Here is a 112,802-nt window from a genome sequence, read left to right as displayed (position 1 = left end):
CAAGTTAACTAAGCATACAGCGGATGAGGATCATCTCATGTCAGCTACTTCAGAAAATCTAAAGTGAAAGCCATTGTTTGTAAAAGAATGCTTATTGAATTCCCAAACAACTGGCAAGTAATAGCAACTGCGTGTATTATATTATTGTATTATTAAACTCCCATTTTCAGAACCATGGTTGAAATTTTAATTAAAACTTTCAGTAATGATTGTCAGAGAAATTAAGCAACACCTGTATGCTCCAAAACAGCACATGCTTTCTATTTTACTTAATTTTCCCAAATAAATATTTGATAAAATACAAATGCTTCAGTTTAAAAACTCAGAAAGTTACTTTTTTTGTTACTTTACAGCACAGCAGGACCGTACAGTGCCCCCATCTGGAGAAACATGATATCACAACTTGAATTCATGCTGCAAGAAAGTGAGAAGAAAATAATGCAGACAATAAATTCAGTTTTCAGCTTCAACAATCTGTCATGTCTATAGATCTCTATTTAAAAAGACCACCAGAATGGGTTTAATAAATTCTCTGTAAAGCTCTGTGATTTGAAATATGATGTAATTTCAAGTTACATGATATTCCACATCATGGTGCTTTACAGAGCTTTTATAAGACCTAACCTAGCTGTAGGCTACAGTTATTAAAATTAAATTAAATTAAAATTATATTCATCTGCATTTAGTGAACATCTCCACAAATACACAAATGTTTTACGAGAAACTCTGTACTTTAGCTTCATATACCAAATCTGAAGTACAAAACCTGGGTGAAATCTTAACCCACATGTAAGCGCAGTCACAAAAATAGCTTTTTATAATTTGAGAATCATAGCTAAAGTCCAGACTTTTCTATATCAGAGAGATGCAGAGAAACTTAATGCTTTTGTTGCAAGTACAGTTGTTAACTGAAATGTTCTTCTTACTGGGCTTCATATGAAAATAATACATCCTTTGCAACTCATACAAAATGCAGCAACACATTTCCTAACAAGAACAAAAAGGAATGATTATATCACTCCCATTTTGAAATAACTGCACTGCCTTCCCGTATCTTTCAAGATACATTTTAAAATTCTGCTCCTACTTTTTAAGGCTGTCAGTGACCAAGCACCTGGGTACCTCACAGAATGTCTATCTGCTTATATTACAACATATGATCTTAGATTTGTAGATAATTGCCTCCTGCAAATATGTTCTGTAAAATACAGGAAATATAGAGAGGCATCTTTCAGTTATTATGTTTCTAAACTGTGGGAAAAAAAGCCAATCAAGCTCAGTTCACATGTTTAAGAAACTATCAGTGCCCAGTGAAAAAGACACGATTCACATACACACACAGTATCATGGGCAATAAAACTGCCCCCACTTCCAAATCATATGCAACTTAAAAAAAAAAGAAAAGAAAAAAGATGGTATTATCGCTATATGAAATCATTAGTAAGCAATAGGGCAATCTTATATCAAGTTTATATCAGCTGATATTTGCATTTTGTGCATAAAGTCTAAATCAGCAATTGTTTGCACCTTCTATTAGACAGTCAAGCTCAATTCACATGTTTAAGAAATATTTAAAAACATATCTCTTTAATGTGCTGCCACCATTATGAAAGGTACTCTATAAATAAAGCTACTATTATTATTATTATACTTATTTCTATTTTTTTTGTGGTGACAAAACCTAATTTTTTGTCCAGTGATTTTTATACAGGAATTACCATAACAGTAATATTCACAGAATGCTGTAAAAGCTACTTAAACATAAAGTACAGATTAAAAAATTATTTAACTTTATGGAAATTATTTATATTCATCTTCCTACAATAGCTGGTGAATTGTGGCTTAGGTCCTCTGGTCCTTCCTACTGTCACTTCCTTTTCCATGGAGGTCCTTGGGAACCAGAAAGAGACCTATGAGATGTATATTTCCAGCATGGTGAGTTGTCCCAGATACTCTTCTGCACCGCTATGACCATTTGTCTTTGATGAACATATCCTGCAAAATTTCCATATCCCATATTCATTTTCCCGTAGTCCTTTTCTACACAAGAGAAAATTCATGCACAAATTCAAGACTTAAAGCACTGTAATGTATTATTAACAAATGCACTAATCAGTGAAATTCATCACTGCCAGGCTACCACTGACACCTTGGCAGAAACACACCAAAGGAAGAAATACAACACTCCCAAATCATACGCCTTAAACTGTTACCTTGTAGTAGAAAGACAGCAAGTGTTAAGCACTAGGATTATTTATTTGGGCTCAGGCTACATTGGAAGGTTATCTGTGTCTTTAGACAAGTTCAGGGTAAGTTCATTGTTTTGCTGTGTGAATGTGATTGTGTAGCTTCTCCTATAATCAGCAAGCTTCTGTTTTGGAATTCTTAACTAACTAGTGATGCAGCATTGGTCTGCTTCAAGGTGGCAATGTAGTAGACTAGTTCACCCAGCTGGTCACTGAAACACAGCCCTGTTTTATATGTTATTTCAATGTGATGTATGTAAAATTGTTAAGTCCTCAACTCTTGTTAAAACCACAAATTTCTCCTGAAGCTTTGCTGCATAATTAAAACACCCCCAGAACGTTATGGAACCTCCTCCAGCTTCAACCCCAACCTGCACACAGTTCTCAGTGAAAGCTTTCTGAGTTCTTCAGTGAAAACAGCCTAGCTTTATTCACATGCAGGCAGAAATGAGAGTCATCTGACCAGATAACACATTTCCAGTCATGAACAGTCCAACTTTTGTATATCTTTGCCAACTCTTGCGAGGCCTCTTGCGAGCCACTCTGCTTCATATGTTCATGGTATGCAGTTCTCTGTGGAGTTTTCTTTCAGAAACAGGTTGTGAAAGACCTGTGTTGACCTATGTCTTGCCTAGAAGTGGGTCGGTTTTTACAAGCTATAAAACACACCAGTGGTCCTTGTCCATCAATTCTGTCTTTCGGCCATAATTCTGACAATTATTTCCTGTAGACTGGAATATTTTCCACTGCTGGTATGACCATACACATCGATACACCTACAAATTCAACTACTTCCTTCACACTATGGCTTTACCATGTTCAAATGCAATCACTGCTTTTTGCCAATCATTAATATTGGCATTGTGACCCATTTTCCATACATCAAACAAGATATTCACTGCACTGTACCACTTCTTTTCAACCTATGAATCCTACCTCACACCCTGCAGGCATTTATAGCCAGATCAACCATCTGCTGGAGCATGAACTACCACTTTAAATATACAAGGTGACTATTTTTTGTCCAGAGAGCTTATTACTGTTGTAACAAGGTGTATTACAAAATGATAATGCTCAGTGAATGTCCTCTTTGTAGATCAAGTAAGTGCTGAAAACAGATAGAAAAATAAGTTTAAAAAGGTGATGTTTTGGTTTTACCTTCTACTCTTGTATCCCTGTGTGTTATTTAGAGTTTTAATTCAGTTAAGCGAACTCCCCAAAAAAAGATTCAGTTACAGTAGTGTTTAGTGTTCTGTAAATCAGACCGTTTAGAGTGTTGATATAATGTATAAACATAACGCTATAGGTAATTTATTGCTAATGTCTGCAAATACACAGAAACAGGAGCGCTTGCTGATTTCCTCAAAAAAGAAACATCTTTTATTCACATCTTTTATTACGACTGTAGGTCAAATAGACAGGGAAAATTTTGTGAATGCATTTGAAGTTGGCTGGAAAAAAACATTGCTAAGAAATTCCAGGTGGTTGTTAAAGTGTTGCTTTGTTATCCCATGTGGTTGCTAAGATGTTCCCAGGTTGTTGTTGTTGTTGTTGTTATCCCAGGTGGTTGCTTAGGTGTTGATTTGTTATCCCAAGAAGTTGTGAAGTTGTTGGTAGGACATTGCGATGGTATCCTAGGTGGTTACTAAGATGTTGCTAAGCCACTGCTATGGCATCCATGTGGTCTCCAAGGTGTCTCAAGGCCAAAAGACAAGAGTTCAAACAAGCTGGAGAATAGTTTTAGATGCACTTACCAAATGCTTGATGTAAGAAAGACTTTCAGGCAACAGGAGCATATATAATGTTTAAGTCCTATAAGTCCTAATTGTAAGTCTAGCATTGCTCAGAATAATAAGATTTCATTTGTATAATAATGCAGCCTTAGTTTTAAGTAGTGTCAGTGGGGAGTAAATCAGTTTAATCAAATTAGAGCAGTAGAGTTTTGTCTACTAGGATGTGTCATGTTCTCATGTAGCAGCAGAGATCCAAGGTTGGTTTAAGCAGTAAATTATAATGAAAGGTCTCCGTGTCAGCAACAATTCAGTGTGTGCTGTCTGTAGTTTACTGGCTGCTTGTACATTAGAGGTGACATTCAGACATTCAGATGGGACACTCTGTCACTAGTTTTAGGGTAAGATGGTTGCATTTCCAAAAAATTTCATTTGCGTAAGTCAACAAAAGAATCATTCTCTGTCTCTCCATCACACTCAAATAGAACAAGTAATCATCTTATTATCACTTTATACCACTGCATATTGTGATTGCAGTACATCTTGCAATACATATTAAGACCCAGTGCCTATTTGAAGACTATGTCTTCACTATGATATCACTTAGGCGTTGCATACTGACCAGGGCAGTTGGTTTGAGCTGGAGGTGATCCAGCACCTCTGCTGTCTTCTGGTGATAAAGACAGCATGTATCACAGCCTATAGCCTTAAATTGGAAAGCATGGTGGGGCATCACAACTTTGATCGACCAGCTTCCCATGATGTTGATCTCCTATAGGGTGAACGGGACAGCTTTCTGAAGCAAATAGCTTTTCCTTACAACTTTTGTGTCATCCTTGGTGGAATCACTAGAGAAAGCTTGAACTCTGCAGAAGCTCGTGAGATGCAGAAGCTGTAACGTGACAAGGATGTTCAGCACCATGCACTATGAGGTGAGTGCTTCAGTGTGGCTGAATAACTCCACTAAGAGTTGTACAAAGCTGGTGTCACATTGTAGAGTCCCCTATCAGGTCAGGCAGGTGCTGGACATACTGCATCACCAACCCTCTGGACATAGGGACATGGTCAAAGGTGGCTCATCATGACTGACTGAAACCTTATACCTTGCCACTTCCCTCAACATCTGATCTCTACCCTCTATTTCATTCTCCCCTGGCCTGCCCTCTCCTCAACACACTACTGGTTCAATGGGCTCCTGCAACAGTGGTTGGGTCTGGACAGAGTACTGCAGTGGGAGACATGGGACTGTATTCTGATTCAAAAGGCAAGGCGATGCAGGCCCCATTCTATTTTGGTTATTTGCTGTTTGTTTTTTTGTTGGTGTTATATACCTGCGTTTTATGTGCCTTAATTCAGAAAACAGGAAAAGATACAATTTTATAAGTGGATTACTTTGTTGCTTGTCCCTGTAGTTTTAAAAAGCAAAATGACTTGAGTGACATTTGTAATAGGGGAGGGGAACATATGTAACAGACTTTTATGTAGGACTTTTATGCAGGCTGTATTAAGAAATGGTTATGTGCAGTGAATTTCCAGTTTGTGGCACCATAGGGTGTAAGCACAGAACAATGGTGAGAAAAAAAATTTAAAAGATAAATGTGATCTCTCTCTAAACATCACCTAGGTAAAGCACAGGTTCCCAGCCTTGGTCCTTCAATTGCCCCTCTTCTGTGCTCTTTAGTGTTTCCCCTGCTCACTTCAAGTCATGAAGGAATGAGCTGATTAGATCAGCTGTGTTGGGAGAAAGGGGAAACATATGCAGGGCAGAGGTACTTCAGGCAGTGGACGCATTTGTGGAAAATATTAACCTGTGCTCCAAAACAGCAACTAACTATTTAAAAACAAACTCAACAGTAAGAAGAAGTGATCAGAAAGTAATATTTAATTTAAAATGTGTTTATTGTCTTATAAGAATGATAAAAACATTTTAACAGGTTTCAGTGATCTTGCATTTTTACTTTGCTTGCTTTTGTACTACTGCTATAGGTTACTGAAAGTTTGATTTATGGAATCATACCAGTACAGAATAGTACAGTGAAATCATTGCTGCAGTTCCCTGTTTTATAATGGTCCAAAAATAAGAATTCATGAAAATAAAGACTACAAATTCATAATTCCTAAAAATTCTTTCAGCAGACAAAATCAACAAAGACTGACATAAAAGGTCTGTCAGATTCCAAGATGGACAACATGTTTCATAAGTCATCTTTTATGCATTATTCTGAACTTGTTAGATGTCATTCTTCAGAAGTTGTCTTCAGTGTGGTTCCATATGCACTAGTCTCTGTATGAGACAGAAGTGTCTCTTCTCTCTCCTAAGTACATGAAAGAAAATCAATAAGGCATATTCATTTGAGAAATATCCTCATTAAAGAAACTCTCCACTGCCCCTCCACTTCAATGCAGATATTAAAATGTCCTCGCCCAGAGCATTTACACATGTGGCCTCAGCACAAAGAACAGAGGAGACAATGAGGAGCAGGTTTTTCAATCGACATGGACTTAACCTGGGCTTGGCTGTCCTCATATAATATAATTGCTTTGACTGGCGTGTGCTTCCAGTTTAGAATGAGCATTGTAGTTTACTGCCCTTCTTTTTGTGTTGTTTCTACATGTATGGCTATTACCCTGCTAAATAACAAGCCAGCAGAGTAATGTAATTAAATCAACAGGTGAATAAGTTATTTGTATAAAGCAGACTATGAACATTGTTAGTTATAAGTAATTTTAGTGGACCAGCCTGTATACAGGTATTTTAATTTGTATGTATATATTTTATTTCTCTTTCTAGTGAAAATTAAGTGTAAATAATAACACCTTTTTCGATAAACTTACACACTATACATTGTATTTCCCTACTGTGACATGTTTCAATGTGAAATGAGGCATTAGGGAGGGTCTCTGAGCTAGCCATTGGCATTTTTGACTTAGCCCAACTTGGTGGTCAACGTGAACTTCCAGTGATTGTATGGGTGGGGTATAAAAACACTGCCATCAGGTCAAGCATTCTGCTCGGTGGACTTGGACCAGCACAACACACACTAACACACAACCACCACATCAGTGCTACTGCAGTGATGAGAATGATCCACCACCCAAATAGTACCTGTAATTGTAGAACTACAAAGTGAACCTCTATAGTAAGTGGAGCTGATAAAATGGACAATAAGTGTAGAAATAATGATATGACTGATTGGTGTAAACACACACTCACACTCTTTCTAAGCTGCTTATCCTTCTGAGTCCTGGGTGGAGCTGGAGTTGGAGCCTAATGACCCAATATAAATAGTGAACTGTATAAATACGAGGAGCTCTTAAGTATCTTGAGATGGTATTTTACTCAGAAAAATTATAATGCTGTTTATAGGAGCAAACACACACACACACACACACATTTACTAAACCACTTATCCTTCTGGGTCACATGGAGAGCTGGAGCCTACATCAGACGGAAAGAATGACACGGAAGACAACAGAAGGCAGGAAACACCCTGGACAGGTCGCCAGTCTATCGCAGGGCTGGTTGTAAGAGCATATCATCTAAATTACTTCATCTCATCAAGGCCCAGTGCAATTATCTTTCATTACCAAGTGAAATCTCAAAACTCAAAAATGAACATATTGATGTTTTAAACTGAAAGATCAGGTATGCATATTAGAAAGGCATTGACTTATTTAGAGCTCTCCTCCTACTGAAATTCTTCAATGAAAATAAGATTTTACTTGGCTACCAAGTAACACAATAATGTAAAAGAAACCCATCTCAAGATACTTCACAACATTTACCCATGCAATACATATTTTCAGAAATTTCAGATGAATTAACATTACATGGTGTTGTTCTGCAGTCGCTTAAAATGACTAACCAGCATGGATCACGTTAAGTCAGTGCTACGCAAGGCCACATTAAAAGGACTGCAGCCAATGGCTGACTGTCATTAAGACATGCTTTGCTTTCCTTGGTGTGAGCTCACAGTAATGGCTAATCTTGCAAAGTACAGACAAAGTCAAAGTATATTGAAAAATATGCTGGAAATATGGTGTATGGTGGCCATATGTAAAAATGAGCTGCCAGAAGCCTAAGATAAATTTGGCCAAAATTTTGTTGCACAGGGCCACATTAAGTCAATGCAGCCAATATTTACCTTCCTGCTAGTGCACAGTGATGTAATTAAAACTCAGAAAATGATACATTTTGATTTGAAGTTGATTTTAAAAATAGTTTTAGCCCTATTAGAATTGGATTAGTTTATAAAATAAATTGGTCATCACAAAATTGTTTTGGTGATAAAGAATTTTGTCTTTTGAATGACATGACACAACAGATTATGTAATATGATATAAACAATATAATGTAATATAAAGAAGGACGTGAACTAACAAGGTAAAAAAGGTCCATTTTGATTTCTTAACTTTAATGTGGACACATATATAAAAGTTCCAGACACTTCACTTGATCTTATAAAGTAGCGGAATGGCCCTTTAAATGACACTGGGGAAAGGGGAAAAGGGCGAGGACAAGAAAGTGACTGCAGTGGTGGTCAGCACATACCAATAGATTCGTATGTGTCTTACCTTTTGAACACGCTGATACTCATCAATAGCATACTGGTATTTTGCACGAGTTAATCCAAGGAAGCCAGCTAATTTCCCCCCAACAAAATCGCAGGCTGTTGGCAAATGAAAACTGAAAGCTTTGTACATTGTATTGTATAAAAAAGAAAAAAAAGTGCCATTTATCTTGCAAAGTTCATATATCTAATTACAATTCTATATCAAACCAAAAAGAATCATACTTACTTTGCAATGACTTTATCATGACTTGTGTTCCCCAGAACCAAGCATACCGTCTCCATGAGAGATTGTCCTGATGTAAGGAAACATACATATTTTCATCATTTTAAGTAATAAACTAGTGTTTTACAAGTGAATAATGTTTTCTGTTTAATACTGACCATGCCAGCCTTATTAAGTGGATCTCGATGTGGTTGTTCAGCTGTCTCTTCTTCACTGTCATCCTCCTCCAGGGTCTCTCCACTAGAAAAGTGGATGACTTTTCTCTGCTGAGACTGACGCATACTACCTAATTCCATTTCCTTGACAACAAAGTTGTGAATGTGATATGTAATCTCTTAATACAGAGCCATCAAATTCTTGCTTTGGAATAATATCCTGACACAGTATAGTAAGTGTAATAAATGTCGTTTATTTTTTCATTTCATAAAGTTGAAGCTACTGAGAAATATGCTGTTAATGTTGCCTTGTGCCTGCCTGGAGAGCTTGTCTATTTACAAAGGGTTGGTCTTTACATAGACGTGTGTGGTTATGTAAATAAGTTACCAGGTGTAAAGGTATCAACTGAATATGTTCTAGCAACACATAAAATACGTAACACCAAACAAAAATACATATGGCACTGAAAATCAACTGAATTTGTTACCTGCTTACCTTCTTGAGGTTGATGTTCATTTTTATTATAATGAGTGCTTTCCTCTTGGGTAGTACACTGTACCTTTTTCCAACCAAATGACTTGTATTATGCATGGGAGATAAACCAGTATGTTGTGGATGCGGTAAGAAACACATAAACGGTATAAAAACCAATCCCAATCCCAACTCCCACTTAAACAGACTGAATATTTCAAGTTATAAGAAACTTGATCAAAAGCATAACACAGTTGAAACTTGGGATTTATTAACTCTGAAGAGCATTTAAAACAAAATTAAGGCAATTCCACGCCTCGCCTAGAGCTTCCAAATAGTTTGTAGCAACTTCAATGACTCTGATGAATTAGCTATTGACACGCAGTCCTCCAGCATGGACTCAATTTCCCAGAATCCCTAGGAAGATCATGTGATTTTGTCTCCACCACACACAATTGTCATTCATTTGCCTTGCCTGAATACTGATTATCTGCATCTGTTTTGTCCATCGTGTAACCTTATTACTATTAACTGCAGAAATTAATAATTATTTACTAAAAATGTAGGATTAGTACATAAAATCTAAACTACACAAAACATTTTTTTTAAAACTCAATGAAAGATTAAATTTTGAAGACAAAATACTGCGTGCACACACACACACACACGCACGCAAACACACACACACACACACACACACACACACACACACACACACACACACACACTATCTAAGCTGTTTCTCCCTCAGGGTCACAGGGGGTGGCTGGAGCCTATCCCAGTGGTCAACGGGCGGAAGGCAGGATACACCCTGGAAAGGTCAATACTGCACACACTAACATAAAAATTACATCCACAGAAAAATTGACCTCTTGTGAGTATTTCACATGAAACCAGTTCATTTCAAAATATGAAACATTGTTTATAGTATTTATTCGCAGTGGATGTTTCATCTTAGTTTAGTCATTTTGTTACCTGAGCTCAACATTTAATTTGCTATATTTAAGGGCCAAAATTCAAAGCTGAAAAACAATATGGAGGACATCTTTGAAAGTCTATTTATTTATTTTTATGGAAACCCTTTCCTTTAAAATAAATGACCAGAGAAATCCTAAGTGATTTGTAATACCCCAAAAATATTAATAGCAATAATAATAAACATAACATCCAGTTTTAAATATCATGATATAAATTTGTACACTAAGAGTCAGTTTTCCACACAAGGTTTAAGCCTTGTATTGAACTAAACTGCACTGACAAACAATATAAGTATTTAATATCTATCTATCTATCTATCTATCTATCTATCTATCTATCTATCTATCTATCTATCTATCTATGTCATTCAATAATATTTTAACCGTCTGAATGCACAAATGTTTTGTAGACTTCTGTTCATTGTATGTCTCTTGCAAAATGAGAGATGTACATATGGAGTTTGCTCCACCCTGTACTGTAGTGACAACCTGAAACGTGAGTAGGCAAGATCATGTTCAGCAGCTCCAGGGCATCCTATTCTATTGGTAAAGCTTTTCAATGCAGAATTTACAAGCTGCGTGTACTGAACTAAATGTCTGTGTCCCCTTAAATTAGCTGAATTGACTAACTAGAAATGTTGTCTGGATACTTTTAGACATATAGGGTTGGTTTCACAGACAAGTAACTAAGCCTGGACTTCACACCATTTTAAAAGTAGATTCTTCATTGAAAGAAAAATATATTCCTGGACTAGGCCTAATCTTAGTCTGGAAAACCAATCCATAGCATACCACCCTTAATTACCTAACACTGAGCTGAAAGACCCAGGCTACTAAGTTACTTTGCTGTGAATTTAAAGGTACAGTTATTGATGCTTCTTTGGGGCAGCTATAGTAACCCAATAATTTGCTAGTGGTCCATGAGGACCTTTCATTTGGCCCTCCAGAAACTTACCCTAACTTCACCCCTTCACCCAATGAGAGAATAAACATATTTTAAATAATATACAGTACAATGTTTAAATTCATATTGTCATTTTAAAATTCCAATTTTAAGTATTTTAGTAAATAGTATGTGATTAAACACATGTTAAAATTGAAACTTATCTACTTTCCTTATTGTTATTATTGTCCTTATTAAACTTTGAATCTCCATTTTGTCGTTTTACCGTTTTTGACATAATTTGAAAATGCCTGTTGCTCTTTACATTGTAAATTTCATGATGAATGGGCCAAAAGAAAAGGCCTAAAATGGCTTGGAAAAATGTCTGGTTCCACTGACTTGTATTAAAAGTAAAGCAGTTTTCCCCCCTTTTCCTGTAAAGTTGCCATTTTGGATATACAAGGTTTTCTTCAGACAACAGCGATATGCTTGCTTTTCGATACAGCAAAAAATCAGTACAGTACATGTCACAGCTAGAAAAAAGCTATTTGACAAACTTTTTAATGGATGAAGGCAATAAATATATGACAGTGAGTCACAGCAATCTGCAAGTACATATTCTGGAGATCACCATATCTAGATATTGACTAACTAATGTAAAAAATGTGAATTTAGGCATCTGAGATCTTTCCCTCTACAGAACTGTAATTATTTACATATATAATTAAAAGGAAATTTAAAAAAAAAGTTGAGTATTGAAATCAGTAGTATAAGTAAATTATGTTATGCATGTATTGAATTGTGTGTATAATCTCTGTGTCTGTCATATTTAGTACTAGTACAAGCTAACTTGATGTTCACACTTTCAAATGTGAAATAATGGACAGAATATTTTATGTGTGTGTCTGTGCATAATTGTGTATATGAACACATTCAATATCAGAAAGATCTATGGATTTATGAAAATTTATAACAACATATTTAGTAGACAATCCACTGTGTATTTTGTACTTACCATAGCACAGTATTTTTCCGCTTATAAATGAGCCATATTGGTTTCCCGGAATGAGAAATTTGCTTACAGACTACTAACAATTTCAAATTCAGCCCAGTTAGAAAACAGAAACATAGCAAAAGCAGCTCAGGTAAAAGGAAAACAACTTCAAACACTGAATGTATTTCACAAAGACTGATATTGATATTTTGTCAAACATATGTACAGCATTATTATTGTAATCCTCACTGCATGCCTAATGTCACAAAAAACATACCTTGGAGGGTGGGGGTCAGATTTTATCTTCTAGTATCTAGTAACATGTAGTATAGGTATAATGGCACTTCACAATTTTGCTGTAAACATTACATGCGACCAAATCTGTGATACGTTCCGTCTTTGAAGCCAGTAAAAGAACAAGTGACCACAGGCTTTTTTTTTTAAAGAACACTTCTGTGCATATTAAATTTGAACTGGCCATTCCTCCACTGTGCATGTAAACCAGATGAGGAGCTTCAGTCTGTGACCCAAAAAATAACATGTGCCTGTCTTTGTTCCACTGCTGAGAAAAAAATCTTATTTTTTATAAGTTATTAATTTCTTTCCTTTAATTTCCTAAGCCAAGACTTCGTAGGATGTTTAAAGGCAAAACAACACAAGCATTGCCCTTTATAGTCTGGGTCCAATCCAAGTCCAAGAAACTAGCTCTATATGGTTTCAATTTAGATATAAGTTGCCCTATAGATTAGGAACCCAAGTGCCACATTATCACCCAAAAGCATTTCACTGATTAAATCATCTAGAGATCCCCAAAATTAGTCTTACAAACAGCCAGCTGTATTTTCAGCAGAGGTGGCAAGAGCAGTGAAATGCTCTACTCTAGTGTTTGTATATGAACATAATATTTAAGCAGAAGTTAAATTGTGAGAGTAACTTCTGAATCAATTAAACATACAATATAATTCAAGCACTGTGACTCAGTTAAAGTAATTAAATTAATTTGAACATTAACAACCTCAAATTCTCTTGTCCCCTCCTCAATCTCAGAAATTATCTTCATGTTAAACTACATTTACTGTTTTAACTGTATGGAAGAACAAGACTACAGTGAAAAGTTATTCACATAAATTACTGACTTTGCTAAACATTCCAAAAAACATTACAGTAACAAGGGTACTGCAATGTACTGCTTCCCATTTTTAGATCTTATTTCAGTATAGACACTGTACCTGGGATATGAAAAGATTAAACATTTTGAGATTTAATGGGAAGGAAAAGGATCTAGACTCCCATTCTAGTACTGTAGACAGAAACACACTGGTGGATAGGTCCTGAAAATGCCTAAGATATCACACAACCAGTGTCTTTCTGAGGCTTGAGATCAGGTTCCTTCACGGGTTTAATCTCCTCCTCTTGCTTGGGTTTCGCTTTTGCCTAGGAGCAACAAACGCATTTTACATTGACTGAATAGATCTAATTTCAACATAAATAAATCTGCATGCAATGCAAATTTCTGATCAGTCCCAGATGCTGAATGTCTTTAGAATATATATTAAAAATTTAAGGATAAAACTGCTGACCTGGTCATCTTTCAGTCCTCTAGTGAGATCAAATGTGGCATAGACCTCAGGAGTGCACTGGTCACTGAGAGAAGGGAGGTCGAAGGTAATGGGCTCAGCCAAGCCGTAACTTGCCTTCAGCTCCAAAACAGGAGCTTCTGCAGGCACCTTATGGAAGTATCTGTAGAACAAAGAAACCTTATGAAGTGCAGCTCAAAGCTTCAAATAAACTAGTTTTTTTTTTAATGAACAAAATAATAAGAACAAGGCACTCACTGAGTGTATAAAGTAATAAGAACCTTAACAAATAATCAATATTTTTATGCTTTGAGACGTAGATTTTGCATGTAAGGGGAAGTGTTTTGCAGATGTTGCCATGCTTGCTGTTGTGCATATATCTAGTACTGCAATGTGACTGTTACTTATTTATATATTTTTTCCCAGCTCACCATTGTTCTGTGTGTATCTGTAATAGCAGTTTGCCACCACAAATCCATCCAGTCAGTGACATGTCAGCAATGAAAAATAATTTAAGGTGCTTCACAAAAATAAATAAATAAATAAATAAAAAGTAACCCTATGTTTAAAGGCAAAAAGGCTCACAAAAAAGGCCAGCTACAGAAAGTCTACAGTCAGTGATCTCACAGTCAGTGATCCCACAGTTCACTACAATTCTGAAAGATGCCAGACGTTTAAAAGAATGTACAACTATCACATGCAGACACATGTAGCTGATATATTTAATTTAAAAAAAATATACAGCTAAGCAACACTGGACCCTTTAAGTCTAGAGAAATCTTGCCTTGTCCAATGAATGATGGCTCTTGTTTCATGCAAGTCTGAGCAACCATAATGCTATGCATTAATACTGGCACACCTGAAGCCTAAAGATAAAAGTGGAGCAGCGTGTCTGAAGGATTGTTTCTCTTAATGGCAGTGGTGTATCCATCTGCAAAGGGGCTGAGATTTTCACAGATAATAAAGACCTGTACAAATATTGTTAATAGACTCTAATCCACCTCCAAACTGGGTAGGCCTCTTAGATACAGCTTTAGAATATTTTAAATCATATGTGATGGATAGACAGAGATTGGTCTCACTGAGAAATTACTCATCAAAAACATTAACATCAAAAACATTAATTCATCAAAAACATTGCTTTTCTCTTTTCCATGACATCACCCGTGGGTAACGTTATCAGGAAAAACGGTATAAATTTTTATAGCTATGATGATGACATACAATTACAACCCCATTTCCAAAAAAGTTGGGATGATGTGCAAAATGTAAATTAAAACAAAATTAAATGATGTGCAAATCATTTAAACCCTATATTTAATTGAAAATAATATAAAGACAACAAATATTGAAACTGAGAAATTGTATTGTTTTTTTGAATAACGTGTCTATTTTGAATTTGATGCCAACAACATGTTCCAAAAAAGTTGGGATGGGAGCCTGAGACCAAGTGCTGTCGTTTTGAAAGTGAAATGTTTTCCTATTTTCGCTTAACATTTCAGGGTCTCATATTTTTTCATACACTGTGCCAAATGTTTTCAATGGTGACAGCTCTGGACTGCAGCCGGGCCAGTTTAGCGCCTGGACTCTTTTAATACAGAGCCATGCTGTTTTAATATGTGTAGAATGTGGTTTGACATTGCCTTGCTGAAATAAGAAAAGCCTTCCCTGAAAAAGATATCATCCAGATAGCAGCATATGTTGCCAAAACATGTATATATCATTCATCATTAATGGTGCCTTCACACATGTGCCAGTCACTCATGCCATGTACATTAATGCACCCTCATACCATCATGAATACTGGCTTTTGAACTGTGCACTGATAACAAGCTGAGTGGTCTTTAGCCCAGAGGACACACTGCCCATGATTTCCAAAAAAGAAATCCACAGAACACTTTTCCACATCCCCTCAGTTCATTTTAAATGAGGGAAACTATGGCCCAATTTTGAAATGTGATACTGCACATATCTGGCAATCCAAATATTGATGTGATACATACAAATTTTATAAAATGTACAAATATACACTACACCTACCTGAATTAGCATTATGGAGAAACACGCAATCTATTTCTTTCTGATTACAAATACAATGAATAAAAATGAATAAAATAAAATTAATTAAAAAAATCTAGAGCAGTAGCAAAGCATCACCAAAACACTGTGCTCTTCAGAAATGCAATAAATACATCATAAAATATTGGTTTGAAATGAATCCAAAGGTTGGTCTGATGTTAATAGGTTTTGTTAAGCAATTATCTACTGATACCAATATGATTATGCATGTTTGCATGCACACCTACATGAAGCCATTTTCCCTCTGGCATTTTTCCAGAGTGTTCTTGATCAGACCACCAAGTTTCCTAAAGAAGAGCTGTTCAGAGGGCTTAGCAGTGCTCCCTGGGCCTTTGGTCTGACGGTATTCTTTACACAGCACCTCTGCACGTGAGTAACCTGCAGCAGGGCAAAGGAAATTACAAACTTAAAAAGAGCTATTCCTAGAGCATTTGTTTGTCTAATTCCACAAACCAGTTACTTACTTGCACTGTATGTGTACACAAAAAAAATATTTCTATTTTTAAGATTTATGCTGATTAACACCTAATTAATCATTTTTTATAAGACATTATTTTTCTATTAAAATTATTATTCTTCTTGTTTTGTTTTTTTGCTTTGGTTCAGCATAGTAAACATCTGATCTTTAATCAAAATCCTCTTTTAATATATGAGTACTCACACTTTTCAGCCTCCTGCAAGGATCTTATGGCCTCTCCACATTTGTCACTAGCAAGGAGAGTCTGTCCATGGTAGCAGTGTGCCTGTGATAGGTAATTAGCACTTACTTAGGTAATTAGACACATTCATTCAAAATGACTATTTCATGGACTAAACCTGCTACCTTTACCATTGGAAATTATTATTAGGATTACAATGAAAGATGTACAGTAATTTATCTTCAGACACTTAAATATAATTAAAGGAACTATCTTTGTACTTTGGCATTTTAAATAAAAATTAGAGGCAAATGCCAAAATGATTTTTTGGAAAATTTAGGGGACTAAACACCTATTCAGTCTGACTATGTGTTTCCATAATAACTAAAATTAATGATTAACAAAACAAATCTGAGAATCATATGTTAAAACACTAATTACTGATACTGTTAACTATGTACTGTTGCGTTAATAAACACTATTATAACATGTTAAAGCTGACTGTGATGAAGACTTACATAAGCCATGTAAAAGTGCTGTTTCAGCTGCAGATACTTTCTCCACTTACTGCTGTAATCTGGATCCAGAGTGTTAAGAGTATGATCTAGGGGGATAAGAAGACTACATTGTAACATGTCAGTGCATCCACAAGTTCACTTTGAAGCAGCAAAAAGGGAGGAAGTCTGGGGATAAAACACTATGAATAATTACAGTCAAGAAAGAGAGTAATTTGCTTTTATATTAGTACATTTGACTCAAACTTACCAGCCTTTTGATAGAAATTTGCTGTCTCAAATGCCAATGCTGCAATAAGGCCTGCATTATGCTTCAGCTCAATTGCACGGGCAATGGTCACTGTAGGAAAATGGACAAACACGAAATGAAGCTCGGCAGAGCTTTGTTGTTTTACATTGACTAACAATAGGAAGGAAAATGTAAATATTGAGAATACTCCACACCTTCCTGAGCCTCTGCTTGACTCTGCACAATGTAGGTGTCAATGACCCTCAGCTCCAGGTCTCTGCCTTTCTCAGCTGGTGTGATAAGACGGGGTATCTGAATCTCCTGGAAGGAGAAAATGTGTCTTTAAAAATGACTTCCCTACTTACGTAATACTGATTCACTTAAACCTAGCTTGGTTTAAAGGAGTAATATAGATTTAAATCCATATTTATACAATCAGGTTCATAATTATTGGCACCCTTGGTAGAAATTGGCTTAAAAAAGGTGAGGAAACAATGTGTTTGTGATAAATTAGTTCAATCTCACACTGAAAATATGGGAAAATCTAACCTTTAATTGAAGTAAACTTAGCTAAGAAAACAAAACCTCTTATCAAAAATATATGTTAATGAAATCACTTCATACAATTACTGGTACCCCTAGAAATCCTTATGAACAAAATGTAACTTTAAGAATTCTTCCATTTTTATTTCACTTTTTTAAGTGGAGGTATAAATATGAGGTGAAACAGAGGTTAATTTCCTTTTGTCATTTGAAACATTAGACAACAGTAATGAAATGAGAAATTCTTTTTAAACAATACTTTTTAAAAAGTATTGCAGAAATGATCTGTAATGACATTTACCTTAAGGTACTTGAAAATTCCAGCAGCAATTTTCAGACTCTTATGAACATCCTTTGCTTCATCTTCAGTGATGCTACAACAGAATATACTTTTTAAACACTGAGAGCTAATAATGTGTCAAATATTAAATGCTAATTTCACATCCAGTTTTTAAAAGCCCAAATACAACAAATATACCCACTTTTCCTTTCCAGCAAGCCTTGATGCAAATTTAGTATGCCAAATGGCAATGTTAAATCCCATGGATACCAGCTCAAAAACAGCATCTTGTTGAGAACTGAATAAGAAAAGAAAGGTTGTATTATTGTTGCACAGCACTTATAGACACAATAACAGAGTCTGTAGATAACCAACAGAATAGTATTCTGCAGTACATTAATGTGCTACATTAGTATACTAAATGCTGTTCTGTGCCAACTAACCCAAACACTGAAACCTTGACAGGTACTATTTAAAAATAATTCCATAATTATAAGTTTCGAGTTGGCATAGAAAGGGATTTAATGTAGTAACATATTGTTTGAAAGAGCAGCTAAAGTGCTGTCTCTACATATTACATTACCTTGGTGTGTTTCCTTGCAAAGTGTCAGTCCACTTAAAGTTCTGAATGAAACGTAGCTTGTTCTCTTGTGTAGTACCATCAAGAGATACAATGAACCCTATGAATATCAAGCCATTCAAGCACAGAAAGTCTGTTAGCAGTGACATAAAAATAATAATGCTCACAGAGCTGGACAAACACAGAATAGCAAAATTACCAAAAAAGCCCAACCAAAAGACCAACACTGAGAAAAGTGCGTAGCTTGTGATTGGGCTGTATCTCATTTAAGGACTTTCTTTCTTCACATTTATTGCATCAGATACAGGAGTTAAGAAATTCCAAAAAAAGAACCATTCTAACATGCCACACAGGTTGGATCATATTACATTTCTTTTCAATCAATTTGATCACTGAATTTTGTATTTTCACACATTGCTGCTTATGAATATTAAAGCGTGACAAAACCAACCCTGTAAAAGCGAGAAATAGTCATCAATGGCCTTCTTCATGATCTCTGGAGTGCAGGTAGCATCTGTGAACATGTCCAAAAGCCTAGCCCGTGTTGTCCTCAGGTCACTATAACACAATGAATGAGTACATTATCAAAAATTCAGATTGGTTCAGATCTCAGCAGCACTGATTCGACCGGTTATAAAAGCAATTGCTAGTTTTTCCACACACCAATAGTTGACACAAAGTGCAACGCCAACATTATCTTGCAGGAAGCTTACTTGCAAATTTTACTGGCTGCAGGACTGGATGCCACTCCATACAGATTGAACGACACGGGCGCTGTCGCCTTCAAAGGATTTCGATGAAACCAGTGCGTCATTGTGTGGTTGGTAAGAGAGACAGCAACACCTTTTGGAAACATATGTTTGTATTAACCAAGTTAAAATGCTGACATGACACAATAACCATTCTAAACTAATTGACTAAACCAAATCTACTTAAATCTAAATAAATAAATAAATAAATTCTGAGCTAGGGTTGGGGGTGCGGGGGGCGTATCATCACCTGGCTTTATCTGATAAATAAACGTGAATTCTACACAGGAATTAACGTCACCGAGCAGGCATAGAATACAGAATAAGATCTACGTTAGTTCATTGCCGATCCGACATGTCTTGAACAGCTCAAAAAGATTACCCGACGTCGTACAGACCTTCTGAATTACTCAATAACATATATTCTGAAATAGAACCAAATATTGAAGAGGAAGAGATTTGTTAGCGACGCTTAAACAGTGTGACTATGGCAATATGCGCTCGACTGGCTAAGAGAAATCTACCTAGCATTTAGCTATCTAACTAGCTTCTTTCAGCTAACGTAAACTACGCAACATAACAGTCCGTCCCAGCCGGTAGGAAGCCCTGAAACAAGGTAACGCAATGAAAAGAGTCCTGAAAACTATAACTGAATCAGTCGTCTATGAGAAATCACTTATAATAAGTAGCGTTATCAAACCTTTTTAACTGGCAAGGCTTCCAAGAAATATGTAATCCAACCACGGAATAAACACAATTGGAAGTTCTTCCTGTTTTACACACGTCATTGATGACGTTGTAAAAAGAAAACGTAATGTGTCGAGACCTTGAGTTTCAGATATGCGGTGATGTCTTTTAGACAATAATTTCTTAGAACAATAGAACATTTTTATATGCTATGTGAAAGTGTACTAATAAAAGTTATAAATTAAAAAAAAAAGTTATAAAAAAAAAAAAACTAATAAAAGCGCACCCCTTATTTCGCGTCTATTAAAACCACAGTTTGACAGTGAGCTGCAGCGCTCACATTCAGGACTGCCGTGCCACGGGCTGTCGAAGGATAGGTGTCAAAGACAACACAAGCGACAAAATGTTGACTGAGAGAAAAGGACAAAGACTACTGTACCTAAGTAATACGCAGGGCAACAACCAGGAAGTTATTTAGATATTCACCTTACAAACTTAACTGCTGTCTAATGAACTCACAAACTCCATAGTTAAGCATTTTAAAAGGTCAGGCATGACACAAATTAAACACATTTTATTAGACATTTATTACATATTTTTCCTCTGTGTTTTAATTGCATGTTCAGTCATTGCCGGTTTCTCTAAAGAAGACTACAGCTCATACAGCTCATCTCTAATATTAAGACAACCCAAGCAGATGTCTATCCTGTGCAAACTTTATCCAGGGGTTTTAGCTTTATTACTATTTTTTTTACTTCTAAAGAGTCATTTGTCATAAAAAAAACCCTGCTTTTTAGCATGCTGGTATAAACGTTTCAAAATTTTTTTTGTCCTGGGTAGTGTTTTCTGTTTATGGAAAAAGACTACCTTAAAAGGGCCTGCTACAGCACTACAGCCTCAATACAAATCCACACAGCAGTCACCCACCTTGAAAAAAACATGACACATCACATAAGTTTAACATTCAGTACTATCTTGGATTTTACTGACAACATCATAGCCGTTGTCAGATATTTGTCCCTCAGTGTTTCATTGCTTTTTTTTCTTAGACAAATAAGATTACACTTCAGCACAGTGGCTGGAGGTTATGCGTTTATCTGATTCATTCAAAGAAAGGATGTATGGTTAGCACTAACATTGACACAGCACAAATAAAAAGTGCCACAATGCCACTTCTCCTTTACAGCTTATAAGAAAGACAGTTTTTCTTGATGTCACACCAAGGTTACAAAAGCATTAAAAGGAAGTCCTTAATCAACATTTTTACGAGTCAGGATCTTTCATAGACCTCTCCTGCTGTGTTAAAATGTGTGTGGTCTTAAAAGGCTGACAAAAGTTAGTATATTTGTCAGCTGTTTTCATTTTTCCATTGCTAAGCATCAAGGTACCTACTCCATCATTCATTTTCTATGCTGATTTTCCTAGGGAGCTAATACATAGTCTAATGTTTTCTGGATAAATACATGATTTAAAAATAACTATTCGCAAGCAAAAATAATTCACTAATTTTGTTCGTCACTGTGAACTTTTATTTTGACATCGTAGGCCGTTTCAGACACAGAGATCGACTTGTTTTGGATAACAGAAGCCTTTAAAATCTACGTTAGCCTATTAAACTTGAATACTGCTGCGCCTAGCATAGAAGGAGAGGAGACCTTCAGTCGAAATAGTACGAGAAAAAAGGTTTTGAGACTTTTGAATTGGATATTTCATGAGCAGGACTTCCGATAGTGTCATGAAGTACGTTCGGTTGCACTCGCAGAAGGGCTTGGTCCTGTGCAGCAGTATCACCGGTTCATCTGTAGATTGTGGACAGCCAGCTGATTCACAGCAATGCTGACTGCAAAATAAAATCTAACCAGCAATGTTAACCTTAAACGTCTCTTAAAGTTTAACCCGAGAAGATGTCCGATGTCACCAAGACCGTCCAAAAATGGCACGCAAGTTTTAAAAAGGGCACGGACTTTGATTCGTGGGGGCAGTTGGTGGAAGCGATTGATGAGTACCAAATGTAAGTTGTCTACATGAGGCTTGAGTGAATCATCTGTCGTTACTCACCAAGTACATGTTCGCTTATTAATGGTGCCTAGCTGAAACAAACAAGTTCTTGTCAACTCGTGGAACTGTGCTGCTTACATTTTTGCATGATGTAACGAAACTAAAATTGAAGAAACTTGCTGCAGTTACTTACGCTGATAATGAAGTGAGTATTTGAAGCATTAGCACTTACGTGTTAACTTTTCTGGTTTTATTGGGAAACCACAATTAGATTTCTGGCATTTTGCAAACATGAAATTTAATCATGTTTGCCACATTAATGAGGGGGGCACACAGTTCTATCCTGCATTAGATGTTACAGATTTACCGTCACACCCTCTTTTTCCTGTGGGTGGAGCTTTTGTACTCACAGCGGTCCTTTGGGCCGTTAGATATTTTGATTAGCCACGGTGTCATTACTGATTACTAATTGTAAACAGAAAAGTCTACCATGAGCATCTCTGCATGATCATGTAATTTTTAACCACATTAGTTGTTGTGTTAGTCTGTTCTGGCATTTAGTCATGTTAGCAAATGCGTTTTATTTTGTTTTATTTTACTATATTATTATTTATTTGACAGACTTGCAAGGCAACTGCAGAAAGAGGTCCAGTCATCAAATCCACATGATTTCACAGAGGAACAAAAGGTTTGTATTTCAGTCATGTAGGCTTTAAGTGTCAAATTTTTACAATACTTCTTTTTTTTAATAGCACTTCTGGTGAATATTGTCTGTTTCAACTTAATCATGCATCAGAAAAACAAAATACCGTGACTCCCTGTATCATGTATCATGAAAATGTCATATTTTTGCCATAGATGTGAGGGCAAAATACACATTTACTCCTCTTTTTCTAAATATTTTCTTTTTCTAGAAAACCCTAGGAAAGGTTGCAACATGTCTTGAAATGCGAAGTGCATCCCTACAGGTTTGTAGTAATGCTTGCTAAATACTCTGTATTCAGTATATTGACGGACTGTGTCACATTGGCTTTCAGAATTTGGTGATGTTTAGCAGAAATTTATTCTTCTGTCTCCTCATGCAATGTTTCTGTCACAAATAGTAGATCTACCTCCACGCTTAACAGCTGGCAAGATGTTCTTTTCATCAAATGCCACTCCTTTTTCACCTCAAATATACAAACATGGTGAATGTGGCCAGTGAATTTCACTTTTTCATCGGTTCACAGCACTTGTTTCCAAAATTCCTCTGGCTTATCTAGATATTAATTTGCACACTTCAGATGTTGACATTTGTGATGAGTTCACAGGTAAGGCCTCCTTTTGATGGCTGTCCCATGCAGATCATGTTTGTGGAAGCAGTGGTGCACAGTAGAACAGTTCATCTACACTCCTATGTTAGCTAAACTTTTCTGTCCATATAAGGGTTTTATATATATATATATATATATATATATATATATATATATATATATATATATATATATGTATGGGATATAAGGGTTGTCTGGCCAGCAGACAAGCAGTTCTGAGAGTTCTCTTGGTCGTCCCCATCTTGACCTGTTGCACTTAACTGCCATTTCTTAATGACATTTTGGACAGTGGAGAGTTTGCAAGCTGGAAGCGTTTTAATATCTTTTTATAGCATTCCTCTGTTTCATAGGCTTGATGAACTAGCTTCACTATCAGATCCTCAGCTAGATGCTTAGAGGAACCTATAGTTGTTCATTGCTAGCACAAGGTTTGAGGAAATAAAGAACTTGATATGCTCTGGAGTTGGTGTTAGCTGACAATCCTTTATGACAATTCTTGACCTGCTTTATCAGTCTTCCTAACAAGTCAGTTCAGGCATAACGAGTAATAGACTTTTGAGACTTTTCAATCAAAAATCAACCAAAATTTGGTCCACATATTTGTACATGGCACAATCTTACCGTTTTATTTATTTTAAATATGTGCTCACTACGGCAGCACATATACTAAAATTGGATCGATACAGAGAAGGTTAGCATGGCCCCTGCGAAAGGATGACACGCAAATCCGTGAAGTGCTCCATATTTTTTGGGCTGGAGGTTAGGGATCTGACCCTGTGACCGGAAGGTTGCCGGTTTGATCCCCAGGGCCGACAGTCCATGACTGAGGTGTCCTTGAGCAAGACACCTAACCCCCAACTGCTCCCCGGGTGCCGTGGATAGGGCTGCCCACCGCTCCAGGCAAGTGTGCTCACTGCCCCCTAGTGTGTGTGTTCACTAGTGTGTATGTGGTGTTTCACTTCACGGGTGGGTTAAATGCGGAGGTGGAATTTCCCCATTTGTGGGATCAAAAAAGTATCACTTAACTTAACTTTAGTTAAATAGCAAGCAACAGGGCCTATGCAGAAAGAATTTAATACTCTTCTGCAGAGGTTGTGTTTACTAGCAGAATTGTTAACAAATTGAAATTTTGCATACAACTCTATGTGTAACAAAAACAAGCATTACCATTCACATATCCGTATATATAAAAATAAGAGCACATTTCCATAAAAACATCTGTGAAGTACAGTTAAATCACACTGATCAGACAAGTGTAATGGAAGAGTTTATATTATTGTTTTAACTGTATTGTATCAGGTGTTTATAATTTGTTGTTTGAATATTTTTTTCTCTAAGAGGCTTGCATAATTGTTCTCTTTAAACTGTGATATATAATTACAGCTTCTTCTTCCTACCAGGTAGATTCAGCATTGTTGTAAGATAAATAAGTATATTAATAAGTATCATTTTGAATGGCTTGACGGGTTTTCAATTAATTCTAGTGCAATTCACAAGAAGTTGGAATTTGAGGTCTGCACTCCTGCAGATTCCCACTGGATTTTCGGAAACCGACACAATAATTTGCAGCATGGAACTAATTTTCAGTGTTGTGCATAGGAGTAGGTGGGTAAACAGCCCACTGCATGCCGGAGCAGGATGAAGCTTGCATATAGAGAAATGCCACAAATTAATGAATAGCCTAACTAAAGTAGAATGGTCACTAAATCACAGGTATGAAAAAAATATATCAGTGAACAGTTAAAGTGAATGAAGCAATTCTTAAGAGTTGCAAAGAAATCGCTCAAATTCTTGTATTTTACAGAGTAGGGCTGCAAAAAAACAACTAATTTGATAGTTGCATAGTCTGTCGGTTGCTGAAACTAATAATCGAATATTCGGATTATGAATCGCTACATTACCAAATAACTTATTAGCTTTTAAATTTAGCTTGAGGTTAATTTATGCAGTTGCTAACTATGAAGACAGTAGAGATTATTAAAAAATTAATCGTTTTAATTATCGTTTCTGCTAATACAAAAGAAAAAACTAATTTATTTTCATGTAAAAATTTATTACCAAGGATGTGCAAAGTAGCAGTAATAAAATATCACAAAACTAAATCCATTTTCCTTTAATCAAGTAAATAAAAATCTGTGTGTGTCTAAGAGCAGATATAACCCGCTGTAGAGGAGATGAGCCCTGAAGGAGCAGATGGGAAAGTGGAGAATGCTTGTGGCAAACTTCTCTATGAACAGTGAAATTTGACTGATTTTGAGTAGTTTCATTTCAGTTTTCATTTCATTTGTTCAGCTGCCTGCGTGTTCACAATGAACTACCTCTTGAAACTGTTAGCGAGGGGAGCTAAACGTTTGCCAAGATCAGAAAAATGTTATGGCCGAATCTGAACGCACCAGTGGCCTCGATGCTAAGACACAGATGCAGTGTTCAAACGTGTAAGCGTTATCTGAAAAGTGAACAGGGTCGCTGTGAATAGTTAACTTGCTTCTCTCTTTCCAGCTCCATTAACGATTACAGAGAAAAGCATTTTAAAATAGAAAATGTTACAGCTCGGCTCACAACATGAAGAAGGACGGAATTTAACATTAGCTAACTAGCTCGCTAGCACAACTACTGCACTCTACACTAATGAGTGGATTGTAACTAATGAGTTATAATGGCATTTGCACTATATTTAACATATGATTTAGTGTGCTAGTATGCGGTTTGGGACGGGGCGTATCTTACCGAAATGAATCTTCTTCATCCAGGGAGCCGATACATTTTCCCTTCCAGTGATCCATCATGGAGGATGTGCTCCCTTACGTGATAAAGTTCGGCTTTACAAATACCACAGCCTTTTTTCTGAGTCTAGCTCCTATCGTTTGAGGTCCTTTGTTCTTGAGGTTGCCATCACCCTGATGTTAAGTCTCTAGTGTATGGTGATGTCAAAACAATCCTAGCGAGCACGAGAAAGACGTGTGATGACGTCACCAACTAATTGATTATTGAATTAGTTGCCATCTAACTGTCGATTTTAGTTGACTAAGTTGAATAATCTTTGCACCCCTGTTACATAGAAGATGGAGCCTTCAGTCCGCGGCCAGCAAAATAACAAAAATGGCCATTTTGTGGTTTAATTCCTGCTTTGTGTTTACTGGGCATAAATGGCGTTACTTCACAGTAAGCCGGATGACCAAACCACATCCAGTATTGAATGTCAGTTCGTCTTGACTGAGCTGCATGGCAGTGAGGACCAGAACGTTTTCGTTATGGGCAGGAGCGGAGCAAATGATTCAGATTTTTTGGCAGAAGACAAGAAGAAAAGAAGAAAAAAAAGACAGAAGAAAATCTTGCGGGAGCTTAGGACTGTTTTTTCAGGTGCAGACCTCTAGTCGTAGTGTTCAGTTCTAATCATTCTGTTGAGAGATTTGAATATTTTGTGGTCTTTTCCTGCTAGGATTGTCTAGGGTGGTCCTTAATTTTACTACAGTCATGCCCACAGATGAGACCAATGATGTCATAATAAGCCAGACAAAATGTTTTGAGTAGGTTCAAGTTTTTAACAGGGCTTGGAAAGTATGATGATCCTAGTGAGTTATGACTCTCCTGAATGTTTTGAGGAGGACTTTTGCAGTTTTGATTGCATGTTGTCAGAACATTACATCTCAACCACCAAAACTAGTAAATGCATTAATCATCAGTGTCTTTCTTCTTTGGTAGTGTACACAGTCTCAAGAAGACTTTAAGTTAGAGGACCTGAAGAAACTGGAACCCTGTATGTATGCTATTTTCAATGAAAGATGTTCCAACTATTGTATTCTGTTATCTCTAGAACAGAGTTGTATTGTATTTTACTATGTTTTAATGTTATTTATTTATATATTTGTTTATACTTTGCACTTGTAATTTATAAATGAATATATCTGGAAACACAGTGCTCTAGTTATGTCACCTGTTGATCTCAATCTGGGATATGATTAAACAGATCAGTTGAATAACAGTTGATATAATAAATGTTGGATATTGAGTAAATGTGACATCTGGGTATGATGGAAAAAACAGTTTATGTACCTGTTATTGGTTTGTGTTTACACTTTGTTACTGGCATTTTTTTAACAGTTATCAAGAATATTTTTACCTACAACAAAGATTTTCCTTTTGATGTCCAACCTGTGCCTTTAAGGTAAATGTACAATTTGGACAACTTATATGTTATGTTTGAAGGTCTGGATTGCTGAATTATTTTCCTTTAGTTATTCTGAAATTTTCTGGGCTTGTTGCTCATTGTGTGATTGTTAATCTCCACCCTTAGGAAAATTTTTGCCCCGGGTGAGGAGGAGAATCTAGACACTGAAGAGGAATTTGATGTAGCCACTGGAGCTGGATCAACACAGTCCTTCCCTAGAGGAGTCCCAGGTATGTGAGGCCTAGTAAGTCAAATCATAACTTAACAGCAATATATATATATATATTTGGATCGATTTCCTTGTATATTGATGGTGTATTATTTATGTATGAGGAGTTGGGTCTAACCAACAATTGACTAATATTGAGGTTTTGGCCAAAATCTTACCAGTTAAATAATGAAAAAAAAAATAGTTTGTTTTGTATGTAATGGTTTGTTTTATTATAAGTTTATGAAATGTTATTAATAAGGACTGACAATGATTATTTACCATTGACAAGTGACAGTCATATTAGCAAAAAAAAAAAAAACAAATAATAGAAAATTTACTTGATTATTTGATTTATTAACATTTCCTGGAATTTTAAAGATCAGTGTTAGTGTCCATTAGAAAATGTTAATCAGGCCCTAATTAAGAGCTATTAGTGTGGCTAAATGTTCACTCCGTGATTTATGTTTCATTACATTGAAAAAACTTTTACCATCAATCAGTAGTTACAGCTATTGATTTGCACAAAGTAACTTTAAAATTGTACATATAAGACTTCAAAGGATGGCTTTTGTTTGTATGTTAGAAAACTGTTTATGGCTTACTTGGTTTGTTGGTTGATGCTATGATCAACTACAGTAAAAGGTAAAAATGTTAAGATAATGACATGTAATTTTTTTTTATGAGTCATTTTCCCAAAACCATCTCAAAACATGTCCGTAAATATTTGTGTGTCAAAAGAATCATGGAGATAAAAAAAATATTCATGTCATTCAGTAGATCAATTGGAGCTCTATATGCCACAACCCCATTTCCAAAATAGCTGGGACACTGCAAAATGTAAATAAAAACAAAATGCAATGATGTGTAAATAATTGAAACCCTATATTTAATTGAAAAAAAGTACAAAGACAAATCACATCTGGAAACTGAGAAATGTTATTGTTTTTGGAAAATGTAAGTCCCATTTTGAATTTAACGGCAACAGCACATTCCAAAAAATTTGGGACAGGGGGCAAAAGAAGGCTGGTAAAGTTATGTAATGCTAAAAAAAAAAAAACACGGCGGTTAATTGGCAACAGCTCATGATCGGGTATACAGAGAGCATTCTTAAGAGGCTGAGTCTCTAAGAAGTTAAGATGAAGAGGAGTTCACTTCTCTGCAAAAGAATGCGTGAGCAAATAGTGCAACAATTCAAGAGTAACATTTCTCAACATAAAATATTAAGGAGCTTTTGCTTTTCATCATCTACAGTACATAATAACATTTAAAGACTCAGAGAATCCAGAGAAATCTCTGTGTGCAAGTGACCAGGCCTAAAACCAGTATTTGCTGGCCATGATCTTTGGGCCCTCAGGCAGCACTGCATTAAAAGAAGCCATGATTTTGTAGTGGAAATCACTGCTTGGGCTCGGGAACCCTTCTGAAAACCACTGTCTGTAAAACAGTTTGTCACTGCATCCAATAATACAAGTTAAAACTCTAAAACCCACAGAGGAAACTATATAAACAGGATCCAGAAATCCTGGATCCAAATGCTTAATGATATATACATGATTTGACAACATATGCTGCCATCTAGATGATGTCTTTTTCAGGGAAGGCCTTCCTTATTTCAGCCAGACAATGCCAAACCACATTCTGCATGTATTACAGCAGCATTGCTCCGTATTAGCCCAGGTACTAAACTGGCCTGTCTGCAGTCCAGACCTGTCGCCAATGAAAATATTTTCACATTATGAAGTGACACATGTGATAAAGGAGACCCAAAACTGTTGAGCAGCTGAAATCCTATATCAAACAAGACTGAAAAAACATTTCACTTTCAAAACTACAGCAGCTGGCCTGTTCAGTTCCCAAATGTTTACAGTGTGTTGTTAAAAGAAGAGGTGATGCAGTGGTAAACATGCCTCTGTCCCAACATTTTTTGGCTGTGTCATTGGCAGCGAATTCAAAATGTGTTTTTCAAAAAACAAAAAAATTTCTCAGTGTGAACATTTGAGCATTTGATATGTTGTCTTTGTAGTATTTTCAGTTAAAAACGTGGTTTAAACATGTCTGAGGTATCATACGTTATTTTAAAACTCATGGTATACAGGAAACCTACCTGGACATGAAAGAGCAAAATTTGCCAAGAGGAGTCGGACATTTGGACAGAACTGCTGGGAAAAACCCTGTCAAACACTATGCCATTTTGCAGATGGTCGTATCCAGAGCGACTTACAGTTTAATCTTTAAAATTAAAATTTAAACTGTATGGACCTGTGGATCAGTGACATGTCTGGCATAAGAACATCAAAGCATGTTACATAAAGAACATCATGGTCAGGCATGGAGGTCGGGCAGTCCTTTTGAGGGGGTGTTTTGCTGCTGCAGGAACTGGTAGTCCTGCCTGTTAGCCTGGCATCATGGATTCTTTGAAATACCAGGCCATTTCAGTTGCTAAATTGAAGCTTGGTGATCATTGGACTTTCCAGACATTGATCCCAACATGGAATGTCCTTGAGTGGCCATCTCAGCCCCAGATTTAAATCCCTTCCACACCAAACTCACTCATCGACAGGTGCGCAGTCATGTTGGAACAGAAAGGGGCCATCCCCAAACTCTTCCAGCAAAGTTGGGAGCATGAAATTGTCCAAAGTCTCTTGGTCTGCTGAAGCATTAAGACTTCTTTTCACTGGAAATAAGGGGCCGAGCCCAACTCCTAAAAAACAACCCCACACCATGATCAGACTCATCCATTGGATTGCCATATGGAGAAGCGTGATTCGTCACTCCAGAGAACATGTCTCCACTGTTTCTAGAGTCCAGTGGTGGCGCTTTACACCACTGCATTTGACGCTTCGCATTGAGCTTGGTGATGTAAGGCTTGGATGCAGCTGCTCGGCCTTGGAAACTCCTGCCATGAAGCTCTCTACGCACAGTTCTTGAGCTAATTTGAAGGCCACATGAAGTTTGGAGGTCTGTAGCGATTGACTCTGCAGAAAGTTGGCGACTCTGTGCACTATGTGCCTCAGCATCTGCTGACTCCGCTCTGTCATTTTACGTGGCCTACCACTTCTTGGCTGAGTTGCTGTCAATCCCAATCACTTCCACTTTATAATACCACTGACTCTTGACTGTGGAATATTTAGTAGCAAGGAAATTTCACTGTACCACTGATCCTATCACTGAGTTCACTGAGCTCCTGAGAGTCAACAATTCTTTCATAAATGTTTGTAGAAGCAGTCTGCATGCATAGGTGCTTGGTTTTAAACACCTGTGACCCCTCACATTTCCGCAAATATTTTATATATTTTCATGGGACAACACTATAGAAATGAAACTTGGATATAACTTACAGTAGTCAGTGTACAGCTTGTATAAAAGTATAGATTTACTGTCCTCTGAAAATAACTCGACACACAGCCATTAATGTCAAAACAGCTAGCAACACAAGTGAGCACACCTCACAGTGAACATGTCCATATTGTGTTGTTGTCCCTGCCTGGTGTCATGTGACTCGTTAGAATGGTGTGAATTGGGTGCAGGGCTTTTAAATTTGGTCTTTTGGGTATAATTCTCTCATACTGGTCACTTGATATTCAACATGGCACCTTATGGCATAGAACTCCTTGAGGATGTGAGAAATAGAATTGTTGCTCTCCACAAAGATGGCCCAGACTATAAGAAGATTGCTAACATCCTGAAACTGAGCTATACGGTGGCCAAGGTTATACAGCAGTTTTCCAGGACCGGTTCCACTCGGATAAGGCCTTGCCAGGGTCAACCAAATAAGTTGAGTCCACGTATTCAGCGTCATATCCAGAGGTTGGCTGCAAAAATTAGACGCATTAGTACTGCGATCATTGCTGCAGAGGTTGAAGAAGTGGGTGGCCAGCCTGTCAGTGGTTAGCAGTGGTGGACGAAGTACAAAAATCATGTACTTGAGTTAAAGTAGAGATACCCAAGGTAAAATATTACTCCAGTAAAAGTAGAATAGAAGTCCTTACTCTAGACCTCAACTTGAGTAAAAGTACTAAAGTATTTGCCTTCAAATGTATTTGTAATGTATGATTAATTATGACTCTAATGTCCTGTTATCCTTTTTGTAATAAGACTCACTTCATGAACTCATTTTAGGTGAAAATCCTCCAGTGTCTCTCTTGGTAAACCAGTCCTTTAATAGTCATTAATTAGTCTGACGCTGATGTCTATTAAAATGATGTGATTGTGAGACACAAAACACTGAAGGCAAACAGTTTCCATCAGGTAGAACCGAGTGGCTCTGAAATAACTTTTTACAAACAAAGTTTCAGTTTTAGATTACTTTGTAACTTAGTTACAAATTGAATGAAAACTTGCTTTAAACTCAGGTTCACAAATACGTTTTCCTTTACTGTATTGATCTGTAGGTCTCTGTTCATAAACTAACCGAAACTAATTTACTATAAAATGAAAGTCTTTGTATGAGTTCAGAAAAAAGGCACATGCCAGTCACAACTGCAAATGTGTACATATTTCTATATTGTGGTCTGTTTACACAAATTTAGGTTAGTTCCATAGTATAGGTAGACATATGTGCTCCAAAGTGACCACTGTGCCCCTGATTGGTGCTCTTGCTTTGCGTTTCTTTTATTTTTACCTTTTTATGTTTTTATACACACAAAAACCAAAAGGAACGACAGATTTCTCAAAATGTAGTGGTGTAAAAAGTAAGGTATTTGACTTTGAAATGTAGTGGAGTGAAAGTAAAAAGTCACCCAAAATGGAAATACTTAAGTAAAGTACAGATACACGAAAAAAGTACTAAAGTACAGTAACAAATTACATTTACTTAGTTACTGTCCATCCCTGGTGGTTAGACCATACACCACACAATGCATCAACTCGATCTTCACGGCTGTCGTCCCAGAAGAAAGCCTCTTCTGAAGCTGATGCACAAGAAAGCCCATAAACAGTTTGCTGAAGACAAGCAGTTCAAGAGCTTGGATTACTGGAACCCTGTCCTTAGGTCTGACGAAACCAAGATAAACTTGTTTGGCTCAGATGGTGTCCAACATGTGTGCTGGTGCCCTGGTGAGAACCCCTGTGGGGCATCCTCAAGCACCAGCTCTGTGATGTCATCATGGAGGAGTGGAAGAGGATTCCAAAAGCAACCTGCACAGCGCTGGAGATTTCCATGCCCAAGAGGGTTAAGGCTATTATTGCTAGATAATAATGGTAGTCACACAAAATATTGACACCTTGAGCACAATTTGGACATGTTCACTGTGAGGTGTACTCACTTGTGCTGACAGCTGTTTTGCAGAAATGTAAGCGGTGTACTCACTTTTGTGAGATGCTGTTTGTATGTATGTATGAATGTACGTGTGTGTGTGTGTGTGTGTGTGTGTGTGTGTGTGTGTGTGTATACATCCATCCATCCATCCATCCATTTTCTAAGCCGCTTCTCCGTCAGGGTCTATATATATATATATATATATATATATATATATATATATATATACATATATATATATATATATACACAATATAATATATTAGATTTATAGATTGACATCTACCAACTACTACAGTCGACTTGAAAAAATGTATGACAAAAATGTAATGTTTTCTTTTTTTGAAATATTCAAACAGTTATGCATCATATAATGAAAATTTTAAAACCAGTGTGGGAAGAAAAATAAAGAAACTACTGAAGTTGTAAGCAGGCAAAGTTAGCCATGGTCAAATGAGGTAAAGATTGATTTTTTTTTTTTTTTTTTTTTTTTTTTTTTTTTTGGACTTCATCTATTAAGCATGAAGGAGGCACTGTCATGGCTTGGACATGCATTGCTGCTTCTGTAACAAGCTCACTGATTCATTAATGTAACTCGTAATGGTAGCAGCAGAATTGAATTCTGAAGTGTACATAAATAGAGCATAAGAGTGTAAAGAGCAAAAACACGTGAATCTGACATTTTCAATTCTGGTTTCATATGTGGTACAGAAATATGACACATATCTGTTACAGTGCGACTCTGAACAGCCAGATCTTTATTTATGTGACGTTCGTCATCATTTCATACTGCTGAGACCACATAAACATTGAGGCTGATGTTATTGTGTTGAAAATTTTGAAGAGACCTATCCAAACCACTCCACATTGGAAGAGGTTTTGAAATAAATGGCCGAACACGACTCAATGAAGGAGTGGTTCTGCAGGTGGGGACCACAGACCACTTCTCAGTACCTATGCTTTCTGGCTGATGTTTTGGTCACTTTTGAATGTTGGTGGTGCTTTCACACTCGTGGTAGCATGAAACGGACTCTACAACCCACACAAATGGCTCAGGTAGTGCAGCTCATCCGGGATGGCACATCAATGCGAGCTGTGGCAAGAAGGTTTGCTGTGTCTGTCAGCGTAGTGTCCAGAGGCAGGAGGCGCTACCAGGAGACAGGCCAGTACACCAGGAGATGTGGAGGAGGCCGTAGGAGAGCAAGAACCCAGCAACAGGACCGCTACCTCTGCCTTTGTGCAAGGAGGAACAGGAGGAGCACTGCCAGAACCCTGCAAAATGACCTCCAGCAGGCCACAAATGTGCATGTGTCTGCACAAACGGTTAGAAACCGACTCCATGAGGATGGTATGAGGGCCCAACGTCCACAGATGGGGGTTGTGCTCACAGCCCAACACCGTGCAGGACGCTTGGCATTTGCCAGAGAACAAAAGGATTGGCAAAATCGCCACTGGCGCCCTGTGCTCTTCACAGATGAAAGCAGGTTCACACTGAGCACATGTGACAGATGTGAGTCTGGAGACGCCGTGGAGAGCGATCTGCTGCCTGCAACATCCGTCAGCATGACCGGTTTGGCAGTGGGTCAGTAATGGTGTGGGGTGGCATTTCTTTGGAGGGCCGCACAGCCCTCCATGTGCTCGCCAGAGGTAGCCTGACTGCCATTAGGTACTGAGATGAAATCCTCAGACCCCTTGTGAGAACATATGCTGGTGCGGTTGGCCCTGGGTTCCTCCTAATGCAGGACAATGCTAGACCTCATGTGGCTGGAGTGTGTCAGCAGTTCCTGCAAGATGAAGGCATTGAAGCTATGGACTGGCCCTCCCATACGCCAGACCTGAAACTGATTGAGCACATCTGGGACATCATGTCTCGCTCCATCCACCAACGTCACGTTGCACCACAGACTGTCCAGGAGTTGGCTGATACTTTAGTCCAGGTCTGGGAGGAGATCCCTCAGGAGACCATCCGCCACCTCATCAGGAGCATGCCCAGGCGTTGTAGGGAGGTCATACAGGCACGTGGAGGCCACACACAATACTGAGCCTCATTTTGACTTGTTTTAAGGACATTAAATCAAAGTTGGATCAGCCTGTAGTGTGTTTTTCCACTTTAATTTTGTGTGTGACTCCAAATCCAGGCCTCCATTGGTTAATAAATTTGATTTTTTTTATATATATATATATATATATATATATATATATATATATATATATATATATATATATTCAAGATCCTAGTAATGTCAGTGAGTCACAGACTTGATGCAGTTATTGTAAGTAAAGGTTTTGGGACCATATACTAACTTTAAACAATTTAATTTGCTACACTTCTTCTGTGTATGGTCTCATGCACATTGTTCGATCTGGAATACAAATTGTATGAGTATATAACAAAAATAACCCACTTAATTTCACTTAATTCTACCAGTAATTTTGCTTCTCATTGTATATTTTTCTCTGATGCTCAGATGAACATGACCCACTTGACACACTATACATGTGAAGATGATGAACTGAACTGTGGAACTGTTTGTTTCTAACAGGTACTTTATTACCACGACTTCCCTCAGAGCCAGGAATGACTCTACTCACTTTAAAAATCGAGAAGATTGGTCTGAAAGATGCAGGGCAATGTATCGATCCTTACATGACAATTAGTGTAAAAGGTATGATCATCTGTAATTTTTTTTTTTTTTTTTTTTGTGAAAATGTTTGTTTTCTGCACAAAAGTTCATAAATGTGTCAGTTCAAATGTCAGAATGTAATAATAGGTTTTTCTGTACGGCAGACTTGAACGGTGTTGATTTGAACCCTGTTCAGGACACTCCAGTGGCAACACGTAAAGAAGACACATACATTCATTTCTGTGTAGATGTGGAAATTCAAAAACATCTTGAAAAACTTCCAAAAGGTCAGAAAAACTACTTTTGAAAAAATTTGATTTTTTTCCCCATTCAAATTCAAATGCACTTTCATTTGACCATTAACTCATAACACAGCAGTTCTGTGTTGATCATAATCATACACTCACTGAGCAGTTTACTAGGAACACCTCTACACCTACTCACTCATGAAGTTATTTATTCTGCCGATCATGTAGCAGAAATCTAGTGTGGATACACGCAAGCTCCAGGTACTGTTCACATCAAACATTAGAATTGGGGGCAGGGGGGTGATCTCAGTGACTTTAACAGTGGTATGATTGTTGGTGACAGATTGGCTGCTTGGAGTATAACTGCTCATTAGAGATCTGTGCGGGACTATTCTTTCCGATCTGCTGCCACAAGATTTCATCCTACTCCTGAAGAAAATGGGAATCATTTGTCTGAAATTCTGTCATGGCAAACTGACATCCAATTTTTGATATGGCCTGTTCACAAATTTTCACATTTTTTGCTGCTATAATTAAACCACAGCTGGCAACTGTGTTTGTTGGACTGGAGGCTTCATCTGTAAGCTACTAGAATTTGCACGTTTTTTTGTAATCAGTTGCAACTTAATTCGTTAAGTTGGCTTGAAAAAGCCAACTTACTGTTCTTTGCAGTCATATTATTTTTAAGATAAACAAACAGCACACACTACACACAACAGACAACAAAACAAAAACACAACAAAAACACACGGCACACACTCAATACACCCCACACTACACACTCAACACACTCCGCATCACACATACTCAAACACTTTTTCTTGTTTTAACATAATTAACTGGCTTTTTCAAGCCAACTTAAAGTTCGTTCACAAACTTTCCTTTTCTAGTTTTAAATGTTTTACTGTTATCATCTGATGAATCTGAGGCATGCAGATGGTAGGGTCAGAATTTGGCACCGGCAGCATGAATCCATGGACCTAACCCACTTTGTGTAAACAGTCCATGCTGGTGGAGGTGGTGTAATGGGGAGTGTTTTCTTGGCACACTTTGGGCTTGTTAATATAAATTAATCATCCCTTGAATTAGTCTATTTGAGTGCTGGTCGCATGATTACAGCAACTTCAGTGTTCTTCAGTGACCTTCCCAGTTACTGGATCTGAATCCAGTGGAGGCTGTTAGGGGAGAACAAAGCGAGGTCCTACACAGTATTAGTGTAGTTCCTAATAAAGTCCTTGGTGAATTATGTTTAAAAATACCATTGGAAATGTAACTATCATTTTCCCCACTGTGCTTTCTTTGCTGTAGGTGCAGCTATATTCTTTGAATTCAAACACTACAAGCCCAAGAAGAGGTTCACCAGCACTAAGTGTTTTGCCTTCATGGAGATGGATGAGATTAAGCCTGGTCCCATTGTGATAGAGCTGTGAGTACTGAGCAAGAAATTCTGCCATATTTATGTTTATGTTTAATACTATGTTACCAAGCTTACATGTAAACTGAGGCAAAAACTTGGCTTCTGGCATCAAAACAAAATGTGTTTCCTAATGCACACAAGAAAGAAACATTGTTGAAATAATGTTTTGTGTATTCTGGGTGCATTTGCAGCTACTCTCAAATATTTAAACTCTGTATTTCAGTCTGCTTTAAGATTCCTTACTGGTGACCCCTACAGTACCCATCAGTATATACTGCATGAAAAGGTTGGCTGGTCACTTCTGGCTGTATGTTGGCTTCTTTTTATCCATAAAGCACTAACTGACCATATGCCATTGTACATCATAATGTTCAGTGTAAATAATACATTTTATCAGACTCATTCCAGTGATTGGATTACGTTCCAGTGATTGGATTACTCTTCAAGAGCTTTTACTAAACTGGAAAAAATCTGCTTTTAGCTACAGTGCACCAGCAAGCTGGAATTTTGGAAAACTCTACAACCTCAATTGCTGATCTTATGTGAACATTTCAGACTTTTCTCTAACCATATCCACCCAGCCTGCAATTGTTTTGTTTGTTTTCAGTTAATTTTTAATTTGGTAGGTGTTATTGGTGTACATTTATTTATTTTGAATTATTTTGTCTTTTTTTTGTTTTTATTTACTGCTAAGTTACTGTTTCACATTTTCTATTTTATTTATTTTATAAACTATGTGTATTATTTTATCCCTATTTGATCGGTTATTTATTAAGCAGTTTTATTTTGTCAGTTTTGATGGTTTATTCTGATTAGATTTTTCTTCTAATAAATTTACCATTATGAATTTTTTTTAACATTTGATATGTTTTTAGTCAAAAATTTTCAATCCTTGATTTCTGTATTGGCTTAACTACATTGTAAATGAGGGTCACCAACAAATCGATCAAGTAGATATACAGTATTGCGCAGAAGTCCGAGACCACCCATCATTTATTTCATTGCCAGTAAAAACAGCAACTACAAGTACAGGTTATTACTTTTTCATGAGATATGTGTGAAAGTGAAAGGTAAATAAATAAATAAATGAAATATTTTGAAAATGTTACATTACATTCCCCATGCAAGACCTGGTAGACCACTAAAACAGTCACCCCAGATATACAATACATAAAGCTTTTTATACTAATGCTGTTTGCTATCCCATGTCAGTCAGAGGAGGCTGGGTTCCCCTTTTGAGTCTTGGTTCCTCTCAAGGTTTCTTGCTGTTCTTATTTGGAAGTTCTTTGGAGGGTGGGAATGTAGATCGACCGGTAAATTGAGAGCCTTATGGCTCAGCTCTTTCTTTGTCACAACAGACCGGTAAAGAGCCCGCATCACTGCTGACCCAGCACCAATCCGCCTGTCAATCTCCCTTTCCCTTTTACCATCACTCGTGAACAAGTCCCCGAGATACTTAAACTCCTCCACTTGGGGCTTATCCCTGACCCAGAGAGGGCTCTCCACCCTTTTCCGCCTGAGAACCATGGTCTCGGATTTAGAGGTACTGATTCTCATCCCGTCCAACTCTCACTGGGAACGAGTCTGACTTACTGCCAGCCTTGCGAACCGAACTCCTGCTTTGTTTATACAGGGCCTGAATGGCTCGTAGCAAAGAGCCATGTACTCTGTACTCCAGAAGCACCTCCCACAGAATACCCCAGGGAACACAGTCGAATGCCTTCTCCAAATCCACAAAGCATGTGTGGACTGGTTGGGCAAACTGCCATGAACCCTCCAGAATCCTGTAGAGGGTGAAGAGTTGGTCCAGTGTTCCATGACCAGGGCGGAGACCGCACTGCTCCTCTTGAATCCGAGGTTCGACTATAAGCCTATAAGTTTACTGGTCTGACCGGCATCTTCCCCCACCACCTGATCCGACTCACCACCAGGTGGTGATCAGTTGACAGCTCAGCTCCTCTCTTTACCCGAGTGTCCAAAACACATGGCTGCAAGTCAATCGTTGAACTGCAGCCTAGGGTGTCCTGGTGCCATGTGCACTTATGGACATCCTTGTGTTCAAATATGGTGTTTGTGATGGACAAACTGTGGTTTGCACAGAAGTCTAAAAACTGAACACCACTCAGGTTCAGATCAGAGAGGCCATTCCTCCCAATCACACCCCTCCAGGTCTCACTGTCATTGCCCACGTGAGCGTTGAAGTCCCCCAGTAGGACAATAGAGTCTCCAGGAAGAGCACTTGCAAGCACGCTTTCCAAGGACTCTAAGAAGGCTGGGTACTCTGAGCTGCTGTTCGGTGCACAAGTACAGACAACAGTCAGGACCCATTCCCCAACCCCAAGGCGTAGGGAAGCTACCCTCTCGTCCACCAGAGAAAACCCCAACATACAGGCGCCGAGTCGAGGGGCTATGAGAGCCCACACCTGCCCGCCACCTCTCACCATGGGCAACTCCAGAAAAGAATAAAGTCCAGCCCCTCTCAAGGAGATTGGACCCAGAGCCCACGCTGTGTGTTGAGGTGAGCCCGACTATATCTAGCTGGTATCTCTCAACCTTGCGCACCAACTCAGGCTCTTTCCCCACAAGTGAGGTAACATTCCAAGTTCCAAAAGCCAGTTTCAGCAACCGAGGATCAGAATGCCAAGACCCACACCTTCGGACACTGCCCGATCCACAAAGCACCGAACCCCTACTACCACCACCAATGGGAGGGGGGACTCATGTAACTCCTTCGGGCTGGGCCCAGCCGGGCACCATGAGTAAATGCCCGGCCACCAGACGCATGCTGGCAAGCCCCTCCCCCAGGCCTGGCTCCAGGGTGGGGCCCCGGTAACCCTGATCCAGGCAGGGTACACAAGTCCTGTTTTCTTCTTATTTTCATAAGGGTAATTATGGATCACACTTCGTCTGACCTGTCACCTAGGACCAGACTGAAGTTTGGAGGTGTGGAAAAATATCCCTGTAGATGTCATGGAAATGCTGAGATAAAAGCAAAGCTTGTACAGACAATTTATTATATTTATTTTAGGTTTCATCAAATGTTTTCTGCCTTATTTTTTGATGTTGAAAAATGAATAACTTTAACTGGAAATAAAAATAAATGAAATGTGGTCTTTGACTTTTCCACAGTTCTGATAATATTGTAAAATTTCACTATTCATAAGCATTTTATTTGGTCCTAAAAAGTAGTGAATGCCACAATATATATGGAGTATTTCATAAAACATTTCTCAAGATGCTGGATAACTTTGTCCAAGAACAATGTCCCTTACTTTGTCTTCTATTTACCAGTGTTGCCATTGGATTATGCTACTTGGCTAACTAAGTAATCCTGCTTTGTGAATCATTCTAGTATGCTCTGTCTTTTAATAGTTTTTGTTGATGCAGATTGTGATCTGTGATCTCAGGTACAAGAAGCCAACTGATTTCAAGAGGAAGAAACTCAACCTCCTTACAAAGAAACCTCTCTACCTACACCTTTATCAGACTTTGCACAAAGACTGAGCAGGCACATGGACAAACCTTCATCAGACTTTGACACGAAGGGACAACAGGTCCCCCCCCCTCCCCCCGCCTCTTTGTTATCTGATTAAAGTTGGTGCATCTACATTCACAGCAATACCAAACTCTGGATTCCAGACTTCTGGATTTTTCAGCTTTGGAATTTCAGACATAGGCTTTATATCATAATACTTATAATTGTCTAATCTGTTTGTCCATCCAATAAAAGAGAGAGAAAGGCCACTGGGAATGAGTATGTCATCTTTCAATGTTTTACTATCTCACCCCTAGTCCTTTAAAGCTACCACTAAAGAATCAAAGAGAAGACTGACATTGGCATTTTAAAATCTGACAAGACAAGCACTGACAGCATATTATTTATCTAATGAAAATGGACCACTGTCAGCTGATCCAAGAGATAGGATTAATTCAGCCATGCGTTCTGAGGTTAAAAGAGTGAAGTGTACATATAATGCTTTTAATTACTACAGACCCCATATTGCTCCAAGAATGTACTCTTTAACTTCGTAATGGAAGGCTACACAGCAAAAAATGTGATCCATAGGTAATACCAGCAATCTACAACCCCAATTCCAATGAAGTTAGGACATTGTGCAAAACATAAAAAAAAAAGAATACAGTGATTTACAAATCCTTTTCAACCTATATTCAATTGAATACAAAGATAAGATATTTAATGTTCAAATGGATAAACTTTATTGTTTTTTGCAAATATTCACTCATTTTGAATTTGATGCCTGCAACACTTTCCAAAGAAGTTGGGACAGGGGCAGCAAAAGACAGGGAAAGCTGAGGAATGCTCAAAAAACAACTGTTTGGAACATTCCACAGGTTAACAGGTTAATTGGGAACAGGTGACTGTCATGATTGGGCATAAAGGGAGCATCCCTGAAAGGCTCAGTCGTTCACAAGCAAGGATGGGGCGAGGTTCATTTGCGTGAGCAAATAGTCCAACACTTTAAGAACAACGTTTCTCATTTCATCATCTACAGTCCATAATATCATCACGCCACCTGCTTCTCTGGGCCCGAGCTCATCTGAGATGGATGGTTGCAAAGGGGAAAAGTGTCCTATGGTCTCATGAGTCCATATTTCAAACTGTTTTTGGAAATCATGGACGTTGTGTCCTCTGGGCCAAGGAGGAAAAGGACTGTCCAGATTGTTAACAGCTTAAAGTTCAAAAGCCAGCAACTCTGATGGTATGGGGGTGTGTTATTGGCCATGGCATGGGTAACTTGCACATCTGTGAAGGCACCATTATTGCTGAAAGGTACATACAGGTTTTGGATCAACATGTGCTGCCATCCAAGCAACGTCTTTTTCAGGGACGTCCCTGCTTATTTCAGCAATTTCCTTCAGGATCAATAAAGTATCTATCTATCCATCCATCCATCCATCCATCCATCCATCTAAGACAATACCAAGCCACATTGTACACGTGTTACAACAGCGCGGCTTCGTAGTAAAACAGTGCGGGTACTAGACTGGCCTGCCTGCAGTCCAGACTTGTCTCCCATTGAAAACGTGTGGTGCATTTTGAAGCGCAAAATACAACAATGGAGACCCCGGACTGTTGAGCAATTGATGTTGTACATCAAGCAAGAATGGGAAAGAATTCCACCTACAAAGCTTCAACAATTAGTGTCCTCAGTTCCCAAACGCTTATTGAGTGTTGTTACAAGGAAAGGTGATGTAACACAGTGGTAAACATGCCCCTGTCCCAACCTCTTTGGAACGTGTTGCAGGCATCAAATTCAAAATGAGTGAATATTTGCAAAAAACAATAGTTTATCCGTTTGAACATTAAATATCTTGTCTTTGTAGCGTATTCAGTTGAATATAGGTTGAAAAGGATTTGCAAATCATCGTATTGTGCTTTTATTTGTTTTACCCAATGTCCTAACATCATTGAAATCGGGGTTGTAATACAAGGTGTTTCGCTGCAGAGTATTACTATTCTATGGATGAAACATTTTAATAAATGACACGTTATGTCCCACCAATGGACAGTAATATGAGATGTGCAGTAAGTTTAAAAGAAAAAAGCCAGTAGACTTCATAAAGGAATGGGCTTCAGCAGAACTAAAAAGTGTAGTAAAACTGAATTCAGCGATTTCCTCCCTTTATAATGTGCATGTCCAAGTAAGAGATTCTAGGTTAGAAGTTACAGTAAAGTGACAAATTCATGGAAAAATCAATATCAAGTGTTTTAGTAATGTATCACCAGAACAGCTTAGGCATATTCTACAAGTCTCTGAAACTGTGCTGAAGGGATGAAACACCATAGGATTCCCTCAAGAGCTTTATTGATTATTTGTTATGAAGAGTGATCAAAATCTTTCATAACTGTTCAATCGAGTTGCAATCTGGTGACTGTGAAGGCCATAGCATGTGATTGTACATCATTTTCAAATCACTCATTGACCCCCGATGTCCTGTAAACAGAGGTATTGTCGCCCTGGAAGAGACCACTATCAACAGGATAGAAATGTTTCAACACAGCATAAAAGTTATAAATTTATGTTGAATTGGAGTGACCCTTCTCTTTTAAGGGACAGCTGACCTATACCAGCAAAATGCCCCCTATGCATGAAATGGCTCCTCTCTATAGGGGTCCAGCATTAAGGCCTGTTACATCTTCTGGAAAATAAATTGATGGATGACTCTTATTTCTGCATTTCCAAATATCTGTTTTTGTAACTAGGTTTTTTATGCACTACTATAAAACCCTATTTATGTACTTTTGGACAAACTGTTCTTGCTTATGCAGTCTGAACATGTTATACGTTGAAATTCTTAGTCACCTGAGAAACAGCTGCTGTTCAGTTTTTCCTTAATTAGATAACACTAACACCAAGGCATAATAATCACAATGTATGCTTTGGACCACAATTTTCAGCCCTGTTGCTGATGTTTTTCAGATGAAACTGTAGTCACTGTTTTTACTGAAACAATGGCCAGTTTTTGTGATTGATACTCCTGCCAACTGTATCCCACAAATGAGCCTTTTCTGTAACTGAAATATTTTCTTTTTGTAACGTTGATCCAAAACATCATTTTCAGCATTTATGCACATGCCCGAAAGCACAGCAAGATGCTTAGTGTTTAATTGAATCATGCAGTACATCTCTCTAGAAGCATTGTGTTTCTCAAGAGTCATTTAATCAGGCTTTTCCTCATTTATCTGTATATTTGTTGTGGGACCTTTTATTTTATACTTTCAATACAAAGAATATTACACATGCTATTACAGAGTTAATTTTACTTTCTCCTGTGTTCATAATTCAGGACTTTTCGCAATTGTCAAAAATAAACTATGACAAGTTTTTGCCACTATAAATACAATGTGCATGTACCGTTTTTCTGTGAGGACTTCATAAAATTTTAAATGGACGTAATGACAGTCATGGAGTGGTTCCCCATTGCTTTAACTTATAATAAATGCTGCTTAAGACCTGCATATTTAATGAATTATCCCACAGAAATTAGGCCAGTGTGTAGAATTTAAAATTAAAATGACAGAAGCCCCCATATGCTGAGTAAAAATACTAGCCTTGCACAAATGATGAAAACAAATTAATTTACTAAACGAAGTCTAAGATAGTTAAGCTTGAAATTTCCACAGGACATGGACATTTGAACACTAAGTAAAATGTGACTGAAAACGAAAGGAAAAACTGCAGATAATGGGCTACATAAAACAAATTATACCAAAAATGTACATGGCACACGCAGTTGAAAACAGCTCATTTAATTCAGCACTTTCAAGTTCAATTTCATTTTAGACTTTCTATATGATCACACCTCTACAGATAAAAATATTTTTATTTAATTCTTCGATACCACTTCATTCTAAGTAGTTGCCCTGTACAGAAATTGACAATTACCCTGGATAAATTCACCTAAAGGTGTGGTAGACAAGGAAGAACTTTCCCGACTGAAATTAGAATGCCCCTATTATAACAAAACAACAATACAGAAAGCTTCATTGCCCGTGTAAGCTCTGTGTTATGATGCTATGCAAGTACTGCATGAGTACTTATATTCCTTATATAGCTCACTTGTGCTACAAAGATAATAGGTCTAGCACAAGAGCAAGCACAGGCACAATCAGTTCATTCCTGACGCTTACTGTACTGGATGTCTATGTGAAATTTCTGGTTTTATTCATAACATTATTATACACAGGTCAGGGAAATGTACAAATACTTTGTCAATATGACAGCAAGAGAGTCTTTTCACTAGGAAAAGAAATTCGAGAACAACACTTCATTACAACACATGATCTGATGAACAATCCTTGTCAACCAGAATGATTTGGTAATTTGTCTTTTCAATGCATTGTCTGATTTAACATGAGCAACAAATCAATGCATCATTTGTACATTAATTTGAAGGAAAAAAAAAAAGAAAAAAGAAAAAAAAAAAAAAACACAGCCAGAAGTCTTATTTTTCCCCCACATTAAGGACATCAAATAGAATTTTGTTCTACCTATCTTAAGTCAAGAGGCATGATAATACAAGTTATTCAGTCTCTAAAAAATGAAACACAACATACCCTAAATAATTCACTATGAAGCAACAGCATTGGGCGAGTAGCTAATGTTACCTGCAAAACAATATGGCCGAATTATTTTCTATTAAAAAATTTCCATAGGAAAGGCTTTTTGCTTTTTACAAACTTATAAAAAACAAACAAAAACACCTACATAAAATAGACATGTTATTGCACAGGATACTGGAGCGAGAGTGGCAAAACCTTTTGTCGCCCCCCCCACCCACATGGTTGAAATATCATGACAGTATGATGTTGCTTTTTGGATGCTTTAATGTATAAGTTATATTTAAGGAATTTCAAATGCTGTTAAACACAGATAAACAATAAGATGAAGTTCAGTAATGGGCAGGCGGCCTTGAATGGCAATCGTTGCTGATTCAAGGCTCAACCACTGCAGAAGGGGCTGTGTCCTGTGCTGCCCCCTGTGGAGATAGGACATCTCTATCATTACCAGTTGCCTGGGTCATCTCACCATCCCTGCAGGACTGAGCCATAGGTGGAGTGGCTCCTTGCAAGTCCCTGTCACCAAACTGAGGTGGAGCCATGGCTCCAGGAGGAGGAAGAGAGCCAGGGGGGAAAGGTCGAGAAGGGAAAGGCAAGTTACGAGGTCCGGCAAAGTCAAGTGGGAAATCATGCGTACTGTATGGTGGTAGTGGTGGTGGTGGACCCATGGGAGGGAGATCTCTTAGTGGCGGTCCGCGTACTTTAAAAAAAATAAGATTTTTAATATGCAGATTTACCTTTTCAAATTTGTCCAATAAAACCACTGAAAATGCAACTTTTTGAACATGGCTGACCTACAAACCATCTTCACTCTGCGGTGTGGATAAAGGAAACAATGCTGACTAAAGTGTATTGTGACCACAATAAATCACTTGGCATAAATGGCATTAACTTGCTGATCCAAGAAATGTACTCAGAAAAGATACTTAGTATAGGAGTTTCCCCAATTATTTTAACATTCCACTATGCATGGAAAACTTTCAAAATTATGTACAAAAGCTCAAGCAAACATTTTTAAACCCATGTGCATTAATGTGGACAAGGCCTTAAATGTGGAGCATGTGAACAGCTCTTACCAAAGGGAGGAGGGACAGGTCCAAATGGGCGCAGAGGAGAAGGTCCATAGGAGTCCAAGTGAGGCGGTTTTAGGCGTGGATCAGACCCAAGAGGTGGCCCAGGAGGAATCATAGGTGGATGACCATTAGGTGGTCGGATCATTGAAGGAAGTGGACCATTAGCAGTAGGTGGAAGTGGTCCACCCATGTGTGGGGGGCCATATGCCTTTAAAGGGGCACTGAAGGTTGGGCCAGGAGAATCCTTGATAGGAGATGGGAGAAATGATCCCTGGCTCTGAGACTTTGAGAGCTGAAAATAAAAAGAAAAACCCAAAGTACCTCAAATCTCTTCATATTGTGCCTGCCTTGTCTAAAAGCTAAACTGAGTACACAAACATCTTCAGCCATGCACATAATTGCTTGCAGAAGTCTTACTACAATGCGTTGTGTTAGACATCCCAGGAGCCCCAGTAAAAAGAATTTAATGTCTACGCAGACAAAGTAGTCACAATCAACACATAACAGAAGTTGTGTATGCTGCACAAAAAGCCCAGTCAAAACATACTCTTTTAGCTAATAATTTAAAAAGTAGGTGAGTTCCAAAGACATCCACAAGTGTAATCAACAACCTGTTAGAGGGGAGCTTCTGATTGTGCACAAGCCTAGGCTGTATATCCATTCACCTCTTTCACATCCCAACACCCTAGTACGGTACTCACTGCCTCTGTAGTATCAGTGGAGGCCTGTGTTGAAGCCTCAGTTTTTACATCAGCTGGGACTGTCTTTTTTTTCCCCCCCAACCCAGAAAAATAAGAAATATACATATAGTAACTATGGGGCAATACCATGATCATTTCCCCCATTTGAATGAATGAATGAATGAAATAAAGTAGTTACAGTCCTCAAAAAAATGACACAGTACCAAGAGTTTACTAGGAGTATACTTACGGATCCATCCTGGGTGCAAGGAGAAGAGGTGCGAGGGGCAAATAACTCTAAAAAAAGACAATACACTTAATGTAACTTTCCATTTTACATGATGGGTCTTCTCACAAAGGGTAGAACACAGCTGCATACCTGGTCTAGAAGGCAGTGGATGTCCAAGGTCAGAGAAGCGTCCATGTGGGTCAGAAGGAGGTCGTGGGCCTGGAAAGAAGAAAACAATGTAACATATGCTGACTACACCTGACTTTTCTCCATTTTGGGGTCACAATAATTTTGTGGGCGGGGGGGGGGGGGGGTTCGGGGGGTGGGCTAAAGTCAATAACAAACACCTACAACTCACCAAAGGGTTCATTCCTTCGCCCCACTGGAGCAGAGGGGGGACGTCCAGGACCCTCTATCATTAAAGGAGGAGAGGGTGCTCCCCCACTCACTGGGGAAGGCCCATATGAATCACCTGTTCAGACCACAACAGCACAACTAACACTTTAGTCTGATCAGACATAATTAAATCCGTTATTGTGCAACAACAGTGATAAGACAAAGGATGTCTGCATACTACACAACAAAAGAACTAATGGTAGATGCAAAGGCATGCAGCTATATTTAGCTGCATGTCTGATGTTTCTAGAGTGTGGGCACATTAATGCACAACAAATAGCTTTCCAAAAGTATAACAAAAGACCTGGGGCCATATTACAGTAACTTCTTACCTGGGAAAAAAAAATCTGTTTAGTCAACATGAAAATTCAGTTAAGACTGAACTTAAGACAGAAGCTATTACGGAACAACAGTTCTTAAGAAAACATTATTACAGAAACATCCCTACTAGAGAAAAATTCCTAAATGCCGTCCTGAATTTAGGACACCTAGAGAGCGGCAACACACTGGTAAACAACCCCAAAGCAGTGTTTAGGATGTTTAGGAGTGTAGGATGCTTCTGTAATACAGCCCCTGGGTGTAATAAATAAATAAATAAAAATAAATAATAACATAAAAATAAAACACACACACACACACACACACACACACACACACACACACACACACACACACACAGCAAAACAAGGAAGAGAGTCTCACCTCTACGTAGAGGAGGCATGTGGCGGTCTGGAGGCCCTGACTTATACAGGGCATGCTCCAAATCTGACATTCTGTCACTGCACTCCACAATCCTGAAGAGCAAAAACAGTTTGTGAGATCAAACCGATAACAACCACATCCCTCTATGCCCCAAGTGCACTCACTTTTGTCGCAGGTTGGCACTCTCTCTCCTCTCTTCTATCAGAGTTCGTTCAGAGGCACGGGCTTTTAACTGAAACATACGCAAGGTCATTTAAGTTCAGTAGTCACACCTCTAAGAGAGTACAGTGTATAAAACAGATGATTAATCCATACTCCCTACCCAGTTTTCATGAGCTTTCTTTTCCTGGACAGCAATCTACATGGAAAAATTGAATAGTAAATAGACATCAAAATGCAAAACAGACAAAAGGATTCTGTGCAAAAAAAAAAAAAAAAAAAAAAAAAAAAAAAAACACAACAACTGCTGTCTTTAAAAACATGGAAGGAAAGACAACCTCTGCTTTGAGAGCTCTCTCATTTTGCTGCATTTCTTCCTGCATGTCCTTCACTTTTTGTCTCAGGCTATTCAGTTCCTCTTCTGCCTGCAAGGCTCTGCCGTCCACCTCAGAGAGCTTGGTCTCCTTCTCACGCCGCTCCAGCTCTTCCTGGGTCAACCTTCTGTGAGATAAGCCATACAACCTGTTATAATAGCAGCTCAAAGCTCTGCACAATGCAACTCCGCATTGCTGATATAGCACGCCGTTACAGGGGCATCTATAACTCTGACAATGTTAATATACAGAAGTCTTCTACATCAGCATTTTAAGTGAACACTTTACACTGAAAATGCTGTAATTTTTCTAAATGCAAAAAGACTATCACCGTTTTGGAAAAACCTGATAAAAAATATTGTTTAAACATTTTTTAAAATGTCTAGGTAGCCTTTATGAATTATGTGAAAAATTTGGTTCTAACAGAGAGTGAAACAGAAGAATGAAAGTTTGCTGCAAACCAAGCAGACTTTAGCTTCATAGATCAAAACTTGTTTGAAATATATGGATGTTTACACTGTGTGCTCTCTGTTGTAGCTAAAATGTTACAATGACAGGACTTTACTGAAACAAAGGAAAGTCTGGTGGCCTCAACATCAAAACAAGACGTCTAAAACGGTAAACGTTATTTGGAAAGTGAAGAGTCATTTTAAATAGTAGTTACTTGCTTCTCTCTTCCTACCTCATTAACAATTCTAGAAAACATACATTTCGAAAACAGATGTTAAAGCTCAAAGTAAAAATGGCTCTTAACGTCAGCATTAGAAAGCTAACTCACTAGCACAAGTAGCTATCTTTTTTCTCTACAAATGCTCAGACATGAAGTATGTGCAGTAATGCCAGCTAAGGTTGGCTTTACACATAAGGGCATTGACTGGTAATGTCAAAACATTCCTAGTGAGCATGAAAACCATGTGTAATAACGTCACCCACTAATCGACTATTAGATTTGTTGCCAACTAATTTGGTTGTCAATTTTAGTTGGCTATGTCGAATGACTGTTGCACCCCTAGTCAGTTTATTTGTCACGTGACTTAAATGTTAGGACGCTTATGGAACACCCATTTGAAGATAAACCCGTGGCCTTTCATCATCTCATACACAAGGATCAATACTGACTACCAATTACAACTCACAATCATGTGAAATTCTTAACAAGGGAGAAAACCTAAATAATACACTTACTGCTGTAAAGCATTTTCTTTTTGCTGATATAATTCAGTTGTAATTTCCAGTCTCTGTTGGAGGTTCTTGTATTGGCTTTCCAGATGAGTTCTCTCATTTTTCAGGTTTGTTTGGTCATGAATCACCTTCTGAAATTGCTCTGGAATACAATGAAAAATGCAACATTAGTAAAATCAACTCCGGGCCTTCCACCAAGGCCCTATACTTGCGCCGACTGGTCAGCGAGTACATCTTCTTGAATCTAAACTGTCCATTTTATCAGGTTAACTTACCATATAGTTACACTCTGTAATTCTATAGTGTGGTACATCTGTTTCTCTGCATAACTTTAGCTGCATTTCACCCTGTTTTTCAATCTAAAAGTTAGAGCAGGTACTATCTGGATGGTGAATCATTCTCAGTACTGCATGGACTGCATTGGTATTGGGTTATGTGCTGTGCTGATATATGAGTAGATTTGACACAGCAGTGTTGGAGTTTTCAAACACCATGTCCACTCTATTAGACATAACTTGTTAGTCCACCTTGTAGATGTAAAGCCAGAGGCTACAGCTCATCTGTTTCTGCACAGCTTGTTAATCATCATCTAGTCCTTCATGAGTGGTCACAGGATTCTGCCCACAGGAAGCTGTTGGCTGGATATTTTTGATTGGTGGCTTATTTAGTCCAACCATAACAATGAGATGTTTACAAGCTCCTGCTACACTGCTGTGCACCAGCACAACACACACACACACACACACACACACACTAACATACCACCACAACATCAGTGCTGAGAATGATCCACCACCCAAATAATATACTCTGTGGTGGACAATCAAAGAACAGATAAAAGGGAAGGAGCTAACAAATTAGTAGAGAAACTGATGGATTACAATCTGTAACTGTAGAAAATGGTGAATAGTAAGTGGAGCTGATAAAGTGAACAATGAGCTCCTTTAAACAAGGAAGTGTACTTGATGAAATAGCCAGCGCATAAAAAAAAATATTGTATATACTCTGTTATATATACACCTTCCAGTGCCTGTCTTGCTTTCTGTTCACACAAAAAGTTCTCTAAATAGCGATTCCGTTCATCCTCTATGACAGAAAGAGTGGCCTTCATCTGGGGAAAAAAAACAAAAACAAACACAAACACACATATGCAACATAAAACATGCCTATGTACAAACGTGTTCTTATATAAATGCCAGCTCTATACACACTTACCCTCGAAACATCCATCATCTGTTTGATGTGCAATTTAATGGGATCACCTTTGTCTGAAACAAAGTATGTATAATTTATTTATATACACACGGGGAACTGTAAGAGCAACGTAAGCCAACACTTTCTCAGCACAGTATCACAGAACACTCACCAGCTGCTTCCCCATTGGCCAGTTTAGCATCACTATTTTGTAGCTGTGCACCTTCACACACTTCAAGGCCCTTCAGCTCAGCAATACAGCTAGACAAAGCCTACATTAGAGAAACATAGCTTATAATACCATGCCAATATGGCTGTCTTAAGTCATGAAGGACACTGAACATTACAGAGCTCAAGCAAAAATACAGAGCAATTAACTTACATCAATTTCATTTTCTTTGTGCACAAGGGAGTCCTCCAAATCTTTTTGTGTTTTATGGTAGACTTTGATTTCTTCACTGAGTTTTTCATGCTTCTCTTGCCAATCTTTGGCATCACGCAACAGCTGTGACAATTACAGACATACAGCAAAGTTTATGGCATGAAAATAAGCCTGTACAGAACTTAGAAAGGGGTCCTATATTCAAGATGCAAGGCATACTGCATGTAGCAAAAAAGGGTTGAATAAGGTGACAAGTAATCACATCCATATACAGGCATATCACAACTTTGCCACAAATTTGTAACACACACTTCCATGAAATACCAAAGCCTTTCCTTGCGCTCTCATTTACACATGGCTCAGATTTCTTTGCATCAGCCCACTCATGTTCCCACCCCTCAAGAAATTACCAGTATGCACTTAAGATGTGGCACTAGACACGCACCCATGAAAATACAGCTGCAGGTGTCATTTTACTTACAGATTTCTTCTGTTCTTTCAATGCACTATTGTCCTTTTCAAAAGACAGCACCTGGGCCTTCAAAGCATCTTCCCTGAGTTTAGCTTCATCCATAAGCACCTGAAACTATATTGTTTTTAAATATTATTATTAACAACAACAACAACAACAACAACATGAAAACCTACACAAAAACAGGTGCGGACAAAAAAGGAAGATCTGTAATTAAAGAAAACGTGTACAAGGCAAAAACTTAACATATTTGATATATACCTTTGAGTGCTCCTCTTCATACTGCTTTAGACTATTCTGGTGCTTCTCAATTCTCTTGTGCATTATAACCACCTTCCAGAAACACACACACACACACACACACACACACACACACACACAGAAAATAGCATAAACAAATCACAGAAAAGCTTTAAAGAAAAGGATGCATTCAGAAAACAAACTGCTTACTTTCTCATTAAGAGTTTTGTTTTCTTCCTGTGTGTCTGCAATTTTTTGACTCAGTTGAGCAATATTAACAGACAGTTCTTCTTTCTGGGTGAGGAGGTTTTGGTAACGTGCCTAAAACACAAAAAATAAGATATAAACTTAAAAACCCCTGAAAATATGACCAATGGCACAGTTAACTAAAGTAATTTGAGACTTGCCTTAAGCCCTTCAAATTTCTGTTGTGTAGAACTTCTGAACTTTTCAGAATTCTTTAGCTTTTCCTCATGCTGCTTCATCTAAAAGGAATACATTAAAAATAATTGATTTGGAACACTAACTTAAATGCTCTTAATTGGCACATTGTAACAAAAAAGGCATCGAAACTTTACCGTATTGTTCAGTTCAGTTATTTCTTGAAGGACATCAGATTTTTCACTGACAAGCTGCTGGATCTTCTCTGCAAGCTGCTTTTCAGTTACTGATAAAACAAGAAAGTGGTAAGAATGTGGGATGAAATGAAACACAAAAGCAGCAACACATTTCTTAATGGACATTTAGATAATATATAGACATAATTCTTACATTGATATGTTCTGCTTTTCACCTGTGGAGAAAACATAGTAGGTAAACTTCAGATTCAGTCACAGAATCAGAACAAGATGATTTTAACTGCATTTAAGTAACATCTCACAGCAAGAATAATCCTCCAGATGAACATTAGAACTGTAAGGATTCCAACAGTAGCTGTAGCGACCACAGGCTTCCAGGGAAGTCCATGGAACGTAGGGCCTGGCTGCCATGCTTCAGGCAAGGCAGCAATCAACTAGAAAACAAACAGAGATCAAGTAAACAAACTGTTTAAAAAAAATAAAAGGGAAGTGTTAAGTGCTGATAAGGAGATTATTGGAATTTTTTATTGTGATTTAATCACATACAATTTCAGATTATAGTTCACATTCACTCTCTAAAGAGAAAAGCAGGCATTTAAAAATGATCTATTCCAGTAAAACAACTCGAACACAGGACAATACAACGTGGTAAGTCAAACGACATTTTAAAGCCAATTAACTTTATTCTTCTGGCAGAGACTTAAACAAAGTATTTTGAAAAGACAGAACCATTATTTTTTTCTTGCAAACTAAATTTACTGAAATACAAGTTGATCATATTCAGATAACACTGGTTTGAGAAGTACAGTAACAAGTTACTTTATCACCATACAATGGAATGTAATAAAGGTTCAATGGACTTTTAACCCTGATGCAACAGTTAACGGTGACTCAGTAATGTGACAATGGTTTATTCTGCACGAACGAATTTAGTCCATGGCTGTAACAGACAACGTAAATTACATTCAAACAAATAACGACGGCTGTGTGTCAAGAGACGATGGCAATGCGAGAATAACACCGCCACAAGTATTCTAGGCTAACTGGCTAGTCAGCTAGTTGTCGTTAGCTCGCTACCTTACACGGCTGTTTCATTCAAGCCACAGTACCAGCGAGACTACCGGTACTAGTTAACAAGCTTCGCAAATAACTTCTAGAAGTACGGTTACCTAACTGACCACTAAAGCTATTCAACGCTAACTCACTAAGCCTAAGAGACAAGCAAAAACGATAGCAGAACACCTACTTCCCGGAATCTCGACAGAAACACGACGGAAACAGTAGTCCACAGGTCAGATACTCCGGACGGAGAAATGTGGATTATTCCCGAATCCATTCTGTGTCTACTGGCGGCGAGCTAGGGTTTTAAGCACCGATATACATTTGCAGCACAGTCGCCAAATGTAGGCTAATGGCGGATTGCTTGCTAGCTATCTAGGTTAGCTAGCGTCAAGTTACTTCATACCGGCCGCTCAAAGCTAAAGCAAACCGCTAAGTTAGCTAGCTAGCTAGAGAAGTAACTACCACAAGCTGCCAACCCGTAACTGTCTTCCCACAGGGTCTCTCCACACCAAAAACTCAGCTCGATTAGCTCATGAACGAAGCTGGAGGTGTAAGTTACTGCAAAAAATAAACACTGACTGCGCAGAACTGTATTCTGTCTGTACTTCAACCCTTAGGTTAGAACACGTCAACATTTGAAAATCCTGTTAACCTCTTCACGTCATGATTCACGTGACAAAGGAGCCTCATAAGTTGCTTTGCCTAAACAAAAGTGTCAACAAATCATAAGCGGCTTATTAATCATCCTCCAGTCCAGTTTCAAACAGTTCTGGAGCATAATGAAGCTTGTAAAACGAGACAAAGCAGCATAATAAAGCAAATTTTACTCACAATTTCTGCATACACTCCAAGAAATTCAGAGCCAAGACCCAGCCAGTCCCAAACGTGATCTGATTTATATGTACTGGCTTGGTCATAGTTTGCGTTACTGTCATAGTACTCAGAGGCACTTGAGGACTCCAGTGCTCCTGGTGATTGCAAATGCAACATTTTAGATCATAACATCAAAAGTTATAGCATTAAGTTAAACACAAAATCAAAACTAACCTGAAGATTGCATTTGGCTTTGAGATGGATCAATGTCCAAAGGATTCTCCAAAATAGCTTGTGGTCCTCTCTTCACGTCTTCTGCATCTTTAAAGCTTGTTCGAATGTCTTTATTTTTATTGAAATGACCACCATCCTCCTCAAGGCCCACGTCTTGGCTATGGGACTCCTCCTTCTCAATATTTACATTAGATATATCATTAGCTTCTTTGTGGACCTTAGGATATTCAGCAGCTTCAGTCACTGGGATGGTTTTGACTGAATCTTCCATCTCTTCAGATGCATTCAGGTTTTCTGAAACGCAACATGGACAAAAACATTTATCCAATGGGTTTCAAATCCATCTGTTCATTAAATATGTGGTTTGCATTTCAGGTTACCATACGGGGCATGAGAATACAATCTAAAATAAGGAAAGAAAATAAAACGCAGTTCTGCTGAAACCTCCAAAACCTTGTAGCTATGTTTTTTAATTTGGAGGACATTGTGCTGTTTAAATTCCAAAGCTTACATAATGGACTGGATTGGACCGGAATTTATTTTTTCACCAGCTAATTTACATCTGTGTTGCAGAACATCTTATCACTAGGATAACTAGTGAATCTGAGAGTATGGCTTACCAATTTCAAAATGAGACTGGCTCTCCCCTACCAATGGAACACTGTCACTGACTGCAGAGTACTTCTGACGCAGATAAAAAGCAAGCTCCTGAAAATCATCCAAGATGGCCGTTTCTTCATCAAACATGACTGGGTCCACTTGTTGTCCAAGGTCCTGAGCCTTCTGTTCCCGGGTGTCCAGTATTTTTTCAATCTCATCCAGTATGGTATTTTCAGAAACCTCTAGAATACTCTCCAGTGTCCTTTCTATGTCATCACTGGTGTCAGAGTTTGACTCCCTAGCAGACTTAAGCTCCTGCTCCAACTCAGAGAACATTGCTTCAACTCTTAAGAGGTCTTTCAGATCCAAGTATCTCTGAAAGCGTTCCATTTCATCATCCTTAAAGTGCTCTCTTAAAAGCGTTAGCCTCATCACACTGTTACTGTACTCAGGCTCTTTACTGGTGACTGAATCCTGCTGAATTTCATCTGCACCTTTGTTTGCCACCTTTGACTGATGATTACCAGACTGTGTATCATTTTTTTTATCATAGGCTAAAACTGAGGAATCCAATGATTGTACAATGTTTGATTCTGTATCACCAATTATCTGTGTGGAGGAGTTTTCTCTAGGTTCTTTAGGCATGGTTAATTCTCCATTTTCTAATTCTGTTTTAGAGTTGTCATTTTCTGGGGATTTTTCTCCTTCCTCAGTTTTGGATAATATAGCATTTTCATCTTCTAATAACTCCTCAGTATTCTCATTTTCTTCATAAATGTCAGGTTCTTCTTCAGCTTTTTGTTCCGTTTTCAGTGTACTTTCAAATAAATGGACTATGTCTTTTTTTGCTTTGTTTATCTGTTCATTTTTCTTCTGAGAATCAGATTCCTCATCAGCTTTAGGTTTATGTTGTTCTGTTTTCAATGGGCCTTCAAATAATTTGACATCATTTTCCACTCTATCAGTTTCTTCATATTTCTTGTCATCAATGTGAAATACGTTTTGTTTACCATCCTTGGAGAGAGCCTCCCATTTGTGAAACTGTAAGCTTTCAGTTACGGTTTCCTTCTGAATAGTTTTCTCAGCAACTTTTTCAACTGATTTGTCATCTTCCAAAGTAGATGAGGCATCACGTTCAGATTTGACAACAGCATCATTAAACGTCTCAACCACATCAGAGTACTTTTTTGAGAGTTCAGATTTCTCATTGCTCTCCAACTCTTCTGCTTGATTCTGTAATGTTTTGCTGTCCTTCTCAGACAATACAGTATCTGTAATGATGTTTTGTGAAATGGGCTCCTCAGTTATAGGTTCAATATTAGAGTGTTTGGTTTCACTTACTATAGTGTCTTCTGATGAAGCAGGGTTCTCAATTATACTGTTAACATCAGAGTATACCGTTTCACCCACTTTAGTGTCGTTTGATGAGATGGGATCCTCAGATCTAGAATCATTATTGGACTGCTCAGTTTCATCTGCTTCTGCATCATTGTTTGTAATGGGGTCCTCAGTTATAAAATATTTATTGGAGGGTTTCATTTCGATTGCATCCTCTTTTATTTCTGAATCCTGAACATGTAGTTGATCTTCTGAATCTTTTTCATATTTGTCTGGGTCAGTATCCTTTTCTTCATCCTCCTCATCATTGTCAATTTCAGTGTCTTCCGGTAAAACTGTTCTCTCTCCTTCATCTACAATATTAAAAACAGTGTCCCCTAAAGATGACCACATGTCCTTGGTTGTTTCTGAGACATCTTCCTGTTTTTCAGCTGCATGTTCAAGTGGAATACCTTCATCCTTTAACACAGCTGGATCAAGAAGGTTTTCCTCAAATTGAGGGACCTCCTCCGAAGCTGAAAGGAGGGGGATTTTTTCTGGCCTTTCTTCTACTTCTTTACTTGCTTGGTCAACTAATTTGTTGCTTTCTTCTCCATCCAAATAAGGAGTTACTCTCTGTGTATATTCATCATCAGAAATAACAGCATCAAATGTTGTCCCTAAAGCAGTTTTTAATTCAGGTAGCGCTTCTACATCTGTGACATGGTAACTTTTCTCTAAAGCACCAGCACCTTTAGACAAAGGTTCATCTGCAGTGTCTTTGTTTACTGGCTGTCCTTGATTTGACTCTGCATCATCTGCAGTCTTCAGATCACTTTTAGAAGTAGCTCCAACAAGATAAGATTCTTCATCTGTTTTATCTGAAACTGTTGATTCCAAAGGTGAATGAGTAGGTTCAGTAGGTTCAAAATAAATGACATCCTCAGTGTCATCTGGTTGCTCAGCTTCATTTTCCTTGGGCAACAAATCAGAATCTTTAATGTCTCTGTCACTGGTATCTTCAGGGGATTCTTCCAGAGATGCGTCCACATCCTTCGTATCAATTGCAGTATCTTCATTGTGAGCAATTCCTTTGGGTTTCCCACTTTGGTCGTCAACCTCATTTAATAATAAAGAGTTGCTTAATAGTAAAGCAATATCATAGCTGGCAAATGTATCTCGCCCAGTGTCAAAGCAGACAAAGTCGTTTTCCTGAAAAATATTAAAAGGCACATATTACTTCCAAAATACAGTTAAATAGCAGGTACAGTGGAATTTCACATGGTTTCATAACATGAAAATGTGAAACAGCTAGCAATGCTTCAATATTACATTGTGAAAAATATTTTACACTGATGCATTGAAACAACAAATAATTAAAAAGAAAATTAATAAAAGAAGTAGCTACAAGTACAATCACAACATAAAAATAGTTGTTCACTAAGGGCAGTCCATAACATAAGCTAATCAGTAATACTATCACAAATATACCACACTTACCTCTGCAGGTACTTCTATTTCCTTTTCAGTATATATGTGATTGATATTAAGAAAGTCCTTTGGGAAATAACCAAAGTTGCTACCAACCTATAAACAGAAGGGGGAGGGGTTCATAATCAACACTACTTTATAGCAACATGTTATCTTGTTCTTGTAAAATTATTTTATGGTGCACCATTTATGACATCAGAAATGCTTTAGAGGTAAATTCTATCATCATTATTAATAAAGATGTTGACTATATTACTTGTTCATTAACAGTGTACAAGGAAATATCTAAGACATCTATCCCCAACAGCATGATCAATCATTAACTTCCATACTTACACTTCCTGCCCACACATCTGACCTCTGTCCTGACAGTTTATAGTACACATAAATAGTCTCCCCTTTTTTGAAGGACAGAAACCGACAGTCTGGCCCGGAGAAATCTTTTGCTGCTTTCCCCCGACAAAGGAGCACTGATGAAAGAAGAAGTTATTATTTTCACAAGGTGAGCTATTCCCTTTTTATATTTACATCTGCATAGCATATGGAAGAGGAATACAATGGAGGTTAAAAATCCATCAGTTTAAAGCAGTGACATGCAGACTTGCAGTGACGGCTCTTAAAGCTCTAGGATTTAGAATTACTGGTGTTTTCTTAACTGATAGCATAGAAAAGTCACATTTCAGATTGTTTTCGTAGCGTCAGAGAATAGGCTTTACGATTCCAAAGAAAAGCAACATGAATATGATAAGGGCTAAGGACTTAATGTTCCTGGATAATTACGTAGTCAGTTTTCTTAATAAAAAAAAAAACAGTGCTACATCAAAGAGCAGCCCAATTTCCAATCAGCTGGTTAAGCTAGCTAGTTAGCAAGTTACAAAACAATTACCTAGGTAACGCTACATATGAATGACAAATTTGATCTTAAATGGGAAAAGTTTAGTTTGTTTGCTTCTTATCAGTATCAAAAGCGTAAATAATTAGCTAGCTAGGTTAAGTGGCTCAATGGTTCCGTAGCTAACGTTAGCTAACATAGGCAGCTTATTGGCGACACAGCGAAGGCTTGCTAGTTAGCTAGCCAGCCGCTCACGCTAACAGGCAGTTGTCGTAGTGAGATAAACGGTGACCTCGTTCTAAAACGTTCTAAAATGTCCGATACAGCTAATGTTAATGTGTGCCAGTTCTATAGACTACCACAATTCACTTTCCTAGAAATATGATAAGTGTACGCCACATTTAAATTATGCGGTTGCTAGAGCTTATCAGAGGTGGTAACGTTAAGCTCTTAGTCAGACTTGTTATGCATCAAGACCAAAAGTTAGTGCGTCCTCTGCTCAACACTTACTACTGCATTCCTCGTCTGCACATCTTTTAAAGTCCGAAAACCGCCGGTCCAGTGAGTCCTTTGAAAAACACACATAGAAAAATAGTATAAAACTATAAAAACGGGAAAACATTCCAGCCATGCTGGCAAGTTGTGATAGGGCAGCAGGCTGCCTGAGCACGGGCAGGACGAGCTGAGCCGACACGTCAGCAGATTTGCGAGCCTGACTGCTGCTAGGAATTCGATGCTCAAGCAAAGGTGGAGAAAAGACTGGGATCATGTTACATAGTATCTGCGAACATTTAAAGAGACAGATTCCAAAAAGGTTCAGTGCAGTGTTTCTCGAAATAGTGGAATTATGTTGGATCTGTTTTGTGTCAGATTTTTTGTTTCTTTAGACAGGGGCTTGGTTACTGTTTTACGGCTATTTCATTTTTCACTTTTTAGACACAGGACATTTTTAAATAGTTGTGTTCTCCAGGAATGAACAGAGGGAATGGTCCGGATTAGTCTGTCAGAGTCTGCAAAATCAATGTTTTCACCCCAAAGAGTTTTTTGGAAGACCACAATTGCTGTAATACTTAAGCAGCCTGAGATAAAAATCTACAAAAGTTGCAACCTAGCCTGGGAAGAGACATGATATTTAGTGTGGAAATTTTCATATTAAAGTAAAATGCACTTATTGATAGGATTATGGAAGCATATCAGTATCAAAATGAAAATGTAATATGTAAAACGGCAATGTTTTTTTTTTAAATTACATTTAAATTTCCCACTCAAACCAGCCATTAGGGGTGTACTTTGTGTACTTCTGGTGCCGGTCCCAAGCCCGGATAAATGGTGAGGGTTGCGTCAGGAAGGGCATCCGGCGTAAAACGTGTGTTAAACTATCATGCGGATCACAAATATGATTGCCATACCGGATCGGTCGAGGCCCGGTTTAACAACGACCGCCTCCAGTGCTGTTGACCAGCAGGGTACTGGTGGAAATTGGACTACTGTAGGTCGAAGACCATCAAAGAGGAGAGGAGGAAGGCTGGTTAGAAGGCAGCGAGAGAGAAGGAAAGGCAGAGAGCTTGCAGACATGATGGAGAGAAGGAAGGTAGATATTCTGTGTGTCCAGGAGACCAGATGGAAAGGAAGCAAGGCCAGGAACATTGGAGGTGGATTCAAACTGTTCTATCATGGTGTAGAGAGGAAGAGAAATGGAGTAGGGAAAATCCTAAAGGAACAGCTTGTGAAAAGTGTTTTGAATGTAAAGAGAGTGTCAGACAGGATCATGAGCCTGAAGTTGGAGGCTGATGGTGTAATTTTGAATGTGGTCATATGCACCACAGGTTGGTTGTCAGTTAGAGGAGAAAGAGGAATTTTGGAGTAAGATGGATGAAGTGGTAGATGGTGTCCCTAGAGAGGAGAGATTAGTGATTGGTGCAGACTTCAATGGACATGTTGGTGAAGGGAACAGAGGGGATGAAGAGGTGCTGGGTATGTATGGTGTGAAAGACAGAAATGTGGAAGGTCAGATGGTTGTAGATTTTGCAAAGAGAATGGAAATGGCTGTGGTGAACATGTATTTTCAGAAGAGGAAAGAGCACAGGGTGACATACAAGAGTGGAGGGAGGTGCACACGGGTAGATTATATCCTTAGCAGGAGATGCCACCTAAAGGAGATTGGAGATTGTAAATTGGTACCAGGGGAAAGTGTAACAAGGCAACATAGGGTGGTTGTCTGTAGAATGAGATTAGAAACAAAGAAGAGGAAGAGAGTGAAGACAGAGCCAAAGATTAGATGGTGGAAGCTGAAGGAGGAGGATGGTTGCAGGCAGTTCAGGGAAAAATTGCAACAGGCCCTTGGGGGCAGTGAGGAGCTACCTGAGGACTGGGAAACTACAGCTAAGGTGGTGAGAGAAACTGGCAAAAATGTGTTGGGTGTTTCGTCTGGTCAGAGGAAAGAAGACAAGGAAAGTTGGTGGTGGAATGAGGAAGTCCAGGAGAGTATTGAGAAGAAGAAGGCAGCTAAGAAAAAGTGGGATAACCAGAGAGATGAAGTAGGCAGGCAGGAGTACTGTGAGGCTAGTCGCATAGCGAAAAGAATGGTGGCAAAGGCTCAGGCCTATGATAAGCTGTATGAGAGGCTGGACAGTAAAGAAGGAGTAAAGGACTTGTATCGTTTGGCTAAACGGAGAGATAGAGCTGGAAAGGATGTACAGCAGGTTAGGCTGATAAAGGATAGAGAGGGAAATGTACTAGTGAGTGAACAGAGAGTGTTGAGTAGATGGAAGAACTTTGAAGAACTAATGAATGAGGAAAATGAGAGAGAGAGGAGGACAATGGGGGGAGAGATAGTGGATCAGGAAGTGCAAAGAATTAGTAAGATGGAAGTGAGGGCAGCTTTAAAAAGGATGAAGAATGGAAAGGCAGTTGGTCCAGATGACATACCTGTGGAGGTATGGAGATGTTTAGGAGAGAAGGCAGTGGACTTTTTAATCAGGTTGTTTAACAAAATCCTGGAGAGTGAGAGGATGCCTGATGAGTGGAGAAACAGTGTACTGGTCCCCATTTTTAAGAACAAGGGTGATGTGCAGAGCTGTAGTAACTACAGAGGTATAAAGTTGATGAGCCACACCATGAAGGTATGGGAAAGAGTTGTTGAAGCAAGGTTAAGGCGAGAGGTTCAGATCAGTGAGCAGCAGTTTGGTTTCATGCCCAGAAAGAGTACCACAGATGCAATTTTTGCGTTGAGAGTGTTGGTAGAGAAGTACAGAGAAGGTCAGAAGGAGCTACATTGAGTCTTTGTGGATCTAGAGAAGGCATATGATAGGGCGCCAAGAGAGGAACTGTGGTACTGTATGAGGAAGTCAGGTGTAGCTGAAAAGTATGTTAGGGTGGTGCAGGACATGTATGAGGATAGTGAGACAGTGGTGAGGTGTGCAGTTGGAGTGACAAATGGTTTCAATGTGAAGGTAGGGTTACATCAGGGATCAGCTTTGAGCCCCTTCTTGTTTGCAATGGTGATGGAACCTGGACCATGTTAGGCAGCTAATAAAAACAACAGATGGGGGCTTTGTGTGGGAATGTAGCATTAGCATTAACAGTAGCTTTTAGCTTAATTCTGCACCCCCCAAAACTCATTTGATGGAAAATGTATCTGCAACTGGATATCAATAGTTATTGCCAGCCTCACTTTTAGCCACCAATTTCAGTTTAGCTCCTTTTTCGATTTTTCCATTCCAATTGCATTTACACGGTGCTGCTGTAACATTCTGGCATATTTAGGCCGAGAATGCACTGTTTAAGATGGACTTAAGATGGAATTGACATTTAAATGCAAAATAATTGCAAACCAATAACTGTCTTGCAAACTGTTTGTTTTCTTTTAAAACACAATACAATAATGAAGTAGTGAATAAACATTGTACCACTACATGAATTACTGTGGAGATGGAGACCTTATAATTGCATCATGCAAGAGCCCTCTTAAATCAACCAAATGCAGATAAAATAATTAAGCTTGGTCCTCTTTTAAGTCTTCTTTTATGTATGTCTAGTCCCAAAAGAGTACAGCAGCTTAGCACAATTCTACTGAAATGAGCCCAGATAAAGTCAGCTGGCTTACAGTTTCTCTGCATTTCAAATGAAGGGTATTTTATATGCAGTGGTACATACTATAGGTATTTATATAGGAATATCAGATAAGTGGGTGTCACGTGTACCCCTCAATTTTAGTAATTTTAGCGCTAGCACTAAATACATCTTTGTAATATAAAACAAAATGTCATGGTATATGTGAGCTACATGCTGAGATAAGGAAGAAGGAAGGGTACAGAAACAGCAAGGTTTCATTGGTTAATTTGACAGTGCTAAAATGAACAGTTTGTAACTGCAATTGAGAGGAAAACACAATAACAGGGTACACACTACTCTACTATATGTTTTATGTTTTAAAAACTAGATTCCCTTTGTAAGTCAATTGAGGTTTAGGCCTTGAGGCCCTAAGACTTTAAATTAAGAGACACTTTTTAATCCCACAAACGGGGAAATTTCACCTCCGCCTTTAACCCATCCGTGAAGTGAAACACCACATACACACACTAGTGAGCACACACACACACGCACACACACACACACACACACACTAGGGGGCAGTGAGCACACTTGCCTGGAGCAGTGGGCTGCCCTATCTACGGTGCCCAGGGAGCAATTGGGGGTTAGGTGTCTTGCTCAAGCACACCTCAGTCATAGACTGTCGACGCTAGGGATTGAACCCGGCAACCTTCTGGTCACGGGGCCAGTTCCCTAACCTCCAGCCCACGACAGCCCCCAAAAAATTAGACAAGATGCATTGGATATTCTGTGAGTGTTTCCAGTAATTTAAAAACAAAACACTGTTATGCTCCAGATTAATTTGCTCTTTTAAACATCATCCTACATTTAAATAAAATTTTCTAGTGCTGGGAGGCTGCAGATCGGAAGTTTCTGAAAGAATCAAAATAGGATTGGTTTATTTAAGGTTTTGCAGACAGATATTTGATGTAGTGAATCTCCAGCCTGTGATACACTGCATGTTCAAAAGTATACTATATGTCCAGACACCCTTTCTAATCAGTGAATTCAGCTACTTTAACACGCACACACTGCTGACACAGGTGGCAAATTTCATGCACACAGCTGGCATAATCGCCACAGAAATTGTTGCCAGTAGAATCCGAAGCTCTGGTGCAGCTCCATATAAACTTGAACCCTGATCTCACTAAACCTAGTGTGGCTGAATTCTCTCACTAACGTTATGAAGTTTATTACAGCCTTCCCAGATTAATGCCCTATTAATACCATTGATTTTTGATTGGGTCAACAAGTGTACACAATTTGAACATATGTGTATGTTTAGTATACGTAGTTCTTAGATAGTATTTGTTCACGGCATTAGAAACGGTAGGAATATTGTTTTAATGTGGAGAAATTCTGTAGTGTCAGAATTTGCACGCAGGTCGGTAGGTGGCAGTATGTATAAAAGATTGCAAACAGCGATTATGTCGGAAGAGGAAGAAGAAGAAAGACGAAGAAGAAGAAGACGAAGAAGAAGACGAAGACGAAGAAGAAGTTGAAAAAAGAAGAAGTTGAAAAAAGAAGAAGAAGAAAAGCGGAAAAAAGCAGAAAAGGGCGGCGGCGAAGCGTTGTGGAAGTGTAAGCAGTATCCATCGTTTTTCTGCAGTTTGGCTGGTTTCAGGGGGAGCCTCAGGAAAAGTTATGTTTTTAACACAAAAACGAATGGCAGACGCCAGAAAACGTCTTATGTGCGTTTTAATGATGCGTTTGTTGCAGATCGTCTATGAAAGCAAGTGCTTCTGAGAACGTGAAAATAGCAGAGACGGTTCTGTGTGAAAGCTAACTAGGCTTTAAAACACACGATTTAATTCTTAATATGTAATAAACCAACCACCCATGTTCTTTTCTTATTATAGAAACTAAAGTATGGATGATATCGAAGCGGAACTAAATCTCTCAGACGTGAGTGACGCTTCGGAAGATGAGAGAATTTTGAGGAAGACTGAGTCTCCCAGTTTGTCACACGTGCCTTCCACTAATGGTAAATTAATGACTTAACGGGAGCTCCATTGATTTTTCACAGCGTCTGCATGAGTAAGGCAGTCGTTATATAAACATAGTCATCATTGACGAGAAACTTACAAACTCCGGTTTCTTTACAGTGGTGGTGATGTAGACCAGCGGCCACGATGTCTACCTATAGCTATTTTATTTACTATCCAAAACGAACAGTGAACCTATAGGAGTCTTTAGTTTTTATGCAGTGTTGGTAATAGAAAAGTTTGAAAAATGTTTTATGTGAGTCGTTTTATTTTTATCTTAAAACACCCATCATGAGTCAATGGAAAAATATATACATATTATGCAAAAAAAAAATTGTAACTACCGGAAAACTATATTAGGCAGCATTTGTAAACATTTTGTTTTATAACTATGTGAGGTGGCTTTCAAGAGACACGCTTAAGACGCTGTTTCCTAGCACCACCACTGTGACCAGTTCTGATGGCTCGTTTCGCTAGTATGGAGCATCTCACGTCAAAGCATTCTGCATTGCTTTGTTTTCCTGTTAACGTTTAAATTGGGATTTTTAAAAATCTCCTTTAAGGTCAGTAATATGACTTATGATCGGAGAAAGTGATATTAAAACGTATTTGTCATTGTGTATTAGGCACTTAAACTGTTAATATCTCTTTTTAGCACGGTCTAAAGAAAGTGGTTTTCATAAGTCTGCAAGGTTATGTCTGAAGGCCATTAGAGATGCCATGCTGCACCATCGCTGGCAAGAAGCTGCACAGTATTTATCTGCTTACTCTCAAACGCTGGAGGAAACAACGGCCCACAGGCAGTCTCTAGCCTGTGAGGTAAGTAATGAGAAATTCGTTAAAATTCTTGGAATTTACTTGCTACTCAAAAACGAAACTGGTTGGTCGGACTAAAATTGCTATGTGGGAGAGAATGTGAAAATCCACTCGTTATGTGGCAACCATTTGACAGTTGCTTATTCGTTCATTCTAACCTCTTCCTGTCCCATGCCAAAGATGATTAATGTGTCCGTCTCGTTGACAGTATATATAAACTGGACCAAGTTATTCCGTCATTTTCAATGGGGACTAGTAGACCCTTTTCACTTTTCCGGGTTCTTACTTCTGGTGGTTTCTGTTAGCAGGTAACCAAATGTTTCTGGTCAGACCAGTCCGTTCTGCACCATTCATTTTGGCATTTTGCTGTGTTCCTCAGTGCCACAGCTGTTACTGGGATTTCATAAATTTCTGATTAAGCACACATTAAGATCAAAATGGATCTTAATAGAGCAAATGTGGGTTGCATGTCTGTTGGTGACATCTTTGATAAGCCAGCTCAGTACAGTAATGCTGCAGCTGCAGTTCTGTCGTAAATTGTAGCCATAGCTTTGCCAGACCTGTACTTTGTGTGGTTTGTTGTTCTTAATTGATCTGTATGGTCTGGCCCTCACTTTTACATCCTCATTTGAGATTCCATGTACATATGAAAACAATATATAAATATCAAAACAAGCCAAGCTAACAAGATAGCTAAACTAGCTGGTAACTATCCTTGAAAGTGAAATGTAATTTAGAAAGAATAGCATATATCCTTTGTTGGTTGTGGTATGTGGTAAGTAAAGAGTCAGACGCCGTTTATACTGACAGTACAGCGCTGATGTGCTGCTAACAGAAAGTTTGCTGTAGAAAAACTGAAAGGTACTGGCAAGTTTCCAAATTGCATGAAAAACTAGGATAGTTAACATTTTGAGCAGTTGAGCTTCATTTACAAGTATTCTGCTAAGAAATCTAGTTCATTTAGAGTATGGTATCATTGCCAAGCAACCATGGACTGCTGAAGACAAAGAACAATGTCCATTCTCCCATGACATGATTTCATGAATGTTTGTTCATATATCAATGAATATATGATGACATTACATTATTTAATGCAAAACATTTTGCTTTGTAAGTACTTTTTAGTCACCAAATTACCACTTTGATTCTTATATAGCACCAGTCCAATTATGCCCCTCAACTCACGCTGAATCTCAAATGGCTTCCTGCTTCCTACATTGTGCACTATGTAGGAATTTAAATATTGGATGCTGCACCCCAACAGTGCATAATATAGCTAATAAATAGTAATTTAGAACTTGGCTACATCCACACTTGACAAGTAGTGCACTGCTTGGCTGTAGAGGCTTGAATTTCTAAACTTTCACAGCTAAGACATTATTTAGCAAGTACAGAGCTGTTTTTGATTCAGAGTGGGTTTGATGCTACTTCTGACTGAAACACAGACATTTAAAGCATGTAAGCATGCTTTGTTTTGTCTTGTAGAGTTACCAGTATCTGAAAAATGGCCCATGTTGTACGCTGCGTAAAGGGGGAGAGGTGGCAGGTCTAAATCTCAAAAGACCAATCTCAAAACTGTCATTTAGCTAAAATTCTAGAATATTTTGTGAAAACCCAAATCAGATTATTTCTTTATAAAGATCTGGCTTCAGTGATTTGAATGATCTCTACATGGCCTTAGACAGAAAGAAGCACTGTGCTGCCATTTTTATTGACTTAACAAAAGTTTTTTTAATGTCATTAACCACAGTCATCTTTGGAATACCTTTGAAGGATTGGCTTTAACAATAGTGCAATAGAGTGGGCCCAGAATTACCACTCAGGCAGAAAACAGCGTTTGGCACTAGGTAACCATAAATTAGATTTAACTCCCATAACCAAAGGGGTCACACAAGGCTCAGTCCTGGATCCAGTTTTATTTAAGATGACATTGTAATCTGTGGTGAGAGTAGAGAGCAGGTGGAAGAGAATCTGGAGAGGTGGAGGTTTGCACTGGAGAGGAGAGGAATGAAGGTCAGTAGAGATAAGACGGAATACATGTGTGTGAATGAGAGGGAGGCAGGTTGAAAGGTGAAGATGCAAGGAGTAGAGGTCGTAAAGGTGGATGACTTCAAATATCTTAGGTCAACCATCCAGAGCAATGGACAGTGTAGAAAAGAGGTGAAGAAAAAGAGGTGTCAGGGCTGATGTGTGACAGAAGGATAGCAGCAAGAGTGAAAGGGAAGGTTTACAAGACAGTAGTGCGTCCTGCCATGATGTATGGTTTGGAGACTGTGGCTCTGTCTAAAAGACAGGAGGCAGCGCTGGAGGTGGCGGAGATGAAGATGCTGAGATTTTTGTTGGGAGTGAGAAGGATGGACAAGATTAGAAATGAGCAGATCAGAGGGACAGTGAAGGTGGAGCAGTTTGGAGATAAAGCCAGGTTGAGATGGTTTGGATTCCTGTATCAAAATAAATAAATGTTGTGTGCCTTTGTGTATATATAGTGGTAGCAACCTTACTGTCAGTACTGAACAACGGTGATGTAGCTTGTGGACATGCATCCATCAGTACCCTCAAACCACTAGACTCAATCACTTCACCTTGCTATTCATTACTAGAGCCCTTAGCAACACTGACCACTGTAGGCTGTGTGATAAAGTTGGTTGATCCTCTCTAGCAGCACAGTGGGAAGCTTATTTTTATAGTTGGAAATCACTCTCCGGCCATATGCTAGCTCAAAACTAATCTATGATCTCTATAAATAATGTTAATTATCAGACCCGCTGTTGTGATTGGATCACCTTTCAGGTACCTAGAGTTTTGACTGAAATGGGAAAATTTGCTTTTAACTACAGTACATCACTGAGCTGGAATTTTTTATAAGTCTCTTAAACTCAGCTCGCTGCTGTCATTCAATCATTTTAGTCTCTAACAACCTTGAGACAGCTTCTAACTCTTTTAGTTTAACTTTTTCTTTTAATTTTATTTTATAATTTTTACTAACTTTCCTCAATCTTACGGTATTGTTTCATTTTATTTTATCTTTGTTTTATTGCTATTACTTATTTGTTTTTATTACCTTTTAATAATCCTTTCACTGGACTGTTTTGATTCTTATTTTGCCTATTTATTCATTTACATTAAAATCTTATTAACTGGTTTATTATGTTTGTTCTATTTCATATTTCTCCTTCTTAATCCAATCTGAATTGTTCTCTTATTTTGACGTTTATCTTGTCTTTTTTTTCTGTTAATTTGTTTATGGAGTTTTGTTCATGTTTAGTTTAGTTTAGTCCAATCAAAATCCATTTTAATTTCTTCGTATCATGTTTTACAATGACTTCAAACGCAGCTCAGCCATCAGAATTTAGGACTGGAACTATCCATTTAATAATGTAGTTTAGATTGTGCTTAGTCACAATGTATTTTCTTTAATGATTCAACCATTTCTACCCAGATTATTTGGAGAATAGGCACGGAGGTCCTTCAGCATCATCCAGACTCCCAACTGGAAGATTTCAATGTGTTGTATGAGCGGATGAAAAACTCTGGAGTGAAAAATTACGCAAAGGTATGATTATAGTTTTGCTTGTCTGCAAAGATGAAAATAAACTAGCAAAGTACAAAGACTATAAATGATACCCCCCCCCCCCCCCCCCCCCATGCATGGAAACAATCAAATTTGTGTGTAGGTTTAAGTCGCTGAAATTGATTAAACTCAATTAGAATCAGTTTTCTATTCTTTCTGTGTTATATGCCTCTGCTCATTTTGTCATGCAAAAAAATTATTTATAATTTTGTATTGCTAGATATGTTTGGAGCACTCTTTTCATCTTTTGTTGAATGGCAACTTTAATGATGCCAAACGCCAGCTGTCAGTAGCTGCGAGTTGGAAGTACGGCAAGCAGTCTGCAAGTCAGTCTATGGAGTTGAAGCTCATCCATGCATACTGTGGTTTTCTAGATTACTTCATCTGGTGCACAAAAAAGTCATCTCCGACCAGCTCAGGTAAGATGCTACTTCTACCCTTAAACCTCTCTGCTCATTTTTGACACAGCATTCAACTTGGTCCGATATATATTCCCACTGATCAGTTAGGCCTTGTTCACGAAGACATCACAAATCTGATTTTTCAGCATACCGAGCAGGACAGATTTTCTACATCAAAAAAAAAAACATTCAGATTCAGGCCACATTTGTGTGTGGTTTCGACGCTATTTCCAATGAGATTTCTGGATATGTGCTTCAGTTTGACCAGTCAGATTGGATTCTTTCCATATTTATTATTTATTTATTTTTTTGTTATTTAGGATGTGCAGATTGTGACATCAGAATTTGTGAAAAGAAAGTTAGTGGTGCACATTCACATCTTATAGCTCAACTCTCTCTAAGCTTTGTATGTTTACATTTTACAGTGACTGCTTCATTAAAAGATCTGAACATAGAAAGTCTGTCTTTGAAAATTACTGGTACGGTGTATATAGCTTGTTAGCAGTCTGTCGATCAGTTCAATCTACACTGTTGCTATGTTCTGTTCATGCTGTGCTTAATAAAAAGTGAAATGTTGTTCAGTATAGTGTGATTGTTCCTTTAGTTAGGTTTTTCCCTACCTGGTCAGCAAAAGCTGTACATGTCATTACCATGGCAACCAACGTAGACATGCAAAAAAAGACATGCAGCAGAACAATATAAATCGAGTTGTGATGTCAAGGTTGAGCAAGACAAGGGCAATATTGCACTTTCACTGTCATTTTTTTTTTAAGTGACTTTCAGCTTTAACATTTGATTTCTCTGACATTAACTAGAATTACTGCAAGAGTCTTATTCAAAGAACACAAAACTTTAGCTTCTTATGCAGTCCCCAGATTTCATGGCATTGTAACTATTTAGCAAAAATCTAATGTCATGATACTTCTAGTTTTTTCTTATTCTCTTTGTCTGAGCATGCCACATCCCTCAGCTAGATTGTGAGATGCACTTCTTGGAGATAAATGCTGGAAGTCCTGTATCTGTTGTTCCAGATGCTAACACACGAGAGCTGCACAGCTACTTCCGACAAGCTTCAGTGACCCTGCAGGAAATTATCACACAGCCTGGAGTTTGGGACCCTTTTGTATTGAGTTATGTTGATGTGCGTTTTAAGTTCTTGTGCATTTGATATGACCTAAAGCTTATGTTAATTTTACTAAAGTTAAATCTGCATTTAAAAAAAAAAACTAACTTTTTTTGTCACTGACTGACAGATGCTAGAATTCTACAATGACCATGAAGGAGCCCTAAAAGTACTGCAGAACTATGCTTACAACAAGGATTACCCATCAAATCCGAATGCTCATGTCTACCTGTACCAGTTTCTTAAAAGGCATAAAGCACCACCAGCCAAACTTATCAGTACTCTGAAGGTACAGCATATTATTGTTTCCTTTCTGTTAGTTTTTCTTTGACTCTATAAACAAAGTAGCCAGTAAATGTTTTTGAAGATTCATGTAGTTCAATGCAATATTTTACTTAAATAATTCTTTTAGGTACTTTGCTGTTTAGTCCCCAGTCATGAGCTGATGCTGGAATACTGCTCTCTGCTGCTGAAGTCCGGTAAATGTAAAATATTTTTATTTAATATGTTTTAATTTAAAATTACCTCATTAACAACTTATTTGGAATTAAAATAGGTGTTCTAGGTTTTTCTCATCCTACAGAACCCAGAGGAGTATTGATGACAGGTCAGTTGAGTAAAATGCCACTGTTCTGGTCTTATTCTTCATCTAACAGAAGTGGTGGAAGATAAGCAGGACTGTCTTACTGTTGCTATGAATCTCCTTGACTATCCCAGCTGGAAGTATGATCTGAATGCATGGATTTGTCTACGAAAGGTTTTGACAGTCCTCAAAAAAAAGTAAGAATAAACAGTGTACTATATTGGGTCATGTGATTAACTGGGAAAATGCATAGATGTTATTTGTAAAAAATCTTTTTTTTTTTTATTTAACATGCCTTAAAATATAGTTGTAGCTTATGTGAGCTCTGTATGTTATTTGGAAAATGGAGCATTGGAAACTTGTTGGAAATAATGGAAAACAAACTTCTAAATAGTTGGAAAAAAGGACAATAAATATGTACCATTTTTAAATGTCTTCCTCTGTCAGTTAAAGGGTACTGTTGTGAATTTCCCCCTCCCCCATAATAAACTCGCACCTTTTTAATGCGGTCATTATTAGCCTTGTATTTGAACATTTTAGATGTTAATAATTTGTTTTTTTTTATCATTTTTTGGAGTGTTGGTTATTTCACATGGGTGAATTAAAGACTAATGCATCAGTTGTGTAGTTGCTGAAACTTAAACTTTTCAGCTGAAACATGTATTTTAACACAAACATTGCATCACATGACTGATGCACCTAATTTTGTTATACATTTTTAAAATTGTTATACATTTTTTTTTTTTATATATATATATATATATATATATTTTTTTTTTTCCAGGAAGCTCAAGCATCTTATAGACAAAGAATGGGAAAAAAGGAAAGATCTTTGGCTAGCTATGCATTATAGGAAGTGCCATGGCAAGAAGGATTCTGAAGAGAATACAGGACTATTGTTGGTCAAAGCCAATGTATCCAAACTTTTAGGTGAACACAGTAAGTATGATCACTACTTTTGCATTACTTGGTCAATTGCAAACATTTCTTAAATAAATCCCCTAAAAGTTCTGGTAGGTGCACATGTCAGTTACTGTTGGATAGTTTCACTAGTCATGTGTAGTTTTGTTTTTATCTGTGCTGCAATTTTAAGTGAAGCATTGGTATATTTTCAGGTTATGTCCTTTCACTTTAAGCACAGACATGAAAATTAAATTGGAAATATTACTCTACATCAGTGGTTCTCAAACTAGGTCTCAGGGCCCCTCAGCTGGTACAGGTTTTTGTGTAGTACCCAACAGACATTTATCAGGTTTTTAATGACCTACTTCTCACATTTTGAGAGTTGGGATAAAAAATGTGGAATGTTGAGGGAATCTTAATGACTACTTTGAGAACCTCTGGTCTAGCTAAAAATGTGTATAAAATCCACTTTAGAATGTTTTGCACTTGCATGAACCTACATGTATGTCTTGTTTGTTTGTGTTTTATTTATGTTTAAATCATCTTTTTGACTAACTGAAATCCTTTCCGTCATAGAAAGAGGCTACAATAAATTCAGTTCTTCAGCAAGAGAGAAAAAGGAAATGCTGACAAGATAAAAGATGTTTGCTTCAACTCATGATTGTGATACTGTTACATTTGCTACATTTAACAGGGGTTATAAAATGTAGAGTATTTCCCAATGGGAAGCTCAGTAACTTAGTAGCTGGTATTTTTGATATTCTGCATTGTATATAATTGATTTGGCCAGAATATGGCCACTAGGGTGTGCTTATGTTATATATGTAATTTTCCCACTGAATGTATGTGACGGAGATTAAACCACTTGTCTTATTCATTAAAACAAAGTTTGAAGTGCTGCTGTTTTGTAAGGGCCCATAATTTAAGAGAACATGTTAACCAGACAATGCTTGTATTACTTTAATAACGAATTATTTAAAATTTGTGCTCCAAAAATATGCAATAGAGCTCTTGTTTAAACTTTGTATGCACTGATGTATTTAGACAACTTAAATTTTACACAAAGAATAGAAAACTCATGAATAAATCTGCTTTAGTAATAGCCTTTATTATATTACCATGGACCAGTCAGCCATTGCACCCATACTATAAGGGCATCATTATGTGATACCTTTGCTAAAATAGAACCCAGATTTTTATCATTAATAATCTTTTGAAAGAACAAAAGAGGTTTATTTGCTCTGCCCCTGAGGAGCTGGCATGTTGTCAGTTCTCCCACTTTGGGGCCTCTGCTACCTTTTAATGACCATGTAAATTGAGATGCATCTCTGTACATTACAATGGACATTTCTTTTCACTTAACCTTAAAACTGTCTAATGTACTTGAAGGTCAAAATGTCTTTTGTTGATATGAGGGTTAGTATTGATGATGTGGGTCCTAAACATTCAAATATTTGCTATGAAGTAATATCAATGTCAGAGGTATGCTGTGTGTACTCATTTAAAGATGGTAATTTTTTCAGAAATGGTCATGAGAAATGTAAATTGTTTTGTCTTTGAGTGTGGCATTATCATGAAGTTGCATCAGTTGTAGTTTCTTTAGCCACATTTTAAAAAACATGTGCTAAGTGTGCTGTGTGCAATGGGGGTGGATATCACTGAAGAGCTTGTAATGGCATAAACCCTTGAGATTAACACTACACCCACATTTACAAATGCTTTGCTACTCTAAGAATGCCAGCCTGTGATCATGGGGAGAATAGTGAACATGTGCATCTCAATAAATTAGAATATCATTGAAAAGTTAATATATTTCAGTAATTCAATTCAACAAGTGAAACTTGTATATTTGTATAGATTCACTACACACAGTGGTCTATTTCAAATGTTTATTTCTTTTAATGTTGATTATGGCCTACAGCCAATGAAAATCCAAAAGTCAGTATCTCAGAACATTAGAATATTGTGAAAAAGTTGAATATTGTAGGCTCATGGTGTCAACACAAAACATTTGCAAAGGTTTACTAAGCCTTTAAATGGTCCCTCAGTCTAGTTCAGTAGGCTACACAGTCATAATGCTGTATCCAAGCATATAAATGGAAAGTTGAGTGGAAGGAAAAAGTGTGGTAGAAAAAAGTGCACAAGCAACAGGGATAACTGCAGCCTTGAAAGGATTGTCAAGAAAAGGCGATTCAAGAATTTGGGGGAGATTCACAAGGAGTGGACTGCTGCTGGAGTTGGTGCTTCAAGAGCCACCACACACAGATGCATCCACGACAAGGGCTACAACTGTCACATTCCTTGTCAAGCCACTCATAACCCAGAGACAACGTCAGAAGAATCTTACCTGGGCCAAGGAGAAAAAGGACTGGACAGTTGCTCAGTGGTCCAAAGTCCTGTTTTCGGATTAAAGTAAATTTTGCATTTCATTTGGAAATCAAGGTCCCAGAGTCTGGACGAAGAGTGGAGAGGCACACAATCCAAGCTGCTTGAGGTCTAGTGTGAAGTTTCTACAATCAGTGATGGTTTAGGGAGCCATCTGCTGGTGTTAGTCCCCTGTGTTATATATGTGTTAAGTCCAAAGTCAGTGCAGCCATCTATCAGGAGATTTTAGAGCACTTCATGCTTCCCTCTGCTGACTAGCTTTATGGAGATCCGGATTTCATTATCCAGCGGGACTTGGCACCTGCCCACGCTGCCAAAAGTACCAAAACCTAGTTTAATTACCACAGTATCACTGTGCTTGATTGGCCAGCAGACTCACCTGACCTAAACCCCATAGAGAATCTGTGGGGTATTGTCAAAAGGAAGATGAGACACCAGACCCAACAATGCAGACAAGCCGAAGGCCGCTCAACCTGGGCTTCCGTAACACCCCAACAGTGGCACAGGCTGATCGCCTCCATGCCACGCCGCATTGATGCAGTAATTCATGCAAAAGGTTCCCTGACCAAGTATCAAGTGCATATACTGTACGTACTTTTCAGTAGGCCAACATGACCGTATTAATAATTTTAAAATATTGGTCCTATATAATATAAAAATTTTCTGAGATACTTTTGGGTTTTCATTGGCTGTAGGCTATAATCAAACATTAAAAGAAAAAAATGCTTGAAATAGATCACTGTGTGTAAAGGGGCTATATGAGTTTTTGTGTTGAATTACTGAAATGAATTAACTTTTCGATGATATTCTAATTTATTGAGGAGCACCTGTATTTGGTAAGATTTACTAGTGATAGTTGTTGTCTAGTACTATTAAAACATCCCAAATATAAATATGAAGATACTGTACACCTCTCCTTGGATCACCACCTTATCGTGGTGGAGGGGTTTGCATGCTTGAATGATCTTAGGAGCTATGTTGTCTGGAGCAAAAGCTCCTGGTAGGGTCTCCCATGGCAAACTGGTCCTAGGTGACAGGTCAGACAAAGTGTGATCCATAATAACCCCTATGAAGACACAAAAACGGGACTTGTGTACCCTGCCTGGAACAGGGTTACCGGGGCCCCACCCTGGAGCCAGGCCTGGGGGAGGGGCTCGCCAGCGAGCGTCTGGTGGCTGGGCATTTACTCATGGTGCCCGGCCGGGCCCAGCCCGAAGGAGTTACATGAGTCCCCCCTCCCATCGACCCACCACCAATGGGAGGGGCAGTAGTAGGGGTTCGGTGCGTTGTGGATCGGGCAGTGTCCGAAGGCGTGGGCCTTGGCGTTCTGATCCTCGGTTGCTGAAACTGGCTTTTGGAACTTGGAACGTTACCTCACTGGCGGGGAAGGAGCCTGAGTTGGTGCGCAAGGTTGAGAGATACCGGCTAGATATAGTCGGGCTCACCTCAACACACAGCTTGGGCTCTGGGTCCAATCTCCTTGAGAGGGGCTGGACTTTATTCTTTTCTGGAGTTGCCCATGGTGAGAGGCGGCGGGCAGGTGTGGGCTTTCTCATAGCCCCTCGACTCGGTGCCTGTATGTTGGGGTTTTCTCCGGTGGACGAGAGGGTAGCTTCCCTACGCCTTCGGGTTGGGGAACGGGTCCTGACTGTTGTCTGTGCTTATGCACCGAACAGCAGTTCAGAGTACCCAGCCTTCTTAGAGTCCTTGGGAAGGGTGCTTGAAAGTGCTCCTCCTGGAGACTCTATTGTCCTACTGGGGGACTTCAACGCTCACGTGGGCAATGACAGTGAGACCTGGAGGGGTGTGATTGGGAGGAATGGCCTCTCTGATCTGAACCCGAGTGGTGTTCAGTTTTTAGACTTCTGCGCAAACCACAGTTTGTCCATCACGAACACCATGTTTGAACACAAGGATGTCCATAAGTGCACATGGCACCAGGACACCCTAGGCCGCAGTTCAATGATTGACTTTGTAGTCGTGTCATCGGACTTGCGGCCATGTGTTTTGGACACTCGGGTAAAGAGAGGAGCTGAGCTGTCAACTGATCACCACCTGGTGGTGAGTTGGATCAGGTGGTGGGGGAAGATGCCGGTCAGACCAGGCAAGCCCAAACGTATAGTGAGGGTTTGCTGGGAACGTCTAGCAGAAGAACCTGTCAGATTGATCTTCAACTCACACCTCCGTCAGAACTTTGACCAGATATCGGGGGAGGTGGGGGACATTGACTCAGAATGGGCCATGTTCCGTTCCTCCATTGCTGAAGCGGCTGACTGTAGCTGTGGCCGTAAGGTAGTTGGTGCCTGTCGGGGCGGTAATCCTCGAACCCGGTGGTGGACACCCCAGGTGAGAGATGCCGTCAAGCTGAAGAAGGAGTCCTACCGGGCATGGTTGGCCTGTGGGACACCAGAGGCAGCTGGCAGGTATCGACAGGCCAAGCAATCTGCGGCTTCAGTTGTCGCCAAGGCAAAAACACGTGCATGGGTGGAGTTTGGTGAGGCCTTGGAAAGTGACTTTAAGTCGGCTCCGAAAAGATTCTGGCAAACCGTCAGGCGACTCAGAAGGGGAAAGCAGTGTGCCACTAGCACTGTATATAGTGGAGATGGTGTGCTGCTGACTTCGACTGAAGACGTCATTGGGCGGTGGAAGGAGTACTTTGAGGACCTTCTCAATCCCACCGACACGTTCTCCAGTGAGGAGGCTGAGTCTGGGGACATGGGAATAGGCTTGTCCATTACTGAGGCCGAAGTCGCTAAGGTAGTTAAGAAGCTCCTTGGTGGCAAGGCTCCAGGGGTGGATGAGATCCGCCCTGAGTTCCTCAAGGCTCTGGATGTTGTGGGGCTGTCTTGGCTGACACGCCTTTTCAACATTGCGTGGACATCGGGGGCGGTGCCACTGGATTGGCAGACTGGGGTGGTGGTGCCTCTTTTTAAAAAAGGGGACCGGAGGGTGTGTTCCAACTACAGGGGAATCACACTCCTCAGCCTCCCTGGCAAGGTCTATGCAGGGGTACTGGAGAAGAGAGTCCGGCTTATAGTCGAACCTCGGATCCAGGAGGAACAGTGCGGGTTCCGCCCTGGTCGTGGAACACTGGACCAACTCTTCACCCTCTCCAGGATTCTGGAGGGTTCATGGGAGTTTGCCCAACCAGTCCACATGTGCTTTGTGGATCTGGAGAAGGCATTCGACTGTGTTCCCCGGGGTATTCTGTGGGAGGTGCTTCGGGAGTACGGGGTACATGGCTCTTTGCTACGATCCATTCAGGCCCTGTACAAACAAAGCAGGAGTTTGGTTCACATGGCCGGCAGTAAGTCAGACTCGTTCCCAGTGAGAGTTGGACTCCGTCAGGGCTGCCCTTTGTCACCGATTCTATTCATAATTTTTATGGATAGAATTTCTAGGCGCAGTCAAGGGATGGAGGGTGTCCGGTTTGGTGACCTCAGGGTCACATCGCTGCTGTTTGCAGATGATGTGGTCCTATTGAGGACATCAGGCCGCGAACTTCAGCTTTCGCTGGATCGGTTTGCAGCCGAATGTGAAGCGGCTGGGATGAGAATCAGTACCTCTAAATCCGAGACCATGGTTCTCAGGCGGAAAAGGGTGGAGAGCCGTCTCTGGGTCGGGGATAGGCTCTTGCCTCAAGTGGAGGAGTTCAAGTATCTCGGGGTCTTGTTCACGAGTGATGGTACAAGGGAGCGGGAGATTGACAGGCGGATTGGTGCTGGGTCAGCAGTGATGCGGGCTCTTTACCGGTCTGTTGTGGTAAAGAAAGAGCTGAGCCATAAGGCAAGGCTCTCGATTTACCGGTCGATCTACGTTCCCACCCTCACCTATGGTCATGAGCTTTGGGTAATGACCGAAAGAATAAGATCGCGAATACAAGCGGCCGAAATGAGTTTCCTCCGCAGGGTGTCTGGACTCTCCCTTAGAGAGGGTGAGAAGTTCAGTCATCCGGGAGGGACTCGGAGTAGAGCCGCTGCTTCTTCACGTCGAGAGGAGCCAGCTGAGGTGGTTCGGGCATCTGGTTAGGATGCCTCCTGGACGCCTCCCTCGGGAGGTGTCACAGGCGAGTCCACCTGGGAGGAGACCCCGGGGAAGACCCAGGACACGCTGGCGCGACTATATCGCCCAGCTGGCCTGTGAGCGCCTCGGAATCCCCCTTGGAGAGCTGGTGGAAGTGGCTGGGGAAAGGGAGGTCTGGGCTTCATTGCTTAGGATGCTGCCCTCGCGACCCGAACCCCGGAGAAGCAGAAGATAATGGATGGATGGATGGATGGATGGAGATACTGTACATGTATTCTAATGTGTAATGCTGCAGGTTTTTTGTTAAAATCTTGCATAATGCTTAAGATATAGACAAAGTCACTCCAAATGATTTGATGTGAAATGTAGAGAAACTCGTTGAGTCAGTATTGTTCAGAGATGAGGTGAAAGGAACCAGGCAGCCAAAATGTTTAAAGCCTCTGAAAGCTGCCTCACAGAAAGTGAAGTTTTTATTCAAAATGTTCAGTGATTTATTTGTTACAGTGTTTTGGCTTTTTTTCAAAAATACACTACAGAAAAGTAGGGCATTGTAAGGCAAAAGTAGCTTTTGGATATACCACTATGTTAATGATCAAAATTACATGGAAAAAAAACTCAGAAATGTGTAGATTCATTAGATGATTCAGATAAAAAAAAAAGTAATGGTCATGTACATTACAACACCTGGTTCCCATCATCACCACTACATCACAAACATCTGTGTGGTGTCACTGCAGGGCACTATTTCACACCAGTCTTCTCTGAATGACTTTACATCTAAAACGATTGAATTATGCAGTCAAGTCGATTAATCACTTAAGTAAATCAGCTATTAAAATGACACTCTGATAAATTAACAATATTTATTTATCAGTTTGCATGATAATGCGTGCCGATCTTCTTTACAGTTAGAGTCTGGTTGACACATCCAACAACTTTTATTAGCAGCTACATAGTTTTAGTTTAGTAAATTTCTAACTACGATTTCATTTTCACAATTGTTTCTGACTTTTTAGACTTTCTGCTGATTTTTTTTTTTTAAGTCTGCTGATTTTTTTTTAACTTCTAGAATCACACTTGCTTCTAAATTTTTTCTTTTACTTTTGACTTTTGCCACTTTTTTAGCAGGGGGCAGGTCTTAGAAGAGGGAGTTTCTATTGGTCAGATGAGTTGGAGTGACAGGTCTTCTGACACATAGCCACTGTTTGTCATATTCTGTGCTAATGTCACACAGGTAAGAGTCCTGTGTTGCCCTGTCTAAAATGCTACAACTATTTTGAGAAGTGTTGAACTTAGTTGTTTATGGATGAACGTAACTGCACCATCTTTCCAGCAAGCCTAGCACTGTCCACTAAAGGACAAACTAGGCTAGCCATAGTTAATGGAACTAAACTGCTTAAATACCTCAAGTTAGTTCACTGAATTAATGTGAAGACTGATTGGAGCAGTAGCACTATGTAAACAACCATGCTGAAGTAGAAAGCTGGTTTAAGTGACTGACACAGAGGCATTCTGTGGTTAGAAATGAAAAAACTGATATAACAGCATTTACAAACCCCCAAATGTAACGGCCAATCACCTTTATTCTCATGTTAATTAGATTGATCGATCATCTCACGCCAGCAGCAATGACTGTAAAATACATTCACAACATGACAGGGGTAGACAGTGAGGCCAAAACGTATACAACTTATAACCTCACCCACTCCCATGAAAGTGAACACAACTGGAACTAAACTTTTATTAAAGTTAAATTTTGTTAGAAAATGTTCTTTACATATCAAATAAATGCAGAAACAGCTATTGCGATCACTTTATTAAACCAGAAGAGCAGATTAAACAGCATAAATAGCTGTTATTGTTCCAACAAAGGGTTAATATTTACTGAACTGCTAAATTTGTTTTGCTAAGATGTTGGTGCTGTGTAGCTGCAGCTGCTTTAGTTTCTATCCAGAATATTTATTCATGCTTTACTTCATGTAAATTATATTAAATTCATTACATGTAGTGCCTCGGCTGGGAAAATGAGACAACTTGAAAGCTGCATTAGAGTGGGATAATTATGAAACTGCTTGACTCTCAATTCCCCACCCCGGCAGCAGACACCTGAAATTAAATATAATTCTGTAGTTTACATCATGTCCAGGAGAGGAATTCTGGGTCTATGCTGGATTTCTGTATTACTAAAATGAATGTGATTTTTGAAAATCAGCACTATTGTGCCCTGTTGTGAAAAAAGATCCCCAACCCGATTTGGATATGATGGCGGTGAATTTGAAAACACATTCATTCTTGTCATAGAGAAATCCAGCTTAGACCTACAGAATGACAACACAACTTCAAACTTCTGCAGTCAGGCCGAAGTCAATCCTCATGGTTTCTTTCACTCCTACTTCCCCTTGTTGTATGTAGCTGTCTCCTATGATCAAGTGTTTTAGGCCCTGTGGATAAATATATTGCATATTTATCATATTACAGTTTTCAACAGTATGTTTCTGAAAACAATATAAGTGTATATTTTACACAATGTAAAATATATTGAGCAAAACAAAGCTAGCATATATATTTTTAAAAACACAAAACATGTTGAATTACCTTTGTGTTTGAAATGTACTATATAAATAAACTTGTCCAACCATGAAGTAATGCATCTGCTGCCCAAAACCTTTTTGCTGTAGAAAAAAGAAACATACAGTAAGTTTGCTTTGCTTTTTCAGTGAAATGCATCCTTCTACTTCTACTAAAATTAAAGAAAAATTCTGGGCAAGTGATTAGAAACTATTTTAACTTTTCATTTTTAGCCATTTTCCTTCATTTACATTCATTCATTGAGGACTCACTCGCAGATGCCCTCTGGCATTCTGCAGTTATGGTTTTGATACACCAGGGGAAATAGGCTAAATTAGCTCTGTTACCATGCTATAATGTCTTGCGGGTTTCTCAAATGCTAGCGGGCGCTCTCAAAAGAATCCAAAATGAATGGGCTGAGATGGAACATAGGAAAATTTAAGTTTAGATAAACAATTGTAATAAAGAAATACATTTATTTACTGGACACAGAACAGCATAAAACATTTTAACACTACTCTCTTACTATTTTTGAGCGCTTTTGAACTCCAGTTATAGGTGTTTAAAATGGAGCCTTGTGTATGGTTATGGATGGTGAGCACAAGCAGCCACTGAGCTGTACAAAGCACATCCTTCTACTTTTAAAATTAAAGGAAAATTCTGGGCAAGAGATTGGAAACTATTTCATTTTAAACTCTTCATTTTAAGCCATTTCACTATATTCACACCCATTGAATGAGAAAGTCTGTTTTTGATATAACTGGGAAAGCAGGAAGAGGCCAGGCTCCTCTTAAACCAGCTCTGACTTCATATCTATAGAACAGAAGGGCATGAGACATGTTGTCCATATTTTTTAGTCATTGGGCAGCAGTAAGTCATAGCTGGCAGTAATCAATGGTATTTTCCACTCTTCGTTGTATTTAGCCAGTGCTACTACGTTATTTCCATTGACTTCAGGAGTTTTAAAGTAAGGATTAGTTGAGACCATGTGGAGCTGTAGGTTGCCAGAAGCAGGATTAAGAAACACTGATTCAAACTGCTGTAAAGCTTGCCTAGTTCGCCCTGTAATGGACACTGCTAGGGTACAGGAACTGTAGACCCAAAAGATGAAACAGATTAGTTAATCAGCTATGTTAACCTAACATACTTCAGTTTCCTGTATGTATATATACACACACAGCTCAAAAAAATAAAGGGAACACAAACAACACAATATAACTCCAAGTAAATCAAACTTCTGTGACATCAAACTGTCCACTTAGGAAGCAACACTGATTGACAATCAATTTCACATGCTGTTGTGTAAATGGAATAGACAACAAGTGGAAATTATTGGCAATTAGCAGGACACACTCAGTAAAGCAGTGGTTCTGCAGGTGGGGACCACAGACCACTTCTCAGTACCTATGCTTTCTGGCTGATGTTTTGGTCACTTTTGAATGTTGGTGGTGCTTTCACACTCATGGTAGCATGAGACAGACTCTACAACCCACACAAGTGGCTCAGGTAGTGCAGCTCATCCAGGATGGCACATCAATGCGAGCTGTGGCAAGAAGGTTTGCTGTGTCTGTCTGCATAGTGTCCAGAGCCTGGAGGCGCTACCAGGAGACAGGTCAGTACACCAGGAGACGTGGAAGAGGCCGTAGGAGGGCAGCCACCCAGCAGCAGGAGGAACAGGAGGAGCACTGCCAGAGCCCTGCAAAATGACCTCCAGCAGGCCACAAATGTGCATGTGTCTGCACAAACGGTTAGAAACTGACTCCATGAGGATGGTATCAGAGGCCGCCGTCCACAGATGGGAATTGTGCTCACAGCCCAACACCGTGCAGGGCGCTTGGCATTTGCCAGAGAACACCAGGATTGGCAAATTCACCACTGGCGCCCTGTACTCTTAACAGATGAAAGCAGGTTCACAGTGAGCACATGTGACAGACGTGACAGAGTCTGGAGACGCTGTGGAGAGCGATCTGCTGCCTGCTTCAGCATTACCGGTTTGGCAGTGGGGCAGTAATGGTGTCGGGTGGCATTTCTTTGGAGGGCCGCACAGCCCTCCATGTGCTCACCAGAAGTAGCCTGTCTGCCATTAGGTACCGAGATGAGATCCTCAGACCCCTTATGAGACCAAATGCTGGTGCGGTTGGCCCTGGGTTTCTCCTAATGCAGGACAATGCTAGACCTTATGTGGCTGGAGTGTGTCAGCAGTTCCTGCAAGATGAAAGCATTAAAGCTATGGACTGGCCCGCCCGTTCCCCAGCCCTGAATCCGATTGAGTACATCTGGGACATCATGTCTCGCTCCATCCACCAACGCCACGTTGCACCTCAGACTGTCCAGGAGTTGGCGGATGCTTTAGTCCAGGTCTGGGAGGAGATCCCTCAGGAGACCATCCGCCACCTCATCAGGAGCATACCCAGGCATTGTAGGGAGGTCATACAGGCACGTGGAGGCCACACACAATACTGAGCCTCATTTTGAGGACATTACATCAAAGTTGGATCAGCCTGTAGTGTGTTTTTCCACTTTAATTTTGTGTATGACTCCAGCCCTCCATTGGTTAATAAATTTGATTTCCATTGATGATTTTTGTGTGATTTTGTTGTCAGCACATTCAACTTTGTACAGAACAAAGTATTTCATTCATTCAGATCTAGGATGTGTTATTTGAGTGTTCCCTTTATTTTTTTGAGCAGTGTGTATGTGTATATATATATATATATATATATATATATATATATATATATATATATATATATATATATATGAGTGACATGGGACCCTGAATATGCACTGCATTAATGAATATGACAAACACTGCTCATAAGAGAGGACATGCCAGTGCAGTCACCTCTGGTAATACTACACTCAGTACAGTGTTTGAGGCAGATTACAGCTCTTAGAGTGGGCAAGGCCACATGTCCAGAAGACCTCTCACTCAAAATCAGTTGACCAATAGAGAGTGGAAGTGAACGGCGTCTTCTAAGATCCACCCTCTGTTAAAATCTGCCAAAAGTGAAAAGCAAATGAAAAATTCCAGAGTACGAGAGCCCTTCCAGAAGCAAAAACTATATCGGCAAAAGCAGCAAATAGGTTGGCAAAATGAATAATAAATTTATACCACAATGAATGAAAGTGTAGTAATCATTTTTAAAAAATAACTGTCATTATTTGTATTTGCAACATATTTTGGACATTTTGATGCTTAATGATTTTGATGCTTATTGTTTTGCTTGTGGATTTTATCATTTTATTTGAAACCTTGACACAAATTGACACAAAATTAACTCCATAGAAATTTGCCTGCTGATCTAAACACAGTTGAATTCATAATCAGTTACTCACTACGTGTCAGTCAACAGGATTTTTACAACTTATTCCCTTTAATTATAGATAGTCCATACCATAATAGCCAATTCTTTGAGAATAAACCTTACTAAAGAATTACCTTAAACTGACTTAAGTGGGTTCACTAATTGTTCTGTAAAAGCATGATTTAGTGTCAAAGTACACTCCAAGTTGCAAAGGAGGAAGTGGTTTTAACTTCCCCCGCATCGTGGGTTGTAAATGCCATGCCACATGATGTCATTTTTTCCATGTACACATTCATGTAGATTTTTCTTGATTTTTAAAGGAAAAAGTTTACCCAAAGTCAAAGCGTTACAACTATATTCCTAGAAGTGATATTTGTTTTTTGTAAGATATATTCTGAGAACACTTTAAACACTTTTTTTGGAGTCTCATAGAGCCTGTACTTTTGGTATGTATATCAAAAATGATTTTCAATAAAATGCAAGAGAAAGGCTAATTTACAGGTATTAGTGACTGTCAATCGTAATCCTGGTGTTTTTGTGGGGAAGACATGTACAGCTCTGAAACTTCACAGAATAACTGCAGTGTAGACTGATTCAGTATAACAGTTAGTTTAATGTATGATTGTTTTGTATATTTTTTATGATGTAAATTATAATCCAACCTAGCCAAACATGTCACAACCCCTGAATAAAGCAAATTTGTGTGTTATAGTCACATATGGTGGTCTGTTCTCACCTTTCATCCATTAAAACCACTCACTGATGTGCTTGACTCATATTTCAGATAATATATTTATAGTATCGAGGGCAATAGGCCGAACCAACGCACAGCTCAGTCCAGTGCTCGTTCTGTGACTTTATTTATTGCTGATTTGATCACAGACTTGTTTGCTCTGAATTCAGTGGGATTCTATAGGCTGCTGAATCCAGACCAGGCCCCGTTTCCTCGCAGCAAATAGACGACCTGAATAGATTTTAGTGGTTCTGGGAAAACGAACTGGAAAGTCTTGTCTAATTTTTGCTATGACCCCCTCGAGCCCCCCTCCTTTGCAACTGTGGGTTAATGCTTGCGTTCCTCTTTCCTGGTTTGACCGAAGAGCATTTTGATTGGTTGTCAATGACATCACCCTCAGCCTCAATACACGGGACCCTCAGCATTGTTCAGTGAACAGCACACAGAAAGCTGACTTTACACTCGTTCGCCCCCCTCCCCTCCTTTTTCTGGGTTGGTTTTGATGTCTACGGTTCCTCATCTTACCGAGTAAACTGATTGGCTCATTTCAGTGTCACTCTGACGTGCCACTTAAGCGGGCAGGGCTAACCCACACAACATCGTTTCAGTTGGAGCGAGGCAGAAAGTGAAAATGTCGAGGAGCTACAGCGCAGGAGCTGGCTGAACGGTCTGTCAAGTGAAATTGCGAAGACACATCTTCGGATATCGTCTGAGGAGACACATAAACGCCAAAGGTAAGTTTGATATTCTGTATTTCGCTTTTTTTCGTGTCAGGGCTTAGGGGCGAGGAAGTAGCCATTGGACAGTGCTGTAGGTAGCAGTAGCCACGCTGTGTATTCAAGCACATCTGTTTTATAGTCCCACCCCTCGAATATTGCCTGTTTCTGAAATAGGCTGAGAAATATATGTGACTGATTTTTTTATTGCCGTGTCTGATATCTCACATTACACATTCAGTACCTCTAGCATTTTGCTATACTCTTAGAAAATATTACACATTATTACACACTTAAGGAGTCATGGAACGCCTGCTCAATAGTCAACTTTCTTTATTGATGGGCTCGCTCGGTTGTGAATTGACAAGTTCATTGTGTACAAAACCCGCTTAATATGTTACTGTATATGTGCTTTCTTCTCACTCTAAGTCATTAATGGCGATGTGTTAGGATGCAAGACGGTATTATATTCTCAGCACGTCCACATGCTGCGTTTGGTAGAGGGTTGTGTTGGTTTTCAACGCAGCGCCGCAGCTCAGCCCGAGTAGTTCTTGAATACATAGTGAATGAGGAGAGCGTTATATTTGTCACAGCTGAAAAATCGGATGTGGTATGAGGGGGGAAGCAGTAACTTACACCCGTAAAGGAAATGGCAGACGTTGACTTAACTGCAGAGCCTTATGATACATATTTTTTAGTATCTTTTTCATAGGACTGTTGAAATGTGCAAAACTGCACTAGTTTAAGATGTAAGTTCAGACCACAGCAGCTATTTATTTCCACACCACTTACTTTTCAACTTATAATTGTAAGACTTCTTTGCTCCATACCAGAGACTGAGTACCTGAGTTTTCTGCGGTCATCGAGCCCTCCTCTGTGGTCTCCCCATGCCTCCATCTCCCCTCGACGACAGAATTGTGGTGGCGCTGCCAAGGCCTATCCGACCTCAGGAACTTCATCTCCGCCTGGACACCAGCTACCTGGAAGCCACCGTGGGTGCCGTCGCCAAGACGACGGTGATCAGCAGCACCACCGTGGTGAAGATTCAGGCGACAAACCTCACGTATATGCCCTCATCCAGTGGCTCCACGCGCTCCTTGACGTGTGGATGCAGCAGTGCCAGCTGCTGCACGGTGACTACGTACGAGAAAGACTCCCAAACCCAGACCCAGACGCTGAGCCAGGTTAGCACAAGCAGCCCTAACTTGAACTCTGCAGTCAGCTATGGTGGGCCCAGTGGTGTCTCCCTGCCTATGGTGGGGCCAAGTGAAACCTACAGTGCCCCAAGTCTCACTTCTAGCCCCGCCAGAGGAAGTGTACGGATCATTTACCCAAACGAGCTGGCTCAAAAGATGACACATTGCCCCATGGGCCATCTAGTGGGACCTGTGCCGGTGGTCATCGACTGCAGGCCGTTTATGGACTACAACAAGAGTCACATCCGAGGTGCTGTTCACATCAACTGCTCGGACAAAATCAGCCGTCGACGCCTCCAGCAGGGAAAGATCACTGTGCTGGACCTCATCTCTTGCCGCCAGAGTAAAGACTCCTTCAGGGGGATTTTTTCCAAAGAGATAGTTGTTTACGATGAGAGCACAGTAGACCCGGGCCGGCTGTCGCTTTCCCAGCCCCTGCATGTAGTTCTGGAGTCTCTGCGTAGGGAGGGAAAGGATCCGATTGTTCTGAGAGGTGGGCTATTTTCAGTACAAAGTTTTCTTTGTTGGGGGGGGGCAGTGTGGGGCAGTTATAGGGACTGTTCAACACATTGGCAGTTAGCACTTGTTCCTCTTAAAGAACACACAATACCATCTCATACTGATACACAACCCTGAGTATTAACTGATACTGATCCGCTATTTTGTACACAGTTTTAAGTTTTAAAACAAACTGTTTTTTTTAATTGATTGGCAACAATTGGCAAGTTCAGCACACAAAACTCTACTATTCTAAAGGACAAAATACATACACAGCTACCAACATAAAGAACATTTTTAAACTTGCTTAATTTCTTTTACAAAAAATAACACTTTACAGTGCCAATGTGTGCAAAATTACATTGTAAATGCAGGAACTGTAATTCTTGTATTAAACTTGGCTAGCTACTTTTATGCTAGGCTACATATTGCCACTGTTATTTTCAGGTGGCCTGCCTTGTTTTTGGATATGTCATGCTACAAGCAGTTGTTTGATATTTCAGGCTTTATTTGTTATAGAATTCGATCAGATTTGCTCTGTTTTCCTCTCATATTAAATCCGGTATTTTCTGCTGATATCAGCTTGAGCAAGTTCCTACTCAACTGTAATGGTTTGAATCAATCTGTAGATCGTGTTTGCTGTTGCATACATTTGTTAATTTTACTTTTGTTCAAAAGAGTTGGGTTTCCATTCTAATAGGTACTAGAATTCTGATGTTGTCTTGAGGTCTTCATAGACCTGTCACAGTTATTACATAATTACCTGATCACAATCATTTGAGAGGATCAAAGTTGTCTACCGCAGTTCCACAATTACCTTTTCATAGACATATATTTAAGTTGATATTATTTTGGTTGGGGCAAATGCATGCAACAAAAGAATGCAGAAATTGCACTTATTGAGGTATGTTATGGGTTTTAAAATAACAAAAATTCTAATTTTTCGCACTATAATGCCTTTAGGGGGAAGTGATGAGTATTGCATGTTTATTTGAGTTTGAGTTGATGTTGTCAGTTCGGGAGAAGTACAGCTAGGAAGCAAGATAGCCATTCAGTGAATTTGTCAACTTTAGGTGTGTGCTTTAGCAGCATACAGTACTGAACAAAAAAGACAATTAAACTGTTATTTTCAGTTATTGATATGGCAGCTAATTGTCATCTGAAATTTCAGTATTTGTGACATGCCTGGTGTTATTCACAGCTTAAAAACTGAATGTTGTATAATTCAGTACAAGCCTCTGAATACAATATGCACAGGTATTGACCAATACATTCAACAGACTTGGACTGGAGCAAATAAAGTGCTAGTTTTAAAACTGATTATACTGCATGAAGTGTAATAAAAAAAAAAAAAAACAATCCCGCAATGAGTATGGGCCTTCCGTCCTCAGAAAATATTGACTCCACTTCAAAATTGAGAGCGGGGAGGAAAAGCAAAATCCTTATAACTGAACAAAAGAATATAATAAAATATATAATATAATAAATAATTAATAATATATATTGGGCTACTATATTAGCTCACAGCAAACACATTGTTATAAAATCCAGTACATTTATGTTGTTGAGCACTCTAATAATTGGAAATGGACACCATCTTGAATTAAATTAAATTAATTTTGCTAATAGGTAAAACTCATATTTAAAGACTATAAAATATAATAAATGAAATATCTCGAGTGTAATATATAGTCCAACTCTAACTAATGAATGTGCTCCTGCTTGTGAAGAACTTACCTGCTGTTTCTGCTTTGAACAATTGTGTCTAAGTGCTGATAATATCTTCAAATTGAAAAAAGAGATTGGAAAGTATTGGATGGTTTATTTAATGTCTGCCTGAGTAAAGGCCAGCTTGTTTATGTAGCACCAGCATGCTCTTTTTTAAGGAGTGTATAAATGCTCATGTGTTGTGATTGGGTATGTTAGGTTTTGCTTGGTTGTATCATGTAACAAGACCCATGTGGCTCTCAATTTTTCAGAATGTTTATTAGAGAAACTTTAAGTGAACAGGCTGTGCTTTTAAGGCTTACATAGAGACATGGAGCAGTTGTAGCCCAAGTTTGCCTAGCCAGTTGGTAAAATATTCACAGCACACAGGTGGTTGACTATGCGTGCATAAATAGGAGAATGTCATCGGGCTGAGACTGGAGAGTGGGTTGTGTTCAGTTGCACTTCACTTGCTGGTGAAGGAAAGCAATGTGTACAGTGACGAGTATTGGGTCTAATGTTCCACATGAGCAGCTGTTTGTAAACACTGAGCTCCTGTTAGCATTAAGCTGCTTGTCTCATATCCTCTGCCATCCTATTCATATTTGGCTGGGGTGGAGAATGCTGAGTTGAGAGGCGTTAGCGTCTGTCAGTTTGCTGCTCGCCAAGCAACACACTGCGAGACCACTGTCAGGGCCTTCATGTGTTCACTCACATGCGCACAACACGCGCGCACACATACACACACACACACACACACACACACACACACACACACACACACACACACACACAAACACACACACACGCGCGCCCTGTTCTTCAGGCTCCTTCTGTTCTGTCCCTTTGCTCTCTTCTCACAGATCTTCTCACTTGCCTTTTCTCTCTATTAAACCTTTAACAACAAGATACTATCTGTTTCTTCCTTTTAATCCTACATTAATCTTTAATTTTACAACATAATTTCTTAATGTTGTTATATCTATCTAAAAAAATTAGTTTCACAATCTACCATTATGAGCGAGCAAACATCAGTAGGAATTTATACATCAACCTTCAGTCACCTTTTATTGTTACTCCAAAGAAATAACAAATGCAGTATGACACATGTTCAGTATTGCCCAACGTGAATAGTTATATGTCCCAACTACTCTGCCAGGTGACTTTAATGATTTAAGGGGACTTTGCCAAAGAACTGACAACAAAATGTTCTATAGGATATGGTAAATTATCTTTCACTTTATCTATCTTTATATTTCAGGCATGGAAAGCTTTTTTTGTGATTTTTTGTATATATGCAGCAAGATAAAACCCAATGTTCTTTTGCTTGGCTCCAATCCTACTGTGTTCCACTGAACACAGACATAAGTCAGTATTGTTCTAAATTTTATCAAGCTTGAAGAGAAGGCTGCACAGGAGCAGCCCATGTGATGACATTAAAGTTAACCTGCTGATCATAATTTGTAATCTGACAATATTAATTCCTCTGTTGATCAAGCGAGGAGTGGAAAGTTGGACATCTCTTTGGATATGTCTTTGAGGAGAGCTCAGAATGACTTTTTTGATCTTTTACAGAACAAGGGTCTAATTTTAGTATATATGCTTGATTGTCTTTGCTTAAAGTTAAAGAAACATCCGATAAATTTATATTCAATATTAACCATATACTGGTATCATTGATATAATTGAAAATAGATGTAAATAGGCATAGGTATGAGAGAACAGAGACTGTGAGTTTCTGACGCCCCCGCTGAGGGGCTAATTTATGAGGAGCAGCATGGTGGGCAACTGAAATCAAAAGCCAGTTGGTACTTCCTTCGGTATGACTATGGGTGGTAATGACACATGTACACCCCACAGACTGTGTTTAGGAAAAGTCACTTGCTTTCTGCTGCTTTTTGTGTGGTAGCCACACTGCATGCATAATTTAAGTTTTATGATAAAGTGAGAGCTCTCATCATTTTGTTATTCGTTTCATTAGCATAACATTATGGACAAATTATGTTCATAATTACTGATTGCTTAATCTCAAAACCTGTAAATTAGAAAAATGTAAAAATACAATAAAATTAGGGCTGCACAATAAATTGTATTTTCATTATTATCATGATGTGTTTTTGCGATAAACACAATTAATTAAAAGCTGTGATGATAGAATAAATTAAGTCATACACTCAGCTCCTGAGAGACGTCATTACGTTGCTGGCACAATCTGTTAGAAGCCTAATGAGTGCTTCTCTGCACTGGGATTGAATCCTGCTCTTTCATGTGGGGGACAAGCAATTTAACCATTATAACAGGCAATAAACAAAACACGCAATGTTCAGCTCAAAAACTCCTCCATCCGGCACTTTAAACTTGTTAAACTGCATCAGACATTGGTATTGTTCTCTCACCTAGTATTGTGTTTGTGTTTGAGAGGCAGTAATGGCTACTGTCACAGCAAACATACTTAATAACTAAACAAACAATTCTTAATAACCAAACAAACAATTCTTATATATATATATATATATATATATATATATATATATATATATATATATATATATATATATTTAGGCACCTTACAATTTGATTCAATTACGATTCAGAGGGCTGCAGTACAACTATAAAACCATTATTGATGCATCTTGATGGATCTTTTTTTTTCTATACAGGATTTCTCACTGTGTAAGGACGTGGTACTTTTAAAGCGAAGTATTTGTAATGGACCATAATGAATCTACTTCCAATATCTTTTATTAATAGATCAAATGTAAGTGATGTGGTAAGTGAATTGGAAGGCTCTCGTTCACTGCTCTTGTTTGGAGCACATGAGACACAGGCTACCACTCATTTGTGTAGTTACGGTGACAAAAGATCCTGCGGCAATGGATGTCCATGCAGCACATGTTACAGCTGTCCTACCTGGTTTCTCCAGTTTTGGTCTTGTTGTAGAGAGTGGGGATTGCTGTGTCAGTAAAATATCTTTGAGACAGGATGTGTGCAAGATAGCGCAAAAGCACTGTTTTGGAACGACTGAGACCTGGCGTGCTAACTGCAGGTGACCTAACAATGCAGTCTCGCCTAGCTAGTTGCTAACAAAAAGACAAAGAGAGAGATTTAAGGCAAGATTCACATTTACAAGCACTGCACTTTTCTTGGTTTCCTGGTACATTAATTCTGCAACAAGAAATTGGCAAACACTAAAAAGTTGCAAAGCTGAAGTCAGCTTCTATGTCAAATTCTCCTGTTCCACTTTAAATGGTGTCGTATTTACATTCGGATCCTCAGTCAGAATTTAAGGTGGAATGGGAAAATTCTAACAAGAAGCTGGACAATAAGAACAATAAGAACTTGTAAAACAGTCAAACGTTGAGAGACATCTTACAAGAAACTATTCAACTTCTGAGGAAAGGTTCCTGGCAGAGATAGGAGGAAAGCGGCTATAGCTAAAGCTTAAAGCAGAGTGAAGTAAGTGAAGTAAGTATATTTTTTAGCCTATATTAGGACGTTAGCACAAACTCAGACATATTGGACATAAACTGTTGTGGCTCCCGAGGTGGTTTGATTTTTGTTGAAAGGACAAAATGCCTGTTCATTTGGGCTGTCGACTCCTGACCTAACCTTAACGAGCTTACTAAATGATTTAAGTAATATGTACTAGGGGTTGCATGGCTTCAGATTTTTTTAAGTCGGCAGTTATGTGATAAAAGTCGACATTGGCTTATCGTTAATAATGTCATGAAAAACCACAGGAGACTTGTTTTATGGATTGGTTTGCAACAGGAGACTTTAACAATTACATTTTAAAAATCCATAGTGAAACCAAACTCCAAAGGTCAGTAGAGTGTGACGTGCCTTATGCAACAAGTCCTTTACACACTGCTAGCCACTGGGGAACTGTAGGTACAGACTGTGAAATCACTGCGTCCATGTTGTTAGTGTCATAACCACATGGTGAGTAACTAGTCAACATCAAGCTTTAATCATCATCACCAAGCAGTAAAGTCGACAAGCTCACTAGTCGATAAGTCTGTGCAACCCCTAATGTGTACACATAATGTTTTATTGGCAATGTGTAGTTTATTGACTTAGAACATTTTCAGCATTTTTCTTATAGCTTTAGAGTTTTGGTGGTACAAGATTATGAAAACTATGTAAATGTGGTACTTTATATTTTTTAAAAAGCAATTATATGAATTCGCTATAATGTTGTAAAGCACATTGGTCTTTTAATGTGTAAAGCATGTGGGCATGGCTTTGGAAATCTCAATATGGCCAGTAATTACAATTTAAGAAATTTCAGGAATATTTTTAAAAACAAAATACTAACCATTTCTTGGTGAAATAAAGATGGATATAAGGCACATCACCCAGTAAACCGGTTATCTGAAAATGAGCTTTTGTATATATTGGCTGCATTGTCTTCCTCATTTTATTTAAATAAACTACGCATAACGTTTCGTATTTAGGACAGACATCTTGAAAATAAAAAAGTGGAAGAGGTGAAACAGTATTTGCCATGTAGTGATTGGTCTCTGTAGACCTTAGTACCCAGAATGCAAATTACATTACCTGATATAGAATGCTATTCAAACTGAAATTCAAATGAATGCAAATTTTTGGTAGTGAGTTGAGTCATCTCCATGATGGATGGCTTAAAAATAACACATGCTGTGAGATATTGCCATCATTTGAAAAAATATATAAAAATCAATGTCCTTTACATATTTTCACTGATAAGTAGCTTTAGTGCTTGCCTGACAAACCTATAATTATCTGCTATTTTCAACATTGAGATCTGTGTTTATATGCTATAGCCCTGACACCTGGCAGATGAAGTCAGTTTCAGTCATTCTCACTGACTGTGAGTGTAAGATGTTTCATGTTTATTATATGTACTGTAACTGTTCAGTCTGGAAATTTTAGTATCTCATTTCTGCCATTAGAAAAAAAATAGTAAGTGAAAACACACACACACACACCCACACACACACACACAGACACACACACACATGCACACACACATCATCTAAACTGGTTATTCTTCTGTCATTTGGTGGAAGGCAGGATACACCCATGACAGGTCACCAGCCCGTATGTAATAACAGGTCATAAATTACTTTGTCATAAATATGACTAAATATCTCATACTGATGAGAGGGTTTCTCATAATTATGATATGCAATTCATAAATGAGAAAGTTTCTCATAATTAGAACTTTTTATAACTTATAACTTATCATATTTTGTTTAGAAAAAAAACACTACGTTTATAAGAGAATACATGTACATACCTGTAGTGCTCTGAATGTCATTTTTAACAGCAGCATTGTGCTGGTGGTTATATATGTTGAGGTTTTGGTGGAAGAAAACTTCCTGATGACATGTTGTGTAATAACAGTATTCTGTTCTTGTCTTTGGTTCCCCCAGTTTTTATTTTTTATCACACTAGGTGGGAGACCTTTTGTTTTCTAGATAGCACATTGAGTATGAAAGGATAGCATTGCAGCCTATACCCATGACCTGTGAAGGTTCTTAGACCAGTAATGCACAAATGCAGCTGTATTAACCTCAATTAAAATATGGGATCACAGTGTGATACACTCTGGAGAGAAATGTCTAAAATGCAGTGGCAACAGTAAATGCAGTATGTCAGATATGATAATATTGTTCATGGTGTATTGCAGTATCTCTTGTTATGGAGCCACATGCTTAGTCATGTGCGATATTTATGGAACAGGACATGCATAACTTTAGAACTATAAAAGGAATTGTGGTTGGCCTTAGTCTTTAATTGTAGTGGTGAAGTATTTTTGGTGAATTGTTTTGTCTAAAGAATTGTTTTTGTTTTTACATTTTTTTCAAGTATCAATGGACAGTGCATCCTTGTTAAACGCAAAAATGTTTTATCTATTAGTCAGTAAGCATTACTTAATTGGTAATTGCCATAAAACTTAAATCTCTCAAATTTAACCTCCCTGTTGAAACATCATCCCATATCTCACAAATCCTAACAGACATTCTTTGTTTTGCAGGAGGCCTCAGCAGTTTCAGACAGGCTCATGAAGACCTATGTGAGCACTCCCTTCACCTGCAGGAGGGCCAGGATGCTGGGGCTGCTGTTGGCCTGTCGGGGGCACTACCTCACTCCTTGCCCTCTACCCCTGACATTGAGAACGCAGAGCTAACACCCATCTTGCCCTTTCTGTTCCTGGGCAATGAACGTGATGCACAAGACCTCGACCAAATGCAGAGGATGAACATTGGCTACATCCTAAATGTCACCACTCACCTCCCACTCTACCATTATGACCTAGGCCTCTTCAATTACAAGCGCTTACCTGCCACCGATAGCAACAAGCAGAACCTGCGCCAGTACTTTGAAGAAGCCTTTGAATTTATAGGTACAGTACACTCAGAACTGATTAATCAATTTATTGTTAATTGTTTTTAAATTCCTTTTAAACACAGTAGTCTTATAAACAAATTTAATCAGGTTTTGATGCTTTCATCCCTGCAGGATTGTGTCTGTGTCAAAATTTTAAGTTTTAAATAATGAACAAAAAAGGACTGGGTTGTGTCTAAAAGCCTAGAGGCTGTGTGGGCTGTAGTGCCCCAACATTCCTTATACAGTGACAGGGGTCATCTACCTAGTTTTCCTTTATGCTTAAATTAAACCTTCTCTCCAAATAAAATAGTCTGTAGCCCTTAAAAATCGAGAGTTTTTATTATTTTTGTTCTGATATGCTATTCACATGCAAGCGCATAAGTACATAATTAATTACACAATAATTCATGTATTCAGTTACATTTACAATTAAGTTTTAGTTAAATGTCAAAACATGGCAAATGCAAAGGATTGTTTTTCTTTCAGCAAAACAAAATTAAAATTCAAATCAGTGTCTCCTTTTCTACTTATGAACACAAATGCAGTGTTGATTAAAAGAAATCTGGACGTCCCAAAAGAATTCTGTTTTTTTTTAAATGAGCTACAAGAGTAATAATCTTATCAAATACAACATGCTTTGTTTGTTTCTGGTGGTAAGTGCATTAAAGCTTTGTGTTGTTTTCTGTCATAACAGAGGAGGCTCACCAGGCAGGCAAGGGGCTGCTTATTCACTGCCAGGCTGGTGTTTCACGGTCTGCCACCATTGTCATTGCATACCTGATGAAACACACTTGGATGACCATGACAGATGCCTACAAGTTTGTCAAAACGCGACGCCCCATTATATCGCCCAACCTCAACTTCATGGGCCAGCTTCTGGAGTTTGAGGAGGACCTCAATAATGGCATCACTCCTCGCATACTCACCCCCAGGCTTATTGGAGTGGAAACCATAGTGTAGGAAGCTTGTTTGTGTGCTAGGAGTGTGTTCTCCTTCACAGCATTTTTAAGCTTAAGATGGGTTTTGAAGAATCTTTTTGGTTTACCTAGTGGTCAGGCCTGGATTCCAAAGCCCTGTGTCTTGCTTCGGTACCATTAACGAAATTGGTCTCTTTTTTATGAAGACTCCCTCAAAAACATTGGAGATGGAGGCTGATGGAGGGTAGGGTGAAATGCTCGTATCTGTAGAACAGCTGATAGTAGGATGGAAGCTTCAAGAGGCAAGATGTTTATACTTGAGCATGGATGTTGGTACACAAAGGAAAACGCATGAACCTTATTTTGTCCATAATCATTTTTGTTTTTGGCACGTTCTATCCTCTCTATAATTGGAGAGAAACACTGTGCTATACCTATACTGTGTCTATCAGCTGCTGGTGCTGATCAAGTTCTAAGCAAAACCTGGCCTTTTGCTTGTCAGAAAAGATTAAGACTTGTTTGGTGTGTTATGTTCTTATTCTATTTTTATACAGGAGTTGACCATGATGAGCCTTGAGTGGCTATACTGTGCAATAATTTCTGAGTGGAATGCAATGGGGCTTAATCTGTATATATAGGTGATGGCAAAAACTTTTGAAGCTATGTATTTAGAACATTTAATATATTTTTTTGGTTGATAATATCTTTATCATTGTTTTCATTTCAGTTTAGCTTAAATGTTATGCCCATATATCATACCAAAACCATGTCATTTAATTTCTTTGATATAAATTCCTGAAAGCTGTCAAATCTATGTATACTTGTTTTCCAGTCACTTTATTTCATCATCATCATTATTTCTGTTATACTGGTCCCAGACATATATACAAAAACAAATTTTTAAATAAATATTTAAGGCATTTTTATTAGCATTTAAGTGTAGTCCTATTGTACTGTTGATTGCTAACAACCATATATTGTACATTTGGATTATGTACAGTACTGTGCAAAAAATGGGCAAAGCGCAAATAGGCAAAATATCAAGCTTTGAATTTTTTAGCAACAAATCACTGGTCAACAAATTAACAAGGATTAAACATATATATTAGCTTAGTATGGAACAGCTTTTCCCTTTGATTTTTTCAAAATGTCTTGTGGGTAAACTTGCAGCCAGCTTTTTACAGAAAGAACAGTCAGTATTGTTTCACACAGCATTGATGGCTTCAAACTGCGGAAAATCTACAGTTTGAACAGGCCAAAATAAAAACCAAAAAAACCCCAAAAACTATTAATATTTTGGCCTTGGCCCATTTTATTTTACGTGGGAGTATTAACACACCATATGCATCTTGATTGTCCATTTAAAAATTCATCTGTTTTACTTTTCCATTTTTGTGTGTATGTGTGTGAGAGAGTGCTAGAGAGGGAGAATTAAAGGTAACAGTATGTTATTACATAATTCTCTTTTTCTGCTCCACTGACTTACTGTGTTATAACATGAGCCAACTGAAATGCTCTGACATGACCTCATACTGGGTAAACAGCCTAAAAAAGAAACAAGATTGTTACAAAGGACACCAATTTGTGTAAATGATTGGTAAATAGTGGATGCAAAATATCATTTTTGCCATTTATCTCTAAGACTAAGTTAAGCGTTTCCACACACAATAAAATAATGCTGTCACCCAAGAGTGATAATAGTGCCTCTATTGATGCCTTAACTTATCATGCACATATTTTGGACTTCTTCAGTAGATAATGAGCTAACAAGAAATTAGCTAATCCTGTTTTTAGTGGACACAGCACCTTCAGCATCTCTGCAGTGCTACAGTGTTCAGTGGATTTAAACTAGATTGTAGTGTTTAAAATGGTGTGCTTTTACCTCTAGAAACAAGGTTATAAGTCATTTGAAATTACTTTAGTTGGGAAGTACGGGTGTTCTGTGAAGTAAAATCTTGGCCTTGTCCATTATATTTAAATGCAAAGTGCACAAGAGAACACTTTATTATTCTTGACATGTGCAAACTTTTCTCTCTGTGAAAAAGAGTGATTTTATGAATAATTCATTTTATAATTCAACTATTCACAGCTATACTCTCTCTCCCCAGTAACTGTGTAATTTTCAGAAGAGCTGTTTATTCAGAGCTATTTACCTGCTTTCACTGGTATATACCTAGCACAATCCGATATTATATTAACGTCTATCCACATTTTGAACTTTTTATTCAAAACAAAGTTGTATTTGAAGACAGTTAAGTCTCTAATATTTCAACTGAAATTGTAACTGTAACAGTGTTTACCAACTCCAGTCCAGTAGTCCACCAGCAGTGCAGTTTTTGTTTTTCCTGCACCCGAGTCACCTCATTAGATGATGTCCTTGTACTCATTGAGCTGCATCATATTTAGAGAAGAAAAAATACAAAACTGTGGAGTGTAGGACGCCTTTGAGGACAGCACTATAATTTAAGCAAACTGAACTATATAAAATCTTCCCCCCTTTTAGAATAGAATAGAACAGAATAGAGTTTAGCCAGGGAAATGCTTAATGTGAGTTTTTATTATAAATAATCTTCAGAAACTACCCAATTATTACAAGATCATATTCTTTAAATGACAGATATTCTAATGCTAAGAATAGTAATTAAACATAGGTTTATGGGTGTGACAGTTTCAATACATTATCGACAAAAATAACATTTGAAACATTGTATCGAAATTAAAATATGTATTACTGATGCGCGCTTTGGATCTCTCATGTAACTGCTCTTCGTGGAAACCAATATCACTGATCAAAACTAATAATCTGGGTGTACTGTGACATAGTAAAGTGTTTGTGACTTCTCAGGCTTATTTTGTTTTCAGGGCTAGTTTTGTAACCAATCTCAGTCAGATCAGTATAATTAGAGCTAATAACAATTAAAATATTGAAAATAAAATCAAATTTTGAACTCAAAATGAAAAATCTTAAAGAACTTGAAAATATGTTTTGCTATGCCCCTGTGTAGGACTGTGCTGTTATAAAACAAGTGACATACTAAGCAAGGGATTGTGTTGATGTTATTGGTGTCCGTACAGTAAGCGATGCTATTTGGTGGTTTGTTCTACTTTCAGAAATGAATAGAAAAGCACTGTAATTCATTTTTGTCTTCCCTTATTTGATTTCAAAAGAAATTTTACCTCCCTTATGAAATGAACTGTATTACTAATAAACTTAATAGGTATATGCAAAGCACATTTATTATGTTCCAATATACTGTATAGCTTCCAAGCGTTACTGTAAAACATATTCCTCTATTGAAGCAAGATGTAACTTGCATTCTATGTCATTGGTTTGTTGTCAGCTTGTTTATGTACTCTGTTAATTTGATTTGAGATTTGTAAGAGTTTGTAAGAGTTCAAGACTCAGAACAAAAGAGCAAAAGATGTGTCATGTTCATCACATTCACACACATATATTTATTATAGTAGTGTGCCTGTAGTCAGATGTACTAGATATTTGTCACTTTCTGTCTATACATTAGATTACATCTGTTGTTATCATTTAGGCATAATTTTGCACTGTCTAAAAAAATATGATAATGAATGATAAAACAGCTGTGTTTATTTTTCATCTACAAAGGTGCTAATATAATGGAGGCCTTCCACACCTTTTTGCATGATCTGCTCTGGTACAATATTTACCTTTCCCATTTATCCAAACCCTTTCCCTAAATATCAAGGTTAAAACACTGTAATTTTCTAATGTGGGGTTTGGAAATAAACAAACAAAAATGTTTTAATGGATTTTTGTTTTTATTAAAGGTAGTAGGATCTGATGTCATCTTTGCCTTATGGTTCTGTCTGAAATGGATGCTTATTGGGTGCTCTTGATGTGTGTTTTCCCTGTTGTCTGCATGTTATCATCAAAGGAAATGCAGAAGAGACGGCCAGGACACCTCACATGATTAGGATTAAGGTTCATGAATATGTTGCTGAAGGAGTGACACTCATACCCAACCCAAAGCAAAAGAATCTTCCATTAATTATTTAGATCCAGGTCCTGGGCCCTGTGTCACTTTGCTGCTGCTCACATGGCTTACATTTACCAAGGGCTGTGTGCTGCTCTGTGTCTGTGTTGCTGTGGTTTAGGGGACTTGGAATGGGTGCTGCATGGAAGGGGGATGACTCTCACGACGGTCAGATTCTCTCCATAGGAACAGGTCCCAAAAATAGTTTTTAGTGTTGTTTCTAATTAGGACTGATGAGAGGCCCGCCTCATTAATCCTATCCTATCAACACTTAGCAGACCCACAGCACCAGAATAGCCCTGAGCTTAGCACTGCTGCACACGCCCTTGGGACCTGCTTTATGGACGTATTAGGCAAAGCAGCCACTGACAACACACAGCAGAGGGTCTCTGCCACAGACACACACACACACACACACACACACACACACACACACACACATACAAATTCATTGGCACTTATACAGGGCCAGGGAATTCTTTCATGACCACTGGCACAGATTCTCTTATAAGCATAATATATTGCATTAAAATAACAGTGAACAAAGATGCATAAATATAAACATGAATCTCATGAACAAAATATTTATACTGTGCCGTCTGCAACTAACTATAAAGTGACACAGTTCTTATTGTTTTGGCTCTGTACTATGAATGACTATAAGGTTGAAGTGTTGAAATGTGGTTCTCAGCTTTTCCCTTTATGTACTGAATTTCCTGAATCTTTTGATTATGCATGGTAGAAGGTGACATACCATTTTCTTCAATTTGTAAAGGATCTGGCTGACTGGACTGGACAAGTTTTCCAAGTCTTAAAAAACCCCTTTTAACCCTTTCGAGTCTTATGAGCTTACAGCATCGCATGTGCTACCTCGGGCTCAGGGAGGACGCTGGAGGCAGGGTTCAGGGTTGCAGCAGCCATGTTTCTTTAATTCACTGTAATAAATACACAAAGTAAACACAACCAACCAATGCTACGCTAAACTGGCCACTTTTCACTGGCTTCAGCCAGCTCGGCTTTTCAGTCTCTTGCTCAAACTTTTCAGCTTTTCAGCCCTCTGCTGCGCCCCTCGGGACTTGCTCCTTGCTCTGGTGCCTCTCGTGGCCGGGACCAACATCCTCGTCCTCCTTCTCCCGCCGTCACTCTCGTGACTCGTATCCATCGGGGGAACTCGGGCTTTGCTCACGGCTCTCTCCCTGCCATTCTCGCCGAGGTTCGTCGCCGCTGAGTGTTCGGGCCCGCCTTTTTGCCGGCTCTCGCGGGGGCGGGCGCATGCCACAGAGCTTTTTTAGAGCATCTTAGAAAGAAAACAGATTTTTTTCTAAGATGCTCTAAAATCACATTGCACTCAAATAGAATTCTGATTTAAGGAGTAATACCTAAAATGTATTGTATTTATTTTATTTATTATTATGAGTTTTATGATCAGACTCATGATTTGTCACTTTAGTCTGATAAACCAGACACTCTTACAGACAGAAATAAAATGAGTGAGCTTTATTTACAACAAAGGTCAGAACCAATATAAGCAGACACATAGAAGCAATAAACAGACACATAAACAGACACCTAAGTAAACTGAGATCAAACAAGCAAGAGTTAAAAGCCAGAGAAGCACACACCAAAACCATCAAAGTACAAAGGAAAATCCAACAGAGTAAATGAGGACCAAAAAGGGTCAAAAACACAGGAGGCAAAATGAGAAAGAATACTCAATACGCAACAGACAGGGCAATTGAAAAAACTTCTCAATGAGAGACTGACTTGGACAGGTATATACACAAGCAATGGCTTGTGACAGTGACGTCAGAACCGGATGCAATATGAGTTGGCCAATGTGAAAGGACGTAAAGTGTTATATACGTGAACACTTGTAAATTTTAAATGGTTTAAGTGAGCATAAAGTTTATTATGTAATTTTACATTCCCCCCATTTGCCAATGGTTGCCAATAAAACTTACGTTTATTTGCTTGGTTACAAATAATTTGTAGGCTATGGCTGTGTGACTTTGGGGACAGTTAATGGGGATCCAAATAAACCCACAGATAATTGAAAACTGCTGGGTATATTTCCTGTGATTTTCTGCCAGGCCTGTAATAAAGCCATTTTTTGTTCTTGCTTGTTTCAGGCCTTGTCTACAACATGTGAAATACACTCATTGGCCACCTTATTAGGTACACTTGCTAGTAAAAGGTTGGACCCCCTTTTGCCTTCAGAACTGCCTTAATTCTTCGTTGCATGCTTTCAACAAGGTGTTGGTAACATTCCTCAGAGCTTTTGGTCCATATTGACATGATAGCATCACGCAGTTGCTGCAGATTTGTTGGCTGCACATCTATGATGCAAATCTCCCGTTCCACCACATCCCAAAGGTGTTCTATTGGATTGAGATCTGGTGACTGTGGAGACCACTGGAGTACAGTGAACTCATTGTCATGTTCAAGAAACCAGTTTGAGATTATATGAGCTTTGTTACATGGTGCATTATCCTGCTGGAAGTATCCATCAGAAGATGGGTACACTGTGGTCATAAAGGGATGGGCATGGTCAGCAACAATACTCAGGTAGGCTGCAGCATTTAAACAATGCTCAACTGGTACTAAGGAGCCCAAAGTGTGCCAAGAAAATATCTCCCACACCATTACACTACCACCACCAACCTGAACTGTTGATGCAATGCAGGATGGATCCATGCTTTCATGTTGTTTACGTCAAATTCTGACCCTACCATCTGAATGTCGCAACAGAAATCGAGAATTGTCAGATCAGGCAACATTTTTCCAATCTTCTATTGTTCAATTTCGGTGAGCCCGTGTGAATTGTAGTCTCAGTTTTCTGTTCTGAGCTGAAAGGAGTGGCACCCCGGTGTGGTCTTCTGCTGCTGTAGCCCATCTTCTTCATGGTTCGACGTGTTGTGCATTCAGAGATGGTATTCTGCATTCCTTGGTTGTAACAAGTGGTTATTTGAGTTACTGTGGCCTTTCTATCATCTCGATCCAATCTGTCCATTCTCCTCTGACCTCTCACATCAACAAGGAATTTTTGTCCACACAACTGCCACTCACTGGATATTTTCTCTTTCTCTGACCATTCTCTGTAAACCCTAGAGATGATTGTCCATGAAAATCCCAGTAGATCAGCAGTTTCTGAAATACTCAGACCAGCCAGTCTGTCATCAACAACCATGCCACATTCAAAGTCACTTAAATCACCTTTCTTCCCCATTCTGATGGTCAGTTTGCACTTCAGCAAGTTGTCTTGACCACCTTTACATGCATAAATGCATTGAGTTGTGATTAGCTGATTAGCTACTTGTGTTAACAAGCAATTGAATTGAGTGTATATGCTTAACTGTGCTCAGGTTGAAGTATTGACTTGGTCAGAAAAGAACATTCCAAATTTCCCCCTAAAAATGTGTAACAGTAGCAGACAGAATGCTCACAGATGAGGCTAGTTTGAAGAAGTTTATTAGCAAAAGGGCGATCCAAAAACACCAGAAAGATAAGATCTACAACAGAGCAAATGCACAAAGCAAAAGGATCAATAACAGAACAGAAAATATGCCAAAAACAGAAACTGACTTACAAACAGTAAGTATACTTCACAATGAGCTAATACAAACAGACATGTTAAATACACAAGAGAACAGGTGCTCATGATTAGAAGTCTGCAAAGGCTGAACAGTAATAGATAGATCTAGGTGAGTCCAGAGTCATTTAATTTTGGTTTTGGGAAATGCAGTCAAAGACAGCTGAGTTGCCTGTAGTTCCAGCCAGGCCAGAGGGAGGCCTGCTTCAGAAGTTTGTTTAATGTCATTGTTGTGTTGCAGGGTGAAACATAGTCTAATGAATTGTTTATTGGATTATTGGTAGAAACCAATCCCTTTCTGAATTGGGGCCTTGTTGTGGCAGAAGGGCTTGTGTGGTCTAGGGATCTTCAGAGCTAAGTCGTTGGGAGCAATATGCTCCTGGTAGGGTCTCCCAGGGTGAACAGGTCTGGAGTGAAGACCCAGACTAACGCAATCCAAAAACCCACCATGAAAAATGGGCACAGAAAATCATGTACCCTGCTTGGGAGAGGGTCACCGGGACCTACCCCTGGAGCCAGGCCTGGGGATAGTATCCCCACTTAACCCACCTATATAACCCAGCCACCAGCCTGAAGAGGCAATGTGGGGAGACCATGTGGGCCCACCACCCACAAGGTCCTGCATGGGGGAGCGGTGCAGTGCTGTACAGGCAGTGGGAGATTGCAAGGAGGCACTTGGTGGCCTAGGCCCCTGCGGCAGAAACTGGCTCTTGGTATGTGAAACCTTACTGGGGGGGAAGAGCCGGAGCTTGTGCGGGAGGTTGAGCAGTACCAACTAGATATAGTTGGGCTCACCTCCACCCACAGTGTTGGCTCTGGAACCAAATTCCTGGATAGGGCTTGGTCCCTCTCCTACTCAGGGGTTGCACAGGGTTAGAGGCGCTGGATGGGTGTGGGGATATTCACGAGTTCCTGGCTGTCGGCCGTGCAGTTAGAGTTTGTCCCGGTAGATGAGAGGGTTGCCTCAATGTGAATTAAAATCGCAGAGAGGATAATGCTGACTGTTGTGTGTGCATATGCACCAAACAACAGGTCAGAGTATTCGGCCTTCTTGGAACGAGTGGGCGGGGTTCTGGAAAGGGTTCCTCCTACAGACTCCACAGTCTTACTGGGAGAATTCAATGCTCATGTTGGCAATGACTGGGAGACCTAGAGAGGCGTGTTTGGGAAGAATGGCCTGCCCGATCTAAACCCGAATGGTCAATTGTTATTGGACTTCTGTGCCAGGCATGGATTGTCCATAATGAACACCAAGTTCGAACACAAGGATGTTCATAAGTGTACATGGTACCAGAGCTCCTTGGATCAGAGGTCAATGATCAACTTTGTTGTCGTTTCATCTGACTTGGGACCTTATGTTCTGGACACTCAGGTAAAGAGAGGTGCTGAGCTGTCAACTGATCACCATCTGGTGGTGAGTTGGATCAGATGGCAGGGAAGACTGATGGTCAGACCCGGTAGGCCCAAGTGAATAGTGAGGGTGTGCTGGGAAGGACTATCGCCCCTGTTCGGAATGATTTTAACTCCCACCTCTGGAAGAGATTTTCTCATGTCCTGGGGGAGGTAGAGAACATGGAGTCTAAATGGACCCTGTTCAAAACCTCCATTGTGGAAGCTGCCAGGTGTAGCTGTGGCCAAAAGCTTGTGGGTGCCTGTCAGGGTGGTACCCCAAGAACCCCCTGGTGATGGAGGCCATCAAGCTGAAGAAAGAGGCCTTTAGGGACTGAATAGCCAAAGGACTCCTGACTTAGCAGATAGGTAATGACAGGTGAAAAAGGTGGCAGCCACTACAGTGATCCAGGGCGTGTGAGGAGTTTGGTGAGGCCATGGAAAAAGACTTTTGGTCAGCTTCAAGCTTCAAGGAGGACAACGGCAACTTAGGGCTGGTCGGCGTGCCTACGCCCAAGCTATATTTGGCAGGGGTGGAGAAACTCTGACTTCAAGTGAGGATATTGTCAGTCAGTGGAAGGAGCACTTTGAAGAACTCCTTAATCTGGGAGACATGCCAGGGCTGGAGGCCTCTGGGGTGTCAGGCTCCATTTCCCTGGTGGAGGTCACTGAGGTAGTTGGCAAGCTCTTCAGTGGCAAGGCACCAGGGGTGGATGAGATTCGTCCGGAGATGCTTAAGGCTCTGGATATTGTGGGGCTGTCGTGGCTGATGCACCTTTGCAACATTGCATGGACCTCAGGATCAGTATCCTTGGACTGGTAGACCAGGGTGGTGGTCCCCATTTTTAAAAAAGTGGACCAGAGGGTGTGTGCCAACTATTGGAGTATCACACTGCTCAGCCTCCCTGGGAAAGTCTATGCCAAGGTGCTGGAAAGGAGACTATGACTCCTTAGTTGAACATCAGATTGTGGAGGAACAGTATGGATTCCGTCCTGGCCATGGAATAATGTACCAGCTTTTCACCCTCTCGCGGATTATTGAGGGGGCATGGGAATTTGCCAACTCAGTCTACATATGTTTTGTGGATTTGGAGTAGGCTTATGACCATGTTCCCGAAGATATCTTGTGGAGGTCCTCAGTGAGAGCTGTGTTCATATACGCAGCATTAAGTCGGACCCTTTCAGTGTTAGCGTTGAACTCCGGCAGGGTTGTGACCTGTACCCATGATATTCATGGACAGGGTGTCAAGGCATAGCCGAGGTCAGGAGGGCATTATGTGTGGAGGCCAGAGGGTGGCGTCTCTGCTTTTTTGTAGATGATGTTGTTCTTTTGGCTGAATCACATGGATGCCTCCAGGGCTCACTGGAGCAGTTTGTAGCTGAGTGTGAAGCGGATGGTATGTGGATCAGCACCTCCAAATCTGATTCCATGGTTGTAGCCCCGGAAAAGGATAGCATGCCCATTCCAGGTAAGGGGAAAGGGCTTGCCCCAGGTGGAAGGTGTCTCTGGGTCTCAGCAGTAATGCGGTCACTGTATCGGACTGTAGTGGTGAAGAGGGAGCTGAGCCATAAGGCAAAGCTGTCTGTTTACCGGTCAGTCTACATCTTTGGTCAGAGTGAGTGCGAGATATTACTTCTTCTGAGTGTTTGAATGGTTTGCTTTATTCTGATTCCCAGCCTTTTGACTTTTCTACTACTCTGCCTTTATGGTATTCCCTTTAGTCCCTTTGCTTTGGACTCTTGATCTCAGTTTTGTGACCTGTTTGCCTGATTTCCCGACCATGTATATGTACACTGATCAAAAAAATAAAGGGAACACTTAAACAACACAATATAACTCCAAACTTCTGTCAAACTTCTGTGAAATCAAACTGTCCACTTATGAAGCAACGCTGATTGACAATCAATATCACATGCTGTTGTGCAAATGGAATAGACAGGTGGAAATTATTGGCAATTAGCAAGACTTAGTAAATAAAATTAAATTAGCAAGACACTCAATAAAGGAGTGGTTCTGCAGGTGGGGACCACAGACCACTTCTCAGTACCTATGCTTTCTGGCTGATGTTTTGGTCACTTTTGAATGTTGGTGGTGCTTTCACACTTGTGGTAGCATGAGACAGACTCTACAACCCACACAAGTGGCTCAGGTAGTGCAGCTCATCCAGGATGGCACATCAATGCGAGCTGTGGCAAGAAGGTTTGCTGTGTCTGTCAACGTAGTATCCAGAGGCAGGAGGCGCTACCAGGAGACAGGCCAGTACACCAGGAGACGTGGAGGAGGCCATAGGAGGGCAACAACCCAGCAGTAGGACCGCTACCTCTGCCTTTGTGCAAGGAGGAACAGGAGGAGCACTGCCAGAGCCCTGCAAAATGACCTCCAGCAGGGCACAAATGTGCATGTGTCTGCACAAATGGTTAGAAACTGACTCCATGAGGATGGTATGAGGGCCTGACGTCCACAGATGGGGGTTGTGCTCACAGCCCAACACCGTGCAGGACGCTTGGCATTTGCCAGAGAACACCAGGATTGGCAAATTCGCCACTGGCGCCTTGTGCTCTTCACAGATGAAAGCAGGTTCACACTGAGCACATGTGACAGACGTGACAGAGTCTGGAGACGCATGACCGGGTTGGCAGTGGGTCAGTAATGGTGCGGGTGGCATTCTTTGGAGGGCTGCACAGCCCTCCATGTGCTCGCCAGAGGTAGGCTGACTGCCATTAGGTACTGAGATGAGATCCTCAGACCCCTTGTGAGACCATATGCTGGTGTGGTTGGCCCTGGGTTCCTCCTAATGCAGGACAATGCTAGACCTCATGTGGCTGGAGTGTGTCAGCAGTTCCTGCAAGATGAAGACATTGAAGCAATGGACTGGCCCGCCCGTTCCCCAGACCTGAATCGGATTGAGCACATCTGGGACATCATGTCTCGCTCCATCCACCAACACCACCACACCACAGACCGTCCAGTAGTTGGCGGATGCTTTAGTCCAGGTCTGGGAGGAGATCCCTCAGGAGACAATCCACTACCTCATCAGGAGCATGCCCAGGCATTGTAGGGAGGTCATACAGGCACGTGGAGGCCACACACAATACTGAGCCTCATTTGACTTGTTTTAAGGACATTACATCAAAGTTGGATCAGCCTGTAGTGTGTTTTTCCACTTTAATTTTGTGTATGACTACAAATTCAGGCCTCCATTGGTTAATACATTTGATTTCCATTGATGATTCTTGCGTGATTTTGTTGTCAGCACATTCAACTTTGTACAGAACAAAGTTCAGTACAAAGCAGTGTATATATATATATATAAACATATAAAATTAAACACAATAAATTATTTAAATATGTATTCTGATTAAATTAACTGCATATATATATATATATATATATATATATATATATATATATATATATATATATATATATATATACATACATTTATGCAGTTAATTTAATCAGAATACATATTTAAACAATAAATAATTTATTGTGTTTCACTTTACTGTTGTCTTAGTTTATTATACTTAGTTTAAGTAACTTACTCAAGGTCTCAATTTCATTGCAAAATATTACACTTTTACTGTGATTATTGCATATTCTGGAATAAAATGTTGCAAGATTTGGTTTATTACCCTGAGAGGGAAGTAAAAACTTTCCATAACTGTATGTAGATTTATGCATCAACATAATCATCCTTAATCATCCTTACATAATCAAACTCGTGTACAAATATGGTAACAGTAAACATAACATGAAACATTGTTCTTAAGGTGGGCATTTCCCTCCATTCCCCCCATGAAACATAGCCACAATTATAGAATTATTCAATCATGAGGTGCCAGGGACTGTTATATTGCTAATTTGGACTATACTTAACTGCAAAAAATATGACTCATCAACAAGATATGACTCTATGACATAACTTTATAGTTAAAGCTATTGAAACATACACTAGTCATTATGTTGTTTTAAAACCCTTAGAGAAGACTGTTCTCTTAGTGTTTGGTTTTGTTGAGTTCCAACATGGGTGCAGATGCCATCCATGTGTAGTGTAACTGGATCAACTTATCAGTTAGCACAATTTCTGTGTCCTTCTCTAAAAGCAACAGCTGCAAAGTTGTCAGTGTAGCTGTACTGCTGAGGCCAGTATATCATGCTCCAAAAATGCCCTGATGATAAATATACATAATCCTGGTAAGCCAACACAAGACTAATGTGAGGAGACAAAACAGCTCTAGGTAAGTCTAGAAATGTCAAAATTTAAGTGTAACTGGAAATCAACAACTGAAAAGAAAGTGCAAAGATATCTCTTAAAAATAAGTAATAATATCTATTGAAAACTCCCCTTGATATTCCAATTCAAGACACTAACAAAAGTAGGGAACAAACTCCCTGGCACCCTGAAATTTACATTTACATTTTGTATGTGTTTACATATATTTTCCAAGATAATTACCTGTTTGTATTATTACACGTTCACATGATGCTGTGGTCTTGTTTTGACAAACAAAATCAACATTATTGTTGGCATTCCCATACTCTTATGTACAAAAGATTGCCTATTATGGTATAAAACCACAATAAATAGCAAAATATTTTTGCATCATCAAGATTTGAATCTTTAATGTCTCTTGTTACTTTTGTTGCATACCATATAAAGGTATACTCATATTTTTTATTTCCTTGACTTGTCTTGCACTGAAAAGGGCACTTGTATGGTAAACAGGTAGTGGACACAAACTACACTGAGACTTGCCAGGCTGTGAGCTAAAGGTTATGTTTTTCCATTGAAATGAGAGCTGGTATGAAAATCTGCCCTTGCATAGCTGTCAGAAATTTCTCCACTTTTAGATGTAATGTGAAGACTCTCTTAGTTTAGTCCTAGTCACATGCGCTGCATCTATTATTAGCATGACATTCAAAACAATCACATTAGCAGGGCTATTTATATACCCGTGCCATTTTGGAAGTGTCAGTTTATCTTGAAATAACAAAGTCCTTTTTCTGAACAGAGTAGTGAGCATTCAGCCAAGAGATGCGCAAAGTTTGGTAGAATAGCAAACAGAGCTACAACAATGGTTATTTTAAACAGTTTTATAGCTGCATATAAAGAAACAACACAAACAATTGTGCTTTTTAAATCATCTTGAAAATAAATTAAAACAAACCACTTCAGCCCTAGTCCTCAAACACATTTCACTTCACAGTTTCCAATACTCCAGGTCCAAGCCCACATGACCCAATGGTGTCAGTGACAAGGAAAAACTTTGTGTGAGCAAGAGGAAGAAACCAAAACTCAAAAGGGGAACCCATCCTCCTCTGGTTGACACTGGATAGAAAATTATTTAGCATTAGTATAAAATATTAAAACACAGAAAAGGGGAAAAATACACTAAATTTCCAAAAGTATTTGCACGCATATGAACTTCAGTGGCATCCTATAACTAATATTTTAGAGTCTGGAGACGCATTTCTAGAACAGTCTTCCTAAATCCATAGTGTTTAAAATGATGGACCTGATCTGTCCTTCGATGCACATATAACTAATATTACTAGAACAGCCATTCTTAATCCATAGGGTTTAATATGATGTCGGTCTACCCTTTGTAGCTATAACAGCTTCAACTCTTCTGGGCTTTCCACAAGGTTTAGAAGTGTGTTTATGGGAATTTTTGACAATTTTTCCAGAAGCGCATTTATGAAGTCAGAGAATGATTTTGGATGAGAAGGCCTGGCTCGCAGTCTCAGCTCTAATTCATCCCAAAGGTGTTCTATCGGGTTGAGGTGCAGGCCAATCAAGTTCTTCTACACCAAACTCGCTTATCCATGTCTTTATGGACCTTGCTTTGTGCACTGGTATGCAGTCATGCAGACAGGAAGGGGCCATCCCCAAACTGTTCCCACAAATTTGAGAGCATGAAATTGTCCAAAATCTCTTGGTCTGCTGAAGCATTAAGAGTTCCTTTCACTGGAAATAAGGGGCCAAGCCCAACTCCTGAAAAACAATCCCACACCACACCTTCCACCAAACTTTACACTTGACACAATGCAGTCAGACAAGTACCATTCTCCTGGCAACCCGCCAAACCCAGACTCATCCATCAGATTGCCAGATGCAGAAGCGTGTTTCATCACTCCAGGGAACACATCTTGACTGCTCTAGATTCCAGCGGCGGTGCTTTACACCACTGCATTCAACACTTTGCATTACTCTTGGTGATGTAAGGCTTGGATGCATCTGTTTGGCCATGGAAACCCATTCCATGAAGCTCTCTACACACTGTTCTTGAGCTAATCTGAAGGCCACATGAAGTTTGGAGGTCTGTAGCGACTGACTCTGCAGAAAGTTGGTGACCTCTATGCGCCTCAGCTCCTGCTGACCCCGCGTTATCATTTTATGTGGCCGAGCACTTCATGGCTGAGTTGGTGTTGTTCCCAATCGCTTCCACTTTG

General features: G+C 39.1%; 6 protein-coding genes, 1 long non-coding RNA gene and 1 other non-coding gene across 16 annotated transcripts; 4 read left to right on the top strand and 4 right to left on the bottom strand.

Annotated features, from left to right (window-relative positions):
- Positions 1-5,856: 5,856 nt before the first annotated feature.
- LOC108444375 (protein FAM177A1) lies at positions 5,857-9,939 on the bottom strand. 2 transcript variants are annotated; one of them, XM_017725538.2, is made up of 5 exons: positions 8,932-9,939; positions 8,777-8,843; positions 8,552-8,646; positions 7,191-7,244; positions 5,857-6,291 (listed from the first exon to the last, which is right to left on the bottom strand). In XM_017725538.2, the coding sequence occupies exons 1-5, from the start codon at positions 9,067-9,069 to the stop codon at positions 6,214-6,216; spliced, it is 432 nt and encodes a 143-aa protein (XP_017581027.1). In that variant the 5' UTR covers positions 9,070-9,939; the 3' UTR covers positions 5,857-6,213. The 2 variants fall into 2 exon arrangements, with proteins under 2 accessions (XP_017581027.1, XP_017581028.1); XM_017725539.2 differs by lacking the exon at positions 7,191-7,244 and having other exon boundaries at positions 8,932-9,930.
- Positions 9,940-11,805: 1,866 nt separating this feature from the next.
- On the bottom strand, positions 11,806-20,234 carry brox (BRO1 domain and CAAX motif containing). The gene is made up of 13 exons (XM_017725550.2): positions 20,145-20,234; positions 19,409-19,538; positions 19,147-19,253; positions 18,699-18,795; positions 18,318-18,413; positions 18,137-18,209; positions 17,508-17,613; positions 17,314-17,403; positions 17,067-17,152; positions 16,572-16,653; positions 16,138-16,288; positions 13,835-13,994; positions 11,806-13,688 (listed from the first exon to the last, which is right to left on the bottom strand). The coding sequence occupies exons 2-13, from the start codon at positions 19,507-19,509 to the stop codon at positions 13,596-13,598; spliced, it is 1,242 nt and encodes a 413-aa protein (XP_017581039.2). The 5' UTR covers positions 19,510-19,538; positions 20,145-20,234; the 3' UTR covers positions 11,806-13,595.
- Positions 20,235-21,689: 1,455 nt separating this feature from the next.
- Positions 21,690-41,470, top strand: aida (axin interactor, dorsalization associated). 2 transcript variants are annotated; one of them, XM_017725551.2, is made up of 10 exons: positions 21,690-22,142; positions 22,751-22,817; positions 23,044-23,097; positions 27,145-27,199; positions 27,544-27,607; positions 27,737-27,840; positions 35,622-35,744; positions 35,867-35,989; positions 37,259-37,376; positions 40,775-41,470. In XM_017725551.2, exons 1-10 carry the CDS (start codon positions 22,036-22,038, stop codon positions 40,869-40,871), a joined length of 912 nt encoding a protein of 303 aa, XP_017581040.1. In that variant the 5' UTR covers positions 21,690-22,035; the 3' UTR covers positions 40,872-41,470. The 2 variants fall into 2 exon arrangements, with proteins under 2 accessions (XP_017581040.1, XP_017581041.1); XM_017725552.2 differs by lacking the exon at positions 21,690-22,142 and adding an exon at positions 22,188-22,334.
- On the top strand, positions 24,085-24,191 carry LOC119263342. Its single transcript, XR_005130258.1, has one exon. It is a non-coding gene; the product is annotated as a U6 spliceosomal RNA (small nuclear RNA).
- Positions 41,471-44,624: 3,154 nt separating the features above from the next.
- Positions 44,625-60,244, bottom strand: mia3 (MIA SH3 domain ER export factor 3). Of its 2 annotated transcripts, XM_017725546.2 has the most exons (28): positions 59,971-60,244; positions 58,965-59,098; positions 58,638-58,724; positions 55,841-58,349; positions 55,221-55,514; positions 55,005-55,141; positions 53,414-53,545; positions 53,305-53,326; positions 53,112-53,200; positions 52,941-53,018; positions 52,744-52,854; positions 52,555-52,626; positions 52,303-52,407; positions 51,822-51,944; positions 51,612-51,711; positions 51,461-51,513; positions 51,266-51,356; positions 50,249-50,387; positions 49,028-49,190; positions 48,853-48,888; positions 48,695-48,762; positions 48,531-48,622; positions 47,791-47,904; positions 47,583-47,651; positions 47,454-47,500; positions 47,225-47,287; positions 46,527-46,815; positions 44,625-46,150 (listed from the first exon to the last, which is right to left on the bottom strand). In XM_017725546.2, exons 1-28 carry the CDS (start codon positions 60,227-60,229, stop codon positions 45,825-45,827), a joined length of 5,802 nt encoding a protein of 1,933 aa, XP_017581035.2. In that variant the 5' UTR covers positions 60,230-60,244; the 3' UTR covers positions 44,625-45,824. The 2 variants fall into 2 exon arrangements, with proteins under 2 accessions (XP_017581035.2, XP_017581036.2); XM_017725547.2 differs by lacking the exon at positions 47,225-47,287.
- On the top strand, positions 59,005-73,833 carry taf1a (TATA box binding protein (TBP)-associated factor, RNA polymerase I, A). Of its 5 annotated transcripts, none has more exons than XM_037537449.1 (11): positions 59,005-59,130; positions 65,412-65,536; positions 66,193-66,356; positions 69,793-69,906; positions 70,145-70,343; positions 71,357-71,466; positions 71,579-71,737; positions 71,861-71,927; positions 72,105-72,228; positions 72,816-72,970; positions 73,511-73,833. In XM_037537449.1, the coding sequence occupies exons 2-11, from the start codon at positions 65,422-65,424 to the stop codon at positions 73,570-73,572; spliced, it is 1,269 nt and encodes a 422-aa protein (XP_037393346.1). In that variant the 5' UTR covers positions 59,005-59,130; positions 65,412-65,421; the 3' UTR covers positions 73,573-73,833. The 5 variants fall into 5 exon arrangements, with proteins under 5 accessions (XP_037393346.1, XP_037393347.1, XP_037393345.1 ...); XM_037537450.1 differs by lacking the exon at positions 59,005-59,130 and adding an exon at positions 64,217-64,302; XM_037537448.1 differs by lacking the exon at positions 59,005-59,130 and adding an exon at positions 64,994-65,133.
- A 5,961-nt stretch (positions 73,834-79,794) lies between these two features.
- On the bottom strand, positions 79,795-81,995 carry LOC108444381. The gene is made up of 2 exons (XR_001859232.2): positions 81,938-81,995; positions 79,795-81,783 (listed from the first exon to the last, which is right to left on the bottom strand). It is a non-coding gene; the product is annotated as an uncharacterized LOC108444381 (long non-coding RNA).
- A 4,234-nt stretch (positions 81,996-86,229) lies between these two features.
- Positions 86,230-101,180, top strand: dusp10 (dual specificity phosphatase 10). Of its 2 annotated transcripts, none has more exons than XM_017725549.2 (4): positions 86,230-86,685; positions 87,481-88,356; positions 96,091-96,459; positions 97,138-101,180. In XM_017725549.2, the coding sequence occupies exons 2-4, from the start codon at positions 87,555-87,557 to the stop codon at positions 97,401-97,403; spliced, it is 1,437 nt and encodes a 478-aa protein (XP_017581038.1). In that variant the 5' UTR covers positions 86,230-86,685; positions 87,481-87,554; the 3' UTR covers positions 97,404-101,180. The 2 variants fall into 2 exon arrangements, with proteins under 2 accessions (XP_017581038.1, XP_017581037.1); XM_017725548.2 differs by having other exon boundaries at positions 86,234-86,685; positions 87,501-88,356.
- Positions 101,181-112,802: the final 11,622 nt, after the last annotated feature.

This window comes from Pygocentrus nattereri, chromosome 4, assembly GCF_015220715.1.
Source record: "Pygocentrus nattereri isolate fPygNat1 chromosome 4, fPygNat1.pri, whole genome shotgun sequence".
NCBI lineage: Eukaryota > Metazoa > Chordata > Actinopteri > Characiformes > Serrasalmidae > Pygocentrus > Pygocentrus nattereri.
Note: the sequence above shows the minus strand (reverse complement) of the source record. Positions and strands in the feature narration are given on the sequence as shown.

Bases quoted from the DNA above. Each gene is read 5' to 3' on its own strand.
- taf1a (XM_037537449.1), top strand. From the start codon at position 65,422: ATGGATGATATCGAAGCGGAACTAAATCTCTCAGACGTGAGTGACGCT. The intron at 66,357-69,792 runs GTAAGTAATGAG...ATTTCTACCCAG, and splicing joins GGCAGTCTCTAGCCTGTGAG to ATTATTTGGAGAATAGGCAC. The intron at 71,738-71,860 runs GTACAGCATATT...TAATTCTTTTAG, and splicing joins AACTTATCAGTACTCTGAAG to GTACTTTGCTGTTTAGTCCC.
- brox (XM_017725550.2), bottom strand. From the start codon at position 19,509: ATGACGCACTGGTTTCATCGAAATCCTTTGAAGGCGACAGCGCCCGTG. The intron at 17,614-18,136 runs GTAAATGTCATT...TTCTCCTTCCAG, and splicing joins GAATTTTCAAGTACCTTAAG to GAGATTCAGATACCCCGTCT. The intron at 16,654-17,066 runs GTAAGTCTTCAT...TACCTATCACAG, and splicing joins AGCACTTTTACATGGCTTAT to GCACACTGCTACCATGGACA.
- dusp10 (XM_017725549.2), top strand. From the start codon at position 87,555: ATGCCTCCATCTCCCCTCGACGACAGAATTGTGGTGGCGCTGCCAAGG. The intron at 88,357-96,090 runs GTGGGCTATTTT...TTTGTTTTGCAG, and splicing joins GGATCCGATTGTTCTGAGAG to GAGGCCTCAGCAGTTTCAGA. The intron at 96,460-97,137 runs GTACAGTACACT...CTGTCATAACAG, and splicing joins AGAAGCCTTTGAATTTATAG to AGGAGGCTCACCAGGCAGGC.
- aida (XM_017725551.2), top strand. From the start codon at position 22,036: ATGTCCGATGTCACCAAGACCGTCCAAAAATGGCACGCAAGTTTTAAA. The intron at 23,098-27,144 runs GTTTGTAGTAAT...CTTCTTTGGTAG, and splicing joins TGCGAAGTGCATCCCTACAG to TGTACACAGTCTCAAGAAGA. The intron at 27,608-27,736 runs GTAAATGTACAA...CTCCACCCTTAG, and splicing joins GTCCAACCTGTGCCTTTAAG to GAAAATTTTTGCCCCGGGTG.
- LOC108444375 (XM_017725538.2), bottom strand. From the start codon at position 9,069: ATGGAATTAGGTAGTATGCGTCAGTCTCAGCAGAGAAAAGTCATCCAC. The intron at 8,844-8,931 runs GTCAGTATTAAA...TCCTTACATCAG, and splicing joins CACTTAATAAGGCTGGCATG to GACAATCTCTCATGGAGACG. The intron at 8,647-8,776 runs GTAAGTATGATT...ATTTGCCAACAG, and splicing joins CATGATAAAGTCATTGCAAA to CCTGCGATTTTGTTGGGGGG.
- mia3 (XM_017725546.2), bottom strand. From the start codon at position 60,229: ATGATCCCAGTCTTTTCTCCACCTTTGCTTGAGCATCGAATTCCTAGC. The intron at 55,515-55,840 runs GTAAGCCATACT...GTTGCGTTTCAG, and splicing joins CCAGTCTCATTTTGAAATTG to AAAACCTGAATGCATCTGAA. The intron at 53,546-55,004 runs GTGAGTAAAATT...TTTGTTTTCTAG, and splicing joins TTGGAGTGTATGCAGAAATT to TTGATTGCTGCCTTGCCTGA.